The 144179-nt window shown below is 40.5% G+C and overlaps 1 protein-coding gene across 2 annotated transcripts; it reads left to right on the plus strand.

Moving 5' to 3' along the window:
- Window positions 1-2791: 2791 nt before the first annotated feature.
- Window positions 2792-45355, plus strand: LOC127424827 (triple QxxK/R motif-containing protein). Of its 2 annotated transcripts, XM_051670282.1 has the most exons (5): window positions 2824-2891; window positions 4005-4223; window positions 8182-8249; window positions 18548-18633; window positions 43814-45355. In XM_051670282.1, exons 3-5 carry the CDS (start codon window positions 8189-8191, stop codon window positions 43919-43921), a joined length of 255 nt encoding a protein of 84 aa, XP_051526242.1. In that variant the 5' UTR covers window positions 2824-2891; window positions 4005-4223; window positions 8182-8188; the 3' UTR covers window positions 43922-45355. The 2 variants fall into 2 exon arrangements, with proteins under 2 accessions (XP_051526240.1, XP_051526242.1); XM_051670280.1 differs by lacking the exon at window positions 4005-4223 and having other exon boundaries at window positions 2792-2891; window positions 43814-44206.
- Window positions 45356-144179: the final 98824 nt, after the last annotated feature.

The raw sequence follows: 144179 nt of genomic DNA on the forward strand, positions 1-144179 counted from the left end.
AGATTTAATTTGCTACTTATGATAAAGGATGGATTCTTTGACTTTTCATGGACTAATTACAGTCATGTGTGACATAAATATGTCTTTTTAAATGCAATCAGCTTGCCGAGGAAAACAAAACAAGTTTATATACCACTAACGCCCAAAGATTCAAGCAAATCATAATTTTTCCATTCCAAAGAATGTACTGTAGTAAAGCTTAACCTCTCTGAATTAATCACAATAGACTGGGTGCTGCATGCAAATTAGAAAATTAATTATGCAAAACACATGCTAAGCAAGTATTCCAAAGTCTTTCCCTCAACGAAGGTGGAAAGCTTTATTTAAATATTTGAAAAAGACTTTTGCCCAGAGTCCTTGTACTACTGCGTGCAAAAAGCTACAAATAGATGAAACAACATTTATTTATGTTTCAAATAACTGACTGAACCCTTTTAGCTATTGAATCAGTACAGCACACGTGGACACAAATATTTCTACCCCACTCTCTTCACAATAGGGACAAACAATGATACAATGATTTCCAAAGGCCAGCACAAGTCATTTGTTTAATCTGCAAATGTCACTAGTGTCACCCTATCAAAGTGGTGTTAAATTTCTCTGTATCAGTTTTCTCTACTGAGTAAATAATGTGTTATACAGGCTCATTATAAGCAGATTAAATCTATTAGTTACTGCTGTGCTGCTCTCAAATCAGCTTCCCATAGGAGAGCAGAAAATCATTTTAAACTTCAATAAGTTACAAGCAGTGGCAAGCCTCTCCATAACCCACACTGCCCCAGGCAGCAATAAGACAGGATGCAATTATGCAGGCAAAATTCAACACAAACAAAAGAAATGGAAATTAGCTTTAAATACCAACAAAAAAGAGAGAGTAGAGAAGAAAACAAGTTGGTCTCTTGCTGTTTCTCTTTTTCTGTCTCCCTCTCTCTTTCTCTTTTATTGTGAAATTTCACATTGAGAATTTCAAAGCATTGTGTAAAAATTGTGCGGCACAAACACCTGGGATTGTTAAGGTAAATTAGCCTTCTTCCCGAGATGCTGTATGTGAAGCATTCATGTGTTACATGCAGACAACTTAGAACACATTTTTAAATATTGTGTCAGTCTTATAAAAGCTTAATCAACATACATGTGAATTGTGTGAATGTAAACTCAGTGACAGAAATATAGATTACTGGCCGATAATCGTAGACTGCCTTTGACCATTGACCTTAGATGTGTACTCACTGTGTATCTGTATCTCAAAGAAGAAAATCATAACTGAGCTAAGTATAGGACATAGGATTAGTTTTTCATTTGAATGGACCAGCAAACAGACTCCTCGTTTAATGTTTTCATGATCCAGTTTATTTGTACAATTGATGAAATTTATTGATTTGATGATTGATTTATTGATCACTGACACAAAAATAATTAGCTTATACAAATCTTTTTCTTATTCATTATTCATTATTTTTAGGTAAAACAATGTAGGTTTAAGTGGAACTTGTACTGAAAAAACACAATGCTATTTCAAGTCAGATAATTCACTAATCCAAAGCACTGCTGTTACATCTAAACTGTTAATGTTAAAGCCATACATTATTACATAGAATTGTACACATACTGTATATGCTTACTTCTTTTGCTAAATTATTTATGAAGACCAAAATAGGTTTACTTCACAGGTTTACCTATATAATAACATAAGCATCACTAACTATTTGTAGTAAAACTGCTAAATAAATAAATAGGTAGACACATAACTGTTTACCTTCAGAGAGAAACTGATATTCCATGCTTTCCAGAGATACGTTTAAAATACATTCACCATCAGGCAAAATATCACACAGGCCACAGGAGCCAACTTTCAGCGACACAGAACATACATAATAAACAGAAATAACTTCTGTTTAGATGATTTCCTGTGGCAATATATGACATCATTATTTATCTATCTGATAAATTATCATTGGCACAATTAAGAAATAATGATGAAGCCTTTCACCCAAGCATGACTGAAATAAAACAATGCTTTCTGCCCCTTTGCTTAAAAAATAATACGAAATTTGACTTTGTATGCTCCCAATAAATCTATTCAGTATATTCGAAGAAAAAAGATAGACGTTAAATTTTTCATAACAGACTGCAATCAAGTTTTCTTCATAGAACTCTCTTTTTAAACTAATGCTTCCCATTCATTTCATACATTTTATAATTTTATAAATACTTCTGACTGCTAATGTGAATCTCATGCAGTTTTACTTTTTTTTCTCTGTAAACAAATCAAACAACTCAATTTCATTTTGAAATAGAAAGAACTGTTTTATAACACAAAATAAAACTGATATCTTGTTTTAAGGATGTTTACACGCACACACACACACACACACACACGCACGCACGCACGCACGCACACACACGCTCGCACACACACAAACGCACGCACACACACGCACGCACACATGCGCGCACACACACACTTTGACAAATTTCTCTCAAAGAGGAATGTAAACATGCTGTTTGTAAATTGTTAAAAATTATAAATATAATTATAAAATATTAAATTATATTAAATATTAAAATATATACAAATCTAAATATTATATGAAGTTATAATATTAATTTAAAATGTTATTAAATAAACATAAACTTTTGTAAATGACCCTCTTTCTGTCTCTTTTAATTTTTATTTATTTATTCTTGATTATTTTTCATTTTTCAGTCTTTTCCTTCAGTGCATTTGGTAGTGTAGATTTGAAGGTTTAGTTTGCGGACTCGCCCTCTTGATGACGTTTTAGGATTTACAGAAGGAGGGAATAACTACTGATTGGTTGGATCGAACATCCATTTGACATCGACGAGACTGAACCAGGAACTACGGAACAGATTCTTCCGCTCTATAAGTAGTAAGTCTGTGCTCTCGGGCATAACTCTTTCGTTTTGCTCAACTTAGTCTTTTTCCTTGCGTTTAGATATCTGGTATTTAGCGGAGAAACAAAAAAGCTTCATTTTAGCCATCTGTCACGCTACACTTCCCTAAAGAATACAAACAAACGTTTTTGATTAAGTGCCCGCCTCCAGCGTAGTCTGCGATTGGTCAGTTGTTGCGCTCACTGTGTATTGATTGGACTGTTTGTGCTTCAGGTCAGAGTCCAGGAACTGCATGATTCGTTGGCAGGATGAACATGGGAAACCAGTTTAGATCTGATGCATTTGCATTACGTGGCATTTAGATAAACACGAGGAAAGGGAGGGAATCACATGTCGAGGTTAAATTCGCTACTAAAGCCAATTTTCACCCTTCATTTTCAGCTGTTGCCCCTTTTTATTTTAAATAAGGAATTTACATAGTGGCTCACTTATGCATTGTGCTTATACTGATTGATAAAGCATAGCATTTCTGCCAGTAAACCCAAGAGGCGCATATATATATATATATATATCTCTTATCCCACATATTGAGATTTTCATCTGTGAAATTAACAGGTCTCTATTTCTACATTCATTTCACGGTTGAACTCACATCTCCCATAGTTATTCAGATTATTATTATTATTATTTTTATTTTTTTTATAATGAGGTTGAATTCAGTCATATTTCTGCTCCTGGCTGAAATCATGATAACCTTCACAGTTTGTATTGAACACTTGATTACTAAAATGCTTAGTGCTTTCTTTCTTTATTTCATAAAAAAAAAAAAAACACACACAGAAATGCCCGAGGTGCTTATTTTAATCTTAAATCTCGTTCAAACTGAAACCTTTGTAGTTTGGCTTCTGAAAAAAGATTCTGGTCTCAATTTGAGTATCAAAGTGCTGGTACACACAGCCCACGGCTGCCTCCATCTATTTGTGCATCGACCACAGCTCACTCAACTTTCTATGTTGTTTGCAATTTGGAGACCGTAATCTTTGAAGATTTACAAGTATTAGAATATTTCATCTGTATCTCTTATTAGCTTTACAAAATGTTGTGTAAAATAGCTTTCATGTAATTATGTATCTTTTGCGCACATCTAGGCTAAATGCTCTCTTGTGAGGTGAGGAATTTTGCTTGGTCAGAGCTGACCAAATAGCACACTCTGTGACCCTGTTACTTCCTGGCCCCTGATTGAATCATCACAGATTACAACGCCAGAGGGTATCTGGGCAGAACAGGACAGAGGTTTCTAGAAGATGGGCATGTACGCCACTTAGCAGCCCATGTCAACTTCCTTCAGTGGTCACACTCATTACAAAGTAAGCATTTGGTCACTGTAGGTCATGCCCCTGGGCTTGACTCAAACCATGTTGTGTAAACACAGCAATGGTTCTCTTCCTCCGGTCTCTTTGGGAAAGTAATTCGCTCCTTTTCTCCTACTTTGTTGCTGTAAGTGGAGACCTTGTAATTACATCAACTTAAAGTAAAGATTGAAGACATCATAACTGGGATGCTGAGGCGACCCTTGAACTCATTTTGCAAAGACAACCATAGGGGAGATTTCAGCTCACAGTCATGCCGCAAGTAAGGATGAAAACAGCCTTGCAATTCTCTGTTTACATGCACCTCTGCACTTCTTGCAGCTCTTCGCTGTTTTCCATGCTAATCAGTGTTACTGGGCTCTGCACACCTTTCCTCAGGAGATCTCTACGGCTTATGAGCCAAAACGGATCGGGTCGAAGGTCTGGGAGTCAATTTCTCAGGGAGAGAATAGGTCAGAGAGGTTTAAACATGATCAGAAACATAGACGTGCCCTTTGGCTCATGCATCCTTTTTTCCCAGTATTGTAAGGAGAATAGAATCTTGATAAAGGGCTCCCTGACCAGCTGACGATAAAAAACAGCTTATGAGGCTATAAGTATTGCTAATGCCTTAATGCACTTAACCCATTACCAATTTCAAATTTCCATTTCCCTTCAAACTAACCATTAAAGCATACATCATAAGATTTCCCTTCAGTTTTTTTTCATCTCAGTTGCTATGGAAATCAATCTGAGATCTCTATCGGGAAAAGTCAGAGTAGTGTAAAATGAGATGGAGTGTATGCCCCTTTACTATAAATGGACAGTCTTGCAGTGTTATAACCACTTTAAAAGTGCATTGAATGATCAGACACCTACAAATCATACATATGGCAACTAGATAATTTTCTCTGCATTCTGTGACATCATATAGAAAGTTTCAATCAAGCATGTAAATCATTATCTATAGTACTGTGCAAAAGTTTTAGGCACTTGTGAAAAATGTTGCATAGTGAGGATGTCTTCAAAAAATAATGACATAAATAGTTTTTATTTATCACTTAATGTCATACAAAGTCTAGTAAACATAAAAAAGCTAAATCAATATTCGGTGTGACCACCTTTGCCTTTAAAACAGCACCAATTCTCCTAGGTACACCTGGACACAGTTTTTCTTGGTTGTTGGCAGATAGGATGTTCCAAGCTTCTTGGAGAATTCGCCTCAGTCTCAATTGCTTCTGTCTCTTTAAAGGAATAGTTCACCCAAAAATGAAAATTTGCTGATAATTTACTCGCCCTCAGGCCATCCAAGATATATCTGAGTTTCTTTCTTCATCAAAACAGAATTTAAGACTTTTAAGACGTAATTTCCAAATAATAATTAAAAAATAAACTATGTAAACAATGATGCGCTTCCTGACTCCTCCTCCACGTGACGTGTGACCTTACCAACAAGCTTACGTCATCCCTCTCATGAGCGCACGTCACAGATGTACGGAAGCGAACATTTGTAGTTAAAAAGTATATGAGTATTGTTTTGTTTCTCAAAATAATCAATCATTTGGGTTCAGAAGAACTTTATTTGTCGACTGGAGTCGTGTGGATTATTTTGATGCACCCTAAATATGCATTTTGGACTGTCAAAAAATGGAGTACATTCACTTGCATTGTTTAAAGGAGGAGGCCTGAAATGAAATCCTAAAAGTCTTAAATTCTGTTTTGATGAAGAAAGAAACTCAGATACATCTTTGATGGCCTGAGGGTGAGTAAATTATCAGCAAATTTTCATTTTTGGGTGAACTATTCCTTTAAGTAATCTCAGACTGACATGATGTTCAGTGGGGGGCTTTGTGGGGACCATGACATCTGTTGCAGTGCTCCCTGTTCTTCTATTCTAATCTTTTCTATTTGCAAAAGTAATGTTTGGGAGTCTAACATTTATATTTCGTATTGACACACTAAAGCTGAAAATATAAATAACCATTTTAAGACAAATGCTTTTGTGAAACACCTTATGTGCCTAAGACTTTTGCACAGTAATGTATATGAAGACTATGAGGTGAACTGATAATTTATTTTGCCAATGTCTAGCTAAAGGTGCACTCAACAACTTTTTTGTTAGTGTCATCTTGGAGTTACAGTGACACCTAGCGACGTGGATGCAGCATCATCCAAATCGATAGTTTTTAGTTACAGATGCCGTTGTAGAAATTCACTATTCACAGTCAGCCAAGATTAATTTAATCAAAGAGTGGAAGTGTCCAATAACAGGATGGTTACTGAGATTAGGCGAGCAGTATTCAACTGGTCATGTGATTCTAACATGGCAGCCCCCATGTGGGGGACCCTCTCCATGTAGAATAATACAGCTTTTATAAGGTTACTGATATGACAGGTATCTTCATCACATGTGAATGGTCATGATTTTATACATATGTTTCAAAATTACAATTAATTTCTTTAGGAGTAAAACTTTTTTAATGGGGAAAAAAATTACTGAGTGCACCTTGAATACATTGAATAATTTAAAACATGGACGCTTGACCAAAGAAATTCAGCATGGAGCAATTCAGCACAAAATCACTAGGCTAAGTGTAGGATGCTTGCAGTCATGGGGAGACTTTCAAATTGACCTTCACATGATTGAATTTCTTGAAGTCCCTTGCCATCTCTGGGGATGTGCCTCACATAAAATTCCTCTTTCTAGTTTCAAGATACTTTCTCTCTTGCACAAACACTCATGGGTCTTACAGCAATTTGAGAAGGAATGCTGAATTCTGACAGTGTAGATGGACATCACTGGTGATTTTTAGATAAGCAATGTCTAACTGTCAGGTCAAAATTGTTAGTATGCCCATTCATACACAAGCAGTGCTGGGTAGTAACAGATTACATGCAATCAGATTAAATAGATTTAATTAAATTTTAAAATAATTGTAATAATCAGATTAGTTACTTTTTATGGATTACATGATTACAAATTAATCAAGCAACTGCAGAAAATTTTTCATAATTTATTGATCCCTCTAATTCTTTTTATTTGAAATTAAATTTTCATTCTAAATAAGCCTACTGCTGATATACATTTGGTAAGTCTTGGAGTGTTTGTGTAAAGAGGGGTGGTTGTGGAATTGCATACACAGACCGGATACGAGTCATCAGCCAGCTGGTCATACTGAAGATGGAGCGGTAATCCACACGTAAATGCTGAACCTATTGCATTAGTGCAGTAAAGTTAGTTTTTAGTTTGGCTAATTGCTTTTGTACATGTCTTCAAAAATGTACATGAATGCGCTTTTGAGACAGTTTTTTATTTTATTTTAAAGTTTTCTTTTATGCATTTAAGCAACATTATGTCAGAATGGTACCATCTTATCCTACTGAAATACACGTGACATCAAATAAACAAGAATTAGGTCAGAAGTAATCCAAAAGCAATCAAATTAGATTACCTTGCTGACTAAAATCCTAGTAATTTAATTTGTAATCATTGCAAAGATTATAATTCAGAAGTGATCTGAATTAAAAAACCCAGCACTGTACACAAGTATTTACAGCCCTTCATTGATTTAGTATTTTCCCTTTAGAGACATATCCTTAGCAAATTTATGCTTGAGGACTACAGTACTGTTTTACATTTGAAATACTTTTTTTTAAGTATTTGATCACACAAAGCTATTGTTTGGATTTAGACTTTAAATATAGTACACAAGTCATATGGACTATGGTACTTTAATGGTGTTGGGGTTTTTTGGAGCTTGACAGATAAGGTCATGATAAACTGTCATTGTATCTTAACGAGCTGTGTGAAAAGTCTTCAAAAATGTTCCTTTTGAAAATAACAGCATGTAGGATTATAATGATTTGAGGGTAACTAAATTATATTTTTGGTGAACTATTCCTGTAAATTTTTCACTGTTAACTGCTCTTGCTCTTCTCTCATACACACATATTTTTCATTCTGTGTGTTTCTTAGGTGAACGATGGGAAAAAAGGATGCAAGTTCTGTCAAGCAGCCGGTCGATCAGTACCGTAAACAGATCGGTGAGAATCTCTGCGCTTTCCCATGGCTTTATCTATAAATATGGATGTTTGTTCCAGTGTTTATTAAAGAGAGTTTGAAATGTTGCTTTTTCTCCATTTCAAGCACAAGTTATTAAATTACTTATGAATGTAACCCATGAAAACAAGCATCTGGGAATTGATGTGAATAGATAGCCTAAAAGTCTAGAGTCTCTAAGAGTTTTTTTTGTTTGTTTGTTTTTTTAGCTGGATAAGAATATTCTAGTTTAAGTCTTTGACAGGATGAACACCCTTTTACCCTCACATATTGTCTTTCTTTTATTATTTTATCAGTCAAGTTCAATGGCAAAAATTTCCCCAATGCAACCTCAATCACTAGTTTGGCTTCCTCAAACTCAGTTTCTTAACCAAGGCACTATTCGGCCTATCGATCATGTGTACTACCTGTTAGCATGCCAGCTGTGGTGGCGAGAGGAACATGGGGTTGTTTCCTAAGAGCAAGTCAGCATGGTTGCTAGGGGCTGCACAAGGGAAAACAGTGCTGTAAATAACTAGCAAAGCTGTATAAGTGACATGTATCCTGAATGTTCCTGTAGCTCAACTGATAGAAAATGGAACATACTGGCAAAATGTATACCTTGAATGCACTGTAAGTCACTTTGGATAAAAGCGCCCCCCCAAATCCATAAGTTTAATCTAAATGTAAACGAATCAAATTGCAAATCCAGCTCAGCACACAGAAACAGATTTTGGTGAACATGCATGCATAAAGTGAATGTAGGGTACAATGCAGCAAAATGTATCCCCTTTACGGTATTTTATTTTATTTTTTTTTCTGGTCCCAAAGTGTTAAATTATCTTTTAAAAAAGATCCTAAAAAAATGATAAGCAAGAATTTCATCTCAAAATATACAGTATGTAATGCTTTCAGTCTCATTGTACCCTACATTTTGCTTTTGAAAGTTCATCATACTCATTACTTTATGTGGATGGGATTCTTACCGACTTTCCAAGAGACTAACTAACAGTAGTTTTGTGATTGCACTAAAAATATCTATTACCAAGATCATCTTCCCACAGAAAGAACGTATCTCATAAGCATGATTTAATATGAGTGCATATTGCACCCCTTAGCAGGACTACTTAACTTGCGTTGCTCTATCACCTTGCCTTATCGTGCCAGTGCTGCATGACTATGCCAGCAACGTAACAAGCTGAACTCCCGCTGGAGCCTGTGAATCTCAGACATATACCATTTTGTTTTCTTTCTTTTCCATCTCATCAATTCAAAGACATAAAAGCAGGTTGTGAACAATTGAGTGCCCCCAGCCCTCCCTCAGTTTGGTTTGAAAAGAAGTCTATATCATCTTATTTCTGAGAATCGCTGTTTAAAAAAAATAAAAAAAAAAATAGTGTAAAGCAGCACAAAGTGAGAATACACATCGTAATTTTCGATCGTAATGGGAAGATAATTTTATCCTGACAGGTCTTGCTATCTTTTTTTCTTAAGGAGGAAAGCTTTTGTGATGTCAAGTACCTTGTATGGCTGGTGTAGTGACTTTAAATACTGTTATTAAGCCCCATAATGGACTGCAGAGAACTGCCATGCACCAAAAAGGTTCATCGGGTCTGTGTGGTCATCCCCCTTGAGTCAAGATCATTCACACCATCCGCTCTGTCTTTGTCCAACAATTATTCGCATGAGCAAATACTCAGACACATCCCTGCCTATTAACTCTCCCTGTTTGTGAGGATCATTGTGTGTGAATGTGCACTCAGTGGATCTGTGTATGGTTTTAATATCTCTGTTGTGGTTCAAGGCTTTTGATGTGATGTGATTGTGAGTTCCAAATCGTTCTCGTGTGTTTGAGTCAGCCAAGTATTGCTGCATGCTGATATGCCCTCTTTCTTTTTAAAGACAAAAACTTTGTGTTATTTTGTTTACAAACTTCTTGATTTTGACCTCTGTCCACTCCTAGTTTGTGTATATCGGTAAGTGCAGGAATGATATTGTGCACATACAGTAAAGGCCTGTTCACGCAATTTCGATGCAACTAAATGGCATTAAAGTATAAAATAATTTTATTGCACCAAAACTACTCACACCAAGTTAATCAGGGTTTTTTTTTTCTTTTTTTTCTCCCCAATTTGGAATGCCCAATTCCCAATGCGCTCTAGGTCCTCGTGGTGGTGTAGTGACTTGGCTCAATCCGGGTTGTGGAGGACAAATCTCAGTTGCCTGCACGTCTGAGACGTCAATCCGCGCATCTTATCACGTGGCTTGTTGAGCACGTTACCGCGGAGACATAGTGCATGTGGAGGCTTCACGCAATACTCCACGGCATCCATGCACAATTCGCCATGCGCCCCACCTAGAGCGAACCATATTATAGCAACCACGAGGAGGTTACGCCATGTGACTCTACCCTCCCTAGCAACCGGGCCAATTTGGTTGCTTAGGAGACCTGGCTGGAGTCACTCAGCACGCCCTGGATTCGAACTCACGACTCCAGGGGTGGTAGTCAGCATCTTTACTCACTGAGCTACCCAGGCCCCTGTTAATCAGAGGTTTTGTCCTAACCAGCCAGCGACAGGACATTCTTTTTCTGTGGCATCATGGCGGGTAGCCCGACCACTGTGAACTTTTATTGGTCCAAAATCCAGCTTCCCATAACAGTACTTTAAACATCAAATATGTACTGATTGGCCACGGTGCACGCAGTAGTTTCACTTTCAGGTTTGTCAGGCAGATTGCTTGAAACAGAATTGTGATTGACTTTTTGTGATGTTCTGTGATGTAACTCTATTATTTAGGGTCCGATAGGGGTGTGCATTTCTGTAATTTTGATCACTCAACAGTATTCTCTGGGGGAAGTTGTTATTTTATGGTCTATGTAGATATGCACAGAATGAAATATTTAGTCGTTTGTGGCATGGGGTGGCGTGGTCATGCGCCTGATCGCCAGAGAGGGGGCTGGCGCTGCAACCAACCCGGAAATGCCGCCATGTAGTCCTCTGCCAAGGACCTAAAGAGCTGACGGCTCTATTCAGGGCTACGACCAACCCGTTGCTGGATGGCCTTCTTCAGGTGTTGGTAATTAAGGAGGCTGGCAGCGGGAAGTTGTTGTGCCGCAAGCTGTGCCTCTCTGGAGAGTAAGGGCCATAGACGGGCTGCCCACTGGTCGGAAGGCCACTTCCATACCTCCGCCGTCTTTTCAAAGAGGTCCAGGAAGGCCTCTGAGTCGTTGTCCGGCCCCATCTTCATTAGAGCCACGGGTGGGGTGGGTTCCAGGCAGGTTGCAGCGCCAGCCCCCTCTCTGGCGATCAGGCACATGACCATGCCCCCCCATGCCACATAGTTGAATTGCATCCCATTGTTTTTACAGCATCTTTCGATATGTATGTTGTATTTTTAGGATGTAAAAAAAAAAAAAAAACAGTTCAACTTTTAAAAATGCATCTATAAGGAATAGTTCACACAAAAATGAAAATTCTGTCATAATTTTATCACCCTCATGTTGTTTCAAACCTGTATACATTTCTTTCTTAAGGGGCAGTCACACTAGGCTTTTAGCACGGGAATTGTTTTCGGACAACACAACAGACAAGGACATGATGCCACGCCTTTAAGTAAATAATATAATCAGAAATAATATATAATATTGTATTACAAATGTTCAAATACACTCACTGAGCACTTTATTAGGTATACCTGTACACCTACTTATTCATGCGCTTATCAAATCAGCCAACTGTGTGGCAGCAGTGCAATGCATAAAATCATGCAGATACGGGTCAGGAGCTTCAGTTAATGTTCACATCAGCCATCAGAATGGGGGTAAAATGTGATCTCAGTGATTTCGTAACTGCTGATCTCCTGGGATTTTCACACACAACAGTTTCTAGAGTTTACTCAGAATGGTGCCAAAAAAAAAAAAAAAGAAAAAAAACATCCAGTGAGCGGCAGTTCTGCAGACAGAAATGCCTTGTTGATAAGAGAGGTCAACGGAGAATGGCCAGACTGGTTCGAGCTGACAGAAAGGCTACGGTAACTCAGATAACCACTCTGTACAACTGTAGTGAGCAGAATAGCTTCTCTAAATGCACAACACTTTGAACCTTGAGGCGGATAGGCAGAAGACCACGTCATGCACTTTATTAGGAGCATATTGTTCCTAATAAAGTGCTCGGTGAGTGTACATTGTCTACTTAATTAACTGCAACAATAAAACATGCAGATTTGAAATATATATTATTTGTATTAAGCCAAGAGGTCAGTGTGTTCCAATCATTTATTTTTCACACGTCCTCTCATCATACGGATTCACAAGTTCACCAAACTCTAAACTTTCTTCCACTGTGGGACACGATATTTCTTTGTATCTTGCGTTTCTGGTCTCCCACGTTCAGATGTGTTGGTAACACTTTACAATAAGATTCTAATTGTTAACATTAGTTAACAACATTAGTTTTGAACTAACAATGAACAATACTTTTACTGCATTTATTAATCTTAGTTAGTGTTAATTTTAACATATAGTAGCACTTTTTGTAATCAAAAGTTGTATATGTTAACATTAGTTCATGCACTATGAACTTTTATTACTTATTACTTATTAACTAACATTAAAAAAGATTAATGCATGCTGTGAAAAATATATTGTTCATTGTTAGTTCATGATACCTAATGCATTAACTAATGTTAACGAATGGAACCTTATTGTAATGTGTTACCGATGCGTTTGAATGGGAGTGAATGGAGCGCGACGTGTAGTGACTGGGGCCTTATGCAGAACGCAAAAGGACAGCCCATGTTTTCAGAACAATGGCAGTGGATAGTGCCTCACTTTAAAGCTTTAAAAAGGACCCAAAATTATCATAAAAGTATTGTATGCCTCTCCTGTGTTATATTCCTTGTCTTCCGAAGCCGTACCATACTAGAAAAAAAAAACAAAAAAAAAACCCAGAATTTAAGTCATTTTTCATTGAAAATCTTGATGTCTTGATGCGTTCACAGTGACTTGCATTTTTACCTTGCCTTTTAAACATCAAAAGAAGATGTGGTATTCAATAAAACATCTTGTTTTCCACATAAGAAAGAAAGTCATGCAGGTTTAGAACAATACAATGGTGTGTAAACAATGTGAATTTTCAGTTTTGTGTGAACTATTCCTTAAAGACAATGCATTCTGTTCCATTCAGTTGTGCTCTGTCTAGGTTTTTTGTAATGCAAGAACAAATCCTGTGTGTACATCCTCTAATACTCTCCATAAAGTGTTCAGTGCTGTTGCTACCCCAGACAGAACGGCACCCTGTAGAGTCATGACACAGGTTACCGCCCCTCGTCTAACCAATCAGACCACAAGGTACCACCCTAATGCCACCATAACAAATCACAAAATTAAAATGAGGCACCATTTCAGCACATTTGTTGTTTGTTGTTACTGGACTTTGTCACTGGATCGTTATGAAATGTTTTGAAGTTAATAAAACCAAGTCATAAAGATAATGCATTTTCATGATTTATCATTGCTGTCATTTCGAAGTACGCGAATACTCAGGGATGTGTGCACATCCCTAGCATCTGAACTATTAAGAAAATGACCTAGCCTTTAAGTAAAATAGTGATGGATAATCACAGTAGGATATTTCCAACAAGGTGTAAAGTAGTGTTGTTTCATTTTAAAAGTTGCTTTGAATATTGGCCAGTTGGGATTATTGGAATAATTGGAATAGGAGTAAAAGGAATAATTGTAGAAAGCTTTCTGCCACTCTCAAAAGAGCTTGTTTTCTCCTGTAATGAAATGCAATTTCTGTATTAGCTAGATCACAGTAGAAAAGGGCTGGGCTGAAGTATATGGAAGGGCAATCTGTTTGTGGATGAAGAGTTATGTTTTTAGAAGTGAAGTCAGCTGTGCTAGCTTTTGAAAGGTACCCCTGGTCCCATGGGTTGATTCTTGTCACTTTCTTGTCAGGATCTGACAGCACTGTGTGTATGGAGGGAGTCATACTGCTGGAGTCCACAGGAAACAGTGCCACATTATATTAGAGAAGCTCCTCTCCACTGTTGGTAAATAAGCGGGGGAGGTTTTGCTCTGCCGCGATGCAGCTGAATGGTGATTAATGATTGAAGGTGCGTTCAAAGCCTGGCTCTGTATTGCTGGCCAATTTGAGCGCAATCACGGTGAGACAGCAAAGCCAAGAAGGCTGGAGAGTCATCATCAGCGAGTACTCGCGCTGAGAGAAACGCCTCATTGAACGTGATGGCGCGTGATGCTGCATATTGGCAGGGCCACGAAGTATTGCTATATAAACAATTTATTTCGAACTATGATATGATTACAATTAACTATTCATTTGGAACAGATGGTTGAGTCTGTTTGTTGTGGTTATTTACACCACATCAGGAAGTTTCAAGAAACTTAATATGTCCCAGTTGGCTTGGAACAAAATGAGGTTTGCTTTCCACACTTGTAAAATCTCTGCAGGTGCATGTGTAAAACGCTGTAGTGAGAGAGTGAGAGAAAAAGGCAGATAGAAAGACACTGATATTATGTTGTGGCTGTCTGTTCATCCCCTGGAAAACCTAATTCCTTTTTTTTTTATGTATACTAAAGTAGGTTGTGTTGCCATATGCCTTTTTTCTAATTTATTTATTTATTTTTTCATGTATTTGAGAGAAAAAAAAAGTGTTAGCTAGTAAGAAGCAACATTTTATCTTTCTTTTTAGCTCAGTGGTTCTCAACAGATTTCATTTTTAACACCAGATTTTATATTGGACATCAAGTGCTGACTCAATACTGTAGTAAAATTTAGTTTAAAATCAATAAATTTATTAGTATAACTATGAACTGCATATATTCCTAACAATATACAAAATTATTAAAATTACATGGGCTGAAGTGGAACATTTACAATTTTGTTTTCTGGCTAAATGTCTCTGATGAATATCTGAATTTCAGTGATTTAATGCTCTCAACAGCAAATAATTAACTGCACAAATCATATTCATCCTTGTTGCAAGTGAACTACTAGGTCGTAATCTAGTTCATATTATTGTTATAATTATATTACTTGTACATTGCAAAGTTCAGCGGTTTTCAAACTTGTTTCCGGGGTCCCCCAGGCAAGGGGGTGCTTAGGGGTCCGTGGAAAATTTCAAAGAAAAAAATAAATACAATATATATTTTTAGGGCTGTTAAAGTTATCATAAGATAATAAAGATATTTATTCTCTAGGTTTAATGCAATAAAAATAACATTTACTGAATTTGACATTATAACTTCATTCATTCTGCTTTCTAAAGATTGGTTGGAAATGAATAGATTTATTATTCTTATTAATACTATTAACAGCTATAGTTTTTAAAGTAAGCAATTCAGTAAATCAAATCAGTGTATAATTTTTTTTTTAATAAAATGACAACATACAAGACAATTAGAAATGTCTGTACAGAAATTTGAATGTCTGTAATATTATGCTTACTATTTTTCTCATACAGTATATATGGTTTTTATACATGAAAATATATAGCTGCCTTTATATCTTGGGAAGGGGGTCCCTCGCAAGGGGATCGTCATATTTGGGGGTCCTTTGAATCAAAAATATTGAAAATCCCTGGCTAGTTAATGGCTTTTGTGGTTAAGGGGACTTTAAGCAACCTGTCTAAGCTACCATTTGCATTTTGCTTGTTTTTTTCCCCCCTTGCTGTCTGCAACCCTATCCATAAACATAATTTATAGGTGGTACATGTCCCTACCAATTTTTGCCTTTGGCAATTTTGTCCCCACCACTTTTTGAAATACCTTTAATCAGGTAAGTGTCTAATGCAGAAGAAACATCTCCAGTTCTTGCTCACGAGTTTCCATTTCGTTTGTGTGTGTTATAATAAGTGACGATCCAGCACTGGAGTTTGTTATTTTTAATGTTATGATGAGTGCTCATTGTGGTTGTTATCAGTGGAGTTTAGTGAAAGCGGGTGGCAATGTCACGTGCATTCAAACGTGTGCTCTTCTCGCAACGCAGCTCGCGCTCCTTTCCAGTTAAGTCGCAAAGCAAAATGCAAACAGATGTGTTATCATTGATAATATACATCCACTGACGTACAGCTGCACTCTTCGTTTATTAAAATATTTTTTTTATTAGGGAGGATTAGAACCTGGAACTACTTGTACTGGAGGCAAAAACTTTACCATGAGACAAATCAGTCCTTCTGGCCAAAATGTACTGATCCAAGTACTGACAGTGCCAGTTGTACACATCAAGTTATCAAATTAATTATGTGAAATATTTATTGGCATTTTTGGGTCACATACAGCTGAGAACCATTTTTTAGACAATACTTCTCTGTTAAACAGAGACCAAGCTGAGAACTCCAAAAGTCCTGCCAACAAGCACTGTGTTCATTATTTAACAACACAGTCTGTAGCAACCCAGCTTTAACTCCCTTCATTCGGCACTGGAACAGAATAGCAGGATGTTTACCTCTGATAATGGCCTCTTGCAGTCCTGCTTCGTGCCCACAGAAGGTGCACCATAAGGAAGGAGAGACCTTTGTGTCCCTGGGGAGTGGTCATTGTCTAGCTTCAGCATCTGAGAGTACTCAATCCTGCAGCCTGCGGGTAAAAATGGATAAGGACACTCTTTCTTTCCCCTGCTCCATGTAAATAAGTCTTAATGAGGCAGGAGTTGCACTTGAAACGCCCCCTGTGTGTCAACAGCTCTTGCAAAGACCTTGAATCTGACCTGGGTCTGCCGTAGCCACCAAGGACAGCCCCCTCCTTTACTCACTCTCTCTTTTCCCCCTTTTCTTCCTTCGCCTGTTTGTTTTTAATTAGAAAGACTGTGCACCTCACACATACCTTGCACACATGCACTCCAGGTGGCTGGTTTGCCCGGTGGGTTTGGTGCAGTGAGACAAGCTCACTGATAACTGCCACTCAGGTGAACTACTATGGTTCAGACTAACCATACTAATGTGTTCAGAATGGAATACTAATGCACTGGTTACTGCATATAATGCAGTATACACTGTATTGTATACTACCTACTATTTTGAAAAAATAGGATGTGAAACATTACACATTATGCAGCTATAAATGTTTCAGACAGTAGCATGTTACATTGTTGTCACATGACCTCATTATGTTGCAGCAATTGGTGTCCAGTTATCATGTCAGAAATACAATGTTTATTTGTGATTTTTAATCCAATTTTGTGTAAAAAAAAAAAAAAAAAAAAAAATAGATCGAAAATCGAACAAAAGTTAAATAATGAGAATGATAAAAATTGTGGTTGATAAAATGTCTGGTTCATTTGTCACACTTGGAAATGGAAGGTCAAGTTGAGTAAAGTATTCCAAGCAGTTTGCTTTGTGTTATGCTGCACATTTTGGCAAATGTAGTAGGTCATCAGGGTATACCATACTGTTCACAATATACATACTAAATACTACAGTAATAATATGAGAAGCATGCTCTTCCTAACATAGACTATATACACTCACTGAATACTTTATTAGGAACAACTGTGCACCTAATCATGTGATTATCTAATCAGCCAATCACATGACAGCAGTGCAGTGCGTAAAATCATGCAGATACAGGTCAGGAGCTTCAATTGAAATTCACATCAACCATCAGAATGGAGAAACGAGTGATTTTGACCGTGGCATGGTTGTTGGTGCCAGACGGGCTGGTTTGAGTATTTCTGTAACTGCTGATCTCCTGGGATTTTCACGCACAACAGTCTCTAGAGTCCGTACTCAGAATGGTGCCAAAAACAAAAAAACATCCAGTGAGCAGCAGTTCGGAAACACCTTGTTGATAAAAGAGGTTTAAGCTGATGAGCTACAACAGCAGAAGACCACATAGGGCACATTATTAGGACCAAAGTGTTCCTTATAAAGTGCCCAGTGAGTGTAAGTGGGATTGAACGTTTGTGATAATCACAAATGTTCAATCCAAAATATACAAAGCAGACACTTTGTATATTTTAGATAAGCCTTAAAACTAAAATGCCATGCATAAATTAAATAAATGCAAATTCATCTTGTATAAGGTACTACGGAAGGTTAACAGACTAAAATTAAGTGGTTAAAATAGGCAAATACATTAAGACCAACTAAGAATATTTCAGCAAACTCCATTAGTTTAATGATTCCTAATAGAACACTGATCAAGACAGTTGCGAACTCATTTTATTAGTTTTATTAGAACACCATTAAACTACTAAATAAAAAAGCTTTCAGCTAAGTCAAAATGCAAATGTAACTGAATATGTCATTGCAGAAATGACCTGTGTGCTCCATTCTCTATCAGGAAAACAGGATTACAAGAAAACCAAGCCGGCATTGCGAGCCACTCGACTGAAAGCGGAGGCAAAGAGGAGCGCTCCGGGAATCAGGGTGAGATGGCTGTCTTTCATTCTCATTACCTCCCCCTCGATCCCAACTGATCCCTCTCTCCCCCATCTGCCAAACCACACACACACATTATTCATCACACCTCTCCAACCTGAGAGCAACTCAAGCAGTCTCCATATTCATGAGGCAGAGAAGTGCTGGTTGACTCTCAGAGGAGTAGCTCTTTTTGTCCCTCTCCATCTCTGCTTCTATCTCAATATTTTTTCTCTTTCTCTCAGTTGTCACTCTAGCATAATAATAAAGTTGAGTATCCAGGAAAAGCTCCCTTTTTCACCATCTTTGTATGATTTCCATTTATATGTGGTGCTTGCTAAGGCAACAATCACTATTACAATTGCTTTTACTTAGGGTTAGATTGAACAAACTTGGTATGTCCTGTATTCACGGTTGGGCTGTTATGAAATACATGTAATGGGATTACGTATTTAGAATACAAATTATTAGTAACTGTATTCCAATACAGTTACAATTAAATCATTGGTAATCATAAAACAGTTCTATTAAAAAATTATTTTGTTTACTGAAAAGATTACTTTGAATTAAAATTTTTATTTGTTACATGTAATATTTATTCTATTCAGTTAGAAAACATTTAGCCATTTAAACAATGTGATCCGGGGAGCGTTTGATGTGTTACATTCATACGAGCAGGTGCTTTTGCACTGTTGTGAGTGAAAAGGTGGATATGACATCAAAGAGGAACTTTTACTTTGAGAGCTTAATAAAGAGAGCGCTCATACATACGATCAGAAAAAGATGTGGTTGTGTACACATTTTGTGGGGTTTTCAAGTTTGGAGCAGCAGCAGAAGATCACCTTGTTTGAATCTTCATGTGAACATTTAGCTTTATGCTAAGCTAAAATGCTATTTATAGCCCTTTTACATGCACCTACAACAATTGTTTTCCTGCAAAAACATCTAAAAACCTTTAAAACAAGATACACTTACTTTATCTTGTTTTAGAAGCAACACTGCATAAAATATTTAGTAGGGATGCATGATATATCATCAGCCGATATATTATTGGCCGATAACCGGGAAAACCTAAATATTATTATCGCGCCAATAATGGAATTACTGCCGATATTACTGCCGATAATTTGTTATGGTTTATTTGCTTGCAGCTGAGAATAGGTGTGTTCGACTTCATGCAGCGCTGCGCAGACCGATCGGTGCCTGACTTGAAGCAGTGTATGTCAGTTAGAAATTTTGTCCGACTTGAAACGGCACCACCAGCGTGTCACTGTGACGTATGCCATCAAAATACCGAAAGAGTGATTCGACAGCAGCCGTCTGGCTCAGCCAGCGCAGTTTTTCCAGAGCAGCTTCACGATCTATGAAAGACAACACGACTGTAAAAAGGTTCTGTGTTCGTGAACAATGGAGAAGTCGGGAGACAGCCAACAGTCAAGGTCAGTCTTTATTTTTATGTTCACAGTTACGGCTTATAGCCAACTCAAAATCAGGGCTCTTTGTTTTTCTGGTCTTTCTCTCGGCTCGTCCGTGGTGCTCTCTTCCCGCTTTGATGCTCTGGCGTGCCTTTTCAGGTCTCCCTCCGCCATCACTATAATTAGAGACAGGTGCTAGAGTAATCATAACCCAGGTGATGATCCTTACTGCTCTCCCTCTCCCGCAGACCAACACATGACCACGCCCCCCCCCCATGCCATATACCCCCACCGCTGACTCAGGCCGGTGCAAGATCCTGAAGAGACAGATACCAACGGGTGATCCGCGCGTTAGTGTCCTTCATGCGGTGGAGCCACTGCAGAGGAGTGTGATCAGAGCAGGACACTCCTTCTCGATGGTACTGTACTTTGTCTCACTGAAGGAGAGCATGTGACTAATAAATAGCACTGGCCATTCCTCCCCTCCCACCACCAGTGAGAGCACTGCCCCCAGCCCCCTGTCAGATAGATCAGTCTGCAAAATAAAGGGGAGAGAGAAGTCAGGTGCATGTAAAAGTGGCGTCCCACAAAGTGCGGACTTTACCTTCAGGAAAGCCTGTTGGCACGACTCTGTCCACTGGACCAGATCGGGAGCCCCCTTTTTAGTAAGGTCAGTCAGCGGTCTGGTGACATCAGAATAACTAGGCACAAACCTCCAGTAGTAGCCAGCCAACCCCAAAAACTGCCCTACCTCCTTTTTGGTCCTGGGCGCTGGGCAGGCTGCGATCACTGCGTTTCTTTTTAACCTGTGGATGCACCTGCCCATGATCCAAGCGGAACCCCAGATACCTAACTTCCACCCACCCAATTGCGCACTTCTTCGGGTTGGCCGTGAGTCCCGCCTGTCGCAGCGCTCTCAGGACAGCCCTCAGATGTTGCATATGCCGCCACTAATCATTACTATAAATGATAATATCGTCTAGATATGCGGCGGCATATGCTGTTTGAGTTCTGAGGATCTTGTCCATAGGGTGCTGAAACATGGCCTGGGTTCCGAACAAACCAAACGGAAGCATCACGAATTGGTGTAATTCGAACAGTGTGGAAAAAGCAGTTTTTTCTCGGGATATTGGAGTTAAAGGGATCTGCCAATAACTCTTTGTTAAGTCCAGCGTCGAGTAAAATTGAGCTGTGCCCAACCGATCGAGTAACTCGTCAATTCGCAGCATTGGATAAGCGTCAAATTTGTACACCGCGTTCACTTTCCAGTAGTCAACACAGGACTGGACCGAGCTGTCGCTCTGTGGTACCAGAACTACCGGGCTGGCCCAATCGCTGTGCGACCCCTTTATTATGAGGACATATGAGCCATGGGCTGCTCTCACTGCTACCATCAGGCAGGCGGTATCGCAGGATCAGGACCCGCACCAGCCGACTCCATGACAGCTTCTTCCCCCAAGCAGTCAGACTTTTGAACTCTTGATCTCTCACGATCAATATACAGTTGTGCTCAAAAGTTTGCATACCCTTGGAGAATTGGTAATATATGTACCATTTTTAAAGAAAACATGAGCGAGCAGGCAAAACACATTTCTTTTATTTCTTATGGGATTCATATTCAACTGTAGGTTATAACAGAATGGCACAATCATAAAACAAAACATGGCAACAAAGTAAAAATGAAATGACCCCTGTTCAAAAGTCTTCATACCCTTAGTTCTTAATACTGTGTATTGCCCCCTTTAGCATCAACGACAGCGTGCAGTCTTTTGTAATAGTTGTCTATGAGGCCCCAAATTCTTGCAGATGGTATAGCTGCCCATTCGTCTTGGCAAACTGCCTCCAGGTCATGCAAAGCAGAGTGGCTCGATGATAATAAGGTCAGGAGACTGTGATGGCCACTCCAGAACCTTCACCTTTTTCTGCTGTAACCACTGGAGGGTCAACTTGGCCTTGTGCTTAGGGTCATTGTCATGCTGGAAAGTCCAAGAGCGTCCCATGTGCAGCTTTCGTGCAGAAGAATGCAAATTGTCTGCCAGTATTTTCTGATAACATGCTGCATTCATATTGCCATCAATTTTCACAGGATTCCCCGTGCCTTTAGAGCTCACACACCCCCAAAACATCAGTGAGCCACCACCATGCATCACAGTGGGGATGGTATTCTTTTCACTATAGGCCTTGTTGACCCCTCTCCAAACATAGCGCTTATTTTTGTGACCATAAAGCTCTATTTTGGTCTTGTCACTCCAAATTACAGTGTGCCAGAAGCTGTGAGGCATATCAAGGTGATATGGTATTAATTCGGGATCATCTGCTAATAAATGAAAACGCGACAAAAACATGTATGTTTGTTACTTGGGGGCAATCATTGGCTACATTTACTTGCACCCTCATAATGCGATTATAATGTGATTAAGGCAATACTGCGATTAAACTGTTGGTCATGTAAACAATATTGCGATTATGCTTATAAACAGAGTAATGATAATTGCAGTAAGATATGTGGAGTACTCCAATTTTAATCACTTTATGCTGGCATGTAAACGCTTAAATCGCATTTCTTCCACTCTGACCAAAGTGCGCCTGCGCCAGTGCTGCAGACAGATCATGTTCCACTCAAGCACAGGTTCAAAAACATCGCAAAAAATAAGAAGCTGCACATACTTTTCCGCTTCATGTAAAACGGCAGTTCCATGCACTGTTTTCCAGCAGTGGTGCTCCCCCATCAACAGCCCCACGGCAAAAGAAAACATATTTTCCTGAGTTGTGAATGTCGTTTGCAGTCTGAATTGAATGTTGCGAAGATAAAAAGACCATATGCCGCAAATTAATGGGAAGGAAACACGTCTTTGAGTTTGTGCTCACGGGCGAAACAAAACAACATCAATCGTGTGTATTCCGATTCACACACAAATTACTCTTTTGAACCGATTCTTTTTAGTGAATCAAAACAGACAGAGCAACAAGTGTAGTCCAACAAACAAATGACTCTTATGAATCGATTCTTTTTAGTGAATCAAAACAGACACCACATCCAGCGAAGTCGAAAATGACTCTAATGAAGTGGTTCTTTTAATAAATCGTTCAAAAAGACTCACAAACTAACTGACAAATTTTCCTTATGCCAAGCTGTATTTAAAGAGACCTATTTGCAACAAGTTGTTTATGTAATAAATATTAATTTATAAAAAAGCATTAAAACAGCACATTTCTCAGCAAATAATCAAAGTAATGGCAAGTAGCATGTAAACGGGACTGAAGTGTTTGGCCCAAAACATGTAAACATCTAATTATTCCTTGTACTTTGTTTATTGCAATAATCAGAGTATTGGTGTACATGTGAACGTAGCCATTTTCGCTTATCACTTCATGAAACATAAACAGAATGTGGGAAATTGCACATCATTATTTGCAGCACAGCATTGTGATTAAAACAAGCCCCAAATCAATCTAACACGGATCATAGATGGCTAAAAACACTAGTTTGTGAGTGAAACTAATCTGCTTTTTTTAATGCATTTTATGAGTTGAGACTTTTCTAGCGTTATGACTCATGACTATTCGATCTGTATGATGTTACCTATTCCCATTATGATTGCTGTGTACATGTTTCATAAATTATACAGTGGAAATGTCACAGATGAGCGCTGTAAGCATCAGTGAATGCGCTTCCATTCCACACACAAAACACCGCGGCACACACAGTCTGGCTGTTGTCATTAATATTACACACCATGTATACAGAGTTTAGCGTTTGTATTGTGTGTTTTGTTGTATAATTTCCATTACATGCTGTTCATTTTTATTTAATGCATTATCACGTCTGTTTGAAGTTCATTATTCTCTCTCTGTTAGCGAGTCATCAGGATTACCGTAAACACTCATATAAATGAGTCATTTATTTCTCATTCAAATCAGCGTACATATGTTTTATAGGCACATTTGTGCTGGTTCATGTTACATCTGCCAAACCTTAAGCAGCAAGTCCAAACTCCAAGCTTTTAAATCCATCCATTCATTTTCTAAAGCTGCTTGTCCTATGTAGGGTCACAGGTATTGCTGGAGCCTATCCCAGCTGTCTCAAGCTGAAGGCAGGGAAACACCCTGGACAGGTGGCCAGTTCATCACACGGCTAACACACACACACAGACATACACATTCACACTCTCACTCTCACCTACGGGCAATTTAGAAATTCCAATTCACTTAATCTGAATGTTTTTGGACTGTGGGGGAAACCGGAGCACCCGGAGGAAACCCATGCGAACATGGGGAGAACATGCAAACTCCACACAGAAAGGCCTTGGGTGAGCTGGGACTCGAACTGGGGACCTTCTTGCTGTGAGGCGACAGAGCGACCCACTGAGCCAAGCTTTTAAATGACACATACCGTATTTTTCAAATGAGAAGTTTTTAAAGAATTAGCTAGCAGTTCCAGGTTGAAGGATTAAAAATTATTATTATTTTTTTTTTTATATCGGGTATTAGTATTGCCCACAATGAGCTGTGAATTATCGGTTATCAGTATCAGAAACCCAGAAATCCATATCGGTGCATCCTTAATATTTAGGCTTTTTGTTTTTTTTAGAGAATAAAATTTTAATATAAGTGTATTTTGTCTTAATGTACTGGCAAATGTTTTACTTGTTATTAACTAGTTTATAGTGAAAAGTGAAACAAATCTGTTTTTAAGTCATTAAAATTATTTAGATTATGTTACTGACCTTGAGTAATCTAACGGAATATGTTACAAATTATATTCTGTTGTAGAATACATTTTAAAAGTAACCCTCCCAACCCTAACCATATTGTTTGTGCTATTGACATGAATGATATGTCAAATCGTCTGGCTTGTTGAAGATCAGTGTGCTTTTACTTTTTTAAGCGATCAGACTTAAAATTGGCATGAAACGGAAGTTGCGACCAACTTTTCTTCCGTATTGTGACGTATTTCCGAGTGAAAGCTTATCGAACAAGAAAAAAATGTAGGGTGGGGACTTGAGTTTATCCATCGGCTGTTGATTGGATTGTGAAAAAAGGGTTTTGCATACCGGGGTGTAGGCAGATCTGAATGTGAGTTTTCATCAAGTATAGGTCTCTGCAGAACAGTAATGGATGTTTTCCAGTCTGTGGGCATTTTCAAACTGGGATGGGTGTTTCTAAACTATCCAATGAAAGTAGGGAATCTCAGTTTAGAAACGCCAATCCTTTTTTGGAAACATCCACTGGTTACTACACTATCCAATGATAGTAGGGAATCTCAGTGGCTTGAAAATGCCCACTGATTGGGAAAAGCCCATTTTTGTTCTGCAGAAACATAACAAATGAACCTCTTCCGCTGTGCTGCTCGAGCCAGAGCCGGTTACCGGGGAAATTGAGCAGCGATCTCAACACAATGATAATAGCACATCACGGATTTTGCTTATGGTGAGTCTGTAGCCGTTGAGAAACGAGTGAGTAAAATATCACAATATTTAAACGTTTTGAATCACAATACACTAAATATAAAGTGTAAATACACATACTTGTGCTGTACATCCCAAGATATCTGCATTTAAAAATATGTTTTAAGCTCCATAGGCATCCGAGTCGCGTTGTATTTAGTAGTGATCACCTCAGCAATTCAAGCGTGAAATGTCTCCAACACAACCGCAAATTTGCCATTATTCCTCCTTCGAAATGTAATTTCATGCCAGCCGGCCCATAACTGCCAACTTTAAGACTTTAGCCTGACAGATGATAAAACGACTGGAAAAATCCCAAAGACTCACATTGAAGGAGGTATATCTAGCAATATCAAGCTATATCTAGGGACAAAAACATTGTATAGAATTGGGGGTTTGGGTCAGTAAGAACCACCCAGAACACCCTTTCAACCACATAGCGACGCTCAGTGTCAACCACTCAGACACCTCAGGAATTGCAAAAAAAAAAAAAAAAAACACCCTGGCAACCACCCATAACACCCTTGCATCATTAATGGCGAGTTTTGCATGGGCAAGGACCACTTTAGTTTTTTTTTCAGAAACTGACAAATGTATAATATATATATATATATATATATATATATATATATATATATATATATATATATATATATATATTAGTTATTAATGTGCATTTGTTGTTATGTAGGTGGTATTTTAAAAATAATTTATCACACATCATGTTTATTTAGCAGTGAATTTAAGACGTTTTATGGGTTTAGAACATTTTCTGTAAAGATTCTCTGTCCATTGCTATCAGATCTTTGAAGATTGTGGTTGAAATTCTGAAGAATATATATAGAGTGGCCAGGAGGTTATTGTTTGGTTGTGTCTTTGGGTTTTTGGCATGATAATGTGTTTGTGTTATATAATGTTATTTTTCTCTTTTCATAAAGTCCAAAACTCAGTATAATGTGCTCACTACAACTAGCAGCAATACTCTCACTGAACCTTCACCCTGACAACAACCATGATCTAACAAATGCATAATTTATGAGTTGCAATATTTTCACAGTCGAATGGACAATTTAGAAACACTGGGGATAGTTGCACATAGCTGAATACAACTTTCTTAAAACTTGTGCTTGCATTTGGTTTAGTTTGGTATGAAGAAATCAAATGTTAAGGCTGAAGATCAGCTAGTCTTATCAACTAAATTGTTATTGTATAGAAAGCCCTCATTACAATTCTTTTAACCCTCATTAGTCTTTAATCCTATTACTGAGGCTTAATTCTGAGAAAATGATTTACCTGCACGTAAATTCCATGCTCATGTTTTAAAAGCCTTTTCATCCTTTAAATGACTTTAAATGCTCATTTGGGAAATTTGGGTCCAAATACATTTCTTTCCACAGGTATGTGAAGACTATGAGCTCATAGGTTAAAATATTTTTTTGTTTGTTTTTGTTTTTTTGCTTAAAGCAATGTCGTCTTATTTTGTCAGCAATTTAGTTTATTGTGTTCTGATAAAGATTTGGTCATTGGCCTGGCAAGTTTCTGAGGAACATGGACCATGATTTGTTTGTTCTGGTTCGAGGTGTGAGTAATGAGCTCCACATATGAGTTTTGTTCTGGGCGCTTTGCTGTCAGCTTCTCTGTGGTATGTCTCATTGGCTTTGCTTTTTTCTGTGGAACTGACTCAGACTTTTACCGCTTGTTTTTCCACAGGCCATTTTCTCTGGCCATGCATGCTTGGCAGGTGGCTCTCCATCCATGTTCATCTCTCATTCAAACCACTGAAACACATACATAACCAATGTTCCTTCTAAATTATATTCTTGCTGTGCAAAACCTACAGACCTTGAGTACAGCCACCTGAGTAGAAACATATTATGGGTGTTCAAACAGGAAATAATTATATAAAATCTAAATATATAGTTAGAAATACTGTGTGTGTGTGTGTGTGTGTGTGTGTGTGTGTGTATCAAATCAAATCAAATCACAAATCAAATCAAATCAAATCACTTTTATTGTCACACAACCATATACACAAGTGCAATGGTGTGTGAAATTCTTGGGTGCAGTTCCGAGCAACATAGCAGTCATGACAGTGATGAGACACATACCAATTTACAATAAACATCAGATTAACACAACACAATTTAAAGTCTAATATACACATAATTACACACAACACAATATACAAATAATAACATACACTGTACAGTATACAATACACACAATATAGATACACATTATTCAGTAAAAAAGTATATATAGAATGTACAGTAGGTTGTATTGTACTGTATTGACATTCAGGCTGTCGGTTGATAGTAAGTTGTTAAGAGAGAATATAATATAATAATAATATAATTTATGACAGTCTGGTGTGAGATATAAGAGTAATAAAGTGCAGTGCTGATGTATTTTGATCGTGGGAGATCAAGAGTTCAAAAGTCTGATTGCTTGGGGGAAGAAGCTATCATGAAGTCGGCTGGTGCAGGTCCTGATGCTGCGATACCGCCTGCCTGATGGTAGCAGTGAGAACAGCCCATGGCTCAGATGGCTGGAGTCTCTGATGATCCTCCGAGCTTTTTTCACACACCGCCTGGTATATATGTCCTGGAGGGAGGGAAGCTCACCTCCGATGATGTGTCTGGCAGTTCGCACCACCCTTTGCAGGGCTTTGCATTTGTGGGTGGTGCTATTGTCGTACCAGGCGGAGATACAGCCGGTCAGGATGCTCTCTACAGTGCAGGTGTAGAACCGTGTGAGGATGTGGCATTTCATTCCAAACTTCCTCAGCCGTCTCAGGAAGAAGAGGCGCTGATGAGCCTTCTTCACAATGACTTCAGTGTGGATGGACCATGTGAGTTCCTCAGTGATGTGGACACCCAGGAACTTGAAGCTGCTGACTCTCTCCACTGGTGCTCCATTGATGGTGATGGGACTGTGTTCTCTGTCTTTTCTTCTGAAGTCCACCACAAGCTCCTTTGTCTTACTGACGTTGAGGGAGAGGTTGTGCTCCTGACACCAGTGTGTCAGAGTGTGCACCTCCTCTCTGTAGGCTGTTTCATTATTGTCAGTGATCAGACCTACCACCGTTGTGTCATCAGCAAACTTAATGATGGCATTGGAGTTATGTGTTGCCACACAGTCATGTGTGTACAAGGAATACAAGAGTGGGCTGAGAACACAGCCCTGTGGGGCTCCAGTGTAGAGGGTCAGTGATGAGGAGATGTTGCTGCCTATTCTAACCACCTGGCGTCTGCTTGACAGGAAGCCAGGATCCAACTGCACAGCGAGCTGTTTAAGCCCAGAGCCCGGAGTTTCTCATCAAGCTTGGAGGGCACTATGGTGTTGAATGCTGAGCTGTAGTCTACAAACAGCTTTCTCACATAATTGTTCTTTTTTTCCAGGTGGGAGAGAGCAGTGTGTATTGTAGATGCAATGGCATCATCAGTGGAGCGGTTGTTGCGGTAAGCAAACTGCAATGGGTCTGGTGAGAGAGGCAGCACAGAGCAGATGTAATCTCTGATTAGTCTCTCAAAGCATTTGCTGATGATGGGGGTCAGAGCAACAGGACGCCAGTCATTTAAGCAAGTGATTTTGGATTGCTTTGGAACAGGCACAATGGTGGATGTTTTGAAGCATGTGGGGACTACAGACAAAGAGAGGGAACGTCCGTAAAAACACCAGCCAGTTTTTTCGCGCACGCTCTGATGACAGGGCCCGGAATGCCCTCTGGACCCGCGGCTTTGCAGATATTCACCTGTCGGAAGGATCGGGTTACATCCGCTACAGAGACGGAGAGTGAATTAACCTCTGTAGCTTCGGCCACGAGGGCGGTGTTATTTCCCTCAAAACGAGCATAAAAAGTATTTAGCTCATCCAGGAGAGATGCAGCGGTGTTCATGGCGGAGTTTTTATTCCCTTTAAAGTCCATGATGGTGTTAATTCCCTGCCACATGCTTCTAGAGTTGGTGGTGTTAAACTGTCCTTCAATCTTGTCCCTGTACTGACGTTTTGCTGTTCTGGGCATAACTGGCTTGTTTATGCTCCTCCACGTTCCCGGAATTAAAAGCAGAGGTCCGCACATTAAGTGCCGCGCGAACATCGCTATTAATCCATGGCTCCTGGTTTGGATGGATCCATATTGTTCTAGTTGGAATGACATCCTCTAATTATAATTAATTAATAATAATTATATTTATTTATCACACATTATACATTTTGCACATATGTGAACTTCTTTTTTTCACATATCCCAGCTAAGCTGGGGTCAGAGTGCAGGGTCAGCCATGATACGGCACCCCTGGAGCAGATAGGGTCAAGGGCCTTGCTCAAGGGCCCAACAGTGGCATCATGGCAGTACTGGGGCTTGAACCCCTGACCTTCTGATCAGTAACCCAGAGCCTTAACCGCTGAGCCACCACTGCCCCTGTTCTACGCACTTTCTGATGGAAAGAATGGAAGAGTGGTCCGATTTGCAAAATGGTGGGCGGGGGAGGGATTTGTAGCCATCCCGGAAGGGAGAGTAGCAATGGTCCAAAACCCGGTCCCCTCATGTGTTGAAACTTATGTGTTGGTGGTATTTTGGTGCGACTGATTTGAAACTGGCTTTATTAAAGTCCCCGGTCACAATGAACACAGCCTCAGGGTGCGCAGTTTCCTGCTTGCTTATAATCCCGTACACTTCCTTGAGTGCCCGGCCTGTGTCGGGTTGTGGTGGGATGTACACAGCAGTGATAATGACTGCTGTGAATTCCCTCGGTAGCCAGAATGGTCGACACAGAAGCATGAGAAATTCCAGATCAGGAGAGCAGAAAGACTTGATAGAATGTATGTTCCTCTGATAACACCAGGATTTGTTGATCATAAAACATACACCACCTCCTCTGCTTTTACCTGAGAGGTCTTTCGCTCTGTCCGCTCGGTGCACGGAGAACCCTGCGGGTTCAATGGCTGAGTTTGGAATCTCCGCAGACATCCAAGTTTCCGTTAGGCAGATAATGCAGCAGTCCTTCGTCTCTCGTTGGAAAGAGATCCACGCTTTCAGCTCACAGAGCTTGTTATCCAGAGACAGGAAGGCAACATTTGCCAGTAGAATACTGGGTAGTGTGGGTCGATTTGCACGGCGTCTTACTCTGATGAGAACGCCGGCTCTGTTTCCCCTTTTCCTCCTGTGTTTCCGCGGCCGGGCAGCCCAGACAAAGGGCTCCACTTGCGTGTTTGTAAACAGCGGGTCGGCATTGAGGAATTTGAAGTCCGGTTTACGGTGTGTAATTGCTGAACCAATGTCCAAAAGTGTTTGTCTGTCGTAGACAATAAGGCAGACAACATCCAAGACAAAAAACATGAGAATTGTAAACAAAACAAACAAAACACTACCATGTTGTGTCGGAGCTCGCAACACAGCAGCCATACTCGGCGCCATCTTGAGCATATATATATATATATATATATATATATATAAATGTGAATATATTTATAAATGTAATATATAGCAGCCTGTATTTCTCCTGAGGTTACCTGTGGGTTTTTCTTTGTATCCCAAACAATTCTTCTGGCAGTTGTGGCTGAAATCTTTCTTGGTCTACCTGACCTTGGCTTGGTATCAAAAGATCCCTGAATTTTCCACTTCTTAATAAGTGATTGAACAGTACTGACTGGCATTTTCAAGGCTTTGGATATCTTTTTATATCCTTTTCCATCTTTATAAAGTTCCATTACCTTGTTACGCAGGTCTTTTGACAGTTCTGCTCCCCATGGCTCAGTATCTAGCCTGCTCAGTGCATCCACGTGAGAGCTAACAAACTCATTGACTATTTATACACAGACACTAATTGTAATTTAAAAAGCCACAGGTGTGGGAAATTAACCTTTAATTGCCATTTAAACCTGTGTGTGTCACCTTGTGTGTCTGTAACAAGGCCAAACATTGAAGGCAAACATTGTAAACTTTCGATCAGGGCCACTTGGGTGATTTCTGTTATCATTATGATTTAAAAAGGAGCCAAACAACTATGTGATAATAAAAGGTTTCATATGATCACTATCCTTAAATAAAAGACCAAAATTTCACAATTTCTGCCAGGTTATGCAAACTTTTGAGCTCAAATGTATATATCTTTAAAAATTAGAATATATATTAATAATTCAGAATAAATTATTTTATATAGAGGCCAAACTGTTATTTTCTAAAAGAAAATAGGATAAAATAGTTATAAGTCTGTATATATAAATGTTAATCCTGAAAACAAACATAAATTCTCAATACATTTTTAAAAATTAGAATATATTAAGAATAAATAATTGTATCTAGAGGCCAAATTTAACTGTTATTTTCTAGAAGAAAAGAGGAAAAACATATTACTGAACATGTAAACATGCATTTTAAATATACATTAATTTTTTAATATATATAAATTAAGAATAATTAATAATAAATAATTGTATCTAGAGGCCAAACTTTACTGTTATTTCCTAAAACAAAAGGGGAAAAATGGGTTTATAACAGCTGTATGTGCCGCTGTGAACATGAAATCTCTGTACTGTTTGCTCGTGGTCCTGTTGTGAATTAATCAGCATTGCACATTTCCACACAATATTTCTCACAGCCTCAGTTTTATACTGCAAATCAGTGGACATTCATTTAGCCCTGACTCCAGAATTCTCTTGCTTTTTTCCAAATTTTTGTGTCCGCCATCTTCTCGTAATTTTTTCCATTATCTCGTGAGCAGCATCAGAAGTGAGAAGCTTTGAGAAGACATTGCACACAATCCTCTGTTTTTACGTTGTTTCGTGCTGCTCTCTGCTTTGGTCCCAGCTGTTAGTGTTGTGTTGGGTAGAGGCCCCAGAGAGCAGGTTGCGGCTGAGGTTTGGGCTGTCTTGGGGCCAGCGCAGCAGGCCCGGGTGGGTTGGCAGCCTATGCTGTCTGCTGTTCTCCACGTGGTGGCCAGTTGGTTTGCTGGGATGTTGCTTGCCAGCTGGCCACCTGCTGTGGGCATTTCTTGGCTCCCTGGTGCGTAGCTGAACGGATGGCATCACCTGGCATGAAGTAGAAGTGCTGGCGGCCTCAGCTGTGTGGGGCAGGTGGCCTGGAAAAATCTGCGCCAACTTGCCACCCCTGGAGCTGAATATTGACAGCCTGTCGGCCAACTTTATCTATTTCACTCTTCAGTACATTCCATTGCTTGAATAAATAATTCCCACTGATTTTTATCTAAAGTTCTACACACTTCCAAATATGTACCACGGTAGGCGTTTTAAATGTGTTGGTAGAAAGGCTAGGGTATATTTTGTTTTTCTGTATGCCGTTATGTGTCGCTCATGGTCGACCACTTAAGCCTTTTCAAAGTGTACTTTTTTGTATAGATGAATTACGGACCAGGCCAATCAGGCCAGTGCCCAGGGGCCCTTGACTACCAGAGGCCTGGGGGGACCCTGGGCTGCAAGGTCTCGCGACCCATCAACTTTGAAAATAAATGTTTGTAAATTTTTAAATATTTGGGCCCCACAGCTTATACAAGGGCCCCTCAACAGGGCCCTGTGACTTTTGGGCCCCTAGCCCTCTTATAGGACACTTTTGCCTTCCTGTTTCTAATTAAATTTTTTTAGCCATTCTTTAATCTTATAACGCCACCTGCTGAAAGTTTCCATGCTCTTCTGGAAGTAGAAGACCTTGTAAAATAATTTTTCAAAATAGCTACCTGCATATTTTGATATACTCATTTTATTTTAGGTGAAATCTTTGCTGATTTTGATAAAGTAAATTTAACAATAACGTTTGTCTTGTTACTGATATTTCAAAATGAGTATTTATTGAATTCAAGCAACATGTGCTCAAAATGTCATTATTTTATAGAATTTTTTTTTGTTAGGTTTAAAAAATATAATTTTCTGACTTTTATTTAATATGTTAGGCTTTATATGGTTAAGCTTTATTCTGTGTATAAAAGGGCTGTCGAACAAAAATGTTTATTATACAATTCATTGCTATAACAACATGTTTGCCCTACATTACAAAAAATAACCTGGCTTAGGTGTTTGTGAAAAATCAAATATTGATATTTACTTTTTGGTTCAAAAGGATTGATTAAACTAGATAATTAAAATTTGTTGAGACACTCTATAATGTTAGTCTGGCAAAACCATGTCTGAAAGTTTAGAATAGTTTTAAAAGGTTTAACACTAAGAAAGAAAGAAAGAAGAGAGCATCTTAAAGCAGATTAAAGATCTTGTAAGTTTTGACAGCTAAAGTTTGAAATTATGAACATTACAAATAAGACTCGTAGCTAATTTCAATATTCTGTCAATGTTATGTAGTCTAGGGGATTTTTGCCCTCAAATTTTTGGGATTTTTGGAGGCTTAAATAATGCCTTAGCAGGGCTTTTCGATGGAAAAATAATAATGGTAGCCAAGCTGTAGGGTCATTCCAAACAGAATTTCCCCCAAAAATGACCAAATGACACCTAGTTTTGAGCCCCACACTTTTAAGCCCTTCAAAGCTCTCACAATGGAGGGTAAAGACTTTGAAGGAAATAGGGTGTAGGGATGATCACTTCTGAATGGAACACACCCCATAATTCAGATGAGTTGAAAAGATATAGCAGAGCGAGCCAGAACTGCCTGAACTCTTTGCAGAATTTCACCAAACCCTTGCATAGATACTGTAGGAGCCTACTGTATTTGTTAAATTCAACAATATTTAAAGTGTTTGATGAAGTTAAAATATTTCATAATTTATGATGGCCCCTTTAAATATATGCATTTTGTATGCATAATTTTTAGTATTTACGTTGAGTTTACATTATGTATAACAAACGTAAAATGGTACTGTCTCTTTAAGAACAGTGGCTGTTCAGCGAACATGTTTCGGTTGAGCGGTTTCTTTACCACATCCGTGCTGTGTGTTTGAATTAATCTGACTGTAAATAACAGAACAGGTATTAAAAGAGATTTAAATCAATGAAAATGTATTATGTAGATCTCAACTTTAAACCGGAGGCCCCTAAAAGAAAATTGTCCCGGTGCCCTTGCTAGTCATAATCCTCCCCTGCTCTTTTGACAGCGAGCCCCTGAAGTATAATTTGGCCTAAAGATGAAAACTTTTCGTGCAAGACTCTGTATGACGGTGGGTCCCAAATGAACGTGTACAATTTAAAAGTAAAGGAATAATTGGAATCAAGAATCCAAATTAAGATCAAATCTACAATAATGACCATTGCTTGATTGGATTTATATTATTAACAGAGTCAGTGTCAATCTAAACTAAATTTACTAGTTTTCTTTTTGTTTTTTTAAATCCAGTAGCGCTGAAACATCCTGCCACCCTTTTGGATTACGCCATTGGGCCAATTCTTACATTGGAAATAGTGCACAATAGTGCCCACCTACTTTTTCAGCCATCTTGGTTCTGGAAGTTTTTTTCACATTCATTTTTCCCATAGGGATTTCATAAAATCCTTCATAAAAGAAGCCATGAACCAAAACCAGCCAGCTTTGAGGTGAATCACAAGATTACAAACTTTGATTTAAAGAAAAGTATTTGAAAATCGGACAAAATACAAAGGTACAAGACTGTGTACTTAACATGTTTCATGAGAAAATGAACTACAATCCCAAGAAAAATTGCGAATGATCAAATTAAAAACGTCCCACTCGATTGCATCACTGACAGTGCGTTATGGAAGTGTTTGCTGTCGGGTTCGTTTGGTGCTCTCTGTTTGCCTCAGTTCTTTGATTGGTGGTTGTTTTCTCTTTAGGACAGTGTAGTTATTCACCAGAAATTCCTATATTAAACACATTTTTTTTAAAATTACGTTTGATTATCGTTAATGATCGATTTCTCTATAAAGGAAATGAATGTGGTTTTTACTTCTGGAAACAGACTGTTGCAAACTTTTCCATGTTATACCATGACATTCTTTGATGGAGAGCCAAACAAATACAGTACCATGGTACATAAATGTGGTAAACATTTAGTACAATTGTATATATCAAAGTACTATGGTACTACCATCTGATACAACCACTGTATCATGCACAGAACTTTTTATTAGGATATATGACAAATATTTACATTACTAAACACTGAGAGCATGTTTTGGTAGATTCGGACTCCTAGATTGAAACACAAATCTGTCAGCACAATATTTATTACCAGACAAGGCACTTTGCTGTTTTATAAAAGAGTACTTCACATTATATGTGTGCGTATGTAGCCACACATCCATATCTCTCAATGTTTGTGAACTTTGTTTATGAGTCCCATTCACACCTCTGTGTTTTATAAGTGTTGACAGACCATGAGTGAAACTCACACATTTATGCCCCACACACACTTTTTTTTTTCTCCACAAAGATACCACAGGACACCAGCCAGCTGCTAGCAAAGGGGTTAGGTATAACAGCACACCTGGGTCAGCCGGAGATAACTACACAACCACTTAACATGCAGGAAAAATACCTCTTCTGCTGTTTATGTTGGACAGTGATGTTGTTGTGCCATACCACACCTGACCAGGTTCTGTGAGGACCAGAGTTATGAATGCAGGGTTGAATGAGAAACTACCAGAGTATTCTGTGAAACTAGAAGACCGTGAGTATTCGTACAAGGACACAAGGTGATGTCCATGTGTGTGAGAGAGACAGTGGCCTGTTGCCAGATGAATAGGAACTTGCTCCAAAAATGTCTCAGCTGCAGCTAAGAGCCACAAGATGCTGTTGGGAATTTTCCAGGATTTTCCATCAGAATGTGGGAGAATGAAGCGTAGGCCACTGAATTATTAGCTTTCTCAAGACAACAAGGTCCCCTCTCTTTGCTCACACACACACTCTCATCTGAGAATTTCATTTTCATACATCCTCCTCTGGACTTACTATGCCTTTTTCTCATAAAGAAAAGTGAGACCAGATCTGTGTTACCACATATTTATGGATTTATTGGGAAGACATTTTTACAAACAGCATATTTTAACTGCAAATTTTGTCTCTGTTGTCACTCAGGCTGTTCCTGCTAAAACAAGCATCGTAAATCAGCTTAAAGTAATAGTTTACCATTAGGTGGATCAAGTGCATGCTGTATTCTTTATGTCAACTAAACATCCAAAACAAGCGGAAATTTATTTTTGGAACATAAACGGCCTAAACTGCCAACTTTACATTGGCCCTCTTAGAAGCATAAAAAAACAAAAATGTATTTAAAATTGTAAATCAATTATACACAGAAAAGCAAGCTACAGACTTATCTGTGATTGGTTACAATGCTCAACCACTGAAAAAACACACATTAAATACAACATTTTGATGCAACATGAGTAGACCTACATGGACGATTCATAATTACACTGTAAAAACAAATCCTGTTGTTTTTAAAAACAAAAACTGGCTGCTGTGGTTGCCAGAATGATTATGTAAATAAAAAAAGAGTAAAAATGTACACAACTTTACAGAACAACCTGTAAATTTTACAGATTAAAACTGTTGCTTTTACGGTATATTTTACGGTGCAGTACCATCTTTTGTTTTATTAAATTATAAACTTAACATATTAACCTTCTGAAATGTAAAAATCAGTTTTTCACTTCAAAATGTATTGTTAATCACTGTAGTAATTACAGAAGGGCACATGATAACAAAGTTCATCAATAGTGGCCCTTCCAGGAGCAATGGCCAATAAACATGTAGAGACAGTGCTCAGTGTCACTCACACAAACACTTAACACCATCAGGGTACCACATGTGAAATTAAAAGTATGCAGTAAACATTAGCTACATCAGATATATCACAGAACACCCCAAAGTACATAACTGATATTAAAAATAAGAAGAAACATAATTATTCCCATAAAATATAATGAAATGTAATGGGTCACACAGGGAATTCTGGGAACGCCCGATTAGTGTTTTTTAACCGTAATTTTAACAATAATTTACCATAAAAAGTACATGTACTCTCTTGTTAAACATAATATACATTTTAACTGTTAATTATATGGAAAAATCATACTTTTTACATATTTTACCGTATAACTACATGTATTGTCTTTTTAAATATAAATAAAAAAATAAATTTACATATATTTTACGGTAACTACACGTTATCCAATTTAAGTTTTTTTACCATTAAATTACGGACATTTTTTACAGTGTAGTTAATTGTGGCAGCTGTAATTGTAATCTTGATTATTTATTAAATTAATTGTGCATACAATTAAACTTTTTTTAGTTTCTCACCAAAACCTATCGTATGTCTTCAGAGGACTTGGAATATGACACACAAGTCACATAGACTATTATGATACTTTTGGGTGCTTTTGTAAGCTTTAAAGTGAGTCATTATCAACTGGCATTGTATTGAAAAGATGGACCGGGATATTTATTTAAAAATTCTCCCTTTTGTCAATGATTCAACTGGATAGGTTGGGAAAGCCAGCTAGACCAACTTAACACCAGCTTGGCCAGACTGGAAGACAGGTTAGACCAGCTTAACCCTAAAAAAAAATACAGTTTTGACCAACACAAAATAGGAATTGTTTTAAAGCTTAGAAGCTCTACTTTACAATGCATGTAGACATTATGACCAAAACTGAACAAGTGCTTTGAAATTTGCAGACAAATCAGAAGTATTCCATTTTGATAATGTATTAAACATTTGCACAGTACATGTTATTGTAAATGGTAAAAACATCAAACTCAAATTTCCAAGTGTCATGTGTTGTTGGAAAGCTCTCAAAGAGTAGAATACAAACAGCCTATTTGTTTTACTAGCAGACAAAAATTTAGCAAGTAATAGCTAAGTGTATATCTTTGACATACGTGTTTCATGTGGACAGGTGTTGCTCATATGCTAGGTTTTCACTTAAACCTTTACAAAAAAATAAACAGAAATTAAAAATCACATATCATTACTTTGAGGAGGTGATTATCTTTAATACGAGCCCACGCACAAAGTTATCTGATGCATAGTTTAGATAATTAGATAACCTACACGAAGTACAATAAGCACATAGCATACAAAGCTGCAAACACGTTAGCTTTACTGGATCAGATGACATCATCGGAAATGCTGTAGCGTCATGGATTTGGTTCAGATTGCTTCTACCAGTGGTGATAATCCTCCATAATTAGGCAGAGAGTCATGTGATCAATCAGTCTAATTACATATGGCCACCAGAAAATGGTGCCAAGTACATGACACAGACTCAATGATGACTCAAATGGCACAGAATGAAACTCATTCTGTGAAATCTCATTACTAAAATCATGTTTGCATGCTATGCAAACCTTAAGTCATTGTTGTGTTTGCATGTGTAGTGTGTTCTTATGTACAATTATTATGTTTTATTTGTTTGGATAGGCTTTTGGACACTGAGAGGCTTTTTGAACACTATGATAAATTATATTTGTAATGCTATAACTTTTGATTGCTTTGTAGTATCAACACAAAATTTACTTGGTTACGGGTGATTGGGAACAAAACCAAAGCAGTTTTTCGGAGCCACCTTATTTACATCCTGAGGTAAAGTAGCAATAAAAAGGATGTGAACCCTTTGGAATTAGTTGGTTTTCTTCTTTTATTGGTCATAAAATGTGATCTCATATTCATCAAAGTTACAAGTATAGACAAAGCACAATGTCCTTAAGCAAACAACACACAAACAATTATAAGCTCTAAGTGCTGTGGGAAAAGTGAACCATAGGATTTAATAACTGGTTGATCCTCCTTTGGCAGCAATAACCTCAACCAAGCATTTCCGGTAGCTGCAGATTAGACCTGCACAATGTTCAGAAGGGATTTTGCACCATTCTTCCTTACAGAACTGCTTCAGCTCAGCCATATTCTTGAAATGTCTGGTGTGAACGACTCTCTTGAATTTATTCCACAGCATCTCTATTGGGTTAAGGTCTGGGCTCTGACTGGGCCACTCCAAAAGGTTTTTTATTTTTTATTTTTATTTTTTTTTTTAAGACATTCTGTAATGGATTTACAGTGCATTCAGAAAGTATTCAGACCCCTTAATTGTTTTTCACATTTTATGTTGCAGCCTTATGCTAAAATGCTTTAAATTATTATTATTATTTTTTTCACATCAATCTACATTCCATACCCCATAATGACAAAGCAAAAACCAGATTTTTGATAACTTTGCAAATTTATTCAAAAGAAAAAAAATGAAATATCACACAAGTATTCAGACCCTTAACTCAGTACTTAGTTGAAGCACCTTTGGCAGCCATTTTCAGGTCTCTCCAGAGATGTTCGATTGGGTTCAAGTTCGGGCTCTGGCTGGGACACTCAAGGACATTCACAGAGTTGTCCCTAAGCCACTCTTGCGTTGTCTTGGCTGTGTGATTAGGGTTATTGTCCTGTTGGAAGGTGAACCTCCGGCCCAGTCTGAGGTACTGAGAGCTCTGGACCAGGTTTTCATTAAGGATATCTCTGTATTTTGCTGTGTTCAGCTTTCCTTCAACCCTGACCAGTCGCTGCCGCTGAAAAACACCCCCACAACATGATGCTACCACCACCATGCTTCACCATTGGGATGGTTTTGCACAGGTGATGAGCGGTGCCTGGTTTCTTACAGACATGATGCTTGGAATTGAGGCCAAACAGTTCAATCATTTCATCAGACCACAGAATCTTATTTTTCACAGTCTGAGAGTCCTTTAGGTGCTTTTTTATGTGTCTTGCACTGAGGAGAGGCTTCTGTCTAGCTACTCTGCCATAAAGCTCAGATTGGTGGAGTGTTGCAGTGATGGTTGTCCTTCTGCAAGTTTCTCCCATCTCCCATCTCTGGAGCTCAACCACAGTGACCATCAGGTTCTTGTTCACCTCTCTTACCAAGGCCCTTCTCCCCTAATTACTCAGTTTGGCTGGGCAGTCAGCTCTAGGAACTGTCCTGGTTGTTCCAAGCTTAATCCATTTAAGAATTATGAAGGCCATTGTGCTCTTGGGAACCTCCAGTGCAGCCGAATGTGTTTTTTTTTTTTTTTTTTTTTGTAGCCTTCCCCAGGTCTGTGCCTTGACACAATCCTGTCTCTGAGCTCTGCAGGCAGTTCCTTTGACCTCATGGCTTGGTTTCTGCTCTGATATGCTTTTTCAGCTGTGAGACCTTATATAGACAGGTGTGATCTTTCCAAATCATGTCCAATCAATTGAATTTGCTACAGGTGGACTCCAAACAAAGTGTAGAAACATCTCAAAGATGATCCAGAGAAATGGGATGCACCTGAGCTAAATTTCAAGTGTCAAAGCAAAGGGTCTCAATACTTAGTGATATTTCAGTTTTTTCTTTTTAATAAATTTGCAAAGTTATCAAAAATCTGGTCTTTGCTTTGTCATTATGGGGTATGGAGTGTAGATTTGAAAAAGATAAAATAATTTAAAGCATTTTAGCATAAAGTTACAACATAACAAAATGTAAAAAATGAAGGTGTCTGAATACTTTCTGAATGCACTGTACTTTGATGTCTCTTCCCAAACAATTCAACCTTAGTTTCATCAGTCCACAAAACATTTCCCAGTAGTGTTGTGGAGTGTCAAGGTGGTCTTTGGCAAACTTTTGGCAGCAATGTTTTTGTTGGAAAGCAGTGGCTTACTTCGTGGTGTGCTGCCATCGACACCATGCCTGTTTAATGTTTTCTGTATAGTAGACTCATGGACAGAGAAGTTATCCAGTTCCAATGATTCCATGAAGTCTTTAACTGTCACTCTACGGTTCTTTTTTACCTCACTGAGCATTCTGCAGTGTGCCCTTTAGTCATCTTGGCTGGAGGGCCACTTCTAGGGAGAGTAACCACAGTACTAAACTGTCACTGTCTAACTCTCGACAGATGAATATCTAAGCTCTTCAAGACAACTTTGTAACCCTTTCCAGTTTTATGCAAAGCAACAGTTCTTGATCGTAGGTCTTCTGAAATCTCTTTATTGCGAGGCATGGTCCACATCAGCAGATAGAAAACTCAAAAAGTTTAAGTGCTTTTTTATAAGTCAAAGTAGCTCTAACCAACACCTCCAATCTCGTTCTGACTCTAATAAGCTTTTTTTTTTGTCATCTTAAGCCTATGGGGTTCACTTACTTTTTCCACAGCACTGTGAATGTTTAATGGGATGCGTTCAATAAAGACATGAAAGATTGTGATTGTTTGTGTGTTGTCAGCTTAAGCACATTGTGCTTTGTCAATACTTGTGACTTTAATGAAGATTAGATTAATGCAGGGAACAAATAATGCAGAAATCCAGCTAATTCCAAAGGGTTCACATATTTTTTCTCGCCACTGTATAATGTCAAATCAAGAAAAAAAGAAAAAATAATTTGCTCAAGTTTTTTTTACTGATTTTTCAGCAGTTTCTTAGGCTGAGAGTCTTAGAATTTATCATAATCTCTATCATTAAAAAATTTGAAAAGTTTTCTTTTAAATGATACCAAAAACTTGACCCTTCTTTCCTTGGGTATGTGAAAACAGGAAGTTCCTTAAAACAGGAAATCTTTAAAAAAAAAAAAAACTCAGAGCTTACAAGGTTAAACCAGATAAGACAATCAAACCTTATGCTAGTTTAAACTTTTTTTTCAGCAGGGGTATCTAAAAATGTTTCAACATTTTCACCAAAACATTTCACAAGAAATGATCGTGTCAATTCAAACGCATCCCTTGGATGCGATGACACTTAGGCTTCGACACAAAGCAGTCGAATAAAGAAATTAAACGTGAGCCTCTGGTAATATATGAAACTAAAGTGCATGAATTTTAAAAGTTTTCCAATTAAGGGAGGCTTAAGCTGTTTGGAGTCTGTCTGGAACAAGATAAATGCAGCGGGCAGCGAGTGCTAATGAGGACATACACACTGATGACTGCCGCCGCAGCTTGTACACAGATAGTCATGGCTGTCGTGGCGGCTGTTAATAGCCCCTTACAATTTATCTGCTAGAATTATTATTAGACTTCTGTTTGCTGGGTGGCTTATCTGCCTGCTCTGGGTGGATTTGCATGCTGCTCTATGTTTGTGTGCATGTGTTTGTGTGTGAATGAACATAGGAGGGGGAATGGATGAATGTGTTATTTTCTCTTTTTTCCTGTCTGCCTGCTTGTTTCTGGCTTTCTCTTTATACAATATAGAGACTTATTTTCTTTTAGAAGAAAACACTTTGAGACGAGGATACATGATGCCATAGTTTAGTGATTAAACAACAACTGCAACAACAAAGACCATGAGCAATTTTTTTTTTTTTTCTTATTTTTTTTTGCTTAAAAGATTTAAGCTCTGTTTTATCACAGATCATGCCTTGTATCATTCCAGATTATACAAGTTACTTGACAAATATTAAAATCAGGCATAAATAAATAAATAAATATATATATTAAAACCTCGAAACATTCAATATACAGTATATACTTTTAATTTTCTCAAATTGTTATTCATGCCCAGAAAAAAAAATAAACTTCTGCATGTTACGTTGAGGCTAAAAAGTCCCACAAGCATGCAAGTTTGGATTAGAAAGTTTGATAATGAGTTATCAAGATGAAGAACAATTGCTTTGTTAAATACATGAGTGGTCCTAATGAAACCGGGGTTGATGAGGATTGTAATTTAGCACAAAAGGTAATAAATGACTGTTTTAAATCGAATTCATGGATGAACACCACTCCTTCAGCCATCATCAATTTAGCTCGGGCATTAAGCTCCCAACAACTCTTAATTAGAACAAAGACATTTCTGGGAGATTAACTTTCTCTCAGCCCGCTGTGTCTGCCAAACTCTATTTGTGTCACAGCAAGGGTGAAGAGAAACAACCCAAAACTGATATACTTGTGCTGAATATTTGTGGTGTGCATTACATATCTGTGTTTGGCTATGATCAGTCTTGCTTGAAATGAAAAGGAAAGTGTTTCATTCTCAAATGTTTAGGGAACAGCATTGTAAATTAGTGTAGTAGGTCTGTAAAATGCTATATGGGCCATATTTACCTTGTTAATGCACATTCTTTCTCTATTCTGATATGTAACACCCACTCAAACAATGCTTTCTCTTTTTTTCATGTTGAATATCCTGTTTCACTTTAAAATAGCTCAGATTATGGAAGTAAATTGGGTTGCAGTCAGCATTTTATTTTGAGTTTAAATATGCATTTTTATAATCTAAACATTTGACAATACTGAATTCATTGTTTAAAACCAAGCAGCTCAATCTAGCTACAGTTTAAATCATTCTGAGTTTTTAAAATGTAATTGTGAATTAATTCGATGATAGTGCTCCCCATTGTTTTTTATTGATAGTTATTTACACTTATCCCAATCAGAAAATGTAAACAAGTGTTTTTCTTGCTCTGTGATTGCAGGACATCATATTGGTTGTTGTGGCTGTTCTGGTCTTCCTCCTGGGTGTCTATGCATTCTTCTACCTCAACTTGAGCACCGAACTGAACCTGGACTCAGACATGGACTAAAGAACATTTTTTCACTCACTCAGCCCAGTTGATTCTGAGAGGCTGAACTCATGGGCACACACATGTCCACCCACAGTTTTATAGTATTACATACTGTATCTCATTCCCACTTGCTTGATTTCTTCTATGCCACATAACTACAGAAGCTTAGACGGTGTAAAGAAAAATTAGTCTTAAAGTGCATAGAAGCATAAAAAGAGTTGTTTATCCTTGAATTTTTTTTTTTTTTTTTTACATTGTTAATAAAGCTCCACCTGCCCCACAAGTTTACTTTTTTCTTTGGGATCTTTTAGTTTTAGACATTTCCATTATACTTTTGTATAATGGTGCAGATGGATTTTTATTCAAATTGGATGGATTTACCTGCTTTATATTATTTTATTATAATAAGGTAATAATATATATTTTTTTTAATTATATTTTTACTTTGTATATTTTTTCCCCCTGAGATTTTTGAGGGAAAAAATTAAATTTTTTTTAGTATGTTTCCAGTCTACACAGTCAGTTAAGTGTGCAATCTAGGCTTCTCAATGCTGGAGATTCGAGGCAATAATCCATCTCTGATCATGTTGGTGCGTGCAATGCTGAGATTCTTCTTACTCACTGTCATAGCACTACTCATTAGCATATCAAATACCGTAAACTTTGGTTACTGAAAGCCAAAAGAGCAACCATGAAAGACACATGAATATTACCACCAGACCTTGATGTACTCGCTGCTTTTATGTGTGTGTGTGTGTGTGTGTGTGTGTGTGTGCGCGCGTGCGTGCGTGTGATCTCCAGAGACATATTGAAATGATCAATCAGTGTGAGGTGATTTTTTATTTTATTTTTTTTCTAAAAAGAAAACAAAAATACGGCCCTGCCTTAAGAATCAGTGCTTCCCCTTACACGCTGCTGTGCCTGTGTGTGTGTGTGTATGTATATGAATGTTTGTGGGGAAAGAGTGAGAGTTGTAGTGTGGAAAATGAAAGGCTGAGGCTGATGACATTCAAGGTTAATTTACATTCTCTTTGTATAGCGTATTGGATCTCATACAAACACACAGCAAAGACTTATTTCATTCCAGACTGTGAGACTTGTTTTATCTTTCCCTGCATGAGGTATATGTCTCTAACTCAGGACAATTGCTTCGCTGCTCAACCCTTATTTTCCTGGGACGTCTCACTGTTATGATTAATTGAAGGATTGATGCCCTATTGAACAAAACATTTTTGTAGTCTGTCTTTGATTTAAACTCATGAGCTTTCCAAGTTCTTTCATAGTGAGATCGAACTAAAGTAAAACAAAGAATCTCATGTTTCTTGTTGACTGTTATGCTTGTTCCTCTTCTCTGTTTCTTTCATATTTGAGATAAAACTCTAAACATTGTCAAAACACACTGATGCTGATAAAATCATATATTTAGAAAAAATTTAAAATCATATAAAAATGTCAAGCTTATAAATAGTTTCAGTGCCTTATGTTGTTCAACTTTTTAAAGGGTTAGTGCACCCACAAATAAACATTCTGTCATCATTTAGTCACCATCATGTTGTTCCAAAACCAAATGGCTTAATTTTTTTGGTGGGACACAAAAGAAGTTAGTCAGAATGTTAGGAATTGAAAGCACTAATAGCCACTGAAGAAATTCATGCGGGTTTGGAACAACATGAGGGTGAGTACATGACAACAGTATTTTGGTTTTTTGTGAACTATTGCTTTAATATTGAGAGCACGCAAGACAACGGTTGTTCCCATTTGCACATTTCAAGACAAGTTTTTTATTTTATTTTTTTGCCATGCTGGTGTATCGCAAGCCCTTTCGCATTTAATCGTGCAGGATATGAATTATAGATATCTATAATTCAATTTAAACTAGTTAAAATGCTAATTTTGAAATCAGCAATGGAATTACTACTTGTGAAAATGCTTATTTTTTATATCAGAAATTACACAACGTTTGTTCTTGATATAAAAATGATGTTATTACTCACAGAAATACCCATTCTTGATATCAAAAATGGAATTCCAACTAGTAAAAACATAATTATTGATATGTGTAAATGCATTTCCTCAATGTCACGATCCATTATGCACACCTGTTTAAAACGCAGTTACAGATATCTATAATTACTGTCTTACATGTTGAAATTCCAAATACACATTAGCTAGGTGGTACTTAGTATTAAAAAATTATATTATTTTATATCAATAATTACATTGTTACAAGTACAAATATCCATTTCTGATATTGAATTGCAACTAGTAAAAATGCTTATTTTACATATATGATTTTGACACAAGATTCAGTCTTGTAGTGTGCGCTTGGAATAACTTATTAAGGTAGACCCCTCATCCCCCGCGCACAGGTGTGTTTGTGCCTGGTTAACCTCCCGAGCTCGGTTTTTTGTATGTGGGCGTGTGCGGGCAATGTTTGTGTAAGTTAGTAGTTATAGCTCAGCTGTTGCCATGGTTGCACTGGCTGTAGAAGACCTCCTGAGAGGCCACATTTTCTCAAGTTAGCAGTGTGTGCCCCTCTGCCTCAGTCATTAAGTCAGTTGCAACTAAACTGTAAGACTAACCTAACCATGCCCAGTGACACCGATGTTAATTATTTCCAGTATAAGTGTGTTAGTTCATGAACCCTGTGTTGCAGCTGGGAGCTGTTCACATTCACACCCCAGTACACTCATTAGCAGCAACAGGTGGCCAGTAGTGGGCAAACAGTGGAAGCTGAATGTTACTCTTGAAAATGGCACTGCATGGGAAATTTTCTCTGCGTGGGTAATTTTCTCTATAGCTACAGTGGCTGCTGCATACATTTATGAATGTGCTAGTGATATCATCTGAGTCTCGTCTGAGCAGTGTTTACAGGCATCAAGGTTTTATCTTGAATATTAAACATGTATCAGCTTAATGAGTGTTCCGGAAGAATGGTGGTGGCAACCACGGCCGTAACCAGCTATGAGGTCACCAAGGTCCGGACCTCTGTACATTTTTCATATTCAAAAATACAATTTAAAGCTATATACAACTGAATAAAAAAATCAGCAGTTGGAAACTTCTCATTTTGAGAGTCTACATGTATAATTAAGTTTAGACAGTTGGCTAGATTGTTTAGTGTCTGCTGTGTGTAAGTTTTGAGTGAGCACACAGGTGCAGCAGCCTCAACCATCCATCGTCTGCACTTAAACTGACTAATGATGCACGTAGACGTCAGTAATTTTGGTAGAATTCTTCACACCCCACCTCAGACCCCAATAATTTTAAACCCTTGTTACTGGCGGCAACCTCTGCCAATGATTGTGAAAATAAAATAAATTAAAAAATGCCTTGTGCGACCTACAGGCCCATACATTAAAGAATTATGAAATTCTGTCATCATTTTTCACCCCCATGTTGTTACAAACATGCATTACTTTCTTGCTTCCATGGAACACGAAAGGAGATATTTTGCTGAATGTCCACACTGCTCTTTAGTATACAGTTACCAGGGGATGTCAAACTTGAAAAAACAAACATTAAAAGTATTCCATATGACTCATGCTTTATATTCCAATGCTTCTGAAGCCATACAATAGCTTCATGTGAGAAACTTAATTTAAGTGTTTAAGTGGAAAAAGACAGTGTGGTTGTTTCAATGAGCACAATACGATGATACTTGAACAAAAATGAGCTGCATGGTCGAGTTGCCAGAAAGAAGCCTTTACTGTGCCAATGCCACAAAAAAGCCCAGTTACAATATGCCCGACAACACCTTGACAAGCCTCACAGCTTCTGGCACACTGTAATTTGGAGTGACGAGACCAAAATAGAGCTTTATGGTCACAACCATAAGCGCTATGTTTGGAGAGGGGTCAGCAAATATTGTGCTCCTTGAAACAACCACACCGTCTTTTTCCAGAGCAGCCTGTATTTCTCCTGAGGTTACCTGTGAGTTTTTCATTGTATCCCAAACAATTCTTCTGGCAGTTGTGACTGAAATCTTTCTTGGTCTACCTGACCTTGGCTTGGTATCAAGAGATCCCCGAATTTTCCACTTCTTAATAAGTGATTGAATAGTACTGGCTGACATTTTCAAGGCTTTGGATATCTTTTTATATCCTTTTCCATCTTTATAAAGTTCCATTACCTTGTTACGCAGGTCTTTTGACAGTTCTGCTCCCCATGGCTCAGTATCTAGCCTGCTCAGTGCATCCACGTGAGAGCTAACAAACTCATTGACTATTTATACACAGACACTAACTGCAATTTAAAAAGCCACAGGTGTGGGAAATTAACCTTTAATTGCCATTTAAACCTGTGTGTGTCACCTTGTGTGTCTGTAACAAGGCCAAACATTCAAGGGTATGTAAACTTTTGATCAGGGCCATTTGGGTGATTTCAGTTAACATTATGATTTAAAAAGAAGCCAAACAACTATGTGGTGATAAATGGCTTCATATGATCACTATCCTTAAATATAAGAGTTTTTTTTGCTTGATCAATCATATTTTCAAAATCAGTGCCAAAATTTCACAATTTCTGCCAGGGTATGCAAACTATTGAGCACAACTGTATATATAATCCTGCTCTCTGTCGAATCTCAGTCACAAATGCGCATGTTAAACTTGGTACTTTATAATTATTTACAACAGTGGTTTTCAAACTCTAGGGCCTAAATGACTTTTTATATGATTAAAAATAAGTTAAAATATATTATGAATCTAACTTAATTAAAATACCACAAAATGTTTATACAACATATAAAATGATATTTCTCAATTTAATTCATCCCCTCAACAACTGCTGTTTTTGTTGCGAACCTGCAGCTCTTGAAACCTCTGCAGTTCTGAATTTAATTGTGATTAGTTATTTTAATCTATTACTTATTAATTATTATTATTTATTTTAAATATTATTTAGTTTTTGTTAATAAAAAGTTTGAAAACAAGCAGCTTTGTTATTGTTACAGCAGACAAAAATCCAGATAATTTTCCAGATTAAATATCTTACCTACATGGGAAGTCTTCGTATATTCAGTCAAAAAATATTTTTGCCTATTTTTACGATTTCAATTTCACATCAAAATTCCATCAAATAGAATTTTGTAATGTTTAATAAATAAATAAATACATATAACTTAAAAAAAAATGTTGAATAAAAGATTACTCAATTCAGTTTTATTTTTTTATAAAATTAAAATGCATAAATCTTAAAATTATATTTTAATTATTGACTTGGACAAAGGGGGGCCTTGGAGTCAAAAAGGTTCAGAACTAATGATTTATGAGACACATGAGAACCAATGGAGTGTCACTTCATTGGCATCAAACCTGGCAAGACACGTCTTGATGCGCCAAGTTTGAATATGCGTAAGTGCAAATAAGATTTGAGTTACAACTAATATTTTTTGTGAATATGGACTTAAATTTCAGTCTGTTCCTAACATATCTAACAAATGGCTCAAGGATATTTTGAATATAGTGCCCAAGTTGTATTGACTGCTTTTATGACACATTTATGAATCGTTCCACGTCCTATTTTTTTAATGATGTTCTCCTATATCTGAGTTTATTCAACCTTTCCACCTCTAGCACTTTCATAGTTTACTTTCCTCACCTTTGATTTCATGGATCTATGGTACATTTCCTGCAGCATTCTAATCGATTTCTGACACCCTGCCCGTTATAAGAGCTTAAAGCTGCACTACGTAACTTTGTGCTCTCTAGCGACATCTGTGGTTGAAATTTAAAATCGCAAGCAATTTGCGGAAGGACATTTTACGTCCGTCGTGTTTTGACACTACTGCTCTGGTGGATGAATCTCATGATTTGAGGTTACCTGGACATCGCCTTGTGATCATGACTGGGAGAAATTCAGAGCTAGAGTCATAACATACTATATTCATATTGATATTATTATGTTATCCGATTAAACATTTAAAAATGAACTATTATTTGCTTTGATGAAGATAAACAACACTCCTATTTACATATTTTCAATGAATGAATTGTACACTTTTCTGACACTACACTCAAAGTGCTTTTACACAGAGATCAGGGTAGGGTTGCACCAACTGTGCGTAAGTTCTCAAGTAAGTTGCGTTGTAAAGTTCACACTAAGGGCTTAGTAACTACTAGTTAGTTTGTAACTCATTCAGTGCTTAATTTGGTTGCACCACCTGTTCTTAAGGCAAGACTTAACTAGTAGGTCGTAAGCTCTCAGTAAAGTAACGCGTAGTCGCATAATATGACGTTTACCTGTATTGAGCCAATAAACCTTCATATTTGTACACAGAAGTGTTAAAAAGCTGTGAACTTCAATTTGATCTTGTTACTGTTGATGTTCAAACCTTGTTTGTTCACGTAACTGTCAGCTGTTATAAATTATATCCCCATTAAAATACAATTCGTAATAAAAGTAGATTTGATAAATAGTATGTTTGCCTTGTGTAAATAACAATACAGTATATAGGAACTGTATCTAAAATAAATAAGGGGTGATAAATAAATACTAATACAACAGGCTGGAAAAACATACATTTATTCATTTTAATATCCTATATATTTTTTGAATGTGTTCAAAATGAACACCGGGCGACGCACCCTGAAAACTGCACCATTAGAACAAAGAGCCGCTTAAAAGTACGTTTTCTCTCTTGTAAATGTAAATGTCAACATCATAATGTATGTCAAAACGATTGAAGCCTGTCATGCAAAACATGAGCTCATTGATGTCATAAAATATCAGTCTGCTTTTTTATTCCATCTGTTACTCCTGGTGGGAGGCTTCCGTAAATATTTAGTTTATATGTAGGGTTACGTTCTACCTAAGTTTAATGGTGCAACGCTCAAATATTTAGTAGTGCGTAAATTGTGACTTAGTGCCCATTTATGCCAAAACTAGGCTTAGTCGTAACTTGCTTATAGCTGGTGCAACCGGCCCCTGGGGACTCTCCTGAATCACCACCAGTTACATGTATATTTTATTATGATTATTGAAGTGTTTTATCGACTATTAATGTTTGTATTGTAGCCTATTATCAATTTAAGAGGTGAAACTCGTGATACTGCTGATTCGAATTCAATGTAAGACTTCATTATTTTTGCATTATTAATCTCGTCAATGAAATCAATGATGAAAACGTTTGTTGACAAAAGTTTTTTTGATCTCGTCAACGATAACGAAGACGAGACGAAAAAGGAGTATCATGAAGATAATTAAATTATTTTATTAAAGCATACTGTTGACGAAAATATGACAATAAAAATGATACTGCAAGATATTAACAGTGCAAGATAAAAACAGAAGAAGAAACATCCAGAGAAACATCTGTTTATAGAGGAAGATGTTAGATATGGATTCATCTAATCCATTAATCATGTATGTTGGGTATTTCTCCGCTTGTGAGATGAATTTGCTAACACTGGCCAAATTAACCGCTTTAAAACGGGGTAAATAGGCCTACCTCATTCAAACACATACTATTTATAGGCTACATGAAATTAATTAATATTTTAACAACGAAACTAATGAACATGTTAACTTGAATTAAATGATGCGCTATTCAGAATATGTGTAATTTGCGTTTTGAACTTGCTTTGTGAATACACTGTTTCCAGGCGCGGACTGGCCATTGGGAGAACCGGGACTTTTCCCGGTGGGCCGGCCGCGAAATGGGGTCGCACGGGCCGCTGCGTTATGCAGAACGCGCCACAAAACGGCGCCGCGATATAAAGGACAGCAAATGTACAGCCTATGTACATTTGTATTGTATGTTTGATACATGTTTACATTCGAAAATGTTTATAATTTTGTTTCTAAATATTTGAATATTTGATAAAAGTTTGGTCTGTTACTGTTTGACACTTTTTTGTCCATTTTGCACATCAAGTAAAAGATATTATTTTCGTTGACTAAAATTTATGAATATAACATGACGAAATATTAACTAATTTGTCAAAAGACAAAAACTGACTAAAAAGAAAAAATGAACATGGCAGTTGATAAAGCAAGTAAAACTGTAGACCAAATAACACTGTAAACTAAAAACATAAAGCGAGCAATAATGGGAATAAAATATACTTTATTAAACATGAGAATAATATGTACAATAAGTCAATTTCAGAAGTCATAGGTATTGGTAAACATGCACAGTAACTTCCACTGACAACAGATCGCGATCGGAAAAGACACGGGTAATGTTCAATTCATAAAAGCATGACCCTACCAGACAATATACTGTATCCAATTCCAAGCATTATAGCAGGTAAACAACTTCGACAAACGTATAACAGTCAGGGTTCAGCAACCTATGGCACGTGTGCCAGCATTGGCACACGGAGGGGTAATCACTGGCACACCAGCAATGGCAAGCGAAGAGTAGACTATTTTATTTATATAAATTCCGCACCTGCATTCCAATTTACATCTTGATCACGCAGTGTGTTTTCATTAGCTTAATGGAGGATAAACAAAAAGTTAAAATGTGATGAGACTGCAGTATTCCCAACAGACTCATGCAGCCCGTGCAAGCGATTCATGCATCCCAAGCCGGCAGCGCTTCACTTTCGGTTAATCGCACGAGTATACGCGCCCGCTTTGCTTCAGTTAGGCTGCGCGGATGACAGCCTAAATTCTGTGTTTCATTTGTTTCTTTTTGCTTTCAGAACAACACTTGATGTAATAAGGAAAACATACCTATTAATCCTTGAGATTTCCAACACAGCATACAGGTACACCCTCCTTAATCCATGGTCACACTCAAAATTAAGCTTCATTAAACTATTATAAGCTCCACATTGTGGGGTTCAAAAATCTGAGTCTATTCAAAATATAAATTAAACCTGGAAATAAAGTTTTAGGATTTTGCAGGTGCAATTCACTGAAAAGGGCTAAATAGTTGATCGGCTTGTGATGCGCGAATGGCTTGCACACGCAGGGCGAGTCTCCAGACACTTTAAAAGTGTTTAGCCTCCCATTCAGCTGATGCTGCATGATCATGAGGAAAGATTACATCAAGATGTAGATTGGAATGCATGTGCAAAAAAACTTCATATAAATAAAATAGCCTGCTCCTCTTTCACTGTTGCTTGAGTGCTAGTGAATACCCCTCAGTGTGATTTGAAAAACATATGACATAATTTAAAAATATTTAAGATTCCACACAATTTCGTGATCAGTAATCAAATAAGCTTATTTGAGACTAACTGTGTTAACTCATTTTGTATAAAAGGACAGGTTTTCTTTCATTAAAGCACTTTCATAAGATGCTCTTTGAAAATTCACATGCAGGATCATTATTATATCATAATCATTGGGTTTTGCTACATTTTTTACTCAAACTGTTATGCTGATAACATAATTTGTAATGAAAAATAAACAATTAAATTAGAAAAATGCAAATTAGAAACCATTTCACAAGTAGACTCAAATTTCGGATACAATCACATATAGTGCACCCGGAAAGTATTCACAGCGCTTCACTTTTTCCACATTTTGTTATGTTACAGACTTATTCCAAAATGGATTAAATTCATTATTTTCCTCAAAATTCTTCAAACAATACCCCATAATGACAACGTGAAAGAAGTTTGTTTGAAATCTTTACAAATTTATTAAAAATAAAAGACGAAAAAAAAAAATCACACGTACATAAGTATTCACAGCCATTGCTCAATACTTTGTCGAAGCACCTTTGGCACCAATTACAGCCTCAAGTCTTTTTGAGTATGATGCTACAAGCTTGGCACACCTATTTTTGGGCAGTTTCTCTCATTCTTCTTTGCAGGACCTCTCAAGCTCCATCAGGTTGGATGGGGAGCGTCGGTACACAGCCATTTTCAGATCTCTCCAGAGATGTTCAATCGGGTTCAAGTCTGGGCTCTGGCTAGGCCACTCAAGGACATTCACAGAGTTGTCCCGGAGCCACTCCTTTGTTATCTTGGCTGTGTGCTTAGGGTCGTTGTCCTTTTGGAAGATGAACCTTCGCCCCAGTCTGAGGTCCAGAGCGCTCTGGAGCAGGTTTTCATCAAGGATGTCTCTGTACATTGCTGCATTCATCTTTCCCTCGATCCTGACTAGTCTCCCAGTTCCTGATGCTGAAAAACATCCCCACAGCATGATGCTGCCACCACCATGCTTCACTGTAGGGATGGTATTGGCCAGGTGATGAGCGGTGCCTGGTTTCCTCCAGACATGACGCTTGCCATTCAGGCCAAAGAGTTCAGTCTTTGTTTCTCATGGTCTGAGAGTCCTTCAGGTGCCTTTTGGCAAACTCCAGGCGGGCTGTCATGTGCCTTTTACTGAGGAGTGGCTTCCGTCTGGCCACTCTACCATACAGGCCTGATTGGTGGAGTGCTGCAGAGATGGTTGTTCTTCTGGAAGGTTCTCCTCTCTCCACAGAGAAACGCTGGAGCTCTGTCAGAGTGACCATTGGGTGTTTGGTCACCTCCCTGACTAAGGCCCTTCTCCCCTGCTCGCTCAGTTTGGCCAGGCGGCCAGCTCTAGGAAGAGTCCTGGTGGTTCCAAACTTCTTCCATTTACGGATGATGGAGGTCACTGTGCTCATTTGGACCTTCAATGCTGCAGAAATTTTTCTGTACCCTTCCCCAGATCTGTGCCTCGATACAATCCTGTCTCGGAGGTCTACAGACAATTCCTTGGACTTCATGGCTTGGTTTGTGCTCTGACATTCACTGTTAACTGTGGGACCTTATATAGACAAGTGTGTGCCTTTCCAAATCATGTCCAATCAACTGAATTTACCACAGGTGGACTCCAATCAAGTTGTAAACACCTCAAGGATGATCAGTGGAAACAGGATGCACCTGAGCTCAATTTTGAGTGTCATGGCAAAGGCTGTGAATACTTATGTACATGTGATTTTTTTCGTTTTTTATTTTTAATAAATTTGCAAAGATTTCAAACAAACTCCTTTTACGTTGTCATTATGGGGTATTGTTTGTAGAATTTTGAGGAAAATAATGAATTTAATCCATTTGGGAATAAGGCTGTAACATAACAAAATGTGGAAAAAGTGAAGCGCTGTGAATACTTTCCGGATGCACTGTACATTCGCATTATTTTTTGTCGGCACAGCCATTGACCAGGAAAATAAAAAATGGCACTCCATGTCAAAAATGTTGCTGACGCATGGATAACAGATAAATATCCATCCAGACTGCAGCGATGCCTTCCTAAACTGTGTGACAGTGATTGACTGAACTGAACAGCGTCCTCAGCTGGAATACGTGACAGCAGGCACTTCTTTCCTGTGTTTACGGACATGACTTCATGACGCTAAGAGGAATGACATAAACCTGTGGTTTCGCATCAGATCCATCTCCAAAATATTAATTATTTTTATAGGCTTACCGAAATGAATCAGGGTAAGGTAAGGACATTGTTTTGAACACTGATTGTTTATGTGCTTAATCAATAATGGCAATTTGTTAATTTTTAACCAAAAAATCTTAAATAGTGCAGCTTTAAGAACTCTTTACACAGTGTTCTGTAATTAATGTGCTCTACAAAAGGTCCTCCAACCTTGGCTGCCTCGCCGGCCTAGAGACCTTAGCTAATTGGAAATGATCAATTGAATTTTATTTCCATGCCTTTACATGGGAATTAATCAAGTGCTACTGAGTTGGTGTTTAGCGTGACCTCAGCAGCGCTGCCAGGATTTTGCGTTCTGTGGCGCCGTGGCTTTGGGTGACAAATGGACTGGTTGCGGTGGCCTGAGATTGTCTCATTAGTCATGTGAAGTATGTCAGCTGTAGTAATTACTTCGGCTCAGGTCCACCTCCTACTAGCTGAGAGGGCTTCCCACACACGTACAAGCACACCCCTCGGACAAAAAATGCTGTTGGTTTTGTGATGAATCATAATCATGTGCCAGAAGTGGTGTGAAATGGAAGTGTTCAGCATAGCCAGGCCTGCAACCAGTCTATCGTCTACTACCTCTGGTGTTTTGATTTAACAGCATTTCTGTTTGTTATTTATTTATTTTTTTTCATTCCAATTTTAAGTTTTAAGAGTTGAGTTTCTGAAATTGGCTGCTCAGACTTGTGCAGTGCTGTACTATTGATGATTTATGTAAGTGTCTGCGCTGCTCGGCTATTGACAATGAGTGCTGCTTTTTCAAAACCTTTGGGTAAAGCTGCAGACTGATCTGTTTAAGCTTTAGCAAAAATTATTGTGCGCTGTGCGTTCAACTTTCAAAATAATTAGCTGCTAGCACCATTTTTTGTTAATGCATTTCTGTTTAGTGTTTCCATTAATGGATTCCCATTTTGTTCATTGTGAGGAGCCAATTATTGTTGTTAATGCTGAAATGTGTACTTTTTGTACCACTAACATCACCAAATGAAGCTCCAGTTCAAACAAGTTTCATGAACACTCCTTCCATCTGCCATTGGTCAACAAAACAGAGAGTCCCACCCTAAACCCACGCCATTGGTTGAGGCAATTTGCTGTGTCTGGCTGGTTGGGATGCTCAAACAAATAAAGGAAGGTTTTCATAGTGACATAGATACAACAGAAATTAACTGATGAATGACTGACTTATAGTTGCCTCTGCACATTAAGCTCGTATAGGAGAAAGTATTATTATATCAAAAAATTTGCACACTTGTTTAGTTGTTTTAAAGCATCTTTTCTACCTCATTCATCTTTTCTACCAGCTTATGCTAGGCTAAGATGGTTTGATGGTGTTTGCAGGCGTTCAACTGGTTAAGCTGGTCAACCAACTGGTCCCCAGACAGCTGACAAGAGCCCCAAACCCCTTTAAAACCAGCAAAGAGACCAGCTAAGATAAGCAAACCAACAAAATATGGCACATTTATGTTATTATCATCAAACGGCCTTGGTTCTTGCACGTCTCGTGACTGAATGTCATGATGTCATGACACAAGAACCAATGAGATTTAATGTTATATCTCCATATATGATCATCCCAGATGTGTATGACTTTCTTCTGCTGAACACAAATTAAAATTTTAGAAGAATATTTCAGCTCTGTAGGTCCTTACAATGCAAATGAATGGATACCAGAATTTTGAAGGTCCAAAAAGCACATAAAAGGCAGTGTAAAAGTAATCCATATGACTCCAGTGGTTACATCCATATCTTCCGAAACGATATAAGTATGGGTGTGAAACAGATCAATAGTAAAGGCCTTTTTTTCCGATCAATCCACACTTTCATTTTCACATACTTCTTCTTTGTCTTTGGCAATTCGCAAGCTTCTAGGATATTTCCATCTACTGGTCAGGGAAGAGAATTTATACATTTACATTTCTAATAATAAAGGACTTAAATATTTATCTATTTCTCACCCACACCTATCATATCGCTTCTGTAGATATAGATTTAACTACTGGAGTATTGTGGATTACTTTTATGCTGCCATTACATGCTTAGTGGTGCTTAAAATTTTAGTTTCCTTTCACTTGCATTATATGGTGCGATGTGAGTAAATGAGGAGAGAACTGTCATTTTTGGGTGAACTAATCCCTTTAAAATATATCCTTCTGTGTTCCACAGAAGACAGAAATTACGAGTTTGGAACGATGTGCGGGTGAATACATTATAACAGAATTTATTACTTTTGGGCGAATTATTACTTTAAATGAAATACAGCAATGATACAACATATTTTAGTGTATTACTGTGGAAAATATAAGGGAATGAAGATAAAAGACAGTCCAAAATAATGCCATGTGGAGCAATATAATAATTTTAGGCACTTAGTGTAGGCACTAGATTTACTGTATGTATTTCCTACTTGTGTGTGTGTGTGTGTGTGTGTGTGTGTGTGTGGGCAGGTTTAAGTGGTTTACAAGGACTTTTTTTTAGGTTACAAACTGGTAATTACAAGGGTATTATGCTATAAATGTGGTTTATGAGGACATTTCTAGTGTCCCCATAATTCAAATAACTTAAAAAAAACATACTAAATGATGTTTTATTGAAAATGTAAAAATGCAGAACGTTTTTTGTGAGGGTTAGGGGATAGAATCTATAGGTCGTAGAGTATAAAAATCATTGTGTCGATGGAGAGTCCTCATATTTATAGCTGCACCAACATGTGTGTGTGTGTGAGTTTTCAGTGGTCCGAGCATTTTCTGGTCTAGCACTCTCTTTCTCACTGACTTTGCAGACACCTGCAGCACTGACAGACAGGCGAGAGACGAGAGGAGGGTCACTCTCAGGAGAGGCTCATTTACTCTCTCTCTCTTTTTCCCTGTATAGTTTTTTCTCCCTCTTACTTTTACCCTCATCTTCTCCATCTCTTCCCTTACCTCCTTTACCCTCCATTTATTTTCCTATGTGACAGGTGGGCCAGGCAGCCCTTATAACACAAGCTCCAATATGTGTCAGTAACAGTATACCACCCAGTCATTACGGGTGCGAGCAACACAAAAGCATGATCCACATCACACCCGCCTGCTATTCCCACACAGGGAACACATAGCTTCTGGATTTTTTTTTTCTCTCTCTCGCTCTTGCAATATTCTTATCCCATCTCTAATTTTCCCTCCTTTCTCTCGTTATTTTCCTTTTCTTCTCCCACATGTGCATGTTCTTTCCCCCCAAGAATTATTCAGTGTAATGCTTTCGAGCCGCCTGAGGCGTATTTGCATTTCAAAGGGTCTGTGCATCATATACACAATTAGGGATGATTATACAATTTCGATTCGAGATTTTGCAGCAGTCTGATGCATGTTACAAAGCCTTTCATATCCCTCACTCAAGAAGCAAATAGAATCTATCAGGGTCTTTTTCAACAATAACCATGTCATATATGCTGTGCACTTCCTGTATACAGGGGCGGCAAAAAGTATTTGGTAATTTTAGTGCTCAAAATTAAGACAAAACATATTAAGAAAATAAAAATACAAATATTTCCACTAATGTTGCCAAACGGAATTGGAAAAATAGTGATTGTTTTTAAACAGGATAAGTCCTGAACACTCCCCCAGCCTTGCATTAGTCAAAAACAGATAGTTTTGCCCTAAACTCAAGCCATCAGTTGAGCTGTGTTTGGCTAGTAGAGATGCTCAAACCAATCTAATGCCTAATACTTAGGTTAATACTGAGTATTTTAAAATAAAATAAAAACATGTGTTTAAAAATACAACTGAGAACGGACTATATACATCCACTAAAATGACCTTGGGACCAGTTGGTTAAAACTAATTGCAAAAATGGCTCAGAAAATTGATGTTAGTTCTGAGAAAAGATCTGTCATAATTTGTTTGCAGATTTGTTTTCATCGTATGCTATTAAAATGATGAATTATTAAGTGTGGGTTAAGTATGCAAATATGGTTTGGAGCCACTGTATTTAGGCAATTCAGTCTTAGTCATAGTTCATTTGGAGGATCTGTGGCCTCTTATATCCATAAGAATACAGTATTTCACCAGACGTCAACATGCAGAGTGAAGATTGAAGTAATATTACATTTGCATATCAGTGCCAGTTGAAGGTTGACTTTGTTGTATATTCATACAGAACTTTGCAGCCTTAAACAGAATGGAGAGTAATATGGCAGCAAAAGCACAGTGTGTGTGAAACTGATGTGCATGCATTAGCAGGATCGGCGGCGGTATGGATTAGAACGCCTCTGTGCTTTGTGAGGCGTGTGGTAATGCCAGACTTAAAGGATTTTTGGGGCTATCACACACCCTGATTGGAACCCTAATCCCAGATGTGGTTTCAATATCAGAGAGGAGATGGAATGTGTAAGATAAAGGACTCGGTAAAAATACATGTGAATGATGAGTGTTTAAAGGGATAGTTCAACCAAAAATAAAACTTCTGTAACCATTTACTCACGCTCATGTTGTTACAAACCAGTATGACTTTCTTCCATGTAATTCAAAAGGAAATGTTAGGCAGAATGTAAGCCTCAGTCATCATTTACTTTTATTGTATGGAAAAAGATGCAATGATAGTGAATGGTGACTCAGGTTGACATTCTGGCTAAAATATAATTTTGAGTTCCACAGCAGAAAGAAAGTTATATGGGTTTGGAACAACATAAGAGTGAGTAAATGATGACATAATTTTAGGGTGACCTATCCCTTTAAAACTAGAGTCATCGAGCAACAGCATTCATCCATAGCTGGGAAATGCAGGGTAAACAGAGATGAATAAATATTAAGAAGTTTAGAATCTGTTTTTGAAATATGTATCTCTGAGTTTTGGGTAGCACATTGCAAGTGTTCAACAGGTGAGCTATGACACTACGCTTTGTCTATTTGCATTTTTTCTTTTCCCTCTCCCTCTCCCTCTCCCTCTCTTTATGTTTGCACTAGCTCATTGTGTTATTCATAGAAACACACCTGGGCTCTGTGCACCTGGTCCGACTGGCCGTCAGAGTATGGCGCACTGCCAGTTCCTGTCCAGACCAGGAACTACACATGCACACTAACACACAGATGCACACACACAACATCCCAGTCTCTGCTTGAAAAGCAGCAGCCAGAGTATTGCAGAATTAAATCATACAGAAAATATCCCAGAGCCACAGGTGCAAAGACTGTGGGGAGATAAATACATTCAGAATAGTGATGACTGTCTGTCAGAAGACACAACTTACGATTGCACACTGTAAAAACTAGAAATAATTTATAAAATAAGCATCAGTTCTATTTAAGCTCAAAAGATTACTAGGGAATATATCTACACTCCACTGATCAAGCAGTTACACTACAAAACAATTAATTCCTAATCAGTATCTTACACGTAAGTATAGTTACATCTAGTATAACAACAATCATTTTTTGTTATACTGTTTATTTGCTTTATGTAAAGTTCAGAGTGGCTTAATGTTCATCATACTATACTACATGATGTATGTTCATTTATGAATAGAATAATATGAAGCATTAAAAGTCACTCATTAATAAATGCAGTGCATGAGTTGGAAACTAGTTTAATAAAGGTTTCTTTATTGTGCACTTTACAGTAAGTTTACTATTGAGGTTACTAATGTAAGAAAGTCATTAATAAATGGTTCACAGGTGTTCACTTTACATTAAACTACACATTTTCATTTACTAACGTTTGTAACTCATTAATAAATGGTTCACAGGTGTTCACTTTACATTAAACTACACATTTTCATTTGCTAACATTTGTAACTCATTAATAAATAGTTCACAGGTGTTCACTTTATATTAAGGTACACATTTTCATTTACTAACGTTTGTAACTCATTAATAAATGGTTCACAGGTGTTCACTTTACATTAAACTACACATTTTCATTTATTAACATTTGTAACTCATTAGTTAAGCATTGCTCACACAGGGTTGGGAGGGTTACTTTTTAAATATATTCCACTACAGATTACAGAATACATGCTGTAAAATGTAATTTGTAACATATTCCGTTAGATTACTTAAGGTCAGTAACATATTTTAAATACTTTGGATTACTTCTAGATTTTTTCACTTGTTTTGACTATAAAAACTCTGCCAGTACAGTAAGACAAAATACACATGTTAAAAATACATTCTCTGAAAAACCTAAATATCATATGCAATGTTGTTGCTAAAACAAGATGAATCAAATTGATCTTGTTTTAAGGATTTTTAGATATTTTTACAGGAAAACAATACAAAAATTATTATCAAGAATATGATTTATGCCTTAATATCAAAAGATCTTCCTTGAAAAAAAGAAATTATGATACAACATGAATTTTCTTGATAAAAAAATATGATCATGCCTGGTAACATGTGCATGTAAAATGGCTAGAAATAGCATTTTAGCTTAGTGTAAAGCTGACAATTTACACAAGGTTTATTTCTATTTCTTCTGCTCCAAACTTACTTCAAACTTACTTCTCTGTCTGCTCGTATGAATGTAACACATCATAAGAAAGTGTTTCACTGCTGTTCAAATGCACTTTGGATCGCATCATTTATATGTATAAATGTTTTCCATCTGAAAGGACTAAATATTAAATGAAACAAATGACAATAAAATGCAAAGTAATCTCTTCAGTAATCAAAATACTTTTTGAATGTAACTGTATTCTAATTACCAATGATTTAAATTGTAACTGTAGTGGAATACAATTACTAATATTTTGTATATTAAAACGTAATCTCGTTACATGTATTCCGTTACTCCCCAACCCTGACCTTACATTAAGATACACTTTCAGCTTAATAATGTTGGTAACTTATTAATATATATGGTACATTTTCATAGGTTAATAATGTTGGTAATAAATGGTTCATGGTTAACTCATGATTAAACAACATAGGTGTCCATTCTGCATTAAGGTAACCTTTCTGAGGTTACAAGGTTGATATATTCATCTTAAAGCTTTATAAGGTATGATTCAAGTTAGTTCATAAATAGCCAATAAAATTAAAGATTCATGAACAAAAGAAATTTGAATTGTCAAACAATGCTGTGTGTGAGCATGAAGACCGACAGAGGACACCACTCGGAGTAACACCATTCTTTTTACATTAACATTACAAGGAAAATGTTAGAGTCATAGACATTACAATAATGAATATAGACACAACACCATTTAATCTCTATACTAGTCTATTTTTGCTGGATCATTACATACGATGATGACTTAATCAAAATCATGAAATGTCATAGGTTTGAACAAGTAACTTTATTAAGCATTTACAGCATGTGAGTTAAAATTGGCAATTTGGCAGTTATTGCATGAAAGATGCCCTTTTTATTCATGTTGTTATTACTGCACATACATGATTTATAATGCATTTGTAGATGAGTTATTAATCATTAATGAACCCCTTTATAAACCCTTTACAAATGGAATGTTAATGTAAAGTGTTACGATATCTGTTGTAAGAGAGCAAAGGTAGTCTTAATGCATTATATTAATTATTAGTTTTTAATTATAGTACAATATAATATCTGTCCATGGTTATTAAAAAAGAGTAATAGATAATAAAATACCATCATCCTTATAATGATAGATAGACAGACAGATAGATAGATAGATAGATAGATAGATAGATAGATAGATAGATAGATAGATAGATAGATAGAAATATTGTATATGTAAAGTGTATTAAATACAATGCATTTCAATCCATTATAATGCATTACTATTAGAAAACATTTATAATGGATTGTATATTCTTTGATTAAAATGTTTGTTTTTTTAATGTTGATTATAATGTATTATTTTAATTCTTGTTTTTTTAACAGTTGACATGGTTATATATGATTCTAAAGTGTATTATTAGGCATTATAATGATTTCAATGTACATGTGGCACTAGTAAAATGATAAGGTTATATAAACAGACTTACATTTACCCAATTTAAAATGTGATAGTTTGGTATATTCTCATTCAAGTGTAGTCATTCATTCAGACTGGAAAACGTTTAAAATGTTTCTTTAGCTCATGTTGATTATTTTGGCAGAGATCTGCAATAATGGTACCATTTATTCATGTTAATATAGTGGCTTAGTATATCCAACCTACTAGGGGGAGCTCTCATACAGATCTGTTCAAGGGCACAATTAATACTGCAGGTTATGCAGTTACAAGTAGTAAACGCCAGAGAATTGAGATGCTCCACTTATAATTCTTTTTGTATTGTGAAATCTTTCCTTGCAGGTAAGATGAACCCAACATATTGATAGTTAAAATGTTCATGAACACTTTTCATTCATATTTTTATGTGTTAAGTGCGTTTTGAGCACCAAAACAGTATTATTATTACTCATGAATACAATGTGGGTAGCCATAAGTCGAGTGGAACTCAGTACTTGAAACAAGTTGATTATCTTTCATATTGATGACAATATCTTGTGAAACGTGAGGTTTATTTTGTCATTTTGTATCTTGATAACTTAATTGGGTACTTGAGTGTAGAGTGAGTTAAATTGCTACATGTGGAGTTCGTTAGTGTGCGGCATCTTGAGTAAAGTGCATGTCCGCCATTGTAATGGAGCTTAGTGGATTCCAAACAAGATAATATGCCTGTTTATTAAAAGGGAACAGTGAAATTTGTACTTTATCTGAGAAGTTATGGTGTTTTGAATTTGGTTTAACAGGGAAACTATAATATGACTGTTCAAATATGTTGTTATTATATTTGCTTTATTGTTACTGAACAATATGTTTGTTTAAATGCTAAGAGAAAAGGATTTGTAAGTGAAAGTGTAATTACATAACATGGAAATGTTAACAGTATATGGAGAAAATGTTGTACTGTATTAAGAACACTTAATACTGCAGATGATGCAGTTACGAGAGGTAAACGCCAGAGAATTGAGATGCTCCACATATAATTATTTTTGTATTGGGAAATCTTTCCTTGCAGAATCCTTTTATTAAATGTGCTACATCTGAAAAGATGTCTGTTCTTTCTAGACATATTTTGGTGAGCCAGCCAGGAGAGGTAGAGGAGTGTGACGAAGACTACCTCTTCATCCAGAGACGAGCTTAGACATGGAGAACAGCCAGCCCCTTCACGACCAAGTTAGCACAGAACTGTGGCAGTTAGAGCTGGACCATCTGCAAGAGGTTTGCCGGTACCTGAAATGTGATGGTTTAGATGATGATGGACCCTCAAGTAAGTCCAGACGGTCACTCATTAAGATGGCGGAAAGTGTGCTGGACAAAAAAGAGGAGGATGAAAGTGAGTTCAGCCAGTACAGATTTGCTCTCATTTATGAGTGAGGTAAGATGAGGCCTCACTGATGTGGTGGTTACGGCAGAAGAACCCACTCAAGTGAGAGGGCTAGAAGAGAAGTATCTTAGTAGCCCTCAAAGTAGGCATGAAGAAAGTTACTGTAAGAATGAAAGGATGAAATCAGAAAATTCCAAGTCTGTTAAAAGTAACACAAAGTATGACAAGAATGCTGAACCAGTCCAAAAGCTGACTGAAGTGACTTTGAGAAGAGATTTCAAGATCTGGGGGCAAATAGGAGAAAGGACAAATTGTCCTACCCTAGTCTAGCTCGCCAGATGGAAGTGGCACTAGAGAAGGGCCACTCAGAAACTGAAATAATCAAGGCTGTGATTAGAGCTGTAACCCCAGGTCTGCCCCTGAGGGATATGTTGGAGATTAAGCGTGGACTTGCACTCCCATCATTGTACACAATCCTAAAGCGCCACTACAAAGTTGACAGCACAACTGCATTCTACCACCAGCTCATAAATGTATCACAAGAACCCAAAGAGTCAGTTCAGAACTTTGTCTTCAGGGCAATTGAATTGAAAGAGAAATTGCTGTGCAAAGCAGTGGATGGTGATGATGATGACTGATATAGCAGAGATACCATCTAATGTAAATTCCTTCATTCAATTGAAACTGGACTGTTGAGTGACTGTCTGAAATTTCAGATAAAACCTTACCTTAATGATATCAGGACAACAGATGAGGAGCTCATTGAAGTGGTGAATGAGACTGCTAAGCTGGAAGGTGAAAGACAAGAGAAACTGAAAAGGCTCCATGCAGGTAAACCTCCCCACATACATGAAGTCCATACTGACCCACAATCTGAGTATTCACTTGTCACAACTTCAAGTCAGCAAAAGAACATGGTAGTGCTGTGGCTGTCTGAACTGTCAAGGGAAGGGAAGCAAAATAATTCAATGTTGCCAAAAATGAGATCCCAGACACTCAAAAGATCATGGAGGAATTCAGAGCTGAAATGAAAAAGATGATCATGGCAGCAACGGAGGCAAATAAAATGAGAACACAACCTAGATACAGAGAAGACCGTCAGCGAGGCTGCAAGAAATGCAAAGAGGAGCAAGTAGATTGTCAGCATTGCTTTAAATGTGGACAAACAGGCCACTTCTCACGTGGATGCAGAGTACAGAGCCCACACTCTGGAAATCGCCAGGGGCTACTGAGATGGGGCCATCAGTAGTCCTCCCTGAAGTGTCCCATTCCTTCTCACCTAGACTTCCTGTGGATGACGCGCAGGATAACCAGTCACCTCAGCTAGTCTCTAAAAATACCACTGCACTTAATTCAACCTCAGTAAATGCCACTACAAACCTCTACACGGTGAAGTACCTCCCACCTCAGCATGAATCTAAGCTCATAAATTTGATTGGAAAGCGATGTCTAGTCAACTGCCTCCTTAATGATCAGCCAGTGGAGGCATTGTGGGACACTGGGGCGCAAGCCAGCATTTTGAATGATGCCTGGCGACAACAGCATCGCCCAGACACCATTGTTCAACCCCTTAAAGAATTATTAGGAGAGACAATGCTGACTGGCCTTGCTGCTAATAATACTGAAATCCCATTTATTGGATGGGTGGAGATCAACTTTCAGTTAGATGGAGGACCATTCCCAACATCTTTGTTGAAATTGCCCATGTTAGTCTCCAGTGACCCAGCGGTAGCTGAAAATCCAGTAATTGGCTACAATGTCACTGAAGAGATTGTGAAAAGGACAGAAAACACAGTGGGGCACAAGAAAAGAAAAATGCTTCGTACAATGAGTTCTGCATTCTCTATCATGCCGAGGGAGGCACACACTGGGATGAAACTCATACAAAACCCAGAGTAAGATGTGAACGTTGGCGTGGTGAAAACAGGAAGAAAGCTTGTGTACCTGCCTGCAAATCAGATCACAACGGTCATGGTTCGTGCTCATGTCGGGTCACAATACCGGGGTCAGCAACTGCTTTTTTCACCTGGTGAGTTAAACCTACTCCAAGAAGGCCTAGAACTAAATGAGGCACTAGTGAAAATCCCTGAAAGACTCATCAAATATGTACCAATATCAATTGCCAACACAGCAAAACAGAACATTACTCTTCACCAAAATCAGATCTTGGGTTACTTACAGTCTGTGAAAACAGTCTACCCTGCTGCAGTCCAAACCACCGAGCCTGAGCACACTTCTGGTGAGGAATCCCAAAACTCTACAAAACTCTGTCCTGATCACACAAAAGATAACACACAGCCACAAGAATGGGATCCTCCTGTGAATCTCGACCATCTCACTGAAGCACAGCATAAAGCTGTAAGAAAAGTACTGAGAGATGAATGTCAAGCTTTTGCCTGCAATGATGATGACATTGGTTGCATTCCATCCCTTAAAATGCACATAACACTTCATGACACCAGGCCAGTGCAGAAAACCTACATGTCTGTCCCAAAGCCCTTACATGATGAAGTAAAAGAATACTTGCAGGACTTGTTGAACAGAGGCTGGGTGACCCCTTCCAGATCTGCATACTCTTCTCCAGTAGTCTGTGTAAGAAAAAAAAGATGGCAGCCTGCGGTTATGCTGTGACTATCGTGAATTAAATCAAAAGTCAGTGCCTGATTGCCATCCTATTCCCAGAATACAAGACATGCTAGATGCGCTGAGTGGAAGCACATGGTTTTCTGTTCTGGATCAGGGCAAAGCATACCACCAGGGCTTCCTGGATGAGGAAAGCCAGCCACTAACAGCATTCATAACCCCATTGGGGCTGTACCAATGGGTACAGATTCCATTTGGACTCAGTACAGCACCTGTTGAGTTCCAAAGAAGCATGGAAAGCTGCTTTTTAGGCCTCAGAGACACAATCTGTCAACCATACTTAGATGACAACTTGGTCCATGGCAGTAGTTTTGAAGACCACTTGGCTCATATCAGATTAGTGCTGCAGTGATACAAAGAGCATGGCGTAAAGCTTACCCCAAGAAAATGTGAGCTTTTCAAACACAAAGTGAGGTTTCTGGGAAAGATGTTGTCTGGTGAGGGTTACACTATGGACCCAACAGAGGTTGCGCCTGTACAGGCCCTGAAGGAAAAGACGCCGTCCACAGTGGGTGACCTAAGAAATATGCTAGGATTCCTTTCATATTATCACTCTTACATTCCCAACTTTTCCCGCATCGCACAGCCATTATATGAGTTACCTACAACAAAACAAAGTGACTCAAGCGTACCAGAGACAGTGTCTCAGAAATGCACGCCCACCCGAAAGTGGAAAGAAGGCCATTTGTCATCACGTAATGTGGACTCAGTCCCATCAAGAGACTCTCAACTGCCTGATAGATTTCCTCTCAAAACCTCCGATTCTTGGTTTCCTGACTTTACCCAGTCATTTGTACTGCACTGTGACATGTCCCAAGAAGGGCTGGGTGCAGTATTGTACCAGCGCCAGAATCGAAAGATGGTAGTTATAGCCTATGGGTCCCGTACACTGAGTCCCCCAGAGAAGAATTACCATATGCATTCTGGTAAGCTTGAATTTCTGGCGTTGATGTGGGCTGTTTGTGAGCGTTTCCACCATTACTTGTACTATGCCCCATCCTTTGTTGTCTATACTGACAACAATCCTCTAACCTATGTACTCACCACCACCAAGCTGAATGCCACAGGGCACAGATGGGTAGCACAGCTAGCTGACTTCAACTTTTCTATAAAGTACCGGCCAGGTAAGAGCAATGCAGATGCCGATGGCCTGTCATGAATGCCTCTTGACATCTACAGGTACATGGAAGAATGTACAGAACAAGTGCAGCCAGATGTTCTCAGAGCCTCAGTGGAAGGCATGGTGGTGGAAAGTGAAAGTCCATCAAAAGGAACAGGGTTTGTCCACCTCGATTTCTTAAGTCTAGTAAAGGACAGCGATCAGAGTAACCTGGGTCCACCTTTGACCCCAGCTCAGATTCATGAAGCTCAGGAGAGTGACAGTGTCACTGGAAGAGTACTGACATACAAAAAAGAGAGTCAACGGCCGAGTAGAGAGGCAGTAAAAGCTGAAGATCCTAATGTGGCAATACTGTTGAAACAATGGTTCAAACTGTATGTGGATGAAAAGGGAGTGTTGTGTAGAAAAACCAGACAAAGAGAAGAGTTGCTCCTTCCAAAGTCTTACCATTCGTTGATCCTAAGAGAACTACACCAGAAAATGGGCCACCTGGGTGTGGAGAGAATGCTCTGTCTTATCAGAGACCGTTTCTATTGGCCAAGAATGCAGAGGGATGTGGAACACTTTGTCACCAAGGTATGTGAATGTCTGAAAAAGAAACAGCCAGCCAGACAAATTTGAGCACCTTTAACCCCAATCCACACCACCTACCCATTTGAAATGGTCTCAATAGACTTTTTGCACTTGGAAACATGCAAGCACGGCTTCAAATACATCTTGGTGATAATGGATCATTACCAGATTCGCACAGGCCTATGCAACCAGAGACAAAGCTGCCAAAACTGTCACAGAAAAGATTTTCAATGAAAATTCACTATGATCTGGGGAAAGAATTTGACAATAAACTGATGACAAAATTGAAAGAACTCTGTGGAATCCTTGGATCACACACAACACCGTACAATCCACAAGGAAATGGGCAAGTGGAACAGTTTAATCGTACCTTGCTGTCCATGCTCCGTACACTTGCTGTTGAAGAAAAGGTGGATTGGAAGAATTCCTTAGCTAAAGTGGTTCACGCCTATAATTGTACGAGGAATGAAGCAACTGGATTCTCCCCATACTACCTAGATCGCCCCGTCCAATTGATGTCCTCTCCAACCTAAAAACAGAGGAGGCTCACAGTACTTACCAAGACTATGTAGTGTAGGGCTTTACCGGTTGTTTAGGTCAGTGTTACTATCAGAAATAATTAATAATTATTTCTGTAGTTATTAATTAATATTTAAATTAATTAATTGGATCTAACTCATTAAAAACCTCATATGGGGCTCCAGTAAATGTAGTGTGCTACATTTAGGAGCAAGTTTGGTTATTAGCAATAATTAATAATTATCAAAGATAATTACTAATTATTGCAGGGCTTTACTGGTTGTTTAGATCAGTGTTACTATCAGAAATAATTAATAATTATTTCTGTAGTTATTAATCAATATTTAAATTAATTAATTGGATCTAACTCATTAAAACCTCATATGGGACTCCAGTAAATGTAGTGTGCTACGTTTAGGAGCAAGTTTGGTTATTAGCAATAATTAATAATTATCAAAGATAATTATTAATTATTAAAATCAATAGAACATCGATGAGAATCAATATTAGCTTTTTTAATCCTTTAAAATCAACAATTATCAAAGATAATCGTTAATTGTTAACATCGATGAAACATTAATTAAAATTAACACTAGCTTATTGATCATTCAAATTCAATCAAAGATAATCATCAATTATCAAAAATCAATAGAATATTAATAAGGATTAACATTGACGGGGCACCACCCTGGAATCAGGGACTAATAACCGAATAGTAAAATAGTCTCAATATTAGATTGTTTTCTTAGGAAAATCGACATCCGAAGAATATCCATTTTCGGGGAAAAAAACAATGAATGAAGGTTTGAATCCGAGCGCTGACATCCCGTCAGCATGACACAGGCACATGCAAAACAAACCAAAACACTTCTATTTGTAATATAAACAAAGTTTATTTATGCAGTAATATCAATTAATAATTAATACAATGCAGTCAATAAACTTCCGACTTACAACTACAAACTAAACAGTGATATGATTAGATATGGAAATAAAAATAATTCTATAACACATAGGGTGTGTGTGTGTGACAGTGTGTGTGTAAGGAGGGACACGCACAAAATAGCGGATGTGACTCTCGTGGAGAGTATGTCACGTGAGACTTCCGGCCAGGGAATATGACCGCGAATGGGGGCGGAGATGGCGTCTACCAGTTACCGTGTATATCCGCTTGTACAATAGCTTAGGGACAAAGCTGGGCTTTAGCATTTAAGCTATCTACGAGCCAAAATGTGTGCCAGAATGTTTGTGAGGGGTCGCGTGCCTGTGTGTGTGTGTGTGTGTGTGTGTGGTTAGTATGAGAGAGAGAAGTGACAGCCCTAAGCTGATTTCGCGGTCATGGGAGAGAAAACAGCCGTTTAGTTCATCGCTCAGAGACACGGTGGACGGCTCGTAAACAGACCCGCGTACTTTGACTATTTAGTGGATGAACTCAGTTGCTGTCTCACCAGCAATGGCGAAATTGCACAACAATCCAATTTGGTTGGACCACAATACAGCAAAACAAATTCGTGATAATTAATACCCTGAGTATTAATAATGAGCGGACATGGCGGTCCGTAAACTGTACAAGCAAAAACTTTGAAACACAAGAATAACACGCTATAATATTCTGTCTCTGCCCAGATGTAAACCTCTTACTTGTATCGCATGAGGACACAGGTAGAATGTGTTTTCCTCCGTCCTTTAAATTTGACCCGGTTCCTTGAGGCTCGGGTGATGACGGGAGGCCGTTTCCTCACTCTGTCGGCGGGCGGTACGGCTGTTGATTGTCGGCGGGTGGTACGGCTGTTGATTCTGGCGGGCTGGCGGAGAACTCAGAAATGTCGACTTGATTGAAGATGGAAGAGAAATCTTTAATCACTTCACTTCTGTAGGTAAACGGATGAAGATGCGAATTGCTCGGCGGTCTCCTTCGGATCCGTTAGAGTGTTTGGTTGAACACAGAGTAATCTCAACTAATCCAGCGAGATGGAGATTGTATGGCTACAGTTTCAAGTCGGACATTACTTCCTTGTGCCACGAGGTTGCACCGGAGAGCAGCAAAAGCTACGTCTTTATTCGGTGAACGAAGTCGCTGGAAGCGAATTCTGGACGCATTTCAGAATTATTTGAACTCCTGATGATGTCATGTTTGAGGGACGTTCTGTTGTGTGCCTCATCCAATAGGAGTTGAGAGCTCGATCCTTTAGTGAGCAAGGCTTCATGGATCTGTAGTCTGTTTTGGACTCCCTTTGTTTGATTTTGGCGCGATTCTTATCAGTAAAATTTACGACTTAGGAGGTGGGGGCTTGAGTTATGTTTTTACGACTGTGTTAGGCCTGCCTTTGTCTTCTATCTTAATACATGAGGCCCAACAGAAGCAAACTGGAAAAAAAGAATGAGTGAGGCATACCAGATTGCAGCAAGGACAGCCTCAAAAGAAGCAGCCCATGGAAAAGCTCACTACGATCAAAAAGTTCAAGGAGGAGACCTCCAGCCTGTCGACCAGGTTCTTATACGCAATGTGACTCCAAGGGGAGGCCCAGGAAAGATAAAGTCGTACTGGGAGGATCAGGTTCCTGTCTACGAAGTGAGGCCTGAGAATGGCATAAGTAGAAGCCGTGTTGTCCACAGAAATCACCTCCTGCCTTGTGATTTCCTGCCCTTAGAAAAAGGAGAAAGTGTCAAACTACAACCAAAAATCAGTCAAAAAGCAGCAAAAAATAACAAAACTGAAAGACCTAAGAAAAGACTCCAGCTTGATCCTGAAAGTGATTCAGAGGAGGAGTACACTTTTACCTACCAATGGCAACGTAAGGACAGGGAAGCCATGGGGGAGCACATGACTCTAAACCCCAGAACACCACTTTTCAAGCCTCCAAAATCTTGAGAGACAACATCTAGCTTTAGAAGAGGATTTGCCCCTTCAGAGCGAAGAGGATGTGCCCCTTCATAAAAAAGAGGATTTTCCCCTTCAGCCTCAAGAACATTCTGGTCATAACCCAAGTCATGACATTGAAATTGATGTGACAATGGTGTGCCAGACAGTGGGTCTGAGAATGACTCGCAGCAACCTACGAGACAGAGGCAGAAACCAGTGGTATTCACTTATGATACCTTAGGTAAACCTTCTTTGGTTCAAAGGGGCTGTTCAGTAGAGACTCAGTTAATGCAGCAACCTGCCTCTAACGCTTATTTCTGGAGGCCTTGAAGCTTAATTGAGAGTTGCTAAAGGCTCATGTTGATGGACTGTTGAATACGCTTCAAGTTTAATTTGAAATGTCAGCAGACATTTAATTTTGCGGGGGAGAGTGTAGCACTAGTAAAATGATAAGGTTATGTAAACAGACCCCCCCCCCCCCACATTTAAAATTTTATAGTTTGGTATATTCTCATTCAAGTGTAGTCATTCATTCAGACTGGAAAACGTTTAAAATGTTTCTTTGGCTCATTTTGATTATTGTCAATAATGTTACCATTTATTCATGTTAATATAGTGGCTTAGAATATCCAACCCACTAGGGGGAGCTCTACAGATCTGCTCAAGGGCACACATAATACTGCAGGTGATGCAGTTACAAGTAGTAAACACCAGAGAATTGAGATGCTCCACTTATAATTCTTTTTGTATTGTGAAATCTTTCCTTGCAGAATCCTTTTATTAAATGAGCTAGATCTGAAAAGACACCTGCTCTTTCTAGACATGTAACATACACACACATACCACTGCATCAACCAGCACCACAATATTCACGATTACCCATCCTCTCCCTTTTCCTTTTTTCCCTAAAGCTGGCCATCTTTATTTCACCTGGGTGAGGGTCTGCTGTCTGCATTGAACAGTGAGGTCTGTATGGGGCCCCAAGGGATGGGGGGAAAGGAGCCAGGGCCATGAGAACTGCCCTCAGTTTGAAAGCAAGGGCACTGCCCCATAACGAGGGCACTGAGTAGAGTATGCAATTAAAGGTGCTAAACATGTCCACCGCTGCTCTACTCTCTCTGAGGTCCACGGCTGTCCCCCAAGGGCAAGAGAGACCAACCGGCACTCTTGCGCACAGATGCCATGGCCCCTCCCCGCAACCAGACCAGTGAGGGACCCCGGCAAGACCTGCAGGTCAGTGGAGGTCAATGAGAGAGATATTCTCTCAAAGATAGGCATGGCCTTCATGAAGGCCATGCCTTTCATCCTCTGATTTCTTTCTTCTGCTTCTCAATGGTCATTCTAGATGTTTAGTGCATTGTGATATTATAGTGGGACAGATTGTGGGAGAATGGATACAAGAGAGACCATTCATAAGATCCCGTGTGAAGTTGACAGGTCTGAGCCAAAAGCCGAACATTAAGACTTTATTCGGTTTGTCCTGTGCATCCCACAACACTGCATTATAGTCTTATTTTCAATTTGCTCACTCAAAAGTATTTCTTTCACTCACATGTGGATGTTTTTTCAACTATTTTTGTCCCAGGGGTTGATTTATATCAACCAATAATTATGTGCAATACACAGCTTAGTCTATTTATATTTGTTTAACATACCATATCTCTTCTGCCATACATTCCCTTGCATCTGTATATAACAGATTTGTATTTGTACACACACACACACACACACACACACACACATATATATATATTATATATATATAGTCTTATGCATTTATATATATATACTTATATTTTCTATTCTAGTTTTTATTTTTATTCTATTTTTTATTATTATCTCTGTCTTGTTGTTGTATTATTTGTGCACTGGAAGCTTCTGTCACCAAGACAAATTCTTTGTATGTGTAAGCATACTTGACAATAAAGATCATTCTGATTCTGATTCTTAAATTCAAACAATTTTCAACAGATTTCAGTTTTTCCTTTTTATTATGAAGTTCATATTAAACATTTTTCTATTACAATAGAATTTTATTTATTATACATATGTCCCTGACTCAGACTTTCAATCTTAAATATTAAAATCCTAAAAACTTAATTAGTTCATTTTTTAAAACTATAACTGAAGAGTGAAAATATCATGAACCATTGCTATATTTGTTGCTTAATTATTAATGTCCTTCAGCTGTGTGTCATTTCCACCACAATCAACAATTTTGCTACTACCAAGGAGACAACAGTGTCCGTAAAAAGCATGCTTAAGACATGAAATATGAGACAAAGTAAAATCAAGGTAAATATCACTTTCAAAGACACTATTTTTATTGTGCATCATTTCCAATCAAGTTGTAATTTTGTCAAATTATGCAATTATGTAAGTGAATATATTATTTAAATGTGAGTATTAAGGGTAGATACATAAAATGCTAGCTACTGTTATAAAGTGGTAACTGACAGTTGTTACCTTAACCTTGTGCGACCCCACGTGGCCTCATGCGAGGACTCGCTATTTTGGATTTTCTAGATGCAACGCATAATTTAAATTCATTTAAACCCATTGCATACTGTTCAGGACACTCTAAGGTGTCATTTAAGGGTTAAATTTCTGACGCACAGAGTCACGTGACCAAACACCATGAAGTCGATTTCCGAGAACTGCTTCTATGGGTGCAGCATGCCTCTGGCAACAAAAGTGCCTCTGGCAAGAAACCTCTTCACATTTTTTCACTGAAACCTGTTTGATTGTAAAGAGTAGTGTCTCTTGTTTCATTTGATATGCTGCTTTAATTTTTCGCACTTTGGCGTGCTGATAAACATGAAGTACTCGGATGAGTGCTGTGGAGCGGTTTCTGACAAACTTTCCAAAAACACGTTCGTTATTTTGAATAACTTTTCACAGTAACAAATCTGTGGGTCATTTCACTTCATTTTAATCTAAATTTGTTATATGTACAAAAAGGTGCTATTCATTAACATTAGTAAATGCATTCCTATACATTTACTCTGCATTTTCACACTGAGAATAAATTCATTCAAAGCTAAAAAATGTTGCTTTCAGAGGCTTTATATAGAGTTAGGATGACAATAAGGTGCATTTCAAACTGTACTGAGACCAGTGCAGACAGACAGCACACTGGAGGTTAAGTCATTCACCAAATAGGGAGCAAGGGAGCAAGGGTGCATCATATACCTTTCCTATGCAGCTAAGTGCATTCACTCCTAAAATCCGACCAAAAGTTCAGTTTCAGGCTGCATATGATGTTTGGACCACTCAGCATGTTTTACAGACATGGGACAATGGTTATCAGTACATACTGTAGATTGAGAATTTTATCATTCAAAATTTTATTTTAACATGATTGGCAGTGATTTGATGATGCTGGTCAATACTTTTAATCAGAATAATGTATTCATCTTTCTAGAAAATCAGCTGTAATGTCTATAACGTCTCAAAAACATGAATAACCAACACTCCTGGACACATAATAAACTATTTGACGAAAAAAATCTGACTTTCTATAGCTTGGTATTTCTTAAAATTTCACAACTTAGTCCCACTCTCCACAGATGAGGACATAATTTTTTAGGAAAACTATTTGCTCTAGAATTTATTTTATTTATTTTGCTTGTTTATTAGGTGCTACTAGTTACAAATCAAAAAAATGAAATAGAGAATGCACACAGAAGTCACGCAGGGGTCTCAGGAGGTTAAGGAACTATTTCTACCTTGATCTAACCCTTAAAATTAGTTTTGTTGGTGTAACTTAATGTACAGGTTGATGCAGTGAATAGATAATATTTTTAAATGGAAACAAACCAGTTAATTTAGATGCAACCCATTGAAGCACATTTTTTAGGTTAAGACTTTTTTCAGTGTATGAAAAAAGCAAAAGAAATTAGCATAAGAAAGATAAGGGGTCTGTTATTTTAAGATGTTTAAAATGTCATTTCCTCCAGTGGTATCACACAATACATTATTTGAGATGTGGTCAAAATGACATTTGTTGGTTCAGAAAAAATGGCAAAAATGGCAATTCTCGGCTGCATTTCTCTTCTAGTGCTTTTAGATCTTAGTGCTGCCATCGACACGATAGATCACGATATTCGCTTGAATAGGCTAGAGAATTATGTTGGCATTTGTGGACTTGCATTAGTATGGTTTTGGTCCTATTTAGCAGACTGCTACCACTTTTTCTGTGTAAACAAGGAATTGTCAAATCAAACAAAATTTAAGTATGGAGTGCCACAGGGATCAGTTTTAGGGCCTCTGCTTTTCTCCTTATATATACTTCCCCTGGGAGATATTATCAGGAATCATGGAATAAGTTTCCACTGTTATGTCGACGATACCCAACTTTATATTTCTCCGAAACGCGACGAAATTTCACAATTCTTCAGTTTATCAATGAAATTAAAAAATTGGATGACCAGAAATGTCCTTTTACTAAATTCCGACAAAACTGAGATACTAGTTATTAGACCAAAAACCTCTAAAATGAAGCCGCTAAAATATAATTTGACTCTCGATGGATGTACTGTTACGTCATCTTCATCAGCGAAGAACTTTGGTGTTATATTGTATGTTAAATTTGGTGTTGATACCAATATGTCATTTGAAACTCTAATTTCCAGTGTTTGTAGAACAGCATTCTTCCACCTAAGAAATATTGCTAAGTTACAACCCATGCTCTCTGTTGCTGATGCCTCAAGACTAGATTATTGTAATGCATTACTAGGAGGATGTCCAGCAAGTTCAATAAATAAACTTCAATTGATTCAAAATGCAGCAGCCAGAGTGCTGACTAGAACCAAGAAATATGATCATATTAGTACCATTTTATCATTGTTACATTGGCCACCTGTTACATTTCGTATTAATTAAAAAATTATGTTAACTACATACAAAGCTTTGAATGGTCTTGCTCCACAGTACTTAAGTCGCCTTCTACCACGCTATATTCCATCACGTTCATTACGATCACAAAACTCTGGCCTGTTAATAGTTCCTAGAATATCAAAATCCACAAAAGGAGGTAGATCCTTTTCCTATTTGGCTCCTAAACTATGGAATAGTCTCCCTAACACTGTTCGGGACGCAGACACACTCACTGAGTACAAGTCAAGACTAAAGACTCATCGATTTAGCCAGGCATACACATAATTTATTCTTCATCACACAATTAGGCTGCTTTAGGTCTGCCGGAACCTAAAACATTGATCATGATCTATAACTCTGCAAAAAATTGAATGGCATCTACACTAATATTATTCTGTTTGTTTCCATGACTCAACCTCGGGACTCCTATCCCGAGGTCACCAGACCCGGCCGTATCCAGCTCCATCCCTGCTTGGTATCGGACTCCACTGCTACGCGTCTCTGAGTGATGATGGCAAAATGCAGCCGGTGCCAGCCAGACATCACTTCAGTCTATTATGATGGACCTCAGAGGATGAACTGATGCCACCTCCAACCATAAGACATGGTATACTTCAAATGCCATTGTCTGAACCTTGGACTTAGGATAGACCTCACCAAAATTACTGGCCGGTTGAACTGCGATGCACCTCACTGATCTCGGCCTGCATCACCTTGGTCTAATGATGGACTACACTCTTAAAATGGAATACATAGACTATCAATAAATTGCCAACAAAAGCCTTCATCAGCCAACTAACAAAGGACAATGCATCTATATGAACTTCTGCAGTGATTCCAGGATGAACTTCAAAGATATTAGACATTAATCTTATAGTACATACAAAATCTTTGTTTACACACTGGCCCTTAATGCTTACTTAATTTAATAATTTTAAACCATGACTTGCACCGCACATAAATAACTAATATTGACATTATATTCGTGCTGTTAGCCAGAACTGGCCCCCACAGTGAGCCTGGTTTCTCCCTAGGTTTTTTCTCCATTAACCAACATCTTATGGAGTTTTGTGTTCCTTGCCACAGTCGCCTTCGGCTTGCTCACTGGGTTTCTAAATACAATTACAATTTAATTACTTATTTTTATACACACTTCATAATTGTATTTAATCAAACTACACAATGATGACTCTAAGACTTTATAGATAATACGGTATAATTTTCTGTTAATGCATGATTTTCTGTAAAGCTGCTTTGAAACGATGTGTGTTGTGAAAGGCGCTATATAAATAAAAATGACGACTTGATGCATGTACAGTATATTCACAGTTGGACTATTTTGACCAATTAAATTGTCTAACGAGAGTGTATATAAAGTGTTTTAAGGGTGTTACTTTTTAAAAGTCCACACAGCCTCAAGTGCCCACAATTTGAACAAACATCCATATATGTTTGTTCACTAGTCCAGCATGTTTGGTGGAGTCATAAAAAAGCAGGTGGCAATCAGTCTCAATGATAAGACTTTTTAAGGCATAAAACATTATAAACAAGTCTAGTGAGATATAGAGCATCTGACATCTGATGATTGTGTTTTTGTGTCTGCAAGCTGCCTGACCCAAATCAACCCTTGTTGGCATGGGTGATGCTGCAGTTTGCACAGGTGACTCATCCTACAATCAAAAAAGCAGTCTGCATTATTTGCATTTGACCTAACCTTAGTAACTGCGAATGAGACTCTCACGAGACTTAGGATGAAAAATGGAGCTCACACATGCCCATACGCCCAACAACACTAACTGATTTGGCCACTGGGGGCAGTGTTTCGAATTTCGGTAAGCACAGACCGATTTTAGTTAAAAACCTACTGTTTCCGATTACACTGTGAGATAAGTCTGTTTTTAAAACAAAGAGGATATATATATAGTTGTTGATACAACAATACAGCATCAAGACTGCTTCTCCTTCCCTCCATGTCTTTCTCTTTCTCTCATTATTTACTCTGAGGGACACGGATCATAAGAAAAGAGCCAGCTGTTGATGCACCTTCTCCTCTCCCAGCGGAGAACATGTCCCTCAGGTGTGCAACTTGACAGAGGGAGACAGAGCTGGTTGTCCAGTTGATTAATTAAGTGTGTTTTATGGTGCAAGCTGAAGAGTAGAGATGGGAAAGCTGCACAGTTAACATATTTTGACAGCTGCGGCAGCCATTGTGTGGCCAAAGCGAGCACCTATCAGTGCCAAGCCACTGCTTAATGATGGGAATGAGAATGGCACACCTGTGGCCCCCTAATCACACTCTCACGACCAAACCGGACCAATAATGCTGGCACTATCAAGTCCCAACATTGGCACACATGTCTCCTCATGGGCCCATTCAAAGTGCTACATTTAGATTTAAATTAGCAGCAACGAAATATATGGATAAACCAAGTGATAATCAGCTCTGTTATGCTTATTATCACAATTATTATGATCTGTGCTGATTTGTTTTATGGCTGAGAGGGGATGTAATACGGGTCATGTGATGCAAACCAGATCCAGTTTGTATCTAAAATTAATTTTCACACTTGCCCCATAGACTTCAAATGTAAGTGCATTTCTGTACACATTTGTTGTTTGCTTAAAAATAAAAATAAAAAAATGGAAGAAAAAAATTGAAGGGAAATTATTTTCTATGGTAATCAATGGCAAGACACAAATTCTGTCAATAGAACTTTGTTTATATTTAATCATATATTTTGCTTGTGCAGATGATTTCAAATGCCCCCATCATATCAAAATCTGAGTTTTGTAGCATTCAGTTCATTTCTTTTAGTTTTGAAGCCAATGATCGTCATTTTTATTTTATTTATTTTTTATTTTGTTTGTATAGCACTTTTCACAATACACATAATTTCAAAGCAGCTTTACAGAAAATTATGCTGTAATAACTGTAATGTTTCAAAGGTCTTAGGGTCCTTAGAGTTGAAAATTTTTATTGAAAATCATGCCTTAAAATGATTTGTCTTTTGGTCCCCAGTGAGCAAGCCAAAGGTGACTTTGGCAAGGGACCCAAAATTCCATAAGATTTAGTTAATGGAGAAAAAAAAAAAAAAAACGTGGGAGAAACCAGGCTCAGCTGGGGGAGCCAGTTCCCCTCTGGCTTTACAGCATTAATATAATGCCAATATTAGTTAGCTACAGTATGTGTAATACAAGTCATGTATTAATTTAGTTGTTGTCAGGAATCTAGGCTGATTTTTTTTGTCTTGTGTTTTGGTATGTGGCTCCATGTGTGAGTGCTGGTTTGTGATTGGGAAGATTGGTGCACAGGGGCCGGTTGCACCAGCTATACGTAAGTTACAGCTAAGCCTTGTTGTGGCGTAAATGGGCACTAAGTCACAATTTACACACTACTAAATATTTGAGAGTTGCACCATTAAACTTAAGTAGAATTTGGGGCCTGGGTAGCTCAGCGAGTAAAGACGCCGACTACCACCCCTGGAGTCGCGAGTTCGAATCCAGGGCGTGCTGAGTGACTCCAGCCAGGTTTTCTAAGCAGCCAAATTGGCCCGGTTACTAGGGAGGGTAGAGTTACATGGGGTAACCTCCTCGTGGTCGCTATAATGTGGTTCTCACTCTCTGTGGTGAGTTGTGCAGAGATGCCGCAGAGAATAGTGTGAAGCCTCCACAGACGCTATGTCTCCGCAGTAACATGCTCAACAAGCCACATGATAAGATGTGCGGATTGACGGTCTCAGACGCGGAGGTAACTGAAATTTGTCCTCTGCCACCCGGAATGAGGCGAGTCACTACACCACCACAAGGACTTAGAGCGCATTGGGAAATGGGCATTCCAAATTGGGGAGAAAATGGGAGTACTAAATATTTACAGAAGCCTCTGACCAGGAGTAACGGTTGGAATAAAAAAGCAGACTGACATCAATGAGCTCATGTTTTGCATGACAGGCTCCAATCCTTTCAACATACATTATGATGTTGACATTTACAAGAGAGAAAACGTACTTTTAAGCGGCTCTTCAGCATGAAACCATTCTAACGGTGCAGTTTTCAGGGTGCGTCGCCTTGTGTCATGTTTCAACACAATCAAAATATATATAGGATATTAAAATGAATAAATATATATTTTTCCAGCCTGTTGTATTAGTATTTATTTATCACCCCTTATTTATTTTAGAGACAGTTCCTATATATTGTTATATACACAAGGCAAATATACTATTTCTCAAATCAACTTTTAATACTAATTGTATTTCAATGGGGATATAATTTATTACAGCTGACAGTTACATGAGCAAACAATGTTTAAACATTAACCGTAACAAGATCAAATTGAAGTTCACTGCTTTTTAACACTTCTGTGTCAAATTTGAAGGCTGTTTTGGTTCAATACAGGTGGGGGGGTGGGGGGGGGGGGGGGTGTTATAATCAAAACAAGCAAGTACAATCCCCCCAATATTTATAATATGATCAGTGGAAACATGTAGTTGCTTTATGCTGCAACTCTCCCAATTTTCAAGCCATATCTATGTCCTTGGCTGTTAGTATCTGATCTTCACCTGTTCTTTGACCATGGTTTTGCCTCAGCCTTTTGGATTTATTACTTGTTTGGACCTTTTTTTTTTTTTTTTTAAATAAATAAAGGTATCATTGGAGGTTATGCAGGTACATATGATTGGAGGATTACATGGAGACATTTATGAAAATACTGTGTTATTACACTCTCAGTAAAGTAAGAAGCAGCGCTTATAATCGTCTCTTCGATACAATATACAGCAACAAGTGAATGATTTAATTACTCTTTTGCTATATATGCTGACATTAGGATATTTTTATGCTGTACATTCTGTGGTTTTGTGGAGTTTGTAAGCCCATATCACCAAATTCTGGTATTATTATCCTGGCTTCTAGTTATTTACATTGCGGTCAAAGACAGCGGAACTTTATCACACTTGCCAGAAATGCAGCTGCTTGCTTAATTCCGCTTTGCAAAATAAGGTGGATACTGGTGCAGTGGTTCAACCTTTTTGACTTCAAGGCCACCCACTGCCAACATTTGCCAAAAAGACAACATTTGAAGCTTAATTAATTTTTTAAAAACAAAAACAGTTGTTGAAGGGAGTTGTTAAATTAAAATAAAGACTTTAGAGTTTACATGTTGTATACTGATTTTTAGCATTTTTTAGCATTCATCTTGAGGCCCTCTTGGAAGTTGTCTGAGGCCCGCTAGTGGGTCCCCACCCCCTTGCTGAGAACCACTGTACTAGTGTACTCTTAAAAGTTGACAAAAAATAACTTTTAGCAGATACACACTGTAACGTGCTTTTTAATGGGGATAGCTCGCCCAATTAGTTGCAGTAGAGTTAGACAGAGACTCACAATGTGGCTGGCATTCCACAGGTGCAGTTCATCGTCAGTCTCACACGAATTGCAGTTGGCAAACACTCCACTGCCAACAGCGTTACTTAAAAAACTAAAATAACAAAAAAATAAAGAGCAACAGAAATGTGAAAAGCTCCCGTGCCCCGCAGACGCGTGGTGTGCACATCTTGTGATCACTACGTAGACTGAGCGCTCAACGGAGAAGTAAACAGTAAAGAGTGCGCTGCTCTTAAAGGTGTAGTACCAAATTCTACCTGTTACAACATTTTCTACTATATAGTTTCTGTCCAAGAATGCAACCGAAAAACAAGTAGCAAATCAGGGTTCACGGCTGTGGCGTAAAATAAAGCCTACTGGCTAGTTAAAATAAAGGAATGAACCCTTAGATATCTCGTGTCCAAACGTCCTGCGTCAATAAGAAATACATTAACACAGGAACGAAGACTGTGCATGTTTAGCCATTTGATGGGGTCTTTAAAATGGGTTCTAAGAGAAAGAGCTGACAGACAAGCCATTAAATCATTCAGAGTTTAAACTCTGTACAAGGACCAGAAGTGTGAGTAAAACCTCGCCACCTGCAAGCCATTAAAAAAGAAGCTTGTGGTTAGAGCGCTATGGGTGGGACTCACACCTCATGGGTCTTCTGGGAGTGTGGAGGTACCCGACCAAAAGTATCCTTTCTCTTCTCCCTGGAGACAGGCTTTGTGTGGGAGAGACAGATCACAGGCCTTTACACGCACTGGTACTGACTTGGATCTCTGCATATTTGCCCCCTGAGTCACCCACCGGCAGGTCATGAGGTCAGACCTCTCCCTCTCTAGCCATCAAAACTTTACAGTGAAAAGATATTCAGCTTTCCCAAACACACACACAAACACACCCTTCTGAATTCCTTCCCCACTGTACTTACTGTAAAATCTACAGAACTGTAAGATACAAGCATGAGACAGTGATAACACTTATACCATCATAATGACTAGTAATTATATTATATTATATTATACTATATTATATTATATTATATTATATATAAAGCGTTGAAGAAAATTATTATAAAGTGTTCCTTAGATGGTACTTTTCAGTTTTGTTATTCTTAAATGACTTTGCAAATACCCTCCTTTTTATGCTAAAATGGATTTTTACCTTCTTTTGCTGTGAAAGGTATCAAAAGGTTTGATTATTTTAGATCAGTCACAGTATTTGTATTCTTTGCATATCCATTTATTGATGTGTGTTTGACTGTTTCCTTAAAATAGATCTTGATTAACGAAAGTTATTCATTTATATATATATATATATATATATATATATATATATATATATATATATATAGATAGATAGATAGATAGATAGATAGATAGATGATCTTTTCAAGAAAAGTGAAAGACTTCTGAAAACACTGTTTGAGTTTAAATTGTTTAGACTATGTGTGTTTACATGTTGGTTCATCTAGAACACTTTTAACAATTTAAACAAAAACAATTGTACAGTTTGCTTTTATTATTATTATGAAAACGTGTGGTGCTTAAATGTGGCTGAGAGTTACAATACTTTATCCGGACCCAGCTTAATACGCAGAGACAACCATAAGTAAATCATTTGTAGGTTGATTTCAAAGAAAACTGTAAAAACTGTGGCTATGTTATCCAATCAAAATATTGCTTGTTTTGTTTGAGCATGCTGACCAGACCAACTCAGCAACATTGCCTCAACTAATGGTGAGAGTTTGGGGCAGGACTTTCTGTTTGTCCAACCAAAGGCAGACGGTGAAAGTGTTCTGGAAACCTGTTTGAAAACAGATAATAATTTTCTATTTCCTTATAGGTGACAGTAGTGGCTCAGAAATTACACACTTATACAAGTTTAATGAACAAGTCTGTATGTTATTTTGAGGCATAAATGCATCATATTTAAGGTTGCTTAAAAACATAATATTTGTAATTCAATTTTGTACAATTTCTCACATGATTCTGTAAATGCTTGTTTTAGTATACGTACAATTCTGTGTTTGTTTTTGACAACACATGAACATGACCCATCTTAGAGACACATACCGTCAGCCATTGATTTACGAAGACAAGTGTTTGACTGTAAGCAGTTAGATAGATCTATCTGTCACAAACACAGATGCCCGAGTCTCATCATCACAGTATCATATGAAAGATCTCCAGGGCAGATATGATGAAAGCCCCACTGGAGCCACTTCTATCCTAATTCCTTCCCCATTGCTGCATTTTCATCAACAAAGCACCTGCTTCACATGCATAGTTTGCTGTATTTGTTTCTGTTATGTTACATTTATTTCCATTTAAACATCTCCAGGCCCCTTTGTTTACATTTACATTTAGCAGATGCTTTCATCCAAAGCGACTTACAAATGAGACACATAGCAAGCAATTTGTCATAGAAAGTTTAACAACATCCGCAGTATAGGACTGCCAAGCACAGTGGCTGGAGTAGTAAAGATGCTAGCACAGAAGAAAGAGACAGACTAGATTTTTTTTTTTTTTTTTTTTTTGTACATTAAGTGCAAGTTAATTGCAGTAGTACGTGCAATTAGTGTGGGTTGGTTAAGTGCTCATGGAACAGATGTGTTTTCTTGAATATCGAGAAGGTAACAGCAGATCATGTGGAGGTTGAAAGTTCATTCCACCACAGAGGAGCAGAGAAAGTGCACAATCGTGAAATAGATTTTGAGCCTCTTTGTGATGGGACCACCAGGAGTCACTCGTTTATAGACCACAGAGAGTGAGTTGGAGCATAGATCTGAAGAAGTGAACTGAAGTAAGAGGGTGCAGTTCCATTGGCTGTCCTGAAAGCCAGAGTCAAAGCCTTGAATTTGATGTGGGCAGCTACAGGTAGCCAGTGAAGTGAAATCAAGAGTGGGGTGACATGAGCCCTTGAAGACCAGATGCGCTGCTGCATTCTGGACCATCTGCAGTGGCTTAATTGTGTTAGCTGGAAGGCCAGTCTTGAAATGACTAGAGCATGGACCAGGAGCTGTGTAGCATTTTCAGACAGGAAAGGTCTGATTTTCCTGATGTTGTGAAGCACGAACCTGCAAGACCGTGCGGTTGATGAGATGTGTGCAGTGAAATTAAGCTGGTCATCTACCACCACTCCCAGGTTCCAGGCTGTTCTGGTTGGTGTTAGTGTAGTTGAACCAAGATGACTAGTGAGGTTGTAGCCAACAGATGGGTTGGCTGGGATCACAAGGAGTTCTGTCTTGGCAAGGTTGAGCTTTAGGTGTCGTTCCTTCATCCAGGCCAAATTGTCAGAGAGGCAGGCAGAGATAAGAGCTGAGACAGTAGGGTCAACAGGCCGGAATACCAGGTAGAGCTGCATATCATCTGTGTAGCAGTGGTAGGAAAAACCATGTGCCTCACTAACCATCCGAGTGATGTTGTGTACATCGAGAAGAAGAAGGGTCAGTTGTCAATTGGTGTGTCTTGAACACCTCTCCTCTCCAGGAGACCTTGAACGATCTGCCAGTGAGATATGACTCAAACCATCCAAGTGCTGTTCCTGTGATGACCAGGTCAGAGAGGGTGGACAGGAAGATCTTGTGGTTCACTGTGTCAAAGGCAGCAGACAAGTCAAGGAGGATGAGAACGGATGATTTGGAGTTAGTTCTCGCCAGTCGCAGGATTTCAGCTACTGACAAGTAAGGCAGTCTCTGTTGAATGACGGCAGTTTTTGAAGCCAGACTGATGTCTGTCGAGTAGGTTGTTCTGTGAGAGAAAAGCAGACAGCTGGTTGAATACGACCCTTTCAAGAGTTTTAGACAGGAAGGGTAGGAGAGAGACTGGTATGTAGTTGTCAACTACTGTGGTGTTTTGTGTTGTTTTTTTATGCAGTGGGGTTACTTGAGCCTGCTTTAATGTATTGGGAAAGTTTCCAGTTGTGAGAGACGCATTGATAATGTGTGTGAGCATGGGTAAGATCGATGGAGAGGCAGCTTGCATAAGATGTGGGTCAAGTGGACAGGTGGTGGGACGGTTAGAAAGAAGCACTTTGGAGACCTCAGTCTCGGACAGAGGAGAGAAAGAGGAAAACAGAGAATGGGATGTTAGAAGAGAGTAGTTGTGGGTGTTAGGTGTAGAGAACTGGCTGTTGATGCTCACTACCTTGTCAGTAAAAAATGTGGCAAAGTCATCAGCAGTCAGAGAAGTGTTAAAATAGAAAGGGAAAGGAGAAAGAGAAAGGAAAATGAAAATGAAATCTATGTTTACCCAATTGAAACAGCAAAGCAATTCCAATTGAATGGGGCCCACAAATTTCCTTGCACCATTGATGTTCTATTTATCTCAGTTAATGTTGTTACTTTGAGAGGCAGAATTGCCTCTCTCAATAAAACTGGATTATGGGCATTCATAACAGGTTCACAGACACAAAGACACTTAAGAAACCTTGGGATCTGCAGGGAAAAAGAAAAACAGTTTTGCCAATTCCTGTTCCTTCTGCTTGAGCGTTGACAAATCAGTGCAATCCTACCAAACAAATGAAGAATAATACTTTTTTTTAAAAAGGGGGATGGTCCTACACCGGGTAACTTTTAGGCCTTATTTACAAATATGACAAAAGTGTAGTTATACACTACCAGTAACTCATTCTTTATTAGTTCTATTTTCTGCATTTTAGGATAACTGTATCAAGTCATGCATACTACAAAATAACACAAAAGGAAGTATGGGAATTATGTAACGACCAAACAAAATATAAATCAAATCAAATCCCCACTTATATTTTAGCTTCTTCAAAGTGGCATACTTTATCTAGATTAAAGCTCTGCACACTCTGGATATTCTCTCTTTTCTTTGGGAAATAATGTGATCTTAGTGATTTCGACCATGGCATGATTGTTGGTGCCAGATGGGCTGGTTTGAGTATTTCTGTAACTGCTGATCTCCTGGGATTTTCACACACAACATTCTCAAAAACAAAAAACATCCAGTGTGCGGCAGTTCTGCAGACAGAAACACCTTGTTGATGAGAGAGGTCAACGGAGAATGGCCAGACTGGTTTGAGCTGACAGAAAGGCTATGGTAACTCAGATAACCACTCTGTACAATTGTAGTGATCAGAATAGCATCTCAGAAAGCACAACCACTCGAACCTTGAGGCGGATGGGCTACAACAGCAGAAGACCACGTTGGGCACTTTTTTAGTGTTCCTAAAAAAGTGATTATATATACAGTATACACTGTATATACTGTGTGTGTATATATATATATATATATATATATATATACACACACACATACAGTGCATTAAAAAAGGATTCTTTTTTTCATATTTTGTTATGTGGCAGACTTATGCTAAAATGCTTTAAATTATTTTTTTCCCACATCAATCTACACTCCATACCCCATAATGACAAAGCAAAAACAAGATTTTTGATAACTTTGCAAATTTATTAAAAAGAAAAAACTGAAATATCACATTGACATAAGTATTCAGACCTTTAACTCAGTACTTAGTTGAAGCACCTTCAAAAGTCTTTTTAGGTATGATGCAACTAGCTTTGCACACCTGTATCTGAGGATTTTCTGCCATTCTCCTCTGCAGATCCTCTCAAGCTCTGTCAGGTTGGATGGGGACCATCGGTGAACAGCCATTTTCAGGTCTCACCAGAGATGTTTGATTGGGTTCAAGTCTGGGCTCTGGCTGAGCCACTCAAGGACATTCAAAGAGTTGTCCCTAAGCCACCCTTGCGTTGTCTTGGCTGTGTGATTAAGGTCACTGTACTGTTCGAAGGTGAACCTTCGGCTCTGTCTGAGGTCCTAAGTGTTCTGGACCAGGTTTTCATTAAGGATATCTCTGTATTTTGCTGCATTCAGCTTTCCTTAAACCCTGACCAGTCCCCCAGTCCCTGTCGCTGAAAAATACCCCCACAGCATGATGCTACCACCACCATACTTCACTGTTGGGATGGTATTGCACAGGTGATGAGCGGTGCCTGGTTTCCTCCAGACATGATGCTTGGAATAGAGGCCAAACAGTTCAATTTTTGTTTCATCAGACCCGAGAATCTTGTTTTCTCTCAGTCTGAGAGTCCTTTTTGTGCTTTTTTATGTGTCTTGCACTGAGGAGAGGCTTCCATCTGGCCACTCAGCCATAAAGCCCAGATTGGTGGAGTGTTGCAGTGATGGTTGTCCTTCTGCAAGTTTCTCCCATCTCCACACATGATCTCTGGAGCTCAACAAGGGTGACCATCAGGTTCATGGTCACCTCTCTTACCAAGGCCCATCTTCCCCGATTGCTCAGTTTGGCCAAGCGACCAGCTCTAGGAAGAGTCCTGGTTGTTCCAAACTTCTTCCATTTAAGAATTATGGAGGCCACTGTGCTTCAATGTAGCCGAAATTTTTTTGTAGCCTTCCTCAGATCTGTGACACAATCCTCTCTCTGAGCTCTGCAGACAGTTCCTTTGACCTCATGGCTCTGTTTTTGCTCTGATATGCCTTTTCAGCTGTGAGAACTGATATAGACAGGTGTGTGCCTTTCCAAATCATGTCCAGTCAATTGAATTTGCCACAGGTGGACTCCAATCAAAGTGAAACATCTCAAAGTTGATCCATAGAAATTGGATGCACCTGAGCTAAATTTCAAGTGTCATAGCAAAGGAACTGAATCAAATATCAATGTGATATTTCAGTTTTTTTTTTTTTTTAATTTTCAAAGTTATCAAAAATCTGGTTTTTGCTTTGTCATTATGGGTTATGGAGTGTAGATTGATGTGAAAAAATTAATAATTTAAAGCATTTTAGCATAAGGCTGCAACATAAAAAAAAATTTAAAAAAAAAAAGAAAAAAGTTATAATGGCCTTTGAAAATAATGGTTGAAAGATTTGGAATATTTTTTCCTTGTTACCATTTTTTTCTACAGGGGTGGACTTTATCTAGACAAAAGGTCTCTCTAATGATGCCCATTCTGGTGTTTGAACTCTGCTTTTTTATAAAGCAAACAGCTCATCAGGTTTAGAATAGTAGCAATACTACCAGACTGACAAGCCACAAGAGGAAGGTGGGTCTCCCTTTTGGGCCTGGATTTCTCCCAAGGATTCATTCTCACCCTTGAGAACTTAATGCTGGTAACAATTTATAATAACAGTACATGAATAATCATGAATTAATACCTGAATTAATAGTTACTATGCATAATTTAATGATGAGTTTAGGAATGCAATAATCAGGAACTAATGAAGAGCTAACATTAACAACAACATGAGCCATATGAATTCATTTATTAATAACGGTCACCTTAATTCCATGTTAGTACATGTTTTATAGTTAATGCATTAATTAACATTACGAAATAAATTAAATCAAACAGGCTTTATAAGAAAGAATGTGAAGTACTTCAACCTTGAATTAAATGTGCATAGTTCAATATGGTCATAATTAAAAATACATATATAACTTCTGATGTCTACAGGTTCCCCACAAACGTCACTGGATGACGCAGGATTATTCTGCATAATTTAAATGGATCTTCCTAATTAAATGTTGAAAACATTAAAGGAATAGTTCTCCCATCTTTTACTCACCCTCACGCCATTCCAAATGTATATGACTTTCTTTCTTCTGCAGAACACAAATGAAGATTTTTAGAAGAATATCTCTTTGTAGGCCCATTCAATGCATGATGCAAGTGAATGGGGTCCAAAGTTCCAAAAAGCACATAAAACAGCATAAATGTAATCTGTATTCTCCAGTGGTTTAATACATGTCTTCGTGATTGATGCTATCAGTTTTGGCTGAGAATAAGCCAAAATGTAATTCATTTATCACTGTATATCTTGCCATTGCAGTCTCTAGGCACAATCATGATTTCAAGCTCAGGTACACTTTATAGTGCTCGATGCATGCACAGAGTGCTAGATGGTGCAAGGAAGTGTAATTGAGTTTGAAATCCTTATGGGCAAAGACATTTTTTGTTATATTTTGGTCTGATCTCACCGAAAACTGATTTGACAACTTTAGAAGACATACACTATATTGCCAAAAGTATTCGCTCATCTGCCTTTAGACGCATATGAACTTAAGTGACATCCCATTCTTAATCCATAGGGTTTAATACGACGTCAGCCCACCCTTTGCAGCTATAACAGCTTCAACTCTTCTGGGAAGGCTTTCCACAAGGTTTAGGAGTGCGTTTATGGGAATTTTTGACCATTCTTCCAGAAGCGCATTTGTGAGGTCAGACACTGATGTTGGACGAGAAGGCCTGGCTCGCAGTCTTCGCTCTAATTCATCCCAAAGGTGCTCTATCGGGTTGAGGTCAGGACTCTGTGCAAGCCAGTCAAGTTCTTCCACACCAAACTCGCTCATCCATGTCTTTATGGACCTTGCTTTGTGCACTGGTGCGCAGTCATGTTGGAACAGGAAGGGGCCATCCCTAAACTGTTCACACAAAGTTGGGAGCATGGAATTGTTCCTTTCACTGGAACTAAGGGGCCAAGCCCAGCTCCTGAAAAACAACCCCACACCATAATCCCCCCTCCACCAAACTTCACAGTTGGCACAATGCAGTCAGACAAGTACCGTTCTCCTGGCAACCGCCAAACCCAGACTCGTCCATCAGATTGCCAGATGGAGAAGCGTGATTCGTCACTCCAGAGAACGCATCTCTACTGCTCTAGAGTCCAGTGGTGGCGTGCTTTACACCACTGCATCCGACGCTTTGCATTGCACTTGGTGATGTATGGCTTGGATGCAGCTGCTCGGCCATGGAAACCCATTCCATGAAGCTCTCTACGCACTATTCTTGAGCTAATCTGAAGGCCACATGAACTTTGGAGGTCTGTAGCGATTGACTCTGCAGAAAGTTGCCGACCTCTGCGCACTATGCGCCTCAGCATCCACTGACCCCGCTCTGTCATTTTACGTGGCCTACCACTTCGTGGCTGAGTTGCTGTCATTCCCAATCGCTTCCACTTTGTTATAATACCACTGACAGTTGACTGTGGAATATTTAGTAGCGAGGAAATTTCACGACTGGACTTGTTGCACAGGTGGCATCCTATCACAGTACCACGCTGGAATTCACTGAGCTCCTGAGAGCGGCCCATTCTTTCACAAATGTTTGTAGAAGAAGTCTGCATGCCTAGGTGCTTCATTTTATACACCTGAATTCAATTATTTGGATGGGTGAGTGAATACTTTTGGCAATATAGTGTAGATTAAACCACTAAAGTCATATGGATTACTTTTTTGCTGCATTTATGTGCTTTTTGGAGCTTAACAATTTTGGTCACCATTCACCATTTTATGGACCTACAGAGTTGAGATATTCTTCTAAAAATCTTTGTTTGTGTTCTGCAGAAGAAAAGAGTCACACACATCTGGAATGGCATGAGGGTGAGTAAATGATTTTAAATTTTGGGTGAACTTTCCTTTACTGTTTGCCACCAATAATTATTCTTAATAATATTAACTGATCTCAACCCGTTCTGTGTGATTCTCCATTCCTTTCCCTTCATACTCACCCTACCACTGTCAGTCCTACCACTCCGTTCACTTGTCATCAATACGCAGGCCAAGTCCGCATTTCAGCTTTTCCATCATGACAAACTAAATTATGCTAAATAATATGTGATTTAACTGGGATGAATACTTGTGTAGTACATGTGTAGTAGATAGTAAGTTTATAATGATGTGCCTCACCAAGTAAAGTCATGACATGATGATGCATTAACAAGTCATGGATTCATGTGTAGTTAATAATGAGTTAGTAATGATACACATGCACTAAGGTGATACTTACCCTTTTGCACCAGTGAAATAAGATCTGCTTATTTGAAATTACAAATCCACCAGCATATATGACATTAAAAAACTCAACATTTAAAGGGAAAAACATATTTAATGTGAAGAAAGAAACAGTAACAAAAGCCAAGTGTCAATCTTCCACCAAGATGCTTTAAATTAATTCAGTCTCTTTTTAAACATATACAGGCTCAAAAAAAAAAAAAAAAAACAACACATACATACCTGTTAAAGGTGCTATATGTAATATTTAATGTACTAAATCATAAAATGACAATAATATGTCATTAGAGAATTAGGAAACATGCTAAGTTGAAATACTGGCTTCTCCGATAACAATGCTACAGCCAGTATATTCTACTTTGAAATTTCCATTCAGGGCTGGAATTTCTGTTTATGTTTTGGCCTGTTTGATCCCGCCCACTGCCCACTCACCAATAGTATTTCGACACCGCCGGGTTGCCAGATTTGAACAAGTTTTCAGGCAAACAACACTGCGTGCTGCAGCCATGGAAGCCAGCAAACGAACTGGATCAGAGATAACAGATTCCACCCGACCTAAAAAGCCTCGCCATCCATCTAAAAACCACCATGACCAGAATCGTAGTAAAATAATGATAAAATAAATATTGGAGATACAGCTTAAAGCCCATAAATCCTTTAAAACGGATGCTGAGTTAGCTTATTTGCATGTCAACATTCTGGCAACCCGCATGCTTCGAGTCTGGGGCGGGGCAGACAACTCTCCAATGTTTTGAATTTGGACTGCAGTATCCATTTCAAACACTTGTTATCAATCTTACATATAGAATCTTTAAGACATACAAGACACTTTTAAATGATTTATAAGGTGTGTTTTGTCTCTCTCTATATCTTCTGATGTCAAATCGGAAATGCTAAAAATGCTAATGTTAGCACTTAGTCTAAAACGTTCAATTAAAATGACAAAATTAATTCAAATACTCCAAATAATATTGTAAAAAAAATATATTATGAACACTCTGATTACAATCCTTAATTCAGTCCAACAAAACAACCAATAATTTTAGACAACAAATGTCAGCATTACCATAAGAAATAGTGGCAAGCAGCCAGTCAACACCTGGAGAGCGCTGCTTATAGGTGCCCCATCAGAAACAAACTCTCTACATACTGTAGTTCCAGGCAGAAATGTAGTGAACTGTCTGCACTTGAAATGGATGAAGTTCACACAATAAATGATTCAATCATTGTCATCATTTTTTATTTGGATTTTGAGTAATGATGATACATACAAAGTAACCACGAAAAATATTGAGAAGTATATATAACAAAAACAAATATTGAACCAGCAACATAAAGACAACCTTTCCTATTTCTATGGTCTGGATGACGAGTGAATTGAGTGGTAGGTTGAGTATGAGGACAGAGGATAATGTAAAATGGGTTGAGATCAAATTAGTGTTGAACGTTTTTTTTTTTTTTTTTGTCTATTTAAAAAATTGCGGAATTATACTGCGTCATTCAATGACGTTTGTGGCGAAACTGCAGATAGCTAAAAGTATAAAATATTTAATTATGACAATATTAAATATGAATGTTTAATTCAAGGTTGAAGTACTTCACATTCTTTCTTATAAAGGCTGTTTGATTTAGTTTATTTCCTAATGTTAATTAATGCATTAACTATCAAACATGTACTGACATGTAATTAAGGTGGCTGTTATTAAAGCATGAATTTATATGAGTCATGTTGTAGTTAATGTTAGCTCTTCATTAATTCCTGATTAGTCCATTCCTTAACTCATCGTTAATTTATGCAGAAGTAACTATTAATTCAGGTATTAATTCATGATTATTCATGCACTATTATTCTAAAGTGTTACCATTTATGCCTGACACACAGTAAAGCTGATTTGTTACAAAACCCATTGTTGGCAGCTTTTAAAAACAGTTTTAATTGAATTTAATTGAATTGGCTTTGTACATGCTTCTAAAACAAGTGCCAAGTGGTTCAAATCACTGTTTAAATACATACCCTGAAGAAAGATGAATATCAGCACTATTGTGTGTTTGCGTGTATTTGGGGGAGGTGAGTATATGCAGTCTTTGCCAAATTAAATTACGCCTTCACTGCCCACTTCCAGAGCTTTGATGGTCTCAGCAGCAGGGGATGACCAAGAGAAAATAGGCATTTATTCAGTGGGCTTTGAAGAGAGCTGTAAACAATCGCCTAATGGTGCATCTAGAATGATGGGACCTGGCATATGGAGCCGAGTGGCGAGGAGGAGCTGGAAGCGCCACAGTCTACACGAGGGCAGCTGCCACAAAGACTTACAGAGTGCCTTGGGCCCCTAAACACACACGCACACACTGGCCACTCAAAGAGCTGTCTATCTCATTCAAAAGTACCCTAATCCTCTCTCTCTCCCATTGCGAGCATGCCTGCCTAAATGGCAGCCGTAGTCCATTACGAGCCAGCCAGGAATCTTTTCCCATTGAGTTCTGAAAGAGAAACTTAACTTCACTGTGTTGCACTTGAATGTGCCTTTGGTTCCATCATTATGTGGAAGCCATTGACTCAATACGGCCCCAGGACAAAGGCTTCCCGCGCTCTGTAGGACTGGGTGAAATAAGAAAGCTCTTAAGCTTGGGCCACTTTTACACCTGGAGTTGAGTTTAAGCATATGGCCCTTTGATAGGCCAACAATTGGTCATTGATATCAGTTGATGTTTGTCCTACACAATATTCAGATTGTTAACTAAAGAAGAGATTAGCCCGGTCACTTCACTTTTGGATAAGCACAATATGGTAAATGATATGGAAATTCTGTGTTCAGTGGGGACAAAACAGTCCAAATATTATTTGGCCCCAAACTCAGAGACAACATCTTGCAGAGTTCAGACTTCTGGGTGTACTTTGCTCCAGCACCTGTAGATTTCTCATAGAGACTCTTAAAAAACATTGCCAGACTTCAGTTAAATCATTTACATTATTCTGTGTGTGTGTGTGTGTGTGTGTGTGTGTGTGTGAGAGAGAGAGAGAGAGAGAGTGAGAGAGAGAGGGGGGCTTGAGCATCAATGCCCACCTGTGCTGTAATTCCTGATTCATAGTTTTTAGAACTCAGACTGCATTATATCAGATGAAATAATTGTATTTTAATCTTTAAGGTCTCAGAGTTTTTAATATAGCTTTTGCTTTCTAACTGTTAAACAAAATGTAAATTCTGCCACCATTTACTCAGCCTCATATTGTTCCATATCATGTTTGAAATTACATGACTGTGAATTAGTAGTGCTACCATGTTGGCTATAGAAAGGACACCTATTGGTATTGAATATGCACCCTTTGGTTTTAATAATAATAAACTGTATTTATTTATCGACTTTCTAAAACCCAAGGTCGTTTACAGAATCAGCAATTTTCATATTGACTAGGTTTTACTCATTCATCGATGTTCAAATTTCTTGTGTTCTGGGTTTTATTGTGTGCAATGTTCTACTAAGTGTTAATGTGTGTGTGCAGTGTGCATGTGTGCATGAGAGCATCTCTCCCTGCGTTTGGGGAGCCTGGTGGCGGCACACATTTGGAGGGCTGCTCATCTACACTGCGCCATGCCCCATCAGCTCCATCAGGATGTGGGAGAACAAAGCCTGTACATTTCCACAGCCACGCGCCTGCAGGGAGAATACTCATCATAATTAGCCCAATGATGAGGCGCTGTGATGCACTGCACAGCAGGTCCCTGTCTCTGCTCTGCTCTTCTTTTATTTTTTCTCTCTCTCTTCTTTTCACTTTCGTGGTCTCTGAGGAGAAGAGAAAGGAAGAGAAAGGGGAAGATTTTAACTTGACACTGCTGTTTGTAAAAAAATTAATAAAAATCTATTTTGAATCTTTTTTTTTTTTTTTTTTGTGGCATGTTATACATTGAATTACATTGTTTGCTGAGTGATATGGTGGAATGAATGATATGATGAATTGATTTACAGTGGTTATTTTATTGAAAATATATATATTCATTAAAATAATAACATTATACATTTGCATTGGATTTGTAATTCTGATATCTATATTATATTTACATTTGTAATTTTGATATAAAAGGTGAAGTGTTTTTCCATTGTTTTTTCCAAAGTTTTTCAGTGTTTAAATACTTTCTCCTATCCTAGCTTACAGTAATATACTGTATAAATATTATAAGTAAGCCATTCAGTAGGTTAATTTTCAAGTGTAAACAAGTGTATACACTGTGGCTCTGTGGCACTATCATAACACAGCTCTATTCGTTTGAGTGTCCTGACTAGTTTGACACAGGCTTCCTGACAAAAGTAAGACTTAAACTAATTTAAATTAGATTTACTAAAATATGCTTTTCTGCCAAGTATAAAATAAGCTAAAAAAATTTTTCCTCCCATTTTTCTCCCCAATTAGGAATGCCCAATTCCTTATGCACTCTAAGTCCTCGTGGTGGCATAGTGACTCGCCTCAATCCGGGTGGCAGAGGACGAATCTCAGTTGCCTCTGTTTCTGTGACCGTCAACCCGCGCATCTTTATCACGTGGCTTGTTGAGCGCGTTACCGCGGAGACATCCACGCACAACTCACCACGTGCCCCACCGAGAGGAAACCACATTATAGTGACCATGAGGAGGTTACCCCATGTGACTCTACCCTCCCTAGCAACCGGGCCAATTTGGTTGCTTAGGAGACCTGGCTGGAGTAACTCAGCATGCCCTGGGATTCAGCTTGTGAACTCCAGGGGTGGTAGTCAGCGTCTTTACTTGCTGAGCTACCCAGGCCCTAAAATAAGCTAAATTAATGCCAAACCAATTGTTGCTGCTTTGCCATTTAACAAACTGTATTTTTTAAAATGTATTAATTTTGATTACTACATTTTTAAAGTTCACACTTGTACATCTTGTCATTGCAGTCTCTAGGCACAATCATGATTTCAAGCTCGATTACACTTCCTAGTGTTTGACATATGCGCAGGGTGCTAGATGGCGCTATAGGAAGTGTATCACGCTTAAAATCATGATTGCCAAGGAGACAGCTGTCAAGATGTACAGAGAAAAAAGACCCAAAACCAACTGGATCGCTTCAGAAGACATTGATTAAACCACTAGAGTTGTATGGATTACCAGCCTGATCTCATTAATATACGTAGCCATTTGTATGTTAGCATTTGTTACATTTAAATGTATATGTTTGTACGTTTGAATAGACACTAAAACATACAGTATGGACATTTGAAAGACTCTATAACGTATTTTTTTTAACGTATTTACAGCTTTAGAAACATAAATATTGACAAATCCATGACAAATATATTTGAATACACTAATCTATTACAAATATATTTGTACATTTTTGCTGTTTAATAGATATTTAAGATCCATTAACCCTACCCCAGCCTCTAAACATAACCACTTTTCAACAATATAAAAAGATGTAACAAGTAGATTCATGTACAGTGACAATAACTTTTGTTACAATATATTAATTTATATATATATATATATATATATATATATATATATATATATATATATATATATATATATATATATATATATTACAGCTGCTAATCTCAACCCTACCTAACCACAACATTTTATTAAGAATATAAAACACGTAACAGGCAGTTACATTTAATCACAATAATTTATTAAGAAAAATTGCAAAATTCAGTACAAAAGTAATCCAAAAGGGCGATGCGCTCCATCATATGTGATCTCTGATGGCATACAATAGCTTTGTGTGAGGTAGATAGTGAAATTTCAGTTATTAATGTCTAGAAATCTTCTCCTGATGCACTCCGTAACGGCACTGTCAATCTGTCATATCTCATTCAAACATATACATCATGGAATACGGCAGTTGCAAATGGTCACAAGATGCTTGAGATCCAATGAGCATTTGACATCACTGTCGTAAAACCTGTGTTCATTCTTGAGGCGGCAATTTTTTAATTATGAAAACAAAAGGAACGTGGGTTGACGGTTACGGGTTGATGAATTAACTGATTAATTCCATGAATTCAATATTAATCGATTCAAACAGTACATGTAAGTTTCTAAGGGTGTTAATACGTAAAATGTTGATGTTTAGATGCTGTAAATATGTCATTATTGTACGTTTCGGTTTCAGCAAATGTAAGAGAACGTCCTGGTTACTTTCGTAACCTCCGTTCCCTGATGGAGGGTACGAGACGTTGTGTTGATGTATTGACACTAGGGATCATTCTTGGAAACCCGAAACACCTCTGGTCTTTGAAAAAAGGCCATTGGGAATTGGCGAGTGGTATTTGCATACCACTCCCCCGAACATATGGGTATAAAAGGAGCTGGTATGCAACCACTCATTCAGGTTTTGTGCTGAGGAGCCGAGACAAGGTCCCGGCCATTTCAGCGGGTAGTCCAGCGTTGTGGCAGGAGGGACACAACGTCTTGTTCCCTCCATCAGGGAACGGAGGTTATGAAAGTAACCAGGACGTTCCCTATCTGTCACTCACTCAACGTTGTGTCGATGTAGTGACACTAGTGGTCCCTATACGAAATGCCACAACAAGCTGAACTGTGTTACGTGAACTGGCGGGGCTCGAGATGGGCAGACCACTGTGTGCCTCGTAGCCAGTGCACCAGGACGACACGTAACCTCCCCCAACGCTTCTATGAGTGTCGAGTGGCCCTTTGGGGACAAGTCGACTGCCCAAAAGTTAGGGATAGGCCAGCCCAGTCGTGGCCTCTAATCCTCTTTTTTCTCTCCCCAAAAAAGAGTGAAATTTGTTAACCGACTGGGGCCACCAGTGTCTACGTCGGGGGGGTGTCACTCCCAAGGGGAAGACACCGCGGAGACCACACCCTGCCCCCCGGGGGGGATTTTGAGTGGAAATATGTCACATGGTCTTGCTGAGCCTTGTCGGAAGTATGTCATGTGGAGAAGTCCCATGGTAGGTCCTACCCAATGGGGGAGGAGTTTCTACAAACATGATGACTGGGGCAGAGGGGCCTCTGCCCAAGGAAGACGCAGTTTACCAACAGGGAAACGATTTAGTGGAAGATATATACGTCGCATGGGGTCACCTATGGGGAACCAACACATGCGGAGCACCCACCCCAGAACAGGGCTTAGTTAGCACATGTACTGAGCCGGCAGCAAGTTTCTCCGCAAACTCGTCTGCCACAGGGCTCGGAGGGAGTCATCCAGGGAACACACTTTGTGAACACTGCTGGGAGTCAACAGCACACGTCTTAAGCTCAGGGGAGGTGAAAGGCACTACGCGCAAGCGATACACCCGGCCAGCTGTCCCGGACTCACCTGCTTGTGCCTGCCACTACACGGGACGAAACCAGCTCAACCCAGAGATTGTATAACCTCGCAAAGGTGTTGCCCAGTCCGCTGCTCTGCAAGTGTCTGTTAGAGAGGTGCCACTGGTCAAGGTCCAGGAGGCCGCCACACTCCTGGTAGAATGGGCTCATAGCCCTGCAGGGGGCTTTCCACTGTGTTGGATAGCTTCCGTCTGCTGCTTCACCGCTGAGAACTGCTGGGCAAAGTCCTCAACGGTGTCGCCGAACAGGCCAACCTGGGAAATGGGGGTGCCAAGGAAACATGCCTTGTCAGCCTCTCCCATCTCGACCAGGTTGAGCCAAAGGTGGCACTCCTGGACCACCAAGGTGGACATCGCCCGCCCGAGAGACCGCGGCGTGACCTTTGTCGCCCGGAGGGCAAGGTCGATAGCCGAGCGCAGTTCCTGCATCAATCCCAGGGCAGAACTACCCTCGTGCATTTCCTTTAGCGCCTTGGCTTGGTGGACTTGGAGGAGAGCCATGGCGTGCAGGGCGGAGGCGGCTTGTCCAGCGGCACCGTAGGCCTTGGCTGTCAGGGATGATGTAAACCTACAGGCCCTGGATGGGAGCTTTGGGAGACTTATCCACCGGGGGGATCACCGAATACCCCTTGGCCGCCCCACCATCGAGGGTAGTGAGGGCGGGGGAGCTGAAAGATTGGGACCGGGCAGTAAAAGGTGCCTCCCATGACCTTGTCAGCTCCTCGTGCACTTCCAGGAAGAAAGGAACTGGGGCGGGTCGTGGCTGTGAGCGGCGCCGTGGGCCCAGGAACCAATAATCGAGCCGCGAGGGTTCAGGGAAGAGCGGAGGGTTCCACTCTAGCCCAACGCTTACGGCTGCCCGGGAAAGCAAGTCTGTCATCTCCGCGTCAGCCTGTGACTGGGCGACCGTACCCGAGGAGGGAAGCCCAGCTGACGCTTCCACGTCCGACTGGACGAGCCCGCTCTCCAATGCTGCGCTCGAGAGCTCATCACTTTCGTGGGCTCCGAACAAGAGGTCGAACTCGCCATGAGACGAGCCGGCAGACTCATCCGGAAGCCCGATCGGGGCAGACGAGCATGCTGGGGAATGGGAGGTCCATCGGGGATACCTGGCGGAGGTGGTCACATTGAGGTCCCCAAATCGCCCCCAGTGCTAGCCGCGCTGGCCTCATACCCGTAGGTAGAAGGACCGAGGCGGGGAGCCGCTGGGGTGGCTTGCTTTCTTACGAAGGCAAGCCGCGATCGCAACGTTGCCATGGTCATGTTCTCGCAATGAGTACATGACCCATCCACGAACACTGTCTCCGCGTGGGTAGCGCCCAGACACGAAAGACAGCGATCTTGACCGTCAGAAGGCGAGAGATAATGATCACAACCAGGAATAACACACAAACGGATGGGCATCTTTAAAAAGACGTTCCGTGTGTGCCGCTCTTTTAGAGAAATATGCTCTTTTTTTAGAATATACTCTATTATTTCTGCCGAAGTGCCCAGGGGCATTCTCTGCAGTGCACCAGTCCAGAGGGGGAGAAGCCGCTGAAATGCGCCGTCAGATCCATCAGAGATGAATGGACAGCTGTGAGAATTCAGCTCAGTGAGCATCGACCATTCAGCTCCGAAGAGAAAATCTGAATGAGTGGTTGCATACCAGCTCCTTTTATACCCGTATGTTCGGGGCAGTGGTAGGCAAATACCACTCGCCAATACCCATTGGCATTTTTTCAAAGACCAGAGTTGTTTCGGGCTCCCAAGAGTGACCCGTAGTGTCACTACATCGACACAACGTTGAGTGAGTGACAGATAGGGAATGTATGTTTGCTAGTACCAAATTTTACACAAGAATATATATGTATTCTCATTAGATCACGCTGGGATTAATTTTATGCTTTATCTCCTTTTTGGAGCTTCAAAGGCATGATCTCCATTCACTTGCATTGAATGGACCTACAGAAATGAGATATTCACCTAAAAATCTTTGTTTGTTTTCTTAAGGAGAAATAAAGTCATACACATCTGGGATAGCATGAGGGAGAATACATGATGAGAGAATTTTCATGTTTGGGTGAACTATCCCTTTAATATTATTTGAGGTGTAATGGCTGTAAAGTTATTAAGTTTGTCATACTAAATGAAGACAATATTGCTTACATATTTGACTTGTTTACCAGAAGCAGATCACATGTGTAAAACAAACTATTTTGAATGAGTAAAATGTACATTTGGAGGCAGGAATTAGGGAGGGTTTGTTATGGAATCACCTTAGCGATTAGCTGCCTCCCCACCTGAAGCAGTGGCACTCTGCCCAAACTCTGCTCGGCAGTATGTTCCACTACAAAACAACATGCCAACCAAGCCTGAAAAGAGTACTATTTACACACTATATCTGCATTTCATCACATATCATCAAATGCTAATGTTCTGACAATAATGACAGCTGTTATTGTACTATAAGTCACTGTAGATAAAGCATCTGTTAAATTACAATAACCAAACCTCTGATGATAGAGCTTGTCATCGGTAGGATACATAAAATCGAAAGATCACAAAGCAAGGCCATTGTAGCTGGAGGCCATTAAATCTGCTGATACAGTTCCCTCTATTTGCTATTTCATGTGCTGATTGCATCGTTTCAGTATTGTCTGCTCTAGATATTATCAGTTGATTTAGTTACACATAATTCATAACATCATGTATTGCTTTTGTTCAGTTTTCTGTTCTGTTCTCTTTTAACTTCACTTTCATTGTAAAAATGAAAGCTACTGTTATGGTTGAGGGATTACAGTCATTGCCCGTGGTTTGTTTTGAGTTTGAATAATACTGTCTAGGCTAAACAGACAGCGGACACCACATGTTCAGTAAATGGCGTATAAGCCACAAAAAAAATGAGACCTGAGGATGGAGTTTGGCTGGGATAACAGGCTGATCCAACTAATGTCTCTAACATAAAAGTGACTGGCTTTTTTAAACTGTGTGGAGGGACTTCTGCCATATTCAGTGTTACGATTTCTCCCGTTCATATGTATAGGAGTGACCTGTCTAATCTTATAATGCCTCTTGTATCTCACAGGACACAGATCAAGTGAGCTCAACTGTCTTCACTCTCATTGGCAGTCGCCTCATTCGGTCACTCCGCATCTGTATAAACTCTGTGGTTTCGCTGGACACGCCCACATAATGTCGGCAATGGCAGAGTACTTATCCCAGGGTGAAGCCTTCAAGGTAAGCAAAACAGAGCGTAACATGGGGGTAGACTGACGAGGAGACAAAAAACCTTTATTTTTTAATGGATGTTAATGGAGAAGATGCTACATTATGCTGAATGAACTGCTTTTGTGAGGAAACAACTCATCACAGTATATTGTGAACACAAATTCAGGCACTGGCAAGAGTGTGGATCCACTGAGCATTGGGATACCTATAACTTGAACACCAATGACATGATTACGAGGTCCCGCTTTATAAATTACATTATCGTGCATTTTCATTATAGATATTAAATGTATAGTGTTTTTATGAAAGATAAATTATATATTATTATATATTATATATATTTTTAAACAACTATAATATTTAAAAGATTGTGTTTCTTTCATGAACATTATGAATGAAAGATAATTCACTTTTAAAGAGAAAACAAGGCTTTGACATCATATTTACACTTGCACTCATCCTCTAATGACTTGAGAGACTCCAGAAGACCTGACGACATTTCCGGTTAGGGAACATAGTGAGTAAAGATGCTCTCTGGTTTTTACAGTGCATTCTGGGAATTTTTAGGGAGCAAACGTTTCTGTGCACTGGAACGATTTTGTGATTGAGACAGACCAAGAAATGGTACACTCCCTGACCAGTGCCCTGACTACTGAACTAGGGGAGCTGACACACCCAGATAAAATGAAATTTTCCTCCTGCATTAATAACAAAACATTATCAGAGGGAACCCTTCTAAGTAGGGTGACCAGATTCCTGCTTGTGGAAAATGGGACAGCCCCCTCCCAGCAAAAATGAAATTGACATATCCATACCTAAGTGCAGTTCTATGCAAATCAGAGGGTGCATCCGCATCTGTAACTGTTGTCACCTTGTACTTTTCGCTGGCAGCAATTTTTCTCAGTGTGCGCTTGTCTTTCAAGAGTTTATTGTAAAATGCAGAGCAGTCCAGTCCAAAATTAAGACATACGAAAAGCATTACCATTGTGACTGTTACACTGAGTCGAGATTTATCCAGTGTCTATGCTGCATTCATTAATGAGAACACACGCTCCACAGATGCAGGTGTCCCAGACAGGCATAAAACAAACTCCACGTCCTTGGCTAAGATGTAAGTTGATGGTCTTGCTCTCCAGCTCACGTTCCACTCAGTGATGTGACGAGTGACAATGTTTTTTGCGCAAGCCCACTCATCAAAGCGCATGGTTTCTTCAATCAAACTGAGAGTAGAAGTAGAAGTGTTCGAGGCTGCTGTGAATATCTTTCCACTCTGGGATGTCTCTCAGTAGGGCCCACTCAAGTTTTTCTGTATTCTCTAATGAGCAGCTCCAATTTTGGAGGTAATCCACCAATGCTGAATAAAAGTTTCTAACTGCACAAAAAAAATCATCCACTTGCATGTCACCAGCTTCAACCAGTGCATCCAACTGCTTTTTAATGTTAGAGGGTATGAATGATTCCTCCAGCCTGGCCTGCAAGAATTTTCTCAGGTCATGAATGTGCAAAGCACTTCTGTGGCTGATATGAGGTCTTGCTCTACTATCTCCAGTGCACGTGCGAAGCCAATCCAAAGTTTAGTGCAAGGATCGCTAAAAATGTCTCTTAGAAACTTTGAGCATTTTTCTTGAGAAATAAATTATGCACGCAGACCATTGAAAATGTGTAGTATTCTTTCAAGAGCTGGACCTAGAGAGAGGAAACGTGTGTTGCCATGCTGCAGTAATTTCTGATAGTCCAACTGCACAAAAGCGAGTACATTGCATATGACAGCTTCAGATTTGTTGCAGGCAGAAGAAAATTTCGGCTGACCAAAAACTATGGCCATGCACAACAGAATGATAAGCAAAAAGTCCTTCATTTGCATGCACCTTCGCTTCACAAAAAAATTGCTAACACTTGGTTAGGCACACTTACTTTTAGCAGCATCCACATGCTTTTTTGTATGAACATGCTGCGCGATGTCGGTGCGGCCTCCATGGGCGATGGAAAAGCGAGCTCCACAAATCTCACACCTCACTTTACTAGGCTCCGTCTGTGACTCCTTTTTTAGAAATGTAAACTCTTTTTGAAGATCCTCATTAAATGTACATACACGCTTCCTTGACATTTTTCCAGCCACAATTTTATCTGTGCTCTTTCAAACTGACTCTTCAATCAGTTCACTAACTGGACATCTATTGATAGGGGATTGTGATTGGATAGTTTAATCCAATCATGTACTTCAAATAACACGGTGTGATTTTATTGGTTTTACAAGCCGTATCCTTGGCTACATTTGATTAGAATACTCACATGACTGAGAAAGCCACATAGGCGATAGAGAAATTTTAGGAGAGGGGAAGTTGGGACACTAGAAAAAGTGTTTGAATACAGGACTGTCCCAGGAAAAATGGGACATCTTGCCACCCTACTTCTAAGCCAGTCAGCTTTCAGTATCATGTTAGTGCGCATCCAAGCTTGGTTGTGGTAAATGCAACAGCTAGGTGATGGTTTCCAGGGTGGGAGGCTAACATTTTGACTATTAGACACAAATCTAAAGTCCACCTAATGCAAATAAATAGGCCAAAGCTTATATGCAAATGCTAAACAACTTTTATTTTGGTACTAATTATTGCTTACCTGTGTTTGTCAAACACAATCTCTTATTAAAATTTTTGTTCTTATCCAATCACAATCCTTGATCATCTAGAATTTTCACAAGTGCTTTGAGAGACAGGCAGAGCAAACTTCCCAGTTGATTTAACTGATCCCAATGTGAGGAGGACCATACTTAAACTGGGACCATGTAAACCAGAGGGACCCTATCCTTGTGCAAAAATGGCAGATGCTTTTCGAAAGAGTTATATTTAAAATGTTCTAAGTTGGGTAAGGTTCCTCTGAAATAGCTGTGTTACTCTCCAAACATGGGCCGTACCTGTTGTGAGCCATGTTGGCTTTTTGTAGACAGGGGGTGTCCATCCCACCATCCATCCTGGACTGTGGGAATAAATGCTTGGCAGGGCCTTTCGGCAAAATAAAGAAACACGAATCTTCACGTGCTCATCTAGAAGCCTGTGTAACAGATGATATGTGGAAAAATGACCTTGCCATTGATCTACAACTTGACAGCGAATACAAGAATCAAGTTAATTTTTGGACTCACAAGAATCACCAACATCACTCTGATATTAGTCTCATGTAATCTAGCATTCAGAGGGCATAATGAAAAATTAGGTGACCCAAACAATGGGAATTTTTGGTCAGAAATTGAGTTGTTGGCCCAGCATGATCCAGTTTTGCGAGAGTTACTGATAAAAAAAAAACCATGTCAATTATTTAAGCCAAACAATTCAGAATGAATTGATTGTGTTGTTATTTAAGAATGTGCACGACCAAATTGTGTCTGAGATAAAGGAGGCAGAATTTTATTCTATCATAATGGACACTACCCAGGATATAAGTTGATCAACTGAGTCAAGTTTTCAGATAATTTACCGTTCACAAAGATGAAAATGATAATACAGTTGGCAATTAATATCAGTTTCTGGGATACCAGAATATCACCGATCAAAGTGCAGAGGGTCTCAAAACAAAAATCCTTCAGCTGATTTATAGTAAGGGACTGTCATTAAAAAATGCAGAGACCAAGGATATGACAGGGCTAGTGCCATGAGTGGCATTTATTCTGGGGTGCAGAGACGGATCCTTGACATAGAACCCAATGCTGTATACGTTCATTGTGCAGCGCATAATTTAAATTTGGTGTTGAATGATGCTTGTCAACATATCACAGTGATCAAAGAGTACTATGACGTGGTCCAGAGACTTTATGTTTTCTTCAGCCAAAGCATCAAAGGGTTGGAAATGTTGAAAAATCAGCTTTCAGAGCCAACACTGAAAAGACTTTATCCCACGCGATGGGTGTCCAGGCGCGATGCTCTCCACGCACTACGTTTTCGTTATTCTGACATTCTGAAGGCACTGAACAAAATCACTCTACAGTCCAAAAAAGCAGAAGAACGTACAGAGGTGACTGGACCTGTCAAATCAATGTAAATTTTTGAGTTCACAACTATGACTGTGATTCAGGAGGAGTCTGTCAATGTAGTTTCACAAACACTACAGAAAAAAGATGTGGACCTTCTTAAAGCAGCTACCTTACTGGAAAATACTTGCAACACCTTATCACAGCTAAGGGATCAGTTTGAGAACATCAAAAGCATCACACAAGGCCTTGCTGCATCCTGGGACATCGGCTGTCATTTCGCTGAAAAATGTGCATAACTCATAAAGCGGCACTTTGATCCTTTTGAGGATCAGCGTCTCACAGACCCAGAGGGAAATTTCAAAGTAGGAGTTTTTTTTACGCTTGCATTGATACAGCTGTTTGCAGCTCAAACATTGTTTTAAAGGGTTGGAAACAACAGCGAGATGATTCAGTTTTTTACGTCCGAGTGAACTCCTACATGCAGCTGATGATGTGTTGCATGCATTTGCCAAAATGGACATCCAATGACTTACAACGATGATATTTCCTCCGATTTTCCATCACAGTTGCTTTCGTTATGAAGTGTCCTTTTGTCAGAAATAAAAACAATTGAAATCGGGTCAATTAAAGGTCTGACTGAGCTGCTGCTTCTGAAGCATACATCTATTCTACCAAGTTTCACAGACGTGGCTACTGCTTTGAAGCTTTTTTTGATGATCCCTGTCACCGTGGCATGCGGCGAGAGGTCTTTTTCTAAATTAAAACGTATAAAAATCTGCCTGAGAAGCACAATGTGCCAGGACAGACTCTCTGTACTTGCAATTCTCAGCATTGAAAGCCAGCGTGCGTGTCAGATGAAAATAACAGGTATGGTGAAGGAGTTTGCACAGAAAAATGCTAGGAGAAAAGGACATTTTGAACATTGTTAAAGGTAAGATGCTTTATTGCATTCCTTTATCAAAAGTTTCATTGAATCAAACTAACTTGTTATGGGTAGCTTAAATGTAAAACATTGTCGTTAACTCGTTTTATCTCCGTTTGTTGATATAAGACAAGTCCGTCAAATTCAAAACTATATTCGACCATCTGTACAGATAACCGAATATAGTTTTGATGGAAGATAGACTAGCAAATGGCAAGGGTAAAAACATTGGTACGTGATATTGAAGGAAAAGGTGAATCCCCCCTGATTTGGTAATGTGGTGAGGGGCCCTGCCTCCTCTCTTGCGTGTGGGCCACCACCGTTTGCGCTACTCTGTGTCACTGTGTTGAGTGATGAGTGTGTATCCGCATGGACAGACCATATGGGCCCAGAAGGAGGGTTTTGCTGGGCAGAGCTGACAGGTCACCAGTATGGCCTTGTGCTGTGGTCTGGGCCGCTTCAATGCTCATCCTTCCACCCTATGCATAAACACACTGACACACACACGGTGGGGTCCTTGCATGGCCTGGGCAGATGGCACCTCTTGCCCACATGCCTGGAAAAAGCATGCAAATTAAAGGTTATACCCAGCAGGTTTGAAGCAGTGCCAGCACGGGGTGGCACAGCAGCCCTTGCCCACCTGCTTCTCAGCCTGGAGACATCTGGCTCGATTTTGTGGAATGAGCACAACGCTGAGAGGAATAACTGTCATCTGTTCAGCTTGTTCTGAGGAGGCCCTGCTGAGCGTCTCTCTAGGCCACAAGAAGGATGTTTTTACTGCTTTAAAAGATCTCATTAGTTCTCAACTACAATTGTAGTTGAGCCGGTTTTGAACGACTCAAGTCATACTGTGTTTAGTGGAGACCATGGGGTAGTTGTCACACTTTTTACTCCAGTGAATATTTTTCTGACTAGGTTTATTTTTGAAAGTCAGTTTCTGTGGAGTCACATTCCTCATAGTCTTGGCTACAAAAAAGCTTTTGAACATTTTTACCATTATAGCCCAGGACCTAAGATACATAGCAGGTCCTTGCCACATATAATATTTTTACACTATATGGGTAAGTTGTCACAATGATACCAGCAATTAAACAGGCTATTACAGGCTTTTAAAGGTGCACTCAGTAATTTTTTCCTCATTAAAAAAGTTTAACTCCTAAAGACATGAATTGTAATTTTGCAATATGTGTAGGAAATCACGACCACTCACATTACAATAAAGACACCAGGCATATCAGTAACCTTATAAAAGTTTTATTCTACATGGAGAGGGTCCACACATGGGGGCTGCCAATTTAGATCACATGACCAGCCGAATACCTCTCACTTAATCTCAGTAACCATCCTGTTATCGGACACTTTCACTCATTGATTAAAGTAATCATAGCTGACTGTGAATACTTTTTTTCCCAATTTGGAATGCCCAATTCCCACTACTTAGTAGGTCCTCGTGGTGGCACGGTTACTCACCTCAATCCAGGTGGCAGAGGACAAGTCTCAGTTGTCTGGCTCATTGTGCATGACACCGCGGAGACTCCCAGCACGTGGAGGCACAACTTACTACGCACCCCATTGAGATTGAGAACCCCTAATCATGACCATGAGGAGGTTACCCCATGTGACTCTACCCTCCCTAGCAACTGGGCCAATTTGGTTGCTTAGGAGACCTGGCTGTAGTCACTCATTACACCCTGGATTTGAACTCGCTACTCCAGGGGTGGTAGTCAGCGTCAATACTCGCTGAGCTACACAGGCCCACGCTGACTGTGAATACTAAATTTCTACAATGGCATCTGAAACTGAAAACTATTGATTTTAAATTATGCTGCATCCAAGCCGCTAGGTGTCAGTGTAAGTCCAAGATGACACAAAGACAAAAGTTACTGAGTGCATCTTTAAGTTAAATTTAAACAGTAAAACAATTATACAACTCAAAACAATTCATGAAATGGCAACAATATAAAACCTAATGTATAAAAAAATATTACAACAAATATTGCTGTTACTGTAATAAATTGTATTAATGCATAACATTTAAAAAGCATGTGAAAACTTGCCCCAGTACTAATGTGACAACTTGCCTTACCTGAAAAAAAAAAAAAACCTTGTTCTGAGAACACAGTTCAACCATTAAAATGTGGGCCATTAACAAGTAAGGTTGTCCGAGGTGAAAAAAAAATAGTTTAAAATCCATATCCATAGTTTAAAAACACACAAGTTTGTCAAAGTAATGTTTTTTTCAAATTTGGTAACAAACATTTTTGAAAAACATTTACAAAATGTTCCATAAAAAAAATAAATTTGATTTAATGATTTTTAAAATGTCATGTGGTGTAACCATTAAGTAAAAGGTATTAAAGAGGTCATGAAATGGAGAATACATTTTTCCTCGATATTTAGACATAAGAGGTACCTAACTGTATTATAAAAACATACTGTACATTCCAGAACTCAAAACATCCTCCGCAGTCTAAAAAGAGCATTTATAGTTGCCATCCATACATAGTTCCTCCATAATACAGTGGTATTTGTAATTATACCACAAATATACAATAAGACAATGTATGGCTCATAACAACCATGGGAACTTCCATAAAACAAATTATGTCATTTTTGTTATATAAATACATACAAAACTATTTAGAAACGTCCTGGTTACTTGCATAACCTCCGTTCCCTGATGGAGGGAACTAGACGTTGTGTCGATGTAGTGACACTAGGGGTCACTCTTGGGAGCCCGAGACACCTCTGGTCTTTGATAAAAGGCCAATGAAAATTGGCGAGTGGTATTTGCATACCACTTCCCCAGGACATACGGGTATAAAAGGAGCTGGTATGCAACCACTCATTCAGGTTTTGTGCTGAGGAGCCGAGACAAGGTCCTGGCCATTTCAGCAGGTAGTTCAGCATTGTGGCAGGAGGGACACAACGTCTCGTTCCCTCCATCAGGGAACGGAGGTTACGCAAGTAACCAGGACTTTCCCTATCTGTCACTCACTCAACGTTGTGTCGATGTAGTGACACTAGGGGTCCCTATACAAAACGCCGCAACTGGCTGAACTGTGTTACGTGAACTGGCGGTGTGTGACGGGCAGATCACTGTGTGCCTCGTAGCCAGCGCACCAGGCCGACATGTAACCTCCCCCAACACTGTTAGGAGTGTCGAACGGCCCTTTGGGGACAAGTCGAGTACTCAAAAGACAGAGACGGGCTAGCCCAGTTGTGGCCTCTTTTCCCCTTTTTTTTCCACTCCCCCAAAAACAGGGTGATTAACCAATTGGGGCCACCAGGTCTAGTCGGGGGGGGGTGTCCCTCCCAAGGGGAAAACACCGTGGAGACCACACCCCACCCAGAGAGGGGGGAATTTAAGGGGGGTATTTAAGTGGAAATATGTCACATGGACTTGCCGAGCTATGTCGAAAGTGTGCCATGTGGGGATGTCCCATGGTAGGTCCTACCCTACGGGGGAGGAGTTACTACAAGCATGGTGACTGGGGCAGAGGGGCCTCTGCCCAAGGAAGTTTGCCAACAGGGAAATGAATTAGCAGAAGATATACGTCGCATGGGATTACCTACGGGGAATCACCACATGCGGAGCACCTACCCCAGTACAGGGCTTAGTTAGCATGTGTACTGAGCCGGCAGTGAGTTTCTCCACAAACTCGTCTGCCACAGAGCTCGGAGGAAATCAACCAGGGAACACAGTTTGGGAACACGCACGTCTTCAGCTCAGGGGAGGTGAAAGGTGCTATGCGCAAGCGATACACCCGGCCGGCTGTCCTGGACTTACCTGCTTGTGCGTGTCTCTACAGGGGATGAAACCGGTTCCACCCAGAAATTGTAGAACCTTGCAAAGGTGTTGGGTGTTGCCCAGCCCGCTGCTCTGCAAATGTCTGTTAGAGAGGCGCCCCTGGTCAAGGCCCAGGAGGCCGCTACACCCTTGGTAGAATGGGCCCATAGCCCTACCGGGGGCGGCACGTCCTCGGCGTGATATGCCATAGTTATGGTGTCAATGAGCCAGTGGGCGATCCTCTGCTTGGAGACAGCGCTTCCTTTCCGCTGTCCACCAAAGCAGACAAAGAGCTGCTCAGAGACTCTAAAGCTCTGCGTACGATCCAAATAGATGCGTAAAGCGACGTCAGGGCTGGGAACCTTGGGCACATAGTCCGGTCGGGGTCTCAGGATCATGTGAGAGTAGCCCGGACCAAACTCCAGGCACGTTTCGCTGACAGAGAACGCTTGCAGGTCTCCTACCCTCTTGATGGAAGTGAGCGCAGTCAGGAGGGCAGTCTTCAAGGAGAGTGCCTTAAGCTCAGCTGACTGCAAGGGCTCAAAAGGGGCTCTCTGTAGACCCTGAAGAACTACGGAGAGGTCCCATGAGAGAACGAGGTGCGGTCTGAAGGGATTCAACCTCCTGGTGCCTCTCAGGAACCTGATGATCAGGTCATGCTTCCCTAAGGACTTACCGTCCACTGTGTCGTGGTGTGCCGTTATAGCGGCTACATACACCTTCAAGGTTGAAGGGGACAGCCGCCCTTCCAACCTCTCCTGCAGGAAGGAAAGCACCGATCCGACTGTACATCTCTGGGGGTCTTCACGTCGGGAAGAACACCACTTAGCGAACAGATGTCACTTAAAGGTATACAGGCACCTCGTAGAGGGGGCCCTAGCCTGAGTGATTGTGGTAGACCGCTTAAGTCTTCTGCATTCCATCCAGGGTCGAGACATGGAGATTCCAGAGGTCTGGTCACGGTTGCCATATGGTGCCCCGTCCCTGAGAAAGAAGGTCCTTCCTCAGGGGAATTTTCCAGGGGGGGGGGCTGTCACGAGGAGCGTGAGGTCAGAGAACCATGCAGGATGCTACCAGGATGACCTGCTCCTCGTCCTCCCTGACCTTGCACAGGATCTGTGCAAGTAGGCTCACTGGGGGAAACGCATATTTGTGAAGTCCAGGGGGCCAGCTGTGTGCTAGCACGTCTATACCGAGAGGTGCCTCGGTCAGGGCGTACCAGAGCGGGCATGGGAGGATTCTTGGGAGGCGAACAGGTCTACCTGTGCCTGTTCGAATCAACTCTGGATCAGCCTGAGGGTGGAGTCTCCACTCTCCCCTGAGGGTAACCTGCCGTGACAGCGTGTCCACTGCAGTGTTGAGGTCGCCCGGGATGTGAGTGGCTCGCAGCGACTTGAGGTGCTGCTGACTCCAGAGGAGGAGACGGTGGGTGAGTTGTGACATACAATGGGAGCGCAGACCAACTTGACGGTTGACATATGCTACCGTTGCTGTGTTGTCTGTCCGAACTAACACGTGCTTGCCCTAGATCAACGACCGGAACCTCCGCAGGGCAAGAAGAATTGCCAGAAACTCGAGGCAGTTGATGTGCCATTGCAGCCGCGGGCCCATCCATAAGCCGGTGGCTGCGTGCCCATTGCAAACAGCCCCCAGCCCATTTTGGAGGAGTCTGTCATAACTTTTCTCATGAGAAAAGAGATGCTCTGAACCAGGAGGAGCTTGCTCTTTTCACAGTTGACCCGAAGCCCTAGTCGGCTGAGGTGCGAGAGCACCAGGTCCCTGTGTGCACACAACATATCCCGAGAGTGAGCTAGGATTAGCCAATCATCGAGATAGTTGAGAATGCGAATGCCCACTTCCTTTAACGGGGCAAGAGCTGCCTCTGCGACCTTCGTGAAGACGCGAGGGGACAAGGACAGACCGAAAGGGAGGACCTTGTATTGTTACGCCCAACCCTCGAATGCAAACCGCAGGAAGGGTCTGTGTCAAGGTAGAGTCGAGACGTGGAAGTACATGTTCCTCAGGTCTACCGCCGCGAAGCAATCTTGATGCCGGACGCTCGCCAGAATGCGTTTTTGCATCAGCATCTTGAACGGGAGTCTGTGTAAAGCCTGGTTCAGTATTCGTTGGTCCAAGATTGGCCGCAACCCACCGCCTTTTTTCGGTACAATGAATTAGGGGCTGTAAAACCCCTTCTTCATCTCGGCCAGAGGGACAGGCTCTATCGCATCCTTCCGTAGGAGGGTAGCGATCTCCGCGTGCGAGGTAGCAGCGTTCTCGCCCTTCACCGAGGTGAAGTGGATGCCGCTGAACCTGGGAGGACGCCTGGCGAACTGAATCGCGTAGCTGAGTCGGATGGTCCAGATCAGCTATCGCAACAGATTGGAAAGCGCAAGCCATGCATCAAAGCTCCGGGCGAGGGGGACCAAGGGGACAATCTCGTCAGACGTACTGGCAGGTGGGGCCTCGCGGCGGGGCAGAGCCCAAGGTGCCACGCCATGTTGTGGCCATGCTGAGTTCAGGGACATCGAAGCACTTACCTGGCTCCTTGTGACCACCCCCGGAACAGCCTGGGACGGGGGAGGAAGAGGCCTGTCCTCGTGACCCGTTGAGACTGTCACATCGGGGGCAGATTTGTGCCACAGCTGGGTGCGCAGGGGCGGGGAGACCGCCGCTGGAGTGCCAAACCTGCAAGGATGAAAAGGTGAACGGTGGTTGAGATGACGGCCGTGCACACTGGGTACATGACCCAGGAAACGAGGAAACCGCTCTTTGGCTGTTGGGTACCGCAGCCACTTGGGCATGCAGCGAAATTAAATGAAAAATGTTTAATGGAGCTATTTACATAATATAATTAGTATGAATATGAATATGCCACATTTCTGCAAAATACAAAGGGATGAAGAGAGAGAGAGGGAGCAGACAACAATGCAGGAAAGCTGAATGGATTCTCAAGAAGAATATTATTTAAGAAGCTTTTGGTGCACAGCATCAATAATGTTCTAAACTAGTTTAATCCTGAGACATTTCCATAATGGTTTGCAACGGAGTGCCATTTTGTGCTTTTGATGATCAGAGCTGCGTGGAAACCTTGAGATCGTCCACCAGGCGCGAGTATCTGCCACACATGCATATGCTCTGCTCTGCTCTCTCTGACCAGGTCCAGGTATGTTTAGTTTCACTTTTGGATCACATGCCTTTTGATGTTTCTCCTATGCAACAGAAAACTATTAATATGACTGATAAACACACCCCATTTTTGACCTAACGCCCCCCTCTCCACTGATTTGCTCTCAGCACCCCCTGGCATCCTTTGAACGACCCCTGGGGGGTGGGACCACCCCCGTTGAGAAACTACACTAGACAGACATCTTTGATCACTTGATACATATCTCGTGCGGCTTTTAAAAGATGCGGTGTCAAGTTACAACTCTGAACGGGAGAAGCAATTCTCTCTCATTCAGCTGCTGCCTCTTGTTTATTTGAGCACAAATGCATCATGGATGCATTTTTTATTTGTGAATTCATTTAATCTTTGTGAAACTCCTTACATTTATTTGTGGATCTCATTCAATTTATTTGTGAACAAACTTTTTATTTGTGAATCTCTTTCCATTTGTATGTTAATATGAAACAATTCTACATACTTGCGCTTATTGACTGCCGCCTATGTAGATATGCATGTTCAGTGGTGTAGTAGTGTCTGAAGAGGTGGACATACTATGAATTTATAAATGAGCTGAATGGGAGGCTGTGGAGGTGAGGGCGTGGTCGAACGCCCATCTGGGGAGAGAGAAAGCCGTAAGGACATCTACCTGAGATGAATTGTTACTAATTACTGTTTCTATGTGCACAGTGAGATTCGGGGAGATAAAAGAAGGTCCAGTCCACAGAGGGGGGAGAGAGAGAGCTGCATGGAGCAGTGTGTTCCAGAGTGTGATTTGTGTTGCTGAATAGCATTAATTTGAGTGTGCCCACTGAAAACACAGCTCCATCACCATCAATGGAGCACATGTGGAGAGAGTCAACAGCTTCAAGTTCCTCGGTGTCCACATCACAGAGGAACTCACATGCTCACCAGCGCCTCTTCTTCCTGAGATGGCTGAGGAAGTTTGGAATGAACCACCACATCCTCACATGGCACACCAGCACTGTAGAGAGCATCCTGACTGGCTGCATCACTGCCTGGTACAGCAACAGCACCGCCCTCAACCGCAAAGCCCTGCAAAGGGTGATACGAACTGCCAGACACATCATCGGAGGTGAGCTTTCCTCCCTCCAGGACATATATACCAGGCGGTGTGTGAAAAAAGCTCGGAGGATCATCAGAGACTCCAACCACCCGAGCCATGGGCTGCTCTCACTGCTACCATCAGGCAGGCGGTATCACAGCATCAGGACCCGCACCAGCCGACTCCATGACAGCTTCTTCTCCCAAGCAATCGGACTTTTGAACTCTTGATCTCACACGATCAATATACATCAGCACTGCACTTTATTAATCTTATAATCTCACACTGGACTATCACAAATTATATTCTCTCTTAACAACACACTGGCAACTGACTATCAACCGACAGCCTGAATGTCAATACAGCACAATATAACTTACTGTATATTTTATATATACTATATTTGTTGTATACTGTATATTCAATATTGTGTGTGTTTGTATTCTATATTGTGTGTATTGTATTCTGTACATTGTATATTATTATTGTATATTGTGTTGTGTAACTATGTGTATATTAGATATGTATATTGTGTTGTGTAAATCTGTTGTTTATTGTAAATTGGTATATGTCTCATCACTGTCATGACTGCTATGTTACTCGGAACTGCACCCAAGACTTTCACCCACTGTCGCACTTGTGTATATGGTTGAGTGACAATAAAGTGATTTGATTTCATTTGATTTGATTTGATTTGAAAAGTGGAATATATATATTTACTGTGAAGCTGTGGGAAATAGAGCCCTTTTGAGTTGAATCTCGCCATCTCCCGCTTCCTCCCTTGTCACGAAAACAAAGACATTTGTTACAGAGGCTAAACAAAAAGTTAAAATGTGACAATACTACAGTATACCCAACAGACTCGTCAGGCTGTGCAGATGACAGCCTATATTCTGTGTTTCATTTGTTTTATTTTGCTTTCAGAACTACACATGATGCAATAAGGAAAACACCACTATTAATCCTTAAACCATGGTCACACTCAAAACTACATTAAATGATTAAGAGAGAAAACATTAACCCACATCGTGGGGTTCAAAAATCTGAGTCTATTCAAAATATAAATTTAACCTTGAAATAAAGTTTTAGGATTTTGCAGGTGCAATTTACAGAAAAAGGCTAAATAGTTGATCGGCCTGTGATGCATGAAAGCCTACTCATTGTTCTGGCGGCCATACGTATCATCACTTATTTTAGGTGGGTATACACAAAATCCTAAGAAAGATAGGTGGGCATACGGCATATGCCTGCGTATACCCTAGACTACACTACTGGGTGTGTCTATGCTTAGCGCAGTGTTGTTTGGTGATGCAAAAAGCGAAATGAACACAATGGAACATACTATTTATTGTGCTTCAGAAGCAGAGACAACAGGAGATTCAGTAGCTGTACTGCCGAAGAAGCAAAAAAGGTCTGAAGCAAGAAAGGCAAAAAAACTAGAGTAAACATTGGTACGGCATATACAAGGTGGAAAGATTTGATAACAGAGAAAAACCTGAATAGTGATGCCCATCTTGCTTCTTTTTTGTTGGACAGGTAAGGAATTATTAATTGTTTAGACTACTCTAAATAGTATCAATGTAATTTACAGAAAACTTATACAAGTTTCCCTCCAACCTTTTAAAATATGTGTGTAGGCAATGTATGTTAGTAATGGATAGTTTTTAGCTGTGTTTACAAATGCAACTGGAAAGCAGCATGTAATTTTCTTTTCTTTTTATCACAGCTATAGTAAGGGAGGCCTATCTACTTCCATCTCAATGAAACGGCATACGTCTTCATCCGTTTAGTGCAAAGTAGCTTGGCACAGCGATTGTTGTGGATTTTGTGTAAACCATGATGTTGGTTTTGTTGGAAACAAAACAAGTTCTTCAGATACAGTATTCATGGACATGCTAAATCTGTTCATCAAAAACAATTCTAATCTTTACCATAACATTCTGTATCGCTAGATAATTGAGGTTTATTTCACTAAGCAGTTCCCTAATAAAGGTAATAACTGTCTTTAGAAATAACATGAAATGTAGACAGTCTACAAATATTATTGATATGAGGGACAATAAAAATCTGTCCTTAACTGTAGAAGTCTATTTGCTTGATGTCTGATGTTTGTTTTTAGGCAAAGCAATTATATTATAGGAGTAATGAATAACTTTAGAAATTATCTCTATCTCAAAGGCAAATTATATTCCAAAACTGGCAGGGGCAGCAGAGATGATCATGCTTATCCACATCGATAGATGGCAGTAGAGTGTCTGTTGTATCGGTACTTGAAGTACACGAAGAAGAGCAATGCTAACGCTAGCTAGAGAACTACTGAATGACCCTTTAAACCACATGACACTTTTAACTTTAAGTGGCAGAAAAGAGCTGAGCTATTAAAAACATGTTCATCATAGAACAGGTGCATTTGAGTAATAGTTTTTTGCGAATTGCATTTTTTATGTAATTTTAAATAACTTAATTAATAGATCTTGATAAAAAATACATGTAGTCACATCATTGACCCACATGCTTTTCTTATACATTTCTTGTCTGAATATGTCCACAATAAAAAATATGATAGTACTGAAATTTAAATTTGATAGACAGAATTCACAAAAAATATTGTAATTTAACAGAGGGTGACTGGATGGAACATTCAAAACCACTTCTAGAGAAGCAGTCACATTTGAGTAATTGAACTATAGACTAATTATTATAGTAATTGAGATAGGCCACTGAAGCAACTTCCCATGTGACAACTAGACCCGGTGTGCTGTATTTCACACAGATACCCAGTGACTCCTTGGTTTTTATGGCTACAGTTCATGTTTCAAAATCATCTTGGTTACTGTCCTGATGGAGGGAACGAGACGTTGTGTCGATGTAGTGACACTAGGGTTCGATCTTGAGAGCCCGAGACACCTTCAGATCTTTGAGAAAAAGCCAATGAGAATTGGCGAGTAGAATTTGCATGTCACTCCCACCAACATACGGGTATAAAAGGGAGGCTGGAATGCAGATTCATTCAGGTTTTTGCACTGAGGAGCCGAGACAAGGTCCCGGCCATTACAGCGGTGTAGTTCAGCCTGTGGCAAGAGGGACACAATGTCTCGTTCCCTCCATCAGGGAACAGAGGTTACGACAGTAACTGAGACATTCCCCTGCTGTCATTCACTCAACGTTGTGTTGATGTAGTGACACTAGGGGTCCCTATATGAAACGGCACAATGGCTGAACTGTGTTACGTGAACTGCCGATGCAGGTGTAGGCAAGCTACTGTAAATGTAGGAACAGATGCACTCGGACTGCACGTAGCCTCCCCAGACGCCCCAAAACGTCATGTAATTTCTCTCCATAGAAATTTTTTTTGACAATGTTGGTACCGCGGCCTGTACGGGGTGCGGCGAACAGAAAAGAAAAAGGGAACAAAGATTTTCCTCCTGGCCTTCAACCAGGGGATGGATTGGTCTGGCTACCAGCTCCAGAGTTCCTGCAGACGTCTCAATCCTCGGGTGTCCCGTCTCAGGGGCGCTTGGGAGCCCTCCTGGGGGTCTTCACGTCCGGCCAAGAAGCGGGGGGTGTCCCTCTCCTGCAGGGGACTCTACACCGGGGCCGAGGGCTGGGCTCGGGCTGGGGCGGAGCCGGTTGAGTTTGTGTTGCTGCAGGGGGACACCCTTGGCGAACAGACGGGGTGCGCACTCTTGAGCTGCGTCAGGGCAAGATGTGCTGAATGGCCTCCGTCTGTTGCTTCACCAACGAGAACTGCTGGGCGAAGTCCTCGACGGTGTCGCCGAAGAGGCTGACCTGGGAGATGGGCGCGTTAAGGAACCGCGCCTTGTCTGCGTCCCTCATCTCGACCAGGTTCAGCCACAGGTGGCACTCTTGGACCACAAGCGTGGACATCCTCTGCCCGAGTGCGCATGCTGTGACCTTAGTCGCATGGAGGGCGAGATTGGTCGCCGAGCGCAGCTCTTGTAGCACACCGGGATCAGAACTACCCTCGTGTAGCTCTTTCAAAGCCTTGGCCTGATGGACCTGCAAGAGAGCCATGGTGTGCAGGGCGGAGGCGGCCTGACCGGCAGCGCTGTAGGCTTTAGTCGCCAGAGACGACGTCGTCCTACAGGCTCGGGAAGGGAGTGCCGGGCGACTCTGCCAGGTGGTGGCGCTCAGCGGGCACAGGTGTGCCGCAATCACCTTATCCACCTGGGGTATCGCGGCATAACCCTCGGCTACCCCACCTTCGAGGGTAGTGAGAGCAGACGAACTGAAGGATCGGGTTCGGGCAGTGAAAGGTGCCCTCCATGATCACGTCAGCTCATCATGCACTTCCGGGAAGAAGGGGATTGGAGGGGGGCGTGGCCGCAAGTGGTGCGCCGAACCCAGAAACCAGTCGTCAAGCCGCGTGTGCTCAGGGGTGGGTGGAGGGTTCCATTCAAGCCCAACACTCGCGGCAGCCCGGGCAAGCTTGGTGGTCAGCTCCACGTCGGCCTCAGGTTGGGCTGCCACACCCGAAGGCAGCAGCCCGGTCGAGTCCTCAGCGTCCGACATCACCAAGGCACTCTCTGATGCAGTGATCGACATCTCATCCAGCTCACGAGCTCCGAAAGAGACATTTGGCTGGCACTGAGGCAAGCTGCCTGTCTCATCCCAGAACTGGATGGGCGCAAATGAGCGTACTGGGGAGTGGGCGGTCCGTGGGGGTTTACCCGGCGGAACCGTACCCATTGAAGCCCCAGAATCGCCTTCAGCGTCAACCAGGGCGGCCTCGTACCCATAGGTAGAAGGACCAGCGGGGGGGAGGGGGGGGCAGCTGAAGTGGCTTTCCCTTGAAAGAAGGAAAGCCACGACCGCAACGTTGCCATGGTCATGTTCTCACAATGAGAACATGAACCATCCACGAACGCTTCCTCAACATGATTTTGGCCCAGGCACATGAGGCAGTGATTGTGACCGTCAGAGGCGGAAGGGCATCTTTAAAAAGACGCAGCTTTAAAAAGACATTCAACATCACTGTGCCTGCTCTAATAGAGGAAATGTACTCTTTAGAGGAAATAAACTCTTTTAAAGCGTTGTCGAAGCGCGCGGGGGCGTAGTCTGCAGTGGAGTGCAGAGTGGAGAGAAAGCCGCTGGAATGTGCCGTATATCCAACAGCACACACTTCTGAAGAGGTGAATGGATCAGTAGTAGTATTCAGCTCGCTGAAATACAACCACTCGGCTCCGAAGAAAAAATCTGAATGAATCCGCATTCCAGCCTCCCTTTTATACCCGTATGTCAGGGGGAGTGGCATGCAAATTCTACTCGCCAATTCTCATTGGCCTTTTCTCAAAGATCTGAAGGTGTCTCGGGCTCTCAAGATCGACCCCTAGTGTCACTACATCGACACAACGTCGAGTGAGTGACAGAAGGGGAACTGGGTCTGCTGCCAGGTTGCCTTGTCTCCATACACTGACTGGAACAAACAATTTGTATTTAAGGCTTATGCATATTGGAATAAAATCTGTCCTTAATTCTTTCACAATATGCTCTTGGTGTTTGCTTTGTCTCAGAGGACTGAAACATTATGACTCCACACATAGTGACTTCACACATGTTCTGACATGTTTCAAGCTTGCGTGGTTTAATACATCTGTTCTCATGTATCTAATTGAAATATATCTAGTGTTAAAACCATGAACAGGCTGAGCAAGATGATGACAAATCTGAACAAGAGTGATGTATATATTTATGGAGGTTGTTTTTATTACAGAATTTCAACCAAAATATTAAGGTCTCCCACATGCGCTTGAGTTGTTACAGGGCTATTTGACCTCACCTCAACCCCAATCAAACAGGGTTAAAGCCATATGTCATCTAACTTAAATACTCTATTGGTGAGTGTTTATGTGCGTGTGTGTGTGTGTGTGTGTGTGTTCAATGACCTGTACAAGTCATGGCTGGAGCAGAAGGCCACGGAGCACTATAGATTAAATGTTTTTTTTTTGTTTTTTTTTTCAGTAAATGTCTATTTATGTCAGCTTCAATATTTTTTGGGGGGGGCACCCTGTTTTCTGTGTTCTCCATGAACAGTGACTGACTCTCTGTCAAAGTACAAATTGTAATATAGATAAAACTCACTGGGTGTCTTTTGTGATGGCTTTTTTCAAATGTGCTAAATACTGAAGGTTTTATTATTTAGTGCTTTCAAAACCACTAACCTGAAGTATGATTTTTTTTGCCTTTAACTCACCTTGCACCGTTTGGGCTATAGACATGAATAATACCTCAAATTTTATGGTTTGATGATGAGAAGTGTGCTATTATTTTCTTAAGTGATCAGACTTTTTTGACATGAATTTTTGACTGGCAAACAGTCAAACTTAAATGGGCAAAAACAATCTCACAGACTTACTTTGAATGAGGTACCCAAGACATATAGTTTCTAGAGATCAGACTATCATAAGGACTTGGGCCAACCACCAAGAACACTCTAGCAACTGCTAAGAAACGTGCTAACAATGACTCACAAAACCTTAACAATAGAAAGCTCTGACAACCACCAAAAGCATTAACAAGCACCACTCACTTTTTTTTTTTTTTTTTTTTTTTTTAAAGGCGTAGAAAACATGGTTTCCAAGATTTGTGTGTGTGTGTGTGTGTGTGTGTGTTTGTGTGTGGTCGGGTTTGGATGGTTTTTGAGGAAATTCTTTTAGGTTACAAACTGGTAATTACAAGAGTATTATGCTATAAATGTGGTTAATGAGGACAGTTCTAGTGTCCCCATAATTCAAATAGTTTAAAAAACATACTAAACTATGTTTTATTGAAAATTTAAAAATGCAGAAAGTTTTTGTGAGGGTTAGGGGATAGAATCTATAGTTTGTACAGTATAAAAATCATTATGTTTATGGAGAGTTCTCATAAGGATAGCCGCACTAACATGCGTGTGTGTGTGTGTGTGTGTGTGTGTGTGTGTGTGTGTGTGTGTGTGTGTGTGTGTGTGAATGTGTGTGCGTGCATGCGTGCGTGCATGCATACACAGTCAGGGTGCTATCCAATGCGTTTGTCTCTCTGCTCCCAGCTGTGATTGAGGGTGATTGAGCGTAGTTCTGATTGAAAGTGAAGTGAGCACTGTGTGATGTCCCATCTCTCCCTCAGTTTGAGTGGGAGGTGGAGAGGGTTAACCTCCGCCCAGCCCCTCTGCCTCTCAAAGAGTTTGATATCATATCAGCACTCCTGCTATGTGAACTCTGGGCCACGACAGACAATCGGGTATCTGTCCACAACCAGTGTGAAAAGCCAGTGTGATAGTTCTTCTCATCTGGAGATACAAGCATCCAAACCCTCACCCTTCACACATGCCAGTGTAAACAGATCACAAACAGAGAGAAGTAGTCTGTGTGTAAATACTTGGCTATGGTTTGGGGACTAAAATGTGCCCCAAAATGAGCTTAATCTGACAAAACCTCTCTTTGGGGACATTCACGGACATGGTCAATTGGAATATCGAAGCAAATATATTGTGTGTATGTGAGTAAACACAGTCCTGTCTGAACAGCATTTTCTAGGGTCAGCATTCTCTAGCTTTTTGAGTCTGATCATTCTGCATCAGCATGTTGGAGAGTGGGCTTAGCGCCCACTGGCTGTTTGATTTGTAGAAGATGTTAATTGCAGAAAAAAATAACAATTTGGATGTGCCGAGCCCTCGATCCATTATTGTGAGGATTCATCATGCCTGTCAGACCACAAGCTATCTACATCTAGTGTTTTTGATGATGGCATGCATAGACTGTAAATAGCATGTGGGGTTTAGGTGATGACATGCAGAAGTCTAGCTGTGCCAGTACCTTAAATAGGAATCCCACATGCCCATCAGTACCATGGGGTAGTGCGGAGCCCTGCAGCCTGGGAGGAAAGGGGCCAAGTGTACATCAGGGGTGGGAGGAGACGGACATGTCAGAGTGCTTAAGGGTGCCACCGTTGTCTAATGTGTGAGAGACAGAGACCAGACAAGATGACACAAGTAGTTTGTGTGTGTGTGTGTGTGTGTGGGGGGGGGGGGGGGGGGTAGTACATATGCATGTGTCTATTTTCATGTAAAGAAAATATGTCATAGAAATCAAACAACATAAATAATATAGGAGCTTTAATATAGGTCTGTTCCAAAACCGAGTGAGCTGCCTACCATGATGGCAAATTATCATCTGACATTCTTCTGATATAGAGGCTGTTCTAAACGATAAGCTACATAATTATGCTGCCTTCTAAAATATCTTCTTTTTGTGAAATGTTAAGACAGCTTAGCATGTGTCCCTAGTGGTTAAGGCAATCTCATAGGACGTCCACACTAATACGTTTTTGTTTGAAAATACATTGATTTTGTTACATTTAGGCCTCTCATTCACACTAGAACGCCGTTTTCCTCCACCAAAAACAGACACTTTCGAAAACGCTCTCTATAAACTGTTTTAAGGAAGCTGAAAACTAAAGTTTTTCACTAAAAAGTTTTTAGTGTGGATATGGAAAATAAATTAATTTCACTACATTTAACAGATAAGTGTGGACATGGCCTTAGGAACCATTCCCACCAAACACATTTTTTCTTCTGTCCTCGCTGTTTTTTTTTTAATGTAAATATATGCTAGATGGACGTCTTTGACCGTTGCGCTGTATCTCACTGGTTTATCAGTGTCTTACACAGTAGAGCCATGTTTTTGAGTTGCCGTGTCAAGAACTTAAACTTTTAAAAATGCATCTCAAGACACCTGAATTCTGTTCCAGTCGTTGCGCTGTTTAACTTTTTTAGCACTCAAGCACGTTCAGTCTGAACTGCCCCTTAGAAAGCATCTGCCTATGTACAGTAGGCATTAGTACAGCAACGCAGCTCACTAGGTTTTGAAAAAGAGCTGTAGTCTGTTTTCAGAGAGAGCAGAGATAGAGGCAGGGAAGTGGATGTTTGAGAGAGACAGACACAAGGAACAAGAGGGTGAGTAGGGTGGGGACACGCTCTTATGACATTGTACAGAGTTTATTCTGGCTGGTGCTGATTAGCTGATACGGAGGTGCTGCAGACACACCACTCTCACTGACTGGGGCTCTGCAGACAAAGTGCTCTCCACAGAGCCACGGTGAGACAACACAAGAGCAATGACATCAGCCCGGCTCTGCTAAACCACACTGTTCACACACAGATACCTGATAATGCCTCCTTTAACACTGACCTACACCCCCTTCACCTACTGATTAGAGTTTGTGGGATGCAGACATTGTGCACTTTGAGTTTAAACAATGCAGTCTGGATGTAACTTTTGTTGTGGATTCAACTTGTGCCCATGTGTTTACAAGCACACCTGAATGTGTTTAGTGACTATTTACTGTGCCACTATTATTAGAATGGCTTGAAACTGTATTGTAATTAGGGCTGTTGATTTAACATGTTAATTCAGTGTGATGTATAATTTGTCAACATTATGAACAATTTTGAACAACACGCTATATAGTAAATGTGAACTCATTTAAGCAAAGTAAAGTCAAACCCATGGGTGGGGTAAATGAGCATCAACAGGTTAACCTTTTTTCATATATATTTTGTATGTATTTTTCAATGATGTCATATCCACCTTTTCACACATAATAGGGTAAAAGCGCCCTCTGTCTGCTTGTATGAATGTAACACTTTATAATAAAGTGTTTCGCTGCTATTCAAACATTCCTCGGATCATTTATACAGATAAATGTTTTCCAACTGAATAGACTTAATATTAAATTAAACAAATGACAATAAAATGCAAAGTAATCTCTTTAGTGATAAAAATACTTTTAGAATGTAACTATATTCTGATTACCAACCATTTAAATTGTAACTGTAGTGGAATACAGTTTGTATTTTATAAGAAATTTGTATTTTAAATACATAATTCTGTTACATGTATTTCATTACTCAACAACCCTGTATATATTTATATATTTATAATTATTTAAATATAAATATAATTGTTTATTCATATTATATAGAATTATTTTGTCATGTAATTAATTAGATTTTAAAAAATCTAATCGATTGACAGCCCAAATTGTAATACATTTATAATGCCTGATATATCAGTTTTATGTTCTTGTACATAATTGTAATCACAGTTCTGAGACATTACAATTAGGTTTGGGTATCCTGATTTGATATGAATCTGATTCACAATCTTTTAGATTCTGATTTATTGGGTATTTTTCAGTTATAATGTAAAGAAATTCTCTCTCAGCTAAAGCTGTTAAATTACACAGGGATCCTTCTATCTTGGTACATTAAGAAAATATTAATTAAATAATTGACTACAGGACCCAAACTATGCCATTCAATAGCTATTTATTTAACAGATATAATATTCAACGCAACCAAAACTGAAGTAAATTAATAAAAGATCAGTCAAATAAAAGTAAAAGATAAATCTTGGGATTTTCAGAAGCAATATTGGGATTGTTCATGAGGATCGCGATTAGTCGGAATATCTATATTTTTACCTAGCCCTAATTATAATATGTATTATGGTTATAATTTTATGCAGTATGATCCATTAAAACACAATTAACACTAACTTTTGTGTTATAACTAGTGCTGTCAGTTAACATGTAAATAAAATATTTTAATTGCATAGTTTTTCATAGTTAATCGTGATTAATTGCAGATTTGGAAACCGTTGAAATTTGACTCTAAATATACTTCTTTTCCTGTCAAAATGCATTTATTTCCTTCTTAGGAAAGACAACAAAACAATATGTAACAATATAATGCTTTATTAACATTTTCCAAACAAATCCTTCCACAGTATAAAGATAGAAATGCACTAAAATAGCACTAATTCAAGTAACATTAAAAGTTTCCCAAAGTCTAAGTGGGAGTTTGACTAACTGAAAGAACTATTCCACAAATAGGTTGCGTATTCATTACAATGGGCATTAAAACTCAAACTCTCATCCTCCACAATATTAATCAATAAAATATTGTTTCAGCAATCATGAAGGTCATGATTCATGTCAAGCGCCGGATTGAACTCCACATGAAAAGCACTTGCAGACAAAAACGTCTCATTCTGCATTTGGTGATAGTTACATTTTGCCGTGTTTCTGTAGCTGGGTCAATATTTTGCCTAATTATGTTAATGTTCATTATTGGTTTTATTTTATTTTTTGGTAAACTTTATCAAAACTTATTGAGTTATTCTAATTATTAAGACTGTTTTGTGTTGTTTTATTGCCACACATGGCTGTGAGTTAAAACAGTCATTTCATATAGTGTAAACTTCTCTCAGAAGTGTACATGGTTAATTATGTTCAGCAGGAATTAAAGCATGTACAGTGATGTTTCACGGTGGGGCACATTTTAGCAGTGCACCCTATGCACTCGCTTCAACGCGATAGTTGCATCATCCTCAGAAGTAGTGATGGGAAGATCAGATAATTTTACTGACTTGAATCTTTGAGTCTCGTTCAGCAAAATAAACGAATCTTTATTCAAGTCATTCATTTCGTTCATTTGAGCAGAATTAAATAAAAATGTGATGATTACATTTTCAATAGCCAAATCCCCCCAACACGTCTATTTATGCAATCTTTGATTATAGTCGCAATAAGGAAAAATTGATAATGCTACCAAGGACAAATTATGAGAAACAGAAATGATTAGTTCACCTCTGGAATCTTCTTGTACGAGTTGTTCATTCTTTTGTCACGTGACAGCCGTATGTGCATAGCGTATACGGCTGTCACGTGACAAAAGAATGAATGACTCGGACCAGATGACTCAAGAAGTGAACGTCATGGTTACTGTGTAACCTCAGGGAACGAGACATTGGTGTCGATGTAGTGACACTAGGGGTCACTCTTGGGAGCCCGAGACACCTCTGGTCTTTGATAAAAGGCCAAAGAAAATTGGCGAGTGGTATTTGCATGCCACTCCCCCGAACATACGGGTATAAAAGGAGCTGGTATGCAACCACTCATTCAGGTTTTATGCTGAGGAGCCGATATAAGGTCCGGCCATTTCAGCGGGTAGTTCAGCGTTGTGGCAGGAGGGACCAACGTCTCGTTCCCTCCATCAGGGAACGGAGGTTACACCAGTAACCATGACGTTCCCTATCTGTCACTCACTCGACGTTGGTGTCGATGTAGTGACACTAGGGGTCCCTATACAAAACGCCACAAGGCTGAACTGTGTTACATGAACTGGCGGTGTGTGGTGGGCAGACTTGCTGTGTGCCTCATAGCCAGCACACCAGGTCGACACGTAACCTCCCCCAACACAGTTATGAGTGTCGAACGGCCCTTTTTGGGGACAAGTCGACTACCCAGAGATAGAGACAGGCTTAACCCAGTCGTGGCCTCTTTCCCCTTCTCTTTTTCCACTCCCTAAAAAAGAAGCGGGATTATCTGACTGGGTCGCCAGGTCTAGTCGGGGGATGTCCCTCCCAAGGGGAGGACACCGCGGAGACCACACCTCGCCCCAAGAGAGGGGGGGATATTTAAGTGGAAGAATACATCACATTCAAGGTAGATCCTGCCCAATGGGGGAGGAGTTACTACAACATGGAGACAGGGGCAGAGGGGCTCTGCCCAAGGAAGACGCAGTTTGCCAGTAGGGAAACGAACTAGCGAAAGATATAGATCACATGGGGTTAGCCTTACAGGGAACCGCCACATGCGGAGCACCTACCCCAGAACCGGGCTCTTAATTAGCGTGTGTACTGGGCCGGCAGCGAGTCTCTCCAAAAACTTGACTGCCACAGGGCTCAGAGGAAGTCAACCAGGGAACAACTTTTGTGAACACTACTGGGAATTAACAGTGCACGTCTTCAGCTCAAAAGGAGGTGGAAGGCGCTATGTGCAAGCGATACACCTGGCCGGCTATCCCGGGCTTATCCGCTTGTGTTGCATGCCACTACCTGGGACGAAACCGGTTCCACCCGGAGGTTGTAGAACCTTGCAAAGGTGTTGGGTGTTGCCCAGCCCGCTGCTCTGCAAATGTCTGTTAGAGAGGCACCTCTGGCCAGGGCCCAAGAAGCCGCTACACCACGGGTAGAATGGGCTCGTAGCCCTACTGGGGGCAGCATGTTTTGGGTGAGATATGCCATAGTTATGGCGTCAATGAGCCAGTGGGCGATCCTCTGCTTGGAGACAGCGCTTTCTTTCCGCTGTGCACCAAAGCAGACAAAGAGCTGCTCAGAGACTCTAAAGCTCTGCGTGCGATCCAAATAGATGCGTAAAGCGCGCACCGGACACAGCAATGACAGGGCTGGGTCTGCCTCCTCCTGGGGCAGCGCTTGCAGGTTCACCACCTGGTCCCTAAAAGGAGTGGTGGGAACCTTGGGCACATAGCCCAGTCGGGGTCTCAGGATCACGTGAGAATAGCCGGGACCGAACTTCAGGCACGTTTCGCTGACAGAGAACGCTTGCAGGTCACCTACCCTCTTGATGGAAGTGAGCGCAGTCAGGAGGGCAGTCTTCAAGGAGAGTGCCTTAAGCTCGGCTGACTGCAAAGCTCAAAGGGGGCTCTCTGTAGACCCTGAAAAACTACAGAGGTCCGATGAGGGAACGAGGCGCAGCCTGGAGGGATTCAGTCTCCTGGCGCCTCTTAGGAACCTGATGATCAGATCATGCTTCCCTAAGGACTTACCGTCGACTGCGTCATGGTGTGCTGCTATGGCAGCAACGTACACCTTCAAGGTTGAAGGGGACAGCCTCCCTTCTAACCTCTCTTGCAGGAAGGAAAGCACTGATCTGACTGCGCATCTCTGGGGGTCTTCCCGACGGGAAGAACACCACTTAGTGAACAGACGCCACTTCAAGGCATACAGGCGCCTCGTAGAGGGAGCCCTAGCCTGAGTGAACGTGTCTACCATCGCAGGTGGGAGACAGTTTAGGTCTTCCACGTCCCGTCCAGGGGCCAGGCATGGAGATTCCAGAGGTCTGGGTGCGGATGCTGGATGGTGCCCCTTCCCTGAGAAAGAAGGTCCTACCTCAGGGGAATTTGCCCGGGGGGAGCTGTCGCGAGGAGCGTGAGGTCCGAGCACCACGTCTGGGCGGGCCAGTAGGGTGCTTACCAGGACGACCTTCTTCTCGTCCTCCCTGACCTTGCACAGGGTCTGTGCAAACAGGCTCACTGGGGGAAAACGCATATTTGCGAATGCCAGGGGACCAGCTGTGTACCAGCGCGTCTATGCCGAGGAAGGCCACGGTCAGGGCGTACCAAAGCGGGCAGTGGGGAGGATTCTTGGGAGGTGAACAGGTGCACCTGTGCCTGTCGAATCGACTCCAAATCAGCTGGACCACCTGAAGGTGGAGTCTCCACTCTCCCTTGAGGGTAACCTGTTGTGACGGCGCGTCCGCCGAAGTGTTGAGGTTGCCCGGGATGTGAGTGGCTTGCAGTGACTTGAGGTGCTGCTGACTCCGTTGGAGGAGATGGCGGGCGAGTTGTGACATACAGCGGGAGCGCAGACCGCCTTGGCGGTTGACATATGCTACCGCTGCCGTGCTGTCTGTCCGAACTAGCACGTGCTTGCCCTGGATCAACGGCTGGAACCTCCGCAGGGCGAGCAGAATTGCCAGTAACTCGAGGCTGTTGATGTGCCAACGCAGTCGTGGCCCTGTCCAGGAGCCGGTGGCTGCATGCCCGTTGCACACGGTGCCCCAGCCTGACTTGAAGGCATCTGTTGTGACAACGACTCGCCTGGAGACCTGTTCTAGGGGAACCGCTGCCCATACAAATGCCAGGTCTGTCCAAGTGCTGAACAAGCGGCGATAGATCGGCGTGATGCTCACACGATGTGCCCCATGGTGCCATGCCCATCTCGGGACTCGAGTCTGAAGCCAGTGCTGAAGCAGTCTCATATGCATCAGCCTGAGCGGTGTGACTGCCGCTGAGGATGTCATATGCCCTAGGAGCCTCTGAAATTGCTTCAGTGGGACCGCCGTTCTCCGCCTGAACGATTTTAGGCGGTTCAGCACCGACTGCGTGCGCGCGCTCGTGAGGCACGCCATCATCGAGACTGAGTCTAACTCCAACCCGAGAAAGAGATGCTCTGAACCGGGGAGAGCTTTCTCTTTTCCCAGTTGACCCGAAGCCCCAGCCGGCTAAGGTGCCTGAGCACAAGGTCCCTGTGCACGCACAACAAATCCCGAGAGTGAGCTAGGATTAGCCAGTCATCGAGATAGTTGAGGATGCAGATGCCCACTTCCCTTAGTGGGGCAAGGGCTGCCTCTACGACTTTTGCAAAGAAGCGAGGTGACAGGGACAGACCGAAGGGGAGGACCTTGTACTGGTACGCCCGGCCCTCAAAAGCAAACTGCAGGAAGGGCCTGTGTCGAGGTAAAAAATGTGGAAGTACGCATCCTTCAGGTCTACCGCCGCAAACCAATCTTGATGCCGAACGCTTGTTAAAATGCGTTTCTATGTCAGCATCTTGAACGGGAGCCTGTGTAATGACCGGTTCAGTACTCACAGATCCAAGATTGGCTGCCTTTCTTCAGTACGATGAAGTAGGGGCTGTAGAACCCCTTCTTCATCTCGGCTGGAGGGACAGGCTCTATCGCGTCCTTCCACAGAAGGGTCACAATCTCCACACGCAGGGCAGCGGCGTTCTCGCCCTTCACTGAGGTGAAACGGACGCCGTTGAACCTGGGTGGACGCCTGGCAAACTGAATCGCATAGCCGAGTCGGGCGGTCCTGGTCAGCTATCGCGACGGGTTGGAGAGCGCACGCCATGCCTCCAAACTCCAGGCAAGGGGGACCAAGGGGACAATCGTGTCGGACGTACCGACGGGTGGGGCCTCGCGGCGGGGTGGAGTCTGAGGTGCCATGTTGAGGGGGCTTGAGCCCCGAACTCGTGGCCGTGCTGAGTCTGGGGATGTCGAAGCACTTACCTGGCTCCGGATACCCAGCATAGGACCAGTCAGGGAGGGGGGAGGAGGGAAATCGTCCCTGTAGTCTGTCAAAACCACCCTGGTGTGGGTGTGTTTGTGCCACAGCTGGGTGCACCATGCCTGCCGTAAAGGTGCGGTGTCCGGCGGTCGTGATGATGCGGTTTCTGGGCATGCTTCGAAATCAACAGAAAATGAAACAAAAGATTCTCCTCCCAGCCCTCCACCAGGGATGGAGTGGTCTGTTTACCACCTCCAATGCAGCGGGTCTCCATGTCCCTGGGTCGCATGTCTCAGGGGCGCTTCAAAGCCATCCTCAGGTCCTTGGCGGCGGGCCGTGAGATGGGGGGCGTCTGCTTCCTGTGGGTGGCTCCACACCAGGGCCTGGCCGCAGGGGCGGGCTGCGGCAGAGCCGGTGTTGTAGCCGCAGGGAGGTCCCTTGGCGAGGAGCAGACGGGGTGCGGGATCTTGATCTGTGCCAGGCAGGATGTGCTGAATAGCCTCCGTCTGCTTCTTAACCACCGAGAACTGCTGGGCAAAGTCCTTGACGGTGTCGCCGAATAGGCCAACCTGGGAGATGGGGGCGTCAAGTCCGCGCCGTGACCTTCGTCACCCGGAGAGTGAGATCGGTCGCCGAACGCAGTTCCTGCTTCAATCCTGGGTCAGTACTACCCTTGTGCAGTTTTTTTAGCGCCTTGGCTTGGTGCACTTGCAGGAGAGCCATGGCGTGCAGGGCGGAGGCTGCCTATCCAGCGGCACCGTAGGCCTTAGCCGCCAGAGACGGTGTAAACCCGCAGGCCCTGGACAGGAGTCTGGATAATGCCTGCCTCTCTGAAAGGATTCTGGTTAAGAACTCTGCCTCATGCCAGAAGATGGGGATCATGTCTGTGTAACCTCCTCTGTTCGCCTCAGCTGTACTTCGTCGTGCTCTTTAGGATGTTTGACTTTTAGATATTTCATCATATTTGTGGTATGGCCACAATGGCGTATTGTGTTTTGACAAATGTTGCATGTAGCTTCATCATTAAGTGCAGTGTATTAACTCCAGATGATGCTTCTTTTTCTGTCAGCCATGACCTCAGTCATGCACTCGCATCCCTCTTTAAACCTGCACTGAGTGCGCTCTCTGAATCTCACTGCGTGAATGCTGTGTGACTTTTTTGCACGTGCACGATGCACGTGCACAGCAGAATTCGCACAGCATGTGCACAGCGGAAGAATAGTTCCTATTCATGTTAAGTACATATTACTATACTATACTATACTATACTATATAAATATCCACGCTAAGTAACAATCACTTGTGTTAAAAATCCCAAGTAGGATCGATACTTTAATTTGAGAATCGATTCTTTCGATACATCATCAGTATCGAAAGTATCGATACTTTAGGATCGATCCGCCCATCTCTATGTCATCCTCAAAAGCACATTGATGGCTGATGGGGTCAGACACATTTTTCTTTACTCTTCCCACAGGAATGCTGGTAATAACCAATTAACCAATATTGATGATTTTGTTGGTCAAATTCATGAGTTGAAACAACAGTGTTCATCATAATGAAGTGATTTGATGATGTGTTGCAGTGTTTGACCATATTTTGAATGTTTATGCCTTAATTGGCTGTAGTTCATTAGCATTCTCTTTTCGGAGTGCACAGAGTGAAGGGGAGAGACACGTGCGCCATATAATTTGCTGAAATAGCTCTATGTCGCTACAGGTATGCTTTACGTTCCTTTTGAGTTTTATACTTTTTAAAAAAAAAGAAGTTTAATAAAGAGAATTTTGAATTAATTGAATTTATTTCATTTTATTCCTATTTAGTTCATTTATACAAAAAGAGAGATCTGACTCTGAGAGTGCATTTGTTTCCACTGTTAATTTATTTTATTGAATATTGTCCAGTGCATCTTATTCTGTCTATGTGAAATTGGGATTTTTCAACACTTTTGTCCAATCTAATTACCAATGTGGTTACACAGTGGTACTGTTAATTTTCTGATTATTTTTTTCTGTATATAATATTATACTATATTCTGTGAACTAATAATTGTAATAATTATGCATTATTGTTAAATAATATAAACAATTTCTATTGTTAAAGAGAAGCACATTGATGGCTGATGGGGTCAGACATATTTTTCTTTGCTCTTCCCACGGGAATGCTGAGTGAAGGGGAGAGACATGTGCCATATAACATGTTGAAAATACTCCATCTCTACAGGAATAACAGGGTTTTTCCTGGCTCAAAATGAGGCAGAGGTGGTACCATCCTGATCATGTGCACACATACACTTATACCATGCCTTCCTCTGGCTGAAGCAAACACTTACAAGCAACATATTTTAGGTGTTCTAATAATTAGATGATTGAAGAAAATGACAATTATCAACTTATAGCATATTTAATTAAAAAGCTAACTTGTTCAACATTAAATTAATTAAATACAACATAACAGCTAATGTGTTTATTTATAGTAAACAAACAGCAAACTTGATTAACCTCTTAAACCAATAATAAGATCATCTCTGATCTCAGGTATGTGGGTGGGTATGGTGGGAAGGGATGATGTGTAAAGACCAATCGGCCACTGTCTTACAGCTTGGATTGGACTGATTGCTTAGATTGACAGGTCTTGATTTACCATGCACACAACTGATAATATAATGCACACAAAAAATAAATAAACTGCATCATTTTCTCAGCAGTGTTGTAACATAAGAGCCTCCAAACATGAGATGTACATGTTTGCATTTTTGAGAAAATCAAGATTATGCGTGTTTAGTAATTTTTAAGTCACTGAAATAAGGCCATGAAACACATAATAGATTTTGTAGACTCCATTTTTCGCTCACAAAATTAACTTTTGTGAGACACGCTCTTCTTCTGAGGTAAATTCACAGCGTGTCTTCTTCCAAAAACGATAGAGATAGAGGTTCACGGAGACCTAGACTGCAGAAAGCGCATCATGTATGATTTCTTTATTTTACAAAACCACAACGTTTTGCTGTTACTGTGAGTGTACACAAATAAAAGTAAACCCTTTATATTTTCAAATTATGTCTTACTCTTATCTGTATGACCTAAAATGACGGAGTATTTCTTTCTGCTGTTATCAGGGAAAAAGTCAGATGATCGCGCCGGCGCCTCCGGTGACCACAGAGGATTGACTATATTATGTTTTCAGTATAAAAAAACAACTCAAACAGAAGCAATTCAAATATTGAATTTTGGGGGCATTTCTGACCCTGCACGACACTATTTTGAGCCAACACCTGATTAGCTTGCTTGTTGTTAAGCGTAATGGTGGGCTATTGCCTAAGTTCTGCTGGCTCTATGGAGATTTTTTTATTTTTTTATTTTTTTATTGTGGTTTAATTTCACAGCAGTGGCAAACAATGTCGAAGTTTAGGACAAACATTATCCTTACCCTGACAGTCGGAGGCGGCACAAAATTTGACGGAGGGGGCCGCCTCATAATTCTCTATGCAGGAAAAACCCTGAATAAAAAGCACCCAGATCTCATTCTTCAGTGTCTGTCCATCCTTGGTTATGCAAGTCAATCCACACAACCAGAGAAAAACTGCTATACTTCTGTGGTAATTAAAAAGCACCAAGTTCCATCTAGGCTTGTTTTTTTTTATTTTATGTTTTACAACAAATAGCATTATTAACTCATTTCCCCATCATTTTATCAATGCTGTGTGTGTCTGTGGTGTGTGCGTCAGTGTAATGTGTCCAGGCGGACACATAGCAAAGGTTCTGCCCTTCCAACCACTGTTAATGCAGATTTATGGTGTATTAACTGTAAATGTGTTAATCGCAATTGAGAAAAAAGTAACGCGTTAAACTTTTAATTAATCGCAAGCATTAATTTTGACAGCTCTAGTTATAACGTGTATATTTTAATGTATCATACTTTTTTAAGTAATCACTATGAACATGTAGACATTACAATATTTTAGAATTTTAGAATTTAGTATTTCATAACCAGGCCAAAAACAAAAAAACAAAAACAAAAACAAAAAACAACAACAACTAAAAATAATAATAATCTGAACAGTTTCTTTCTTTCTGTCTTTTTTTGTTGTTGTTGTTGTTGTTTTTTTTTTTTTTTTTTTTTTGCCTTTTCTCCACTTATTTTTAGGGGAAATCTGCAGGATTCTTTAGAATATATTTAAACACAACTGAGATTACTACACTTGTCAAGTATAGTCAAGTATTTAATAAACACTAAAGTGGCAGAGAATGTGTAAAACTGAATGTTTCAATTCTGTAGAAAAATATGCAAATATTTCTGCAGGTTCAGCTTTCGTATGGGCCTGATTATAACTATGGTGACAATTATTCATGAAAAGATATAACTGGTTACAATATGTCTTAGAAGTCATGAATTATTTTATGATGCAGACTATATATAATGGCTTGTAAATGTTTTAATAATGCTGCAAAAATAAGCACACTTTGTTAAGGTGCCATGCTTTGTGCATATTAAATAACTTTATATGCCTGAAAACAATGTGAGCAAGTCCCAGTGAGTCTTTGGAGTATTTTTCCTCTCAGCAAGCTTGAGGATATGGCTGCTCTTGGTTAACAATGCACTTAATGCAGAGTTAAGTGCACAAGCTGTTAGCTCTCACAAAGCCTGTCCTTTCATTATCACATTAAAAGTGCACCAATAGAACTTCCCCAGCACTTCTGAGTTAACTACATCTGACTGCCCCATGTGTGCCACCACTGGCAGCAAATCTACTTTCCATTCATTCCCATGTAAAAAGAGAAATGAGCTTGTCTTGTACGAGGTGTTTAAATCTTACACTAGTCAAAAGCCCCTCAGGAGGGAAGGGGTGCCGTAGCTTCACAAAGACAGAGTTTATGTGGGGAACAGGTACAATCTTTGTAGTGTGCAGCCATGCAGAAATGTAAATAGAAAAACTTTGTTTCTGTTTTTGGAACCTATACTTTACTACACACTCAAAGTTTCAGTATTTGGCCCTTCAGGGTTCTGGCCTTAACATGGCTTAGAGTTCATAAAGTTTTATAGGCAACGTAGTTGAAAGGGATTATTCAAGTAATTTTAGACAAGCTGTACTGAACTCATGAAAAATCTCCCAAGATGGCCACCGAATGGACCGACTTGTCATGAAAGGGACTTTGTTATTGATGAATAACATTCAAAATAATTTTTTAGATAGTTTTAGAACTCTATATTTAGATTTTCATGACATATTATTCCACAGATATGAAAGCTGTTACAGCAATTAACTAAATCCAGACTGCTTGGAGAGAGAGTCCTCAGTAACAGGCTGGAAAAGTGGAGTCAGCAGACCCTAGGTGCTCAGTCCCCTGCCCTTGAGCCAACAGAAATCACCAGAACAGCTCCAAGATTAACAGTGACTCATCGTGTTCTCCCATGGTACTTGCCCTAGGTGAAGTGTAAATTAAACCCTTCAAAAAAGTCAAGAGAGGCTTGTTCAAAGTGCTCTCGATGGTGACTGAACTGGCCAAAAGCGTGCAACTCTGTTTGAACTGTGGGGGGTTTAGGCAGTCACTTGAAAGTCACAAAAGAAGAAAGACCTAATAGCCCTCTCTAAATACAAAGAGCTGGGTGATTCTAGCAGGTACAGTTTAAGTGATACTTTACAATCTATCAGACCAAAGCTAGTCCTGTATGTAATTCCCTTTGAGGCCAATGTGGTATCTGAATATTCTTAGTCTAATCCTCAGACCATCCATAGAAAGCCCATGGTCCATTCACTGACAATCTGATGCATATTGCACACAAAACTGCAAAGCAAAAATTGCAAGCTCTATTCAGATTGCCCACCATCAACGCAATCTCTGGGTTGTGAGGATGGTAACTAATTTTGTGAAAAGTCTTGTGAGATTCACATGCAACATTCAAACACAGTGGTTATTTGGACTTGTGAGTTTTGCAACACTAGGAATACCATCTAGATACAACCTATTATGAGCGATTGTAAGTGAGAATGAATTGCCTTTAAATGCAATTCCCATGATGGTCTATGCTGGTTTATGCTATTGTGGTGCTGGTCTAGATGGTGGACCAGCATAACCATGCTTTTCAGCAGCAAAACCTAGCGTGTGGTGCTGGCCTAGCTGGTTGACCATCATTGTCTTTCTGATGATGCTGGTTAAGATAGTTTTAAAAGCCTGGTTCAGACACTAGCACACATGCATCCCATGATGTGGGACTAGCACACAAAACACAACATAAGCTGGTGACCAGCAATACTGGTCTTTTCAGCAGAGAAGGTGTATTTTATGTTGATCCCTTCCCCAAACCCTCTTCCCTATCCTCAAACAACCCTGGTTGTGTGCCCACTGGCTTGAATTTTTACACTTTGAAGAAGGAGGAATATTGGATAATTAGCAAGTCATTCGACATGCCCGCCCCCAATTTCTGTTTAAGTAGGAAATACGTCAAAACAGCAAATCAAACAGCGCTCAAGTCATTTCAGTATGACTTTAAACATTACTTGAAATGTTAAGTTTTGGGCTCATAACTCATATCTACAACCCCAATTCCAAAAGAATTGGGACGCTGTGTGAGATGTAAATAAAAACTGAATGCAATGATTTGCAAATCTCATAAACCCATATTTAATTCACAATAGAACATAGAAAACATATCAAATGTTTCAACTGAGGAAATGTACCATTTTAAGGAAAAAATAAGTTAATTTGAACCTACTGGGATGAGACCGCCGGCTCATCTCAGGGCGAGTTCGCAATCTCGTTTCGGCGCTCGCGAAGTGGATGAGCTCTCGATTGCAGCATTGGAGAGTGGGCTGTCCAGTCTGACGCTGAGGACTCGACTGGGCAGACTGACATGCAGCTGGCAGCCATGCTTGCCCAGGTGGCTGCGTGTGTCGGGCTGGAGTGGAACCTTCCACCCCCCCTGAAACCTCGCAGCCTGACGATTGGTTCCTGGGCCCGGAGCGCCGCTCACGGCCATGCCCCGCCCTGGTCCCTTTCTTCCTGGAGGTGCATGAGGAGCTCACGAGGTCATGGTGGGCACCTTTCACTGCCCAGACCCAGTCTCTGAGCTCCTCCACTCATCACTACCCTCGATGGTGGGGCTGCCAGGGGGTACTCAGTGATTCCCCAGGTGGATAAGGCGGTTGCACCTGTGCCTGCAAAACGCCGCTAAGGCCTGCGGTGCCGCTGGACAGACCGCCTCCGCCCTGCATGCCATGGCACTCCTGCAAGTGCACCAAGCCAAGGCACTAAGAGAACTGCACGAGGGTAGTTCTGACCCGGGATTGATGCAGGAGCTGTGCTCGGCGACCGACCTTGCTCTCTGGGTGACGAAGGTCACGGCGCGGACTCTCGGGCAGGCGATGTCCACCCTGGTGGTCCAGGAGTGCCACCTATGGCTCAACTTGGTTGACATGTGGGAAGCTGACAAGGTACGGTTCCTTGACGCCCCCGTCTCCCAGGTCAGCCTGTTCAGAGACACCGTCGAGGACTTCGCCCAGCAGTTTTCGGCGGTGAAACAGCAGATGGAGGATATTCAGCACATCCTGCGTCGGTGCGGTTCAAGACCTCACACCTCATCTGCTCGTCGCCAAGGGCATCCTCCTGCTGCAACAACACCAGCTCCACCGCAACCCGCCCCTGCAGCCCGGCCCCAGTGTGGAGCCACCCGCAGGAAGCAGACGCCAACCGTCTCACAGCCGGCCGCCAAGAACTGCTCTTCGAAGCGCCCCTGAGACAGGCGACCCAGGCATGTGGAGACTGCTGCAGGCCTAGAGATGGTAAGCAGACCACTCCATCCCCCGGTGGAGGGCCGGGAGGAGAATCCTTTGCCTTTTCTTTGATTCGCCACATGCCCGAAGGGCTGCGGCACCTACACGTTCAGAAAAGGAGCGGTTTCCTCATTCTCTGGGTCACATATCCGGTGCTCCCAGCCATTGTTATCATGACCACCATTCCTTTATGGCAGGTATGGCGCTCCAGGGGAGGCCCCCCTGCCCCTGCGTGCTCACCTGTGGCACAAACACGGCCACAGCACGCCCAGCTGTGGCACAAACACGCCCACGCCAGGCCGGTTCTGATGGACTGCGGGGACAAATTTCCTCCTCCCCCCTCCCTGACTCGCCCTATGGTGGGTATCCAGAACATGCTTCGATGTTCCCAGACTCAGCACGGCCATGAAGTCGGGGCTCCAGCCCCCTCGACGTGGTGCCTCAGGCTCTGCCCCATCACGAGTCCCCACCCGCCAGTACGTCCGATGCAATTGTCCCCTTGGTCCCCCTCACTCGGAGCTTGGGGGCGTGGCTCGCGCTCCCCAACCCATCACAGTGGTTGATCAGGACCGTCCGACTCGGCTATGCAATTCATTTCGCCAGGTGCCCGCCCAGGTTCAATGGAACCTGCTTCACCTTGGGGAAGGGCGAGAATGCCGCTACCCTGCGTGCGGAGATCGCTACCCTTCTGCGGAGGGGTGCGATAGAGCCTGTCCCTCCGGTCAAGATGAAGAAAAGGTTTTACAGCCCCTACCTCATCGTACCGAAGAAAGGTGGTGGGTTGCGGCAAATCTTGGACCTGCAAGTACTGAACCAGGCTTTGCACAGACTCATGTTCAAGATGCTGACGCAAAAACGCATTCTAGCGAGCGTCCAGCATCAAGATTGGTTCACGGCAGTAGACCTGAAGGATGCGTACTTCCACGTCTCGGTTTTACCTCGACACAGACCCTTCCTGCAGTTTGCTTTTGAGGGCCGGGCATACCAGTACAAGGTCCTCCCCTTCGGCCCGGTGCATGCTTTACACATCTATTTGGATCGCACCCATAGCTTTAGAAGCTCCGAGCAGCTATTTGTCTGCTTTTGTGGTCAGCGTAAAAGGGAGTGCTGTCTCCAAACAGAGAATCGCCCACTGGCTCATTGACACCATCATGATGGCATATCATGCTCAGGACGTGTCTCCCCCCATGGGGCTACAAGCCCACTCTACTAGGAGTGTTGCGGCCTCCTGGGCCCTGAGCAATGGCGCCTCTTTAGCAGACATCTGCAGAGCAGCGGGCTGGGCAACACCCAACACCTTTCCAATGTTCTACAATCTCCGGGTTGAGCCGGTCTCATCCTGTGTATTGTCAGATACCAGCAGGTAAGTTCCGGGACAGCTGGCCATGTGTACCGCTTGCGCAAAGCACCTTTCTCCTCCCCTGAGGTGAAGACATGCGCTTTGACTCCCAGCCGTGTTCAAAAAGTTGTGATCCCTGGATGACTTTCCTCCTTAGCCCTATGGCAGATGAGTTTGCAGAGAAACTCGCTGCCGGCCAAGTACATGTGCTAACTAAGCCCTGTACTGGGGTAGGTGCTCCATGTGTGCTGGTTCCCCATAGGAGACCCAGTGTGATATACACTATATTGCCAAAAGTATTCGCTCACCCATCCAAATAATTGAATTCAGGTGTTCCAATCACTTCCATGGCCACAGGTGTATAAAATGAAGCACCTAGGCATGCAGACTGCTTCTACAAGCATTTGTGAAAGAATGGGCCGCTCTCAGGAGCTCAGTGAATTCCAGCGGTACTGTGATAGGATGCCACCTGTGCAACAAGTCCAGTTGTGAAATTTCCTCGCTACTAAATATTCCACAGTCAACTGTCAGTGGTATTATAACAAAGTGGAAGCGATTGGGAATGACAGCAACTCAGCCACGAAGTGGTAGGCCACGTAAAATGACAGAGCGGGGTCAGCGGATGCTGAGGCGCATAGTGCGCAGAGGTCGCCAACTTTCTGTAGAGTCAATCGCTACAGACCTCCAAAGTTCATGTGGCCTTCAGATTAGCTCAAGAACAGTGCGTAGAGAGCTTCATGGAATGGGTTTCCATGGCCGAGCAGCTGCATCCAAGCCATACATCACCAAGTGCAATGCAAAGCGTCGGATGCAGTGGTGTAAAGCACGCCGCCACTGGACTCTAGAGCAGTGGAGACGCATTCTCTGGAGTGACGAATCACGCTTCTCCATTTGGCAATCTGATGGACGAGTCTGGGTTTGGCGGTTGCCAGGAGAACAGTACTTGTCTGACTGCATTGTGCCAACTGTGAAGTTTGGTGGAGGGGGGATTATGGTGTGGGGTTGTTTTTCAGGAGCTGGGCTTGGCCCCTTAGTTCCAGTGAAAGGAACTCTGAATGCTTCAGCATACCAAGAGATTTTGGACAATTCCATGCTCCCAACTTTGTGGGAACAGTTTGGGGATGGACCCTTCCTGTTCCAACATGACTGCGCACCAGTGCACAAAGCAAGGTCCATAAAGACATGGATGAGCGAGTTTGGTGTGGAAGAACTTGACTGGCCTGCACAGAGTCCTGACCTCAACCCGATAGAGCACCTTTGGGATGAATTAGAGCGAAGACTGTGAGCCAGGCCTTCTCGTCCAACATCAGTGTCTGACCTCATAAATGCGCTTCTGGAAGAATGGTCAAAAATTCCCATAAACACACTCCTAAACCTTGTGGAAAGCCTTCCCAGAAGAGTTGAAGCTGTTATAGTGCAAAGGGTGGGCCGACGTCATATTAAACCCTATGGATTAAGAATGGGATGTCACTTAAATTCATATGCGTCTAAAGGCAGATGAGTGAATACTTTTGGCAATATTGTGTATCTTCCGCTAAATCGTTTCCCTGTCGGTAAACTGCGTCTTCCTTGGGCAGAGGTTCCTCTGCCCCGGTCACCGTGTTTGTAGAGCACTTCCCCCCTCAGGTAGGACCTACCATGGGACTTCTCCACATGACATCCTACCGACAAGACTCAGTAAGACCATGTGACATATTTCCACTCAAAATACCCCCCCCCCCCCCACGGGGTGTGGTCTCCATGGTGTCTTCCCCTTGGGAGTGACACCCCCCGATGCAGACACTTTTGGCCCCAGTCGGTAAACAAATTCCACTCTTTTTGGGGATAAAAAAGAGGAAAAGAGGCCATGGCTGGTCTAGCCAGTCCCTATTTTTTGGGCAGTCGACTTGTCCCTGAAGGGAACGTTCAACACTCATAAGAGTGTTGGGGGAGGTTACGTGATGGCCTGGTGCGCTGGCTACATGGCACACAGCGGTCTGCCCCTCTTGCACTGCCAGTCCACGTAACACAGTTCAGTCGTTGTGGCGTTTTGTATAGGGACCCCTAGTGTCACTACATCGACACAACGTCGAGTGAGTGACAGATAGGGAATGTCCTGGTTACTTTCGTAACCTCCGTTCCCTGATGGAGGGAACGAGACGTTGTGTTCCTCTTGCCACAACACTGAACTACCCGCTGAAATGGCCGGGACCTTGTCTTGGCTCCTCAGCACAAAACCTGAATGAGTGGTTGCGAGCCAGCTCCTTTTATACCTTTCAGCATTGACGGTGCCTTTCCAGATGTGCCAGCTTCCCATTCCATAGGCACTAATGCACCCCCGTACCATCAGAGATGCAGGCTTTTGAACTGAGTGCTGATAACAAGCCGGATAATCCCTCTCCTCTTTAGTACGGAGGACACGGCATCTATGGTTTCAAATTTCGATTCGTCTGATCACAGAACAGTTTTCCACTTTGCCTCAGTCCATTTTAAATGAGCTTTGGCCCAGAGAAGACGGCGGCTTTTCTGGCTCATGTTCACATATGGCTTCTTCTTTGCATGATAGAGCTTTAACCGGCATTTGTGGATGGCACGGCAAACTGTGTTCACAGACAATGAGTTCTGGAGGTGTTTCTGAGCTTATGCAGTGATTTCCATTACAGAATCATGCCTGTTTTTAATGCAGTGCCGCCTGAGGGCACGAAGATCACGAGCATCCAATATTGATTTTCGCCCTTGTCCCTTGTGCATAGAGATTTCTCCAGATTCTTGGAATCTTTTGATGATATTATGTACTGTAGGTGATGAGATATTCAAAGTCTTTGCAATTTTATATTGAAGAACATTATTCTGAAATTGTCCCACAATTTGTAGACACAGTTTTTTGCAGATTGGTGAACCTCTGTCCATCTTTACTTCTGAGAGACTCTGCCTCTCTAAGATACTCTTTTTATACCCAATCATGTTACTGACCTGTTGCCAATTAACCTATTGAGTTGCAAAATGTTCCTCCAGCTGTTTCTTTTTAGTAACGCTTACTTTTCCAACCTTTTGTTGCCCGGGTCCCAAATGTTTTGAGATGTGTTGCAGCCATCAAATTCAAGATTACCTTATTTTTTTTCTTAAAATGGTACATTTCCTCAGTTTGAATAACATATGGGTTTATGAGATTTGCAAATCATTGCATTCTGTTTTTATTTACATTTTACATAGCGTCCCAATTTTTGGGAATTGGGGTTGTAAGTTCCTTGAACTTATTTTTCTTAAAATTCCATAACCTTTAATATTTAGGATTTTAAGTGTTAATAAACTGTTGAGGACAAAATTAAGGCTATGGGGAATACCCACAATGCCTTTCATTTGAATTATTGAATTATGTTTCCTTGGTCAAATGGAAACTATAGGGCATTTAAATAGTTGTTATTAAGAATTCATAGAAGTTTTAGCTCTTTTGTAGTATTATGTTGTTTTGTTGCAAATAGTTGTTTCATGTGATGTCATAATTA

This window comes from Myxocyprinus asiaticus, chromosome 34, assembly GCF_019703515.2.
Source record: "Myxocyprinus asiaticus isolate MX2 ecotype Aquarium Trade chromosome 34, UBuf_Myxa_2, whole genome shotgun sequence".
Taxonomy (NCBI): domain Eukaryota; kingdom Metazoa; phylum Chordata; class Actinopteri; order Cypriniformes; family Catostomidae; genus Myxocyprinus; species Myxocyprinus asiaticus.

Bases quoted from the DNA above. Each gene is read 5' to 3' on its own strand.
- LOC127424827 (XM_051670280.1), top strand. From the start codon at position 8,189: ATGGGAAAAAAGGATGCAAGTTCTGTCAAGCAGCCGGTCGATCAGTAC. The intron at 8,250-18,547 runs GTGAGAATCTCT...ATTCTCTATCAG, and splicing joins TCAGTACCGTAAACAGATCG to GAAAACAGGATTACAAGAAA. The intron at 18,634-43,813 runs GTGAGATGGCTG...CTGTGATTGCAG, and splicing joins GGAGCGCTCCGGGAATCAGG to GACATCATATTGGTTGTTGT.